The following is a 121,896-nucleotide window of genomic DNA, read 5'->3' as shown; positions in this document are numbered from 1 at the left end:
TAAGAGGTAACTGAACAGCATATTGAGAGTGTTTTTGTTACGTGCACTCGTAATTTACAGTGAACGGGCTTTTCATATCGCGTATGCATAAATGTCAAGCTACGTCATATGGCACGCATTTGTCGCCAATTGAATTCAGTTTTAGAATGGAACATGACAGTTGTGGACAGACAGGAAACTGCGTGTGTCCTGTGCACACAGCCTCCAACATTGGCTAGTTGGCGAAAATTTGCCAACTAGCCCAACAACATGTCATAGGGATATATCTGCCTGTACAGGTTCTACACCGCCGTAGGGAGGCCAAAAATAGTGAATTATACGCGCCATAGACTGGAGGCGTCATGAAACGACTGAGGAATGAAACACAAACGTATCGCAAGTCAGCGAAGTGAAAGAGCTGCCGAACCACAGGGGAAGCGCTACAGAAATTGAGGTATTATGAGAGCCCAGTGGTCTGCACACTAATGAGGAGCCAGGTGCACTACATTAGCAGAAGAGGGAGAGAAGGACATGGATAAATGTTTTATAGAGCAAGCTCGCGTAATCGCGCATTTATGTGTTGTGACCACGGCGCTGAAATATAAGCCTAACAGCAGACTACTCTGAGAACTCTTTAGCTCTAATAAGGGTAGCATAGACCTACTGCAGCAATGGCTTATGGTGCACATAAATAGCATCAATCTGGATCTAAAAAAACAGCGTCAGAGAAAGTCCGCTGCAGAAAGAGAGCTCCAGAATCTTGAAAATGAAACATTTCCTTACTGATATTTTATCCATTTTGCAATTGCGTTCATTCTTCGTTCATTCTTCGTTCATTCTTTGTTAGCCCATCTTTACAAAATATTTCGGCACATTACGATAGTTGCGTAAACATGGGGTAGCATCTTATGATTTTTCGCAGAAGGACATTGTTGCTCCCAATCTTGCTCATTGCTCCCAATCTCATTGCTCCCAATCTTGCCACGTTAACACACCCCAGGTGGTAGAAATTTTCCGGGGCCCTCCACTGTGGCGTGCCTCATGATCAGGTCATGATTTTCACGCGTGAAACCCCCTTATTTAAGTATTTTTCAATGTCACCCTTGTACCCTCCTTATGCAACATAATTGCATAGGTATGATACACGCATCTTGGAATGCTAAAATGTTCTTCAGCTTACCTCGATGAATATGGGCAAGCAGCAATGTTGCTCGACACTCTTGACTTCATGATTTAATTATTATGTCAAATGTGTGCGCGGAGGAAGGGCTCCCTTCGGGCAAAGCCACGAACAATCTTATGCAAAGAAAGGATGCTGTGCAAGAAACGAGTATACTAGAAAAATTAGGATGTTTTCGCCTCCTTATTGTGTCGAAATGGAAATTCTGATGACGCATGACCTCCAGTTCATGACTAGACTCGTAATATAGTTTTGATAGCGGTCCTATGTATCAAACAGGTCGTACGAAACTGAGCCTATGGGCTCTATTAAAAAAGTTCATAATGTACGTTCAGCGTATAGAGGAATGTCGTGAAGATCATTCCAAAGAGCATTGTTCCGAGAGTGGCAGTTGCAGCTAACAGAATTACAGATACACAGTGACAGACATTACTTGCATGAGAAATCAATACATATTCAGCTAATTCACAAAAGTTACTTCATAATTAATTTTTTTACGAATTGTAGCCGGTAATTTACAAGGTATATGCACTTAGAATGAATTTCCAGAATTACACCAGTGATGAGACACGTGCCATCAAACTGGCCGCAAAATTGCACTGTTGTTCCAGATACTTCTTTTTAACAAAACGCAATGTTATGCATTGAAGCACAAAAGTAACTGGAATTCCCATGCATTTGACGTCCTATTTAAGAAAAAGTCATGAAACCGGTGTCATCCTGGAAATTATTTCAAAGTGAATATGTTTTTCAAACTCACTGGGTACGATTTTTAAACTGCAATATGTGCCGCAATGTTATAAGTGAACTAGAACATTTGTAAGAATCAGTATAATATCTTTCAATTTCTTGTGCTAGCAATGTCCACCATATAGTAATCCAGCTCAAGAACCACAGTTGTTGAATCTGGCACAGGCAACATAAAAAATTTGTAACGCTACAAAATGACCACTCTCTACTATCCATATTTGTTGGTTAAATGCCGCGTGCCAAAAGGTTATCTACTTTTGAAACATTGCAATTGCAATAAATGATGCCATGAAAACATATCATATTTTCTTATAGCGCAAGCTTGACACGGACAACAAAAGGCACATCTGACACACACGGCGCTACTTTCAACAACAGATTTATTTCTCGTTCTCGTCGCTATATATACACCCTCGATCCGTCATACAGCAGGTGTAACATTTTTGGAAAAATAAACAAAAAAATATAAACTGGGAACAACACGTAGGCAGTTTCTTGACTCACATATTCACAGACATGTACACGTTCAACGCGAACAAAGATAATTCAGCTCTTTTGAAGATAATGAAGTGGAAGGTTTACTGACGCATGCGTCGCCGAATTTTGATATGTGTCGGGCTTCTATTATCAAGCGCGTCATTTCACACCTGCTTCTACTCATGATGACTGTTTCTTTAAATCTTAGCTTGCACTTGCATCTCTGGCAATGGATGGCAAGAAAGCCGTCAGCGGCAACGTTGTTAACTTTGTTACTGTGTTCTCGTAGCCTGTAATTTTGCATCTTCCTGTTTGACCGATGTAGGATTGTCCAAACGCGAGAGGAGTACGGTATCCTACACCGGCTAAGCAATTAACGAATTTGTTTTTATGTTCTTTTTCGCAAACGCTACATGGCATTCTTTCTGGCCTTGTGTTTTTACAGAGGCTGACCAATTTGTTAGGTGCCGAAAACACAACGTTGATGCCGCTCCTTCCAGCAATCTTCTTTATTTTATGGGAGAACCCGTGTATGTATGGGATGACGGCAACGTTGTGTTGTAAAAGTTGATCATGTCCTAAAACGTTGATCAGAACCTGGTGGATCATGATAAGGGGATATCGACCAATAATGGTCAATAAAGCTCGGATCGAGTCCGATAAGGTTGACAACAACCGATAAGGCTGACAGGGCTCGCATCTAGACCGATAAAGTTGATAACCACCGATATGGGTTGAAAAATGTTTATACTTGTCGGATGAAGTTTCATCATATTAATAATGACACCTTGCTGCAGGGCGATGAAGAAATGGCACAATGCTTACGCATGCATGGGCAACTCCCAGATGAGTTTCTCTGAATTTTTCTGTTAGGACACGAAGATATAGTAAATATATAAAACAGTTTTGTTAATTTAGAGTCCATGTTCGCCGACGCGGACATTAGCGTGTATTTTACAATACAGGGCCAGAAGAGATTATCGAAAACATTCAACTTGAACTTGAAGCCTGGTTTACGTGGTATTTAGGGAGGCGACTCATAGCCGCCGTAGCCACGGTATATTTAGACCGGCCAGCCATGTTGCAGCGGGATCCCAGGAGGAGCAGATACTGCGGCAGTTCAGGTCGAGTGCCCTTGCGTGTTTTACACGCCGGGCAGCCACCATTGACCTTTAGCGCAACCACGTGACGTGACGTCACGACAGCAGGAGGGAAAGCTAGGCCCCAACACAATATGCAACGCATTCTTGGCTTAACCAAGCTAAGCCTGGCCATTTTTTATTCGTTTGTTTGCATTGAATAATACTACTCTTCCTGACACTATTTTGTCCACACCAATGAGTAGAAAACGCCTGCGAACTACACTTCAAATGCTATGCGATTGCGCAGCAATGTAGGATGACGAATAGGCAGAAGGAACGGAAATGTTGCTACCTTTATGTGTTATAGGCAATCAAAAGAGATGTGCGCGGGAGCAACTTGGCAAGCACACACACACACGCATAATATATATATATGTATATATATATATATATATAGAGAGAGAGAGAGAGAGAGAAAGTAACTTGATTTTTCAATGGGCCGAGCGTATTTAAAAAGATAAGATGCAGAACTTCGCGATTATGGTTGGTTGATTTACCGAACAGTTTCCGCCCGTGGACCGCCTTTTTCTAAAGAAATATGTATAAATATATATGTAAAGAGACCGACAGCGAGACTTAGGAGAGCGCAATAGGGGGAAACGTCGGGAGATCAATAATACTCGGCTGCCCTAATTGTGGGGAATGGGAAACGGGGAGAGGAATTAGGAAGGAAGCAAGCGGGGGGAGGGGGGTAGTTAGTGTGCGCCCATCGGCAATGGAATGTTCACTCGTGTGTACAGTCACAAGTGCTCGTCTAGTCCACTTGCTTTGACGACACGCTTTAGCGTTTGGTGACCTTGTGCTGCTACCACTTTTCGGACGAGGTCCCTGGGACTTCGCTTTTCGAGAAAATTATGTCATTTAATCGGCTGAGACTAACCACTCAGAGCAGATCGTTGAGAGTCGTGAATTATTTCCGAGTAATCTCGTAAGGTCGAGGAAGGTTCAGGAAAATCTTTCATACCATTGAGAGAAGCAAACATGACAGAAGGTAACTATGTACACGTATAGGGACATAATACTGCACGCAGCGCCTTAACGCCTGTGCTCTACTCACGAGCAAGATACTTTTCAGCGCAGACTCCATAGAAAGGTTACGAAGTGTAATTTTCGACCCCTTATTTTTGGTTGTGTTGAAATCGTTCTAGGCAATAATCAAGTATGTACTGTCTTATCCAGATACTACCACCTTCTGCGACGTCAGTGGTATCTGGGGCAATACTTCGAGCTAGCCTAGCCACGAACGCTACGCTTTTACTTCCTGTTTTTATCACGAGCCGGTAAAATATCTGATGCGGCATGTCGTTGGTGTGTGCTACTAATATGAGTTTCCCGAATACTTTATTAAGTGCCTACTGGAACGAGATCGAAGATTTAAGTCCACCATTCCTTCTAGATTTTATACAGGCGTTGAGTTAAAAGACCTAGACGTTCCTGATTCATGATTTATTGAAAGTTTTACCAGTGGTGAATGCTTCTCTTTAGAATATAAAAGTAGCCTTTGCAGAGGTATACAAGCTCCTGAATACATACACCACGTGTGCGTCAACTATAAATGTGTGGAATACGATTGCCCCAAACCGCACACATATTTTCGCTTATATACTAATTGTCAAATCTAATGTCTTGTGAGAGCAAGTCCCTCTGGTAAGCCTGAAAAATTAATGTGCAATGCGTGCAAGCAACAAATACACAAACACACGAGCACAAATTCACAAATAAAAATTATATTATAGGCTACTTCATTATACAACACACATGACTCTAGTGGACGTTCTCGATTTTGTGTTGCCGCCGTCTGGAACGTCTTCTTGACAGAGCCTTGGACTGACCTGGGTGCTTTCCTCGCTTAAGCTATGATACTTGTGGTTTGCGATATCAACGCTTTCGAGGAGGTTTTCGCCCTGCAGTAAAGAGAATATTTTTTTTTGTCAAATGCAGTACTTCGCTTCCGCGCGCAGTCCTTGGTATAACGTGCGCCATTTTGCACCCTTTCGAGTGCGTCGCTGTGCACGTGCACAATTGCACCAAGAAACAACCATTGCACTCTACCATGCCCAATACATGACAAGGGATGTGTTGATGGCATTTTTTTAAGTTGATGATAGTGTATTCATGATACAGCTCTGAGCAGATTCTGAGTTTGGAACATACTTGGGCAAGTGGTAAATAATGGTGGCACCTTTGCCTCACTGGCTAAATGCCAGTAACGTTTAAGAGGATGCTTATTATAGAAGCTCTTCACTAAATGCATGGGAACAATAAAATAATATTCATAGGCGTGCATACAATGCGTCGGATCTGATAAGGTATGTTGCATTTAAAATCCAAAAGTTTAAATGTACAAAGTGTACGAAGTGTAGCGAAGGAAATGTGGATTTAGACCATATATTTGTTTACAAATTGTAGATAGTAGCAAAACTTAAATAGAACAATGCGATGCATCACGCTTGCAGCTACATAACTAATCAGAAATCCAAACTTACATTCTGACAATATGATATCTCAACAAGCTGCACCTATTCAGAAATTTAAGGCGAGCAAGTTCAATGTATTACACACCGCTGTGAAATAGAACAATATCTACAGGCTAATCTGGCAAAAGCCTCGGTGACGTTGGATGAACTCTACGTAACCACTAAACTAATACGTATCATATCTGTCCCATATCAATGTTCTAAAAACAGTGCACAAATCTGCGGTATCTGTTTTAGTACATACCCAGCCAACAGTGTTGTTGCGTGCCTTGTCCAATGCGACATTTGCTGTTAATTTCGCTCACGTATAAGGAAACCAGATTACATCCACAAGGAATGCAAAGTAAGTATATTCGCCCTGTGTGGGTTATTCTACACATCTCCATTTTATTTTGATTGTTTCCTCTTTCTATTCCCCTTTCCACCACCCCCGTTGTAGGGTAGCAAACCGGATGCTCGTCTGGTTGTCCTCCCTGCCTTTCCTGTCCTTTCTCTCTCTCTCTCTCCATTTTATGTGTCCATTTCGCTGCGAAATGCGAAGAATGGACGTGCCGTTCATTTATTTACTGAGGTCACACCAAAAAATGGCGTATTGACAAGTTTTTTGCAGCACAATTTGTCGAGGACAAAGACATGCTTATCAAAGAAACAATAGCTTTCTGACACATACCTCACTATACGCTTACAGATGTGATCGATACAAATAAAAGTTTTTTTATTTAGTTTTATGGTCGTAATGAGATGATTATTCTTTTTCTGTTGGAAATAATCGAGGAGGGCGTGATCTTTCTTCCAGGCGGTAATGCGGCGAGCAGCATCGAAAGGAAAGCAATAGTTGCAGGCAGCTCACTGCTGCGACGTGCTATGTTTCAGGCTGCAATACCACATATCTTGCGTATTTAGCCCCGTTTGTTTCTTACGCCTCAAGTGTCGCCTGTGCGGTAAGTGAGATAACGTGCAGCATACGAAGGCAGCTTTGCTTGGTTGATGACATGAGATATGCACATTGTAAAGTGAGATTGCTACATTGCGTTTGGGTACAGTAGAAGAAAAGGGCAAACGGCCAAGGTTTAGTTGGCTATAATAAGTATATCCCCATAGTGGCCAAACAACAGTGTCCTCCAAGTTCAGCAGAAGAATGGCTCAGGGGCAGGTAACGTTTATTCAAGCAGTGAAGTGTCAGCAAAGAGGAAGAAAACTGATAAAACCCATAAGGAGCACAGTGACAAAGGAGCATGTGCGGTGTACTATGGACCACGTCGTACCATGTGCAATGCACGATCACCACGTACCAACACGCCTAACAGGAGGCTCATAAACAGCTATTCTTGGTACCGTTATACCCTTGGCGATATACAAGGAGCTATGGTTTTCTTCATTACAGATAGTTTTCTTTTCAAACTGCATAGAAATGCATGCTGCGTTCATATGAATTGCCTGAAAATGCCGACAGTACTCGCATGGTGAATTCCAATGTCTTTCAGGTAGATAATAATAATAACTAACCCCTCAACTGATTTAATTGAAGTATGTTGCATTTGAGAGAGAAAGTTTACTTTAGTGACTGTAAGAAGCGTAATCTTGATTTGGGGCTTGAATTTTTTGACAATAATTGCCTGAAATTGGTAAGTGTGAAAAAAATAAAAGCAGTAATTTTACAAATCTGTGACTCTGCACAAAAATCTGTAACCTGCATTCGTTATAGCATACAAGGCAGATAAATTTGTTATAGTAAGTTGGAGTTTATGTAGATTCGTTAAAATATTTACGTGGGATTACAAATAACATACTGACAAATTAGAGAAAGCATGGAAAAGGCGGCACATAGCAATTTAAGGCGACGAGCAAAAAGAGAACAAGGCAGAAGCCAGAGCCCATCGCCCCTTTTCCGGCTTTCACTTTGTTCTAATCTTGTTCATACTGATGAATTAGCAATATATATTTCACAGGGCTGTATATTATACAACTTTTGTCCGTTTGAATGCTCTGCTTGAAATGTTTTGCAGAACTTTTAGACCTTTTTCGTTGCAGAGTTGCAAACTTGATAGCTTCATTTCTCGAAGTTTAGCTATATTCAACAATGTTTATTAAAATCTGCCACAATTAAAAATACCCGTGTTGGTGTGACTGGATTATAACTTTCTCTTTTATGTGTTACAAATCTCATGAAATTCGGTGTAATCATTGCCGAGGAACTTGATTTAGTTCCCGAACTAAAGCTTCCTCCTAAATTTTGCAAAATGCAAATGTCAAAAAGTCAGATTATTAGTAATTTAGCGCACCTTTTTAATAGTAGCGCGGGTGTTGCAATTTTTGAGGAAGGTAAACATTTAATTGAGAGGTAGATATAAAAGCACCATACAACGTTATCTTACACAAGCAAATAATATTTCAAACTAAAGAAAACTAAGCAGATGCATATAAGGCCTAAAGTATGCATCCATTGAAACAGATAAGATCAAGTGCAGTACGCAGTAGGTACGAAAGTTGAAGCGTACATTTTTCTGCGCTAAACAAACGATTTACGACTTGAATCTGGTTTTGTGACTAAAGTGCAGAACGTCTTATAATTTAGAGTTCACAAGAAGGTTTTCGATGTCAACTTTTTTTGCTAGAAAGTAAATATATGTCGCGATTACTTCTTGCTGGCAGCTTATGGTTCCTTCCTTTTTTGTCAGAGTCGAAGGGTGGCTGCCGAAAACAATCCATGTTCAGAGAAAACTCAGAAATTGATAATGACCACTTGACAGGGGAACCTTGTCTGTTTTACGTTTCATTTCTTTTAGATGTTCCTCTTCATTATTCTATTTCAGACTAAACCTTTCAATTACATCTCGCGGTGGAGATTCAGCAGTCGGGTTGTGAAAACAAAAAGGGACCTCGGATTTTCTAACACGGTTTCGACTTTCATTACTTTGCTTTGCCTAAAACAGCAGTTTTGATGCACCCAGACGGCTCGCTAATGACTGTGTGTTTAGACGCAGAAATTTATGGTGGGTGCTTATTTCTCCGAGAATATGGTGGTCTCTACGCAATAAACATAGCCAATGTCCCCTGAGGAAAATTTTCGAAGGTAGTTCGTTGGCTAGACGCGTCGATAAAAAGTCACCAAGACTTAAATAGTAGAAGGTTGTTAAGGTGACTAAAACTCATTAAATTTAGCGACATTCTTGCTAGGTAACCAAGACTGCCTTCCATACTGTGAAAGGGGATTGAACACTTAAGTACAGGCTGGCTTACCTGCGATGGTGCTGCTACTTCCTTCTGGGAAACTCTGTAGGGGAACAGGAATACTGTGCAGACCGGATTGTACCGCCGGTTGTACAAGCCCATGGCGATCAGCCCTGCCACCGTGGAAAGAAGCGTCGTAATAAATACGGATTCATCGATACTGCAGGAAACCAAACTTCAGCGCCTTCAGGGTGGCTATGTGCAAGCACATCGCTCCCAGACCCTACGCTCTATCCATACAAATACTGTTCTTTCGACATTTATATCAAGCGCATATTTTCCGATATTTGAGGCGGAACATCAAACCATAAAACAAAACGCAAAAAGGAAGAAAATAAATATACTGAGAGGTATTCCTACATTCACGGCACCTAATGTCTTATTGATAATGAACGTCATAGGTTGCTTGCGACGAGAAAAAATTTGTGTCGCAGAACGTATGAATTTGTCTACTGGCGGGAGTGAGCCAACGGGATATTTCAGTTGCCTGCTCACCACGGCCAGTTACAGTTAGGTCATTATAGTATAAGTACCGCTTCTGAATTTAAAACACAATCGCTTTCTTTTTTTAGCGGTAATAGAGAAACCTTTGAAACAGTTCCCACTCTATCTGAGTATAGGTTCTTGCCATTTCATGGACTAATGACAGCGTCCCCGTAGTTCATAATCATAGAGTCCTCCTTATAACATTTTAGTCATTTCCCTTCCATACGTGATTATAGGCTTCTTGCATAATGCAGGCAATGTTGTGTTAAAATTGGAATTCCCCCGTCATAGGCAAGGGTAGACGTGCGGGTGAGTGCAGGACGCACTTAGGAAAGTTAGTTGGCGTCCAAAAGGACTTCTTCTTGGGCAAGTTGGCGCTTACATTTCTTAGGTATACTTTGTGGCGCAAAATACACTTCTTGAAAAGGGACAGAAGACAGGAAGACATTGAAGCGCCAAACTACCACCTGTTTAATGACAGCCTGAAAGAAAAACGTATAGAAGAAAACACAACTTCCGCTCATGCGCAGATAGCCAAGGTGTGACAGAACAACATGGTCATGATAACATACATTGGCTAAAGCACATTTCTGCGGAATATAATACGATAGATGTATCGCCGACACACCTACACAAAAAGTTGACACAAAAACTGGCCTCGCGGGTTCTGCCACAGGCCGCGAAGACAGGTCGCCATAGTTTTGCAGGAGTATTTTTAAAGGGGAAGCTTTAAGAGCCCCGCTGCGCAGAAAATACGGCTTTGACACTGCGTTAACCGTGAGCAAAAAAAAAAAAGTACCAATCACAGCTTTGCGCGAGCCGTATTTCTACCAATCAAAACGTAGCGCGGGACGCTCGGTTACTTGCAGCGCCACCAGATGGCGCTCGCTTCCGTGCATCCATAACAGAAAAAGGAGGAAAGCAAGAACAAGAGCTCGCCATGCAATAGGCTACATAAACATGCAGGGCGGCAGAAGAAAGGAAAAGTGGGCAGAGATTGAGGAGCAGTTACATAGAGAACAAATAGGGGTGTATGCGGTTACAGAAACGCACCTTAGAGACTCAGAAGAGCCGCCAGTTGTTGAGAATTATGTATGGGAAGGGTGCAACAGAACTAAGTCGGAAAGAAAGGGAGGGGGAGTCGGAATGCTCATCCATCAGGGAGCCAAATGGAAAAGAGTAAATTCACAATGTCAAGAGCATCTTTGGTTATCAGGTACAATGAGTGGGAAAGAAACTTGGCTTAGAGTTACGTATTTGTGGACCGGAATAAATTGCACAGAGAAGAATAAAGAGTTAGTGGAATGCATAAGCGCTGATATTAGGGGTTTCGGGAATGGTGCTGAGATAGTCGTATTAGGTGACATGAATGCCCACATACAGGATTTAGATGGCTATACCGACAATAACGGGAAGTCAATGCTAGACCTTTGCGAGCAACATAACCTCGTGATCGTGAATACAGGGCCTAAGTGTGAAGGACAGATCACGTGGGAAGTGGGAAACCGGCAATCGACCATTGATTACTGTCTGATGACAGAAGGAATTCATGATAAGTTGAGAGAAATGGTCATCGATGAGGAAGGGTTTAGCAGCATAGGGAGTGACCATAAACGCATCATTTTGAGAATGGGATATGTAGTTGGGAAAGAGAGCAACGAAAGCAAAATGGCCAGTCCAAATTTGAACGCTGAACAAATAGCAAATATAGTCACTAGAGTGGAGGAAGAAATTGGCAAGTCGCCAAGTAAGGGGTGGGAATATGGTGAGCTTCTAAGTGTAGTAACGACAGAAATACGGAAAGAGAAACAACATGTTCATTAGAAAGGAAAAAAGAAACCGAAAAGCTGGTGGAACAAGGAGATACGAGAAGCCATCGCCGAACGACAGAAAGCATCTCGAGAGCAAAGGCAGGCAAAGAAGGCGCAGTTGCCACAGGATGAAGTAACCAGTAAATGGGAAATATACCGGGAGAAAAAGTCTATGGTTCAAATACTGGTGCAAGCAAAATTAAAAGGTGAAAGTGAACGTTGGTTGTCAGAAATACGTGAGAAAAAGAAGGCCGCACCTAGAATATTTTGGAATCACATAAAATTATTAGGCAGGAAGGCAACAACAATATAACAACATATCCTAGACGAAGATGAAAACAGACTGGAAGGAGAAGCAGAAATAAATTACATCCAAAAAGTAACAGCCGAATCTTTCCAAGGCAAGGACAAGGTTGTATTTGAAGAAAAAAAGAGCATGAAAGAGACCCAAAGGGGAAAGGACCTAGTGCTTACAAATTTAAACTGGAAGAAAGCGGAAGAGAAAATTCCTAAGCGCACAGCCACAGGGCTAGACAAGGTTCCCGTTAGGATGATAAATGAACTGGGACCAAAAAGTAAGGAAGCTCTCGTGAAAGCAGTTGAAAAAACTTTAAAAGATAGACGAATACCAGACAGTTGGCGACAAAGTAGAATGAATTTAATTTATAAAGGTAAGGGGGAGAAAGACAGAATTCACTCATATAGACCGTTGGCCATTACATCGGTAATATACAGGCTAGCAATGCAGGCAATCAAATTAAAGCTTCAAGCATGGGCAGAAAATAATGGCATTTTGGGAGAGCTTCAGAATGCCTTTAGAATAGGTAGGCGTTTGGATGATAACTTGTTTGTTCTTACACAGTGTATTGAAATGTCAAAAGCAGAAAGCAGACCGTTGTATGTGGCCTTTTTGGACATTACAGGAGCATACGACAACGTAGACCGCAGCATTTTGTGGGATATTCTGGAAGGGGAAGGCTTAGGTAACGATTGTATACAGCTTTTGAGAGAGATTTACCTAGAAAATACTGTTTGCGTTGAATGGGAAGGGATGAGGAGCGCGGAGAAAGTTCATATCAACAAGGGACTGAGGCAGGGGTGCCCTTTATCCCCGCTGCTGTTTATGTTGTACATGGTGAGGATGGAGAGGGCGCTAGAAGGAAGTAATATCGGGTTTAATCTCTCATACAAACAGGCACGTACAGTAATAGAGCAGCAACTCCCAGGTTTATTTTATGCGGACGACATTGTGTTGCTCGCAAACAAGCAAAGTGATTTGCAACGTCTGGCTAATATCTGTGGACAGGAAGGCAACAATTTAGGTTTGAAATTTAGTGTTAGAAAATCAGGTGTTATTGTATTCAATGAAAACAGTGAACAGACAGTGGCGATACAGGGCCAAGAAATGCCTCGGGTAACATAATATAAATGCCTTGGTATATGGATAAACGAAGGCAACGGATATATGGAAACACAGGAAAAAACCATAACAGTCAAGGGGAAGAGAAATGCAGCCATAATGAAGCACAGAACGCTATGGGGATACAATAGGTACGAGGTCATCCGAGGTAGGTGGAAAGGGGTAATGGTTCCAGGACTTACTTTTGGAAATGCGGTTGTTTGCTTTAAATCAGGGGTGCAATCAGGACTCGACGGGAACCAAAGGTCAGTGGGTCGCCTCGCATTGGGCGCGCACGGGAAGACTACAAATGAAGCTGTGCAAGGGGATATGGGCTGGACTAGTTTTGAAGTGAGGGAAGCTCGCAGTACAATTGAGTATGAAGAACGGCTGAGGAATATGGAGGAAAGTGAATGGGCTGGGAGAGTGTTCAGGTGTCTGTACAGGCAAAACATTGATTCACAGTGGAGGAAAAGAACTAGGAAGCTTACCAGCAAGTATGTGGCCTGTGGGGTGGGCAACACAGCAACAAAGGTCAAGCGGAAAGTCAGAGAGGCTGAATTAATCTCATGGGTGGCGGCAATGGAAAAGAAACCTGCCATGAGTAACTACTTAAGGGGAAAAAACGAAATTGGGAAAGAAACCATTTATGATAACTCAAAGGGAAGCTCATTACTTTTCGAAGCGAGATCGGGATGCCTTAGAACACGCACCTATAAAGCGAGATATAAGAAGGAAGAAGAAGCATGTGCTTGCTGCGGTAAAGCTAGGGAAACGACGGAGCATATTTTATTAGAATTTGAAGACGTCTATCCAGCGGTCGATTTAGGCACTGGCCTCCTTGAAGCCCTTGGGTTCAGTGGGAGCAGTGGTAAAGCAAACAGGTCCGCAATAGACATCAGTAAGAGGCGATTGGAGGATTGGTGGAAGAAAAGTAGGGAAACGACAAAAGACGGGGACGTACAAAAGCACAGTTCGCAATAGGGTATCAGAAAATTTGGACGTGGTAGTTCATAGTGGGGTTTTTTTGTTTTTTTCATTGGTTAACCTAGGTAGGATATTAAGCAGCATAGTAGCAAGAGCTTGGTGGCGCAAGCCACCGCCCCGTTCCAAAGGGGACGCTCAGAACATCCATCCATCCATCCATCCATCCAAGGCAGCGGCGGCGGAGTCCATGTGAGGCGTGATGTAAGAGAAAGAATAAAAAAGAGAAAGCTCGCCTTCGTGCATGGCGTTCGCCGCCAGCGCTTCCCAGCAGAGATTGCGGTTGCATATCCTGCAGTTGCCGGGAAGCGCGAGAAGCAGTCAGAGACCCTTGAATGCTATCGCGTGCTACTCTTAAAGGCTAAGCTTAAAGGCTAAGCGTCCTACAAATTTTCAGAGACCGAATGAATCGAATAGTGGCAGAAGTGAACCGAATCCAGTGGGGAATAATTTTTATTTCATGATTGATGGAGCGGAGTTGATTCTGAATCATTTGAAAGAGATTCTTATTCACGAATAGCGACTATTCGATTGAAAGGCTAAACCAAACAGCACAATATCCTGTGATTTATTCGAGAGTTTCGGATATTCCTACACTTCTACTAATGGACTGTCAAACCTACTCGCACATCCTCCTCCTCCGACCAACAGGAGAAGCTCCAACACCCTCTCCATTGGTCTTCACTCCATCGGCGCTCTTACGAAGAGCACACTTGCCCTCCTCTCCACAACGCCGAGGTGACGGAAGAGTTTTGTATTTCCCTTGAACGTTACAACATGTCTCGTCAACAAGCTTGCCGCTCGACGATCGTCACGATTGTCACAATCACTCTAGATTTGTCTAAGCATCCTGATTATCAAATCAGAAGTGAAGATGGGCAAAAAGCTTCACAGAGCTCGACCTGACCAATATCCCATGAAGTTGATGTTGGACGTTCTGCTCGAACTTGTTTCGTGAATTCGAGGTTGGTTCCTAATGTCAAGTGTAGCTATATACTGAGTCGTTGTTCTTAATACTGTAAACTTGTACGGTCGTCTCCGATATAGCATGTTAAAAGCGATGATACGGCGGAAAAGGAAGCATTTCATGAAAACGTCTCATCCGTAGGAGGTTGCGGCTGAAGAAAGAACATGCTGTGTTTGGATGTGTAGCTGCACAGGTAAACTATAGAGAAATTCAGATATATTTCAAAGCATGTAAAATTTCACAACAGCAGAAAGTGTAATAGATACAGCGTACTCAAACCCTTTGAAGGATGCCACATATACGCCTACGCGGCTGCAGAAGACTTTGACTACGAAGCTGGTCACCATCGGGCATTCATCGTTAATGAACCTCACATATAAAGTTAAGGTCAAAATTATTAACGGCACTCAGACTGTCAACACTCACCAGCAGTGGCGCAGCTAGGTTGTCTGGCGCCCGGGGCCCATAAGTCTTCTGCCGCCCCCCTCCCCGGGTGTAGCCGGCGGGAAGAGGGGTGTCTTCAGATGCATGACACCCCACCCCCCCCCTCACTGGCCCCTTGCACCCGGGGCCCACGGCCCCCGGCCCCCCCCTGTTGCTACGCCACTGCTCACCAGTCTCCTCATGCCCACTGACTTATATGAGATTGATGTCAAAAAAGGGAGGTCTATCGCACGAGGCATGAAGCTTGCCACATGTTTCAGACCACTAATGTGTCTAGAGATAGGGGGCCTCGGAAATGCTTACCCTTTCAGAAGGGCAGATCCCTATCCTGCTTGGAATCTCCATGCATTGCAAAAAGTTCACAATGCTTGGTACTGGGGCATATGTACGTTGATATACTTAATTACACATATTCTGCGAAATATTATTGTCTGAATCTGCATGCGTCAGCCATACAGTTACTCTGAGTAGGGAAGGTTATCAGCGTAGCCTTTCTGACCAGAGCTTCACCATCCACACCTTGCGTGATCATTCCACGTCCGCAATAGTGATACAACAAGAAGTAAGGTACAGGCCCCTGTGTACAGCGACGTCTCGCTGCTCAGTTCTAAAGTTCCTAACTGAAACAATCGCTTCAATGAACGATTAGTATTTAATGAAAAGCGAACAGCGAAGCTGGTTGGTCAATGGATGGATGGAGATAATGAGAATACTCGTTCAAACGGCTAGGTGGCTCATCACGTTTATGTTATCCTCTAAATTACTGCGCGGTAACGCACGGCTGGGCTAGAGGGGAGGTGCGTACTTAACCCGGCGGGGATAAAGGTGAGCTGCGAGTTGTTGTGCCCTGAAGCTGTACACCAGGCGTGTCTTAATCATATGGCCAGATCATTGAACGAATGTGATTCAAAGAGCCCTTTGGATGGTCACAGCCCCCGCGCTAGTGACCGTCGTCTGGGTGAGAATATAGATGATGCAAACTGTGCAAAAGCCACGCGCTCCACTCTATAGACCGTTTTTTCGTAGGCGCCGCCATATTGTGAACGCAGTGGCGCCGCCTATGAGCAGCGCCATACTGGCTTGGGTGAAAGCGGTCTTTTGCATGGCATGTATACGCTCGGCGGTAGGTTCTGGCGCTTGTTTTCGCGGTCGTGCGGTCTGTTTGGTATGACGTGCGTCTTCTACGTGGTAAACGGTTCTATGAGACGTGCTGAAGTGGTTAAAGGCGTCATGGCCGGAATTTCTGCTGGCGTTGAGGTGAACGGAATACGCAGCCCGATGTGTGCGCGCATATTTCTGCGTATACAATCAGCTTCCGAGAGTAGTTATGTATTTCTGAATGTTCTATTCACTAATGTGACCTTATTGCAGTATTACCCTCTATTTCTAAGATGCGGTTTAGGAGCCATGAAACATACGCGACGATCGTAACAGCATGGGTACTGTTCTGCTACGATAGGATCTGTGCTGTTTGACAAGCGTTCAAACTGTTCACTGCAGGTTACATTGCGTGACTACTTGGTTGGATGGATGAGGTTTACACCCATGAGTAAAATAGTTTTGGCTAGTAATAGCAGCACACCTTACAATCTGATTTAAGCTTGTCCAGCAAAGCGACCGTTTACGAACTGCGCGAGCGTCCTAAGCAGTAGCAGGTGCTGGATTACAGATATCTTTGTTCTGTATAGCGCATGGTCCAAGCATACAGCATCAGCGGTTATATATTTATAAACGTTGTGCGGCGTTAGCCCGTTTTCTCTTGCTTTTTAGAGAAAGAGGATGATAACCGAATTTTTTTTCGGTTGTGTTCGTTCCGTTCTCTACGACGCACTCACACGTATTACAGAAATCTTGTCCTCAAAAATGGGCATTGCATTCTTTTTATGTTATCCATGTCATATATTATGGCTGTATGGAGGCCAAAAAGGCAATGCCGAAGCGCACAGCGTACATATGTATCGTGCTGGTTCACCAAACGCAGTGATCGCTGTGTTGAGCAGCGCCATCAGCCTCATGCAGGAAGGCTAGCGTAGACATAAGGTAATTTGAAGCCTACTAGACTTGAAATGCGCAAGAACGATGCCGGTGCATCACAAATATTTGGTAGCGCCTGCGGCTTGGATGTTTCGTGTTTGCCTTAGGTTGTCCGTGCACGAGCATGCGCTCTTATGCTTTATGTTTTACTCCCTACGCCAAGCGATCAGATAGTGAGCAGATTTACCATTTCATGCTGCTAATACAGAGACACCGGTTTCCTTTGTTGAATTAAAACCGATATAAGCAAAATATTTCACAACACATACACGCACTGCGACTGATAATGTGCGTACACCGCGGCTGATTATGCACGTCACATTTTTACGCCCCCAAAAAATATTTCTGCCTACAATAGTTACCGATGCACCGAGAGGCTTCCCTGACGACCTTATATGAACGAACATGGCGTAAATTTCACAAATTAAGATCTAAAACATCTCCAAATCGTTCCGCAGCACGCGACAGCAATACTTTCAAGCAGCGCCGCGCCGGATCGCCCAAGCCAGAGAGGAGGAAAGGCTCTCCGCGCGCCCTATCCTCCTCGCCCGATGAAACGGTCTATAATCAATAGCCGAAATAATTTTCCAAGTTATTTTACTTACTCAGAGATAAAATCTTTATTTGAGGTTTTAGTAAGGTGGGAATGAGTCACGGGTACGTGAACTATACTTGAAATTGACCTAGAAAATACATGCAAGAAATGTTCAGACCCTTAACATATTTGACAAACGAGAACAGAAGGAAAAAAACTTGAAATTTCCCGAGATAAAAAGGACTTCAACATCAGCAATGTGTAAAAAATATAATTCATAAAGTTAGACGAAAGCAAAACAAAACATCATAAGCATAGAACAGTCACATCAGTCAGCTCAACGCATACTTCAATGAAGGAAGTTGTAAAATTTGCTTGTTTGTTAATTAATTTCAATGCCTGACTATTCATAAAAATAGAGCGCCTAAAAAATTAATATGATTTTTATACGATGGTAATGCTTGGTTGTGCTAGTGTCTCCTGCTGTGCAAGGCAGAAAAAGAGGAGGAAAGGTTCGAGAAGCAGGTTCAAGAAGTGCCTTCGAACGTGCTTCGCATTGTTCGAAGGCGCCTAATCATCTATCACGTGGTATTAACAGTTGTTTTGTGCTTTTCTTTATCGAAACAAATACCGGGGTGGTCTTGCATGCGTAATTGCAATGGAGATAGGCACTTCGAGCTTCAATTCGGGGAATGGTTTTTATCGCCTGGTCTGTCGAGAGAGACCAATAAATCCTGGGATTCGAGTCATGTGCAGTTTAGCTGTAAAATGCAATCTTGGTGCTGTATTTCATGCAATATAAGGCAGTGCTAGCTCCAAAATTGAGCTTTAAATTAGAACGCCGATATAAAGTTCGCCTGCCAGGCCTACTCGCCTGCAAAGTTATCTGGAACGTCCGACCACAGGTTTGTGTACTCACCTCCCAAGAATGACACGACCACGATGATTATCGCAGTCATGCCCTGGTAAGGTTTCCCAGTGATAGTCCACTCCCTAGAGAACTCTATGAGCGCCTCGAGGTTTTGCATGCCGGCGTACGTGTACATGAGGACCATCCAATGGCGTGACGAAGAGTCGGCTACGTTGAAGAAGGAAAATGTGAGGGCCCCACCCATGGCGATGCCGTGCGTCAACTTCTGCCAGAACGGCATGTTTGGTGCGTCTCCCTTTCGCACCACATGCTCTGTGAACAGGATGGCGAAGATCGTTGTCATCACAAAGTGGGTACCTGATTGGAAGAAATGATAAAACTTTAGGACTCACTTTTTTTTCTTCCACATTAAGTGCCAAGATTTCACTCACAAGTGTTTCTGCAGAAGTCCGTCCTCATGCAGACTTCGAAAAATGTATGAGACATATTCGGCAAGTGACAAGTTATATTCCCCAAATACTGTGGCGTCACCATGCAGCACATGGCGCTGACAAAAATGAAGAACGCTCCTGCAGTGAGAACGAACCAGACTATTATTATATTTTTACCATTATTTTATTATTATTATTATTATTATTATTCTTTGCTTTGAAAATATGCTATTGCACTGTGTCAAGCATGACAAACAGGCTACGAGTAGTTCATTCGAAGCAATGCTCCAACGCAATCCACGAAGAACATCAGAAATAATAGCAGGTACAGTCGAATGCAAAAGGAAAAGGTCCGGAAGTACCGCGAAATTTTTCGTCCTTAGCGGCATAAACAGTGAAGTTCAGCCACACTGCCTACGTGCGAATATTTGGCCAGCGTCGTGGGTCATTACAATTTCCCATTGCACAGCTGCGCTAGAAGAAGTGTTTTTTGCTGATGCCGTGGTCTCCAGACTTTTGAACTCAATTGTACGTACATACAAGAACAATGGTGTGCATGCATAAGTGCTCGCGTTGACTCCTCCCCGTTACAGGAGTGGCCTATCTGACCACTTCGAGGCGTGAACATTTTCCGTGCATCCGCGTCGGAGGTCTGCGACGGAGTTCGAAAAACATGAGTTCAGAGTGGCGTTTGTTGTATAACAGTGTAGGAGACATTATGCCGCTGAAAGTACTTTTCGCAGAGGCCAAGTGTTCGAACAAGACTCTTGGAACCAATTAGCGCAGGTATTCACACTTGGAACATGCGGATTGCGGACAAAGCGCCACGAGAAGATGGGCAGCGATGAAACCGTTTTTTAGGGGCCTATCTTCGAGGTGATTTTTCCGTCTAGGTGTTGAATTCCAATGCGCACATATGCCGCTGCTTACGGGGGTAAATTGAACATACTGTTTTTCCATCGTGCACAATCTCTGAAGTCGACCAGAAAATTTTACGGATCGCGGGATCTGACAAAAGAGAAGCTGAATGTATCGTCAGGCTCACAACGCAGCCTGGAATTCGCATTTTTAGCATCTAGTACCACACGGGAAAAATAATATTATGTACTGTTTTACTGCCTCTTTTTACAGGCCGGAAGTTCAACGTTTTGCTAGATGCCGTGGTCCATAGCTTTCACGGCCAATTGTACACTTTTTTGAAGGACTATGCGTGCTGTCACTTGCCACCTTACGGAGTTACTTGATCACCTGCCCAGTGGGCAAGATATTAAGCAATCACAGATGTCTCCCTCATAAGATATTCATTTTCCCATGGCTAAACACAACATAGTCATCGACACCAAGCAGCGGCAATCCCAATCTTCCTGTGTGCCTAAGTGCATACTGCGAGCGATCAATTGAATTTCCCTCTTACGGTATCACATCACTTTCGAAGAAAAACTTGTAAAACACTTCGACGTAAAATGAAAGTCACACTTCATTTTTAACCAAGTGTTCTCTTGATGTTTTGTTCTTAGTGCAGCTTAAGGTAAGTGTCACAAAATTTATTCGCAGCTGTCACGAAAAAGAATAGGGGACAACTGAGCACTTTCTATGACTTGTGAATGCGAAAGCACTCAGGTTCAACTGAACACCGCTGAGCGGTGCTTCGGGTTATGAACTCATCGCGGGCCAGCGAGCGCGTTGATACGCTTGGCCAGGGCCTCCTAGATAGAAAAAGGCCAGTGCACTTCGATCCGTGACGCCATGCCACCTTGCCCGACTGACATAGAATCTAATGGGAACGCTCCCGCGTAAGCCGTGGCGATTTCGACACCACTGCTTTCGTCACGCCGGGCTTGGCAATGGAAATTTCGGTCCAAGTAGCATGATGTCGTAAAGCAGTGTGCACAGGCCTGCTAACACGGAGACGCTGTTTTAGCGCAGTGGGTAAGACGATCGGTTTCCAAAAGTTAGGTAGTAGATCCGAAACTGACTACCGTCAATGTTTTTCATTTCGAAGTTATTCTTTTTATCAATTATATCGATACTCCAGGCGGATTTCTGCCATCGCCGTCCCCGCGAGGTTTTGCATCAGGGAGGGAGAAGAGGCGTTCTTCTCCGGCGGCTGCTACGGTGCCTCGATGCCCTCCTCGCCTCCCGCTCTCTACGCAGTGGGCCCAACCGCGGCGTCTACTACGGCATTAGCCACGCGAATCGCGGACGCTGTAGTAGATGCCTTTGGCGGACGCCGCAGGGACGCGTTGCTGGCGCTCGTGTGTCTTGAAAGCGGTCTGCGACATGGCTAAAGGCTCGTTTATAGTCCGACGTTATCGGCGCGCGGGCGAGCGTCGTCCGCGGTCAGTCACGCTGCGTCGGTTGCGCTGCGCCAGCCGAGATGCCATCCCCTCTATACTTCAACGCGCGCGGCGTCGGCTGCTATCTTCGGAGCATGCGCAGAACGTTCGGCAAGTCGCGCGCCGTCCGCAAAAGCCGTCTGCGGAGTTGTGTTGGCGCCTTTTTCTTCGCACGCAATGCATTGTGGTGCGAGAGTTCCGCCGACTCCGACGCGCAAATGGCTCAGGAGCCATATCGGCGCCGGGCCCGTCGGGGCGCGTCGGAAGCCGCCGGTTACGTTGGCTGCGCCGGTGCGCCCGACTATAGAGGGGTCGTTTTCACCGACGTGACGTAGCGTGCGCGCGCGCGTGCGTTACGTCGGACTATAAACGGCCCTTAAGTGCGCGCCCCTGCGTGCCCCAAATTCAAAGCGATCTTCGATCTTTGCAAAGTGCGCATAGTGCTGGCAGCTTCGTATGCGCTGTGCTTTCGACATATCGTACACGTTGAAGCAACGCATGCACGGAGATAGATTGGCTCGCGGCTGCTGCCGCCATTCTAACTCCAGCGTTTTCACAGACAGTTTCCGCTGTCATCTAGCGATGTGTGTTCATGTTTACCTGTGCACGCGACACCCTGCTGGTTAAATTATCTAAAACACCTTAACGGGCTACTTAGTTTGCATCCATGATAGAATGTGGAAGCACGATGAAACGAGGACGTACAAAGAAGCTGACAGACAAAGACAGCGCTCTCTCCGTGTGTCCGTTTCTTTCTACGTCCTCGTTGAGTCACGCTTGCGCATTCTACCACTGTTAATTTAATTAGTAAGCGAATGTTTACTTGTTTACGTGGCCGATCAAGCTACGAAATATCAAGCCAATCAAGCTACTTCGTACAGCTATCTACTAACTTTCTATTGCAATCAGTGCTTCAACTTTCCGGCTGAACTGCGACATCTTATACATAATTTTTTATATTGATTGCCGAGGTGAAATTAGAGCGCAAGAGCGCTTGCGCGCACAGGAAACCCGCGGGTAACACAGGCTCCGGAGAGCAAGGAGTTTGACGTGGCGCCACGGCGATGCCCTCTCCCCGCACGCAACACCTGGCTCGCCATCGCTACATGTGGTCTCTTTCGCCCGCTCCGCTCCATTGAGGCACGCAAGTGGCATGGCGTCGTAGCCAACAGGAATTTAGGTGCCTTGTGCCGCTGCAGACGCCGGCTTTTTTGCTCAATAGATCATTTGATTCTTTTGCATCAATAAACCAATCGGAAGTTGCCGCTCATCCTGTCATCTTTTTTTTGCTTGTCTTCTTCTCTCTTTGATAACACCCAACATGAGGTGTGCTAAACACAAGACCATGCCATACCAACTTGCCCAATCTGCCACCATGGGCTTGACATTATCTTGTTACGCTTTCCTTTATCACTTAATTTGAGCACATCTTCCTACTTGAATTTCTTTTGCCGGTTATGTTCCAATTCGTGTTGGAGAAATGGCTGTCGATTAGTTCTTACGCATTGTAATTGTTTTCGTTTATTATTAATAGTAGTTTGTACACCATTCGCAGTCACTGTATCGGACTGGTCACCCGGCATTTTGGCTATGGGTTTAATCTATCCTAATCATGTATTAAAATTTCAATTGACAGACCGCTCAGGATATTTCTATACATTCCGCCTCCCAGTCTCCTTGAGGCAGCCTAAATGCATGTACCGGCGTCGCCACCTGTCTACGAGACCTCTTGTAGCAGGTTTTGAAAGTCCACTTTCCGGCTATTTTTGGACTATACTGTCTTCATATTAATTTCTTCCGTGTTTCGTCCCCGCTGACTGGTGATGTGCAGCTTCTTCACGGCAGAAGTAAAGGCCGTATAGGTTCAGTGATACTGTCAGATTTGTCGGACGATCCTACCGCTGTCGACCAGATGTAGGAGTCATCGGACTAACTCGCCGCTGCCACCATTTGAAGGAGATGAAGTTCGTAGACAGGAACTCGGTGAACAGGATTTATTTACATATTAACAGTTTAAGCAAGATACATTGGCAGTCCAGCGCGACTCCCATATGGAGCCCGCAAAACTAACATACAGCAAACAGTTTACGAGCACACCGCTCACTAGTTCATTTCTAGCATGACAAGGAGCACTCAGCTCCCGACAACGAGCACGACACGAGCACACTCTAGCAGCCGGCAAACGCTGCTTATAAACTCTCCGCTTGACGTCATAGTTCGACGTCACCGTTCGGCGTGGACGGAGCAGGAATGGTCGGGAAGGTTCGTCCAAGCATTGTAAACTTGCCGCCGCCCCGCAGTATGGCTCACACACACTAATGCACGCAAGTTCGAGCCCATACACACAAAGGCTCCGGAGTCGACGACCGAGGGCTTCGTAGAACTGTGCTCCGTCTCGGGTGGCGCGGCGGAGTATCACATTCCTGAGCTGACCGCGCGCCACGTGGCTGCCGGTCATCCGCAGTTCTCGGAAGGGCTCCCTGTCTGGTGGGCTTGGAACACGTGCAGCGGGCTGAAAGTTGGCACGTTGCCACCCCGTATGGCCATTCTTAACAATACTGATAACTTGAGTTTCTTCTGTAGCCCCATACTACAGTGTTCAGATAATGGACATTTTTTTTCTTGTGAGCGTTCGCCTACAAATTCGAGCCTGCAGGTACAGAAAGTGACTGATTTAGGTATTTTATATACTTTGTTTTGGCTATCTTCAAAAATGGTCGCTGAAATTCAAATGGGGCATGAAGCTCGACGTTCTCGGTATTTTTGTGCATACGTACTCGCTATGGGCTTGTTAGGGCACTTACCGTAGTATCCGAATGCCCAGTAATCGTCCGCCACCGCCATCAGTACCACAGCGCCGATGCGTGACGTTACTATGCCAAGCCTCCATGCCATGTGCAAAATGATGCCGCACCAGGAGATTGGCGCTAATTTTGGATGGCGACGTCGCTGGTCCATGTCGTAAGCCGTCATGCACCATGGTAACAGGATCAGGGAGTGAATGGCAGTGCCAACTGCATGCCAAGAATTTTTTATATTGTATTTTATTGACACATATGTCAGTCCAAAATTTACGTGCATTTCCTTACTTTCCCCTAAGCATTCGGTATCGTAATCACTGCCACAGACCCGTTAAAGTCATCAACGCTGAGTATTTTTAACACATAAAATTGAAGATTTCATCCGTCGCGTTCTCTGTTTACCACCATTCATTATGGTTTATGCTTTATGTCTACCGTTTCAATTTAGATATCATGAATGCATTAAGGTGGCCTAACTATATTTCACTCTTGACAAAAGCGGCATCATCGAAGTATGTTTGGTCTGAGCAATACCATGTTGTATATGCCCATCGCAATCTCTCAGACCGAAACAATGCTTTGGCACACAATGTTTTTATGCCAAATAAAGCCTGAAAACGCACAGATACTATTTGGCAGCATACATTAACAAATTTCCGACAAGTGCACTTCTTACACAAATAAAAAACTATTTGAAAAAGTCGTTGCGTATCATTGATTCAATTCAGTTTATGACGCTTTGCTTCAGCTATTTTTAATAATGCAACGCCTAAAAGAAAATTGGTTTATCACTCTCTGCAATTTTCCATCTACCTTTATTTCTACTGTTATTTTCTTTATAGGCAACACGTTCCACTAGCTTGTGTCCTTATTGTACAAGCCAAAAAGATCTGTTTTGTGATCACACGTATCTTGTTTCACTCATGTACGTGAATGTTTCAGCGTATTTTTATTGACGTTTTCTTACGTTCACGCGTTTTTCTTCAGCTTCTATCTGAACTTGAACTTTGAACTTTATTTGTATCTATACAACGTACAGATAGCAGGGGCACAAACAAAAAGCCATAAAATCGGCTTGACTAGGTCTGTGTCCATTATTGGTTTCTTTGGCATAACGTAGCAATGCGTGCACAAGTACAAGATGAACAATAAAAAATATAAACAATATGTGGATAAATGGGACTATTTATACAAAGTTACTTCACACTGCGGCGAAAAAATTGACATGAATGCAGAAATAGTATTGTCATACAAGTTACGAAAAACACGAACAGGAAAAGGAAAAAACACGAACAGGAATCGTGTTTCCAAAGTTGACGTTATTTTGTTAAGTTTGACACGTTACTTTCAAGTCTGTTTTATTTTGCTGCTTGAAGCAGTGAAATACGCACATGTGTACCCTGCGTGGCTTTAGCTGCCGGCCAAGTGCTGCCATACAACGCCTATGGGTGAAATCAGGAATAATGATCTTAACTGGAGAGACTGATCATGACGTAGCATCAATTCAACAGTAAACCCATAGACATAGTCGAGCAATATAAATATATTGATGTGCGCATGAATGAAGCAAAGATCAAAGCGAAAAATCGATAAAGATATTCTGAAGACAAAACCGACGCGGAATGCATCAATAATGAAACAACTTTGGGAGAACAATAAACATGGGTTGGTGCTGTAAATAGGAGAAGCTGCAATGGCACTGTTGCTAACAATCCCAAATGCTATTCTGTGCCTAAAATGAGATATCTTTTCGCGGTTCCAAGTTAAACAGTGTTCGGTGGGCCGATTATCACTGTGGGCCCACGGTATAAACACAAATGAGACAGTACAGCGTACCATGGGTTCAGACTCTTTGGGAGTATGAGGAGCACATATAAAAAATATTTTTGCCGAAAGGCCCTGAAAAAGGGCGAAAATAAATTATCTCATGGAGCTCGAGAATATTTGTACCTCAAGATGGTCGAAGGAAGATGAAGAAAGTGGTCATAAAGAGTTGGCTGCCAAGTACTGGGCGATTGGAAATGTAAACGGACAGCCAGGAGTCATAAAAAGAAAGTGTGAGAGACAGTCACAGTAAATTGGATGCAAAAAATGAAGAAAAAAAAATGAGTAATAGAAATCTACAGCAGCGCAAGAAAGAAATTAGAAAGACAGAGCTGTACGGTAACACAAGGGCAGTGCCTCGCTGTTCGAGGCCAGAGCAGGTAGTCTAAGGACGAAAATATACCGGAGCAAATACTCGGAGCGTGATGAGGCATGAGTATGCTGCGCCATAAATGTGGAGACAACTCAGCGAATTTTTTATGGAATGCGAAGTTATTCAGCCAGCGAGACACGTAGGTTCAGAGCTTTGTAACTTACCGACAAGGGCACATACCAACACTCGCTGAAGGTAACGTCCCCCTTCCAGAACCACTCGTGTTCAAATGATGAAAGCCTTAGTTGATAAACAGTCAACCTATGCAAAATATGTTTAAAGCTTTGGTGTACAGAAGGAGTGAAGAGATTTGTAGAGCCGGAGTCATTACAGCACCGGCATAATATTTAGCTATATGCCTCAATTAGGTTCGAAAATATCAAGGCAAGATAGAGAAAAATGCTGTAGGACTATGCATGTATATAATATCCGATTAGGTCGAGCAGGCCAGTTCGGCAATTGGCGTCGCCCTGTTTCGAAGCGGATTCCAATAAAAATAATAGTCATCGTCTTCCTTGCACCTCTCCGATAACTTCGCAGCCAGTGTTCCGCAAACGCTTATGCGTTTACTTGGAAGTGAAAGCTATCAGCTGTCCGTTCTCATGGCAAGGTGCGGTAGCTTATTCCATGCTTGCTCGCCCTGAGTCAAACAAGGCGAGAAGGTGTCGCACTGGGACATGCACAGACGTCTATGCGAGCGGGCGCGTTTGTTAGCTTTACGCTCACTGTTAGGATGGCACTTCCGGTAGTTTGAACCGCTCGAGATGTGGTATACCAGGGCATCTCAATTTCTCGAAGCCATCGTGTGTACTTTAATGCGAACGATAGCTTGAAAAACATGGGGACATTTCAGGCTTCGTGAGGCGAATGTTCCTCAAATAAAGCAACGGTAACAGTGGCCATAGCTTTGTCATGCTGAGCATTAGGTCGAAGGTTCAACTCTTTATTGTGCTAATTGCGGCTGAGAGGGGAAAATATCTTGTACACAGACTCTGGTTGACCATGTAGGACCGCATGTGGTTAGTATATATTGTCACGTGGTAGTGACGTTAAAGAACACAGTAGCAGTACTGTGAAAGACAAAACTAGCTTTTATTGGGCGAACCTGTGCCCACAAAACAGGCTACACGTAAAGCGCAACGATAGCGGCGAACACAGTTGGCGATCGTCGAAAATTTGACCAGCGGGTCAAGTGCGTCGGCTTTTATACAGAGTCGTCGAATGTTCCAGACTAATCGTTGGGACCCGCGTGCCTTCCATAAAGTTCTACATCATTCGCGTCAGGCGAATAAATCAGATAACACAAGGTTCCGCGACAACAGACTGCGGATAGAAGCATCGATAACTTTCCAGAAACTTCGGATACATGCAAGCGCGTCCCGCGCTGTGCGGTAAGATTTGTTAGGCGGCAAAACCTGGTCGCCCGATAAATATAAATAGACGTGTCAATATGAAGAAAATAAATGAGCAATTAGTTAAACAAACAAATAAAATAATTAATAGATACATCTGAGATTGTAGATTGATATGATATACGTGTCTAAATCACATCATTCGTTACTAAATTAACAAGAGAAAGAGTAGCTGTGGGGCCTGACTCTGGTTCATCATAACCATATGAAGCCAAGGAAGGCATACAGGAAGCTATTTGCAGCTTTAATTGATGTGTAAAATGATAAATTAAAGTGGACGAGAAACCAAGTTGCCGCCCGTGGGAGCCAAACACATAACCTAAGCTTTACGCCACCGGAAATTTGAATCACGGAAAAGCAGTACTGTGTACTCTCTTTTACCTACTCAACTGTATATATTCATCATCATGACCAGCGTCATCGCCTTCAGCGCGCGGCCTGCTAAATAAACCGTCACGGTTTAATAGCTGTCTCGCAAGTGGTCGAAGTGCTGGGTGTATATATATATATATATATATATATATATATATATATATATATATATAATAAACATTGCGGCGTTTCTGGAACGCACAAGGCAACCTTAGACACATATCGGGCGTTCGTTCTAAGGTCCCTTTTGCATGGAAGTGCAATACCTGTCTGCGGTCTCCAGTCATTAGTGTCGTACCCGATGTACATCTGAAGCACAAGCTGAGGCGTTGACTTCAGAAAAGATTTGTAGAGGTCCAGCAAGCACTGGTCGCTCTTGTACTGCGTGTATGCGTTGTAGTCCTTTAGCTCCCTCGTCTTGTCCGCGTAACAGCAAGCCCGCAGGGTGAGCCACTGCCTGAAAAAAAAACAATGCAAACAAACACTTAGCTGATTTGTAGGCGTGAAATCCCAAATGCTATCATCAAGTCCTCCTACTAGAATGGTCTGTATTTAGAATTTGAAGAGTTTTAGCCCGCCTTTCATGCTCATTAACCACCGTGAGCATTTTTCTCTTTCTCTTTTTTAGTGTCTTTGTACTTACTCAGTGCCGAATAGAATGTGGATCTCTCAGCATTTCAATCATAATAAATTACTCTCTCTTCGCATGTTTAACCAAGTGGCTGCGTGCCAAGGGAACATTTGGCGGCCTAAATAGAGTGGTTGTATTTCACACCGCATTCAGGGAAGCGTGATGGGAAATGGGAGAGGAATAAAGGCTGACTGATGGAGAGGCTTCTCATATGGTTGCTCTAGAATGGTACAGGCATAAGGAAGCAAAACTATGGCAAGAGAAGACGAGTAAGAAAGGAGGAGGGAGGGGCGAGAATTGACCGGGAGTGCCAAAGTGTCTCTAAAATACGAGGAAATGGACAATGTAACACGAAAGATCACAAGAAAAATGAACTGCTATGCTTAATTGAACTATGGAAATAGTAAGGCAAATGAAATAAAAGATGAGGGAAAATATAACTTGGCTCTAGAGTTCAGACAGAGTGAAATTTTCCAGAGTACGCGTGAAGGCGCTCCCCCAATTAAACTGCAACGGCGGGCTTGTCCCCTCCACATTATCGGTATTTGCGCGTCATTGCGAGATAAACCCTTTATGTGTTAGCGAGCGTCATTCGGCACCAAGACAACGGATGTGAAATATCACTTCAAAAGCAGGCATCACGTGGTATGTGAGCTTAAGACAGAGAAACTAACCGTCAAGGTCTCAAACGGTATACATAATGGTATCGAGATATGACAAATCGAGGTGCTCAATATTGCACAAGTGATAAGTATAAAGGACCAGAATGGAGTGCACATGGTAACAGAATGCCAAGCGATTCACCCAGCAGGACCGGCAAGTGAATACCTACTTCCCGCACCTTCCACCCCCTCCTGAAGCGATGCAGGGGTTCAAAATGGAAATGAGCATCAAGAGGTCAGCGGTCGTACTGCTAAAAAAAAAAAAGCAGAAGCATGGAGAAGATGGAGCTGGAGTCGTTCGAAGCATAGGTAGCATTACAATTTAGAGATAAAGAGTTATTCAAGCGAATGTATACAAAGCAGAGAAAGAAAGAAAATAATATACATGTACGCGTAAAAGCTAAAAACATCAAGCAAACTTTAGGCGACAATATGTAGCCGCTATACCAAAGAAATGCCATTACAATGACCATCATGTGCAGTGGCATCAACATATTTATTTTATTGGTGAACCCACAGTTAACGTGATGTGCAGATCCCAGTTATTGTTGTAGAAACAGGCAATTAATGCAGAAATATATTCTTATGTTGAACCCCCATCGATAAGCTACTTCCGTGAGAAATTTTAGTGCGAACGAGTCAGCGTTTTAACTCGAAGAGTAATGTCTACCTGTTCCTCCTATTTCGGCTACACTGCGCACAATGTCGAACTGTCTTACCTGTGAATTGTACCGAAGAGCAGAAGGTTTGTAAGCCAAACCAGTCTCGAAGGGCACTCATCAGCGATCTGCCAGCTTACGCTGAACGCTTGTACCATGATGTTGGGCAGTACCGCCAAGGCAAGCATTAAACTGAAGTACACCCACAATCCATTCACATAGTAGGTATACAGCGTGTAAACATCTGCAAAAGAGAACAATCAAGCGAAATTCGGGGGAACCACAAAAGAGATAACGGGTGATGCTAAATCAGGTAAGTACAATATTATATGAAAATTCGATGAAATAGTAATTTACACTTGCGCAGGAAGCGGATTGATTCTTGCTGCTAAAAATTACAGCCCAACATTCTTTTTCAAATTTCGCACACTAAAATTATCGTCGTATGTCCCGTTTATAACGGCAATAATTTGAAAAAAGAATATTGTAAGTGGCCACAGTTTGACGCAGGAAGAGTACATGATACAAGCTAGACCAAGTTCCTGGTTCGTATTCTAATTGTATAATTCATTCTAGAATTAATTGAAGTCTAGTTTTTAATTACCGTTTAATTCATATGGTACGGAAATGGCATTTTTCTAGGCAACACTGAGCTCAAATCGAATACTGCGAGAAGCGATTGAATGGAATATATTATAATTTGTGAATTCCTTGAGAATAAGGTGCCGCCTTCTCAAACAATGATAATCAAACAATTTTCACATCCTTATTATGAGAATTTGAGGTTGTTTGTAACTATACTGTATTGTTTATTTTTATTTAAGTTAGAATACTGCAAGCTAGGACGGCTGTTACAAGGTGTGATATGCATATAGAACAGTAAGATCTGGAGTTAACTGAGGGGCCCAATTTTTATCGGTCATGTCATAAGAAGCCTACAATTACGGACGCCAAGGACAACATAGGATGGTTTATTATGCTTAATAAATGAAATAAAGAAACGAAAAATAATGGAAATGAAAGTGGATGAAGTAACAACTTGCCGCACGTGGGGAACGATCCCACAACCGCGAAATGCGAAGGATTTCGGAACGTTGAAATCTTTTCTCAGACGCATTCCCCTAACCAGTACGTAGGAGAAAAAGGGCTTCAGGAACAAGTTTCTCTTTGGCTTCAGCTGCGAAAGAAAAATTTCTGGCGATTTCCTATCAATGAAAAACGTAACAAAAACAGAATCTGTGCGGATTATGAATACGTCGCATCAAGATTGAATTTTGATACCATTATCATTGTTTCTTTCCGGTATATACGTATGTATGAGTGTATGTATGTATGTATGTATGTATGTATGTATGTATGTATGTATGTATGTATGTATGTATGTATGTATGTATGTATGTATGTATGTATGTATGTATGTATGTATGTGCGCTATGCCTAACCTCTTTCCTGCCAATTTGGGTCAGTGGGTAGCCCATAGTCAATTGTGCAGAGTGTCGGGCTGCTGTACTGAGCGAACCGGGTTCCAAACTAACCATTGGACTAACTTCGGTAATAGGGTATGCAAACCTGGTTACATGCCAATCTTCAAAGATCCTCTTTCACTCAAAATTCGGTAACTTAATACGTTACACTGGGTATTTCCTGTTCAGTAGGCATGTGCCCTTGGGTATGTGCCACTCTTCAATGAACTTCTGACGCTAGCATGGGTCGCCGGGTATTTGTTAATGGGTTTGTGCCGCTCTTTTGATGGCAGCTAGGGTCACGCGGAATGTATCACGGGGTATGTGCCGCCTTTCATAATAAATATTCTAGAAAACATATCATCAATTACGCACTAACCATCACCTCTACTGATAACAGTATCTATGTAGCCGACCAACTCTAAAGTATGGATGCTCCGCCAATCTTCTTTTTATCACAGCACCAGTAGTAAGTCAGAGGAAGACATTACGTCGTCAGATTTGCGATGCCATGGCGCTGAAGTAGGATAATTGGAAGGAAATGTCAGCAGCGGCCACGCGTTAAACTCATAGCTTCGCTGAGTGAACTGATTTCTCCCAAAATTCCATGAAAAGGTAAGCCATTAGTTGAACGCAGGAGAGTAAATTTTCACTATGGTCGGAAACGTTGCAGTTTCAGATAAGCTGCAACTTTGCAGCGGAAGGAAGGAAATTTTCGTTGACTAATATCTCAACTGTGCATGACGCTTTTAGGATCGCTTATATGATGTAGCCTCCGGCAGCGTACCGGTGCGATGTTGTCATTGCGAAATGTGTCTAAATATCAGCAAAGAATAGGTTACTTCAACAATTTTGATTTCTTAGCGGATGGTGACAGCTACAAGTCTCTTTTAGCACTCGGCGCATTCAGGAAATGGGTTCGGGCGGAAGCAGAATCGCAGCGGCTAAATCCACCAACCTTTCTTCAAAAAAAAAAAAAAAATCATGTGGTTATACGTACAAGCCCCGAACATGTGACTTTGTATTTGAAATCATAGGTCGACAAAATGAATGGGTCCTTCTGAGACTCGCCGACAAAATATATTTTTAGCTCAGTGCTCACTTGGACCGACACTCACGCGTAGATTTGACTTTCAGCGAGAGAGTCTACTCATGAATGAGTTAGCCGAAATATGTTTGAAATGCTCGACTTATTTCCATAATGAGTAGAGAAACCACGGTGCGCTATTGTTATGCTTTCAGCTTTTGTATAATATTTAGCTGCATTTCCAGCAATGTAGAGCAACTGAAGCTGAAAAAAAAAACAAATGTAGAAGAACTCTTTGATTTTAAAAAAATGTCAGCTGGCATAATTATTTTGAGCGTTATATATAGAATGAACTTTTTAGAGTGAAGCATCTTGCGTTGGCCATCGTTACGAGTACCCTAGGTTTATAATCTTCTACATTGTGACTTCGCGTGCTGGCACATCAAGAATTTGAATTTCGAGATGTTGCCGTGCGAAACCATTGTTTTTTTTTATATGCGTTTATGTCGTAAAGTGTTCATGTAACACCCATTCCTTCGCTGTTTGTCTAAGTGCAAAACAGAGACACTTCAATTGAGAGAGTAATTTGAACAAGCAGCGGCGTAATTTCTTAATGTTCACAGCTATAAGCACTAAGCAAGTTCCAGGGTTCCTATTTTTATGTTTGTGTCCAATGATTGTCGATTTGTTTTTGTTCATAGCATTCTTTTTTTTTGTTATTGCTGCCCCCGCAGTCCATTTCGAATTTCGGGATTACAGGCCAAGCAAATGCCTAACTCTTCCTATACTTCTATACTTAAAATTAAAAAAGAAAAAACTTGCGTGAGAGGAAATAGTTGCCTAGAAATTATAAACGATCAAATCGGGTATCGCTTCGAACTTGGCACATGGTGTTACCTCATCTCGAGTTTCATTATTTCATCAGCTTCCACAGAAGAAGGGGATAAAAAGCACGGAGGTTGAATAAGATGAAAGACGAAGGGGATAAAAAGCGCTCGGGTGGATGAAGATGAAAATGTCGCATGGAGTGAAGTTAAGTCCGCAGAAGGTCGACGTAGGTGATATTACTCCATTAGTATTAATAGGTGAACAGCGGTCATAAACAAGGGGAAGTGCACATCTCGCAGCGGAACAGAGCGTCTGTATATTTTTTACAGGTCCACTTACCTGTCACCAGTCCACCGACAGAAAGAACTACACAGGAGACGGCAAATAACTTCTCCCACCACGTAACCTTCGAAACGGTTTCTTCGTCCATCGCCGTACAGCACGACGTTTTAAAACATTTGACCCACGAACACCGAACAAACGGCGCGAAATGGCCGTCGAGGGAGGAATAAAGACAGCGAGACGCAAAGCGCCGCCTGTTATCGGCAGCCCGGAAACTCTTTCTTGCCCCCTGTCTCAGTGGTGGCGGCCTCCAATGCCTCCAAGTCCTATTTCACATGTGCGCGTAGTATAGGGTCACGGAAGTGACAAGTTTCTGAGAATAATCGGGAGACGCTCATTCGCTTACCAAAGTATACGCCTCACCGGAAACGGAGCTTATCTTTTTTTCCCCGCCTTTATTTGTCGTGGAGATTCGCGTTTTTCATGTTCTGCTTCTGTTATCGAAAGATAAGCCGCTGAAGTTCCGCGTTCGGCACGTCAGCGAAAGCCACGTATCGCCCCATACGACCTTCATCGCTGTAATACCGGAGGTATAGAGGAAACTGCTAAATGATTACAACGATGGGCCAGTGTAGATCACGAGTGGCGACAGTGTGCGTCCTCGCAGTAAATAACATGGTTTGTAACTACAGGAGCGCGTGGGCATACGATACATGACCCTCTTCAATTCGTATTTGATTCCTGAATTTGCTATTCCAAGGCGTCAAGTGTTCGTTACGAATACGAGTGACGCCGGCAGTCGCTGGTGTATCGGGAGAAATGCGGTGCATGTCCGCATTGTTGCAAATGATTCTGCCGCAAAAGAGCCGGCAGTGGCGCGAATCCGCGCGAATTATTGAGCGAACGCAGGTGATCAGTAATCCCCAGTCATTCAATAATGGTTCGTTTTTATCCAGTGTTATTTTGTCGTCTTGATTTAGGCGTAAAAGTTTGCAATTCACCGCGTTCACCATGTGACGCAGAAATTGCTCGATTCAAAGGACTCCTGGGCGGCCCTTGTGCTTTTGCAATCGCGACTCTACTAAGGGTTGAACGTGGTGAACCAAGGCAATTTTAGAGACTGTGGGCGATCACACAGTATCACCTGTGTTAATTTGACTCCAATATTATAACCTTTAGACATATTACCATGCATTGTTCTCAATATGACGAGCAGTAGATACGACGGTGTGATCGTTTGAAGATTCTCGAAACTGACAGCGAGCGAAGTGTCCCGGCCATGACCATGCCAGGATAGGTGTATGTGTACCGTCACCACCCTTCTCATTTTCTTTTAGTGTAGACTAATCCAACTTCTTATGAGTGTCATTGTCGTATTTATATGCTCTGCGTTTTCTTTCTTACTTTTTTGATCGTCCTTTTGTAGCGCCCGTGTTTTTCTCTCTGCGGTGACATTTATCTGCAAATATGATTGCAGCAATACGTATATCATGTGTCGCACGTATCTTGGGCCAAAATTTATGGGTACGCAACTACCGCGTAGCTGGACAAAACCGAATTAATGTTGTTTGCGTCGCTTGGAGCAAGTCAAACTACTTTATTGTATGTCGCTTAGCTATATAATCAGCTATTACTTGAACTTCATTAAATATTATATTCAAAGCAAAAATGTAAATGAGAAAATTGAAGACCATCATGAGAAATTGCCGATCGAGCTTTCTGTTGCTCAATACGTGCAACCTAAAGCTTTTCTAAGCATGAAAGAATCCCGTGAAAGGCCTCGAAAAGTCCCACGCGGCGCATATTTGTGTTTCGCGGGCTTTCTTTGCAACCCCCTGGATGGATTGGTAATCGAAAGATCATTTCTTCGCCTTACTCGTACCACGATTTTCGAAAATGGGCGCACGAGTTGGCAGAGTACCCTTGGTGCGCCCTTTTATTATTTTCTAGGTGCTCATAGGTGGTTATGCGAAAAAGATACACCTTCGTACTTACGGTTGCTGTGACACTTCTACATTAAAAGCAAGTGAAAAGCTGTGTGAGCTTGCGTTTTCGAGTCATTTTTTTAGCCGCTCATATGGCCACACTATAGGCTAAGGATCTCATCTTGTTGTCTTATGTGTACGGCGTTCACGGGGGTGTAGTGTAGAGCCATGAAATGGGTCGGCAAAGCAAAAGAAGGCACGCAAGGTAGATAACCATTTCTGTTTGGACAAAGGATAAGCGCCAAAGGGTGCAAATTTTTCTTAGCCTCTAAGCTACCGATGTCATACCGCTGCTTGATGCGTATAACGTTTGCAGTGTTGAAGTGATGAGACAGGTATTTTTCTTTCTTTTGTTTCCTATCCTGCCTTTCGCTTTGTACCACTGGCTTTCTTTAAATTCTTTCAGCTCGATGTTGCTTCACGGATCAGCCTATAAGCGTTGGCCAATCACTGCGCGTGCGCGAATCATCGCTATGCAAGCATGTGATCTTTCTTGGGTAGTATCGGTGGCGGCGCAATTTAATGAGTGCTAAGCGTTGCATTTTTCAGAATCAGAATTAGTTTTATTTTCCTCAAGAAAAAATGGACCCCAGACAAAACGCTGCTCATTGAGCAGCTTGACGAGGGCTGGGGCCTATACAGGCAGTGGCAACAGCGGCAAAACAGCAGTGTATGTCGTACACCCGTACAAGAAAAAAAAAATAAGCAACTCGAGAAAAAAAAAGAGAAAGAAACAAAGAAAGAAACTGTTGGCACCAAGCTGTGAAGTACGAAAAAAAAAATATTTACATATACATACACCAATAGCAAACCAATTTTGTACACTTACATGTTATGTTCACACGTACACACGCAAACACCCGTAGAAGTGGCGCGCATAAGCCCCTATATATACATAAATGTACACCTACATATACATTCACATATACACACGCACATGCCATATGTACACTCACCATTTAAGTGCACACATGTATAACTTCAAGTAAATATTTTATGAAGCCTGAACTTTTACAAAAACGGAGAGCGAGCAAAAAAAAAATGAAATTAGACAATGCCTGCAAAATCCTTCCAAACTAATTCGCACAAAAGAACGCACAACGCCGAATGTAAACTACATGATATAAATTTGTTGCTGATTAAGCAATTGTGCTTAAAAAGTATTCAATTAAAGCACGTTTATTTATTGCGGGGCCATCAATTAAGCTTGTATTATCGTTCAGGGTGTAAAGTATTATATAACATTTATTGACCGTAATTCGTTAGAGTTTGGGGAAGATACCACTTTTCTAATTGTCGAGTGTTGGGTGTCGGTACGCGTTCCTTGAGCGCTGATATTCTGATAAGGAAGTTACTATGAAACGTGGTTTTAGTGGTGAATAAAGAAAAAATAATCTGCGGTAGCATCACACTGATGGGCAGAATTTTTAACCGAATAAAAAGGGGTTTGGAGTGTGCGCAGCACTCTGCGTCTGCAATGACACGAATCGCTTTCTTTTGCAGGCTCACAATTCAATTCATGTTAGTCGGTGATGCCGTGCCCCAAACAAGATGACAATATGCAATGTGTGATTGAAATAATGAAACCTATATCTGTTTTTAATGTGCACTGGAAGAATGCCACGACACCGGCAAAGTGTTCCAACAGCCTTTGATAAACTTAGGAATACGTAGTTAGTGTGCTCAGTCCATCGAAGGTGCTCATCAAATACAACACCCAGTGTTTTATGGTGTCTAACGACCTTAATAACATTATTGTCTAGGTTAATGGTTAGGTTAGTCCCTATGTGACGATTCATAGGGCGGAAAATAACAGCTTTTGACTTAGTTGTATTTATTTTGAGATTGTTTAATTTAGACCAATTTAAAAGGCTGTTTAGGGTATTGTTTGCTTTTGAAATTATTTCTGTAGCCGAAAGACCAGACATAAATAGGGAAGCATCGTCGGTATAAATTACAAAATCAGCTGCTGTCGAAATTGTTATCACATCATTTGTATAGGCATTGAAAAAAAAGGATCCTAATATGCTGCCCTGAGAGACGCTGCATTTCAGATAACGTTTGGTTGAACAAAAACCGTCTATGTTCACTATTTGTTCACGGTCTTTAAAATATGAACTAAAAATTTCAAGTGTCCTTCCCCTAACGCCGTACTTGCTTAACTTATCTAAGATAATATTATGGTCTAGACAATCGAAGGCCTTACTGAAATCCACAAAGATTCCTAGTGTTAAGAGTTTGTTTTCCATATTCAGCAAAATAATTTCTTTTTGGACTAATAAAGCTGATTCTGTAGAAAAACCTTTACGGAAGCCGAATTGAGAGTGCGATGTATACTGATTAGCATCAAAGAAGTTCTGCAAACGTTTAAGCAGAATTTTTTCTAGCACTTTCGATAAAAGAGGCAGAATAGAGATGGGGCGATAATTACTCATGACGTTTTTCGAGCTTGACTTGAAAATGACTGTAACCTTGGCCAGTTTTATTCTTGCAGGGAAAACACACGATTTCAGTGAAAGGTTAATGATATGACACAGAGGTAGTACAAGAAAGTCAGCAACAAACTTTACTGGTTTAATTGTAAGGCCTTCTACATCAGAGCTGGAGTTATTTCTTAAGGACATTAGAACGGTAAATACTTCTGACGGATCTGTTGGGCTAAGAAATCCTGAGCTTGTTGTTTTATTTCAGACAAGAGAACACGCATCTGCGTTATATTTTGCTGTTACTTGCTCGGTGAAGAACTTGTTAAAACAATCGGCTAATAGTACGCCTAATTTTGGTGGCCCGTCGATAATCAATTCGCCAATGTCATTCGATACATTTCTATGGTTAATTTATGGCACTGCATCACGTGGAGAAGGGTTTGCATGTTCGTGCGGAGCAATCGATTGCCGATAAGAACAACACATAGCTTGTGAAGTAGGTGGGGCGGCCCGGCCGTAAAATGGGGCGACACGCCATTTTCTCTTCCTCCGCACTCTATCCTGCCTTCCAGTTATTACTGATATCTTGGAACAACTTTTCTCACCTTGGTGTTCGTCATTGCAGAAATCAGTTTGCGGAGAGCTTCACTGCGCGCGCACAGGGCCTTGAGTACCTGGCCGTCGTAATCCAAGCTGTCATGCAGCAGAAATTGGAGCTATGGTCAGGTGAAGCGCACACGACAGCGACAAGCAGTAGTAATTAGAGTTTTACCTTGACCGCAGACTTCTTACTGTTAACGGATTATCACGCAGCCATCCTGTGGCACCTTTTCTAACCACAATGCTTTAGGCACGTTTTAATTTCTTTATCATTCCTAATATACTTGTTGCACTTTCCGGAGGCCATGTATGCGTCTATGTATGTATGTATGTATGTATGTATGTATGTATGTATGTATGTATGTATGTATGTATGTATGTATGTATGTATGTATGTATGTATGTATGTATGTATGTACGTACGTACGTATGTATGTATGTATGTATGTATGTATGTATGTATGTATGTATGTATGTATGTATGCATGCATGCATGCATGCATGCATGTATGTATGTATGTATGTATGTATGTATGTATGTATGTATGTATGTATGTATGTATGTATGTATGTATGTATGTAGTTCCGCATCTACAGTGACCCATATCGGCGTGAAAGAGGTTCGTTCAACAGCGGTATGTATGTGCCCAATGACACACACTCACAGACCCAAATTGGCTCCGATGGCTGGCGTCGAACCCTGTTACCGCAGCACGGCAGCCCAATACCCTAACCATTCGACCGCGGACTGCCTATAGAGACCCAGGTAGGCGGCAAAACGACTAGAGAAATGCATGGGTAGACCCCTACATAGGTAGACCCCAGAAAGTGCGAGAATTGTCCTAAGAATGCGAACGCTTTAAAAGAGAAAAAAAAATATTTGCCTGTCTTTATCCCTCCGCCTTTCAAGAAATAGTTCCCTCGCGAATGAATTTAATTGAATTCCGGGGTTTTACGCGCTAAAAGTGCGATCTGATTATTAGGCTTGCTGCAGTGGCGGACTTCGCAGTAATTTTGACCACCAGGGAATCTTTAACGTGTCCCTAGTGCACGAGACACGGGCGTTCTTGTATTGCGCCCCCATCGAAATGCGGAAGTGATTTGATTTCGCGATATCGTCCTTAGCAGCAAAACACACATTGTACGCTCTCGCCAATAACGAGCCCCGTTTCGTTTCTGTGTAGAGGCACGCTGATATTGAAGCGTGGCAGAAAAGAAAGAATAGACCGACTCGCCCCAAGAACCTATCATACACGCGTTACGTAAAAGAAATGAAAAAGCGTCAATAGCAGGGCGATCGACTGCATGGGAAAGAAACAACGACGACGGCTGAGAAGGTGTGATCGCAGTGAAATGAAGTCGATGAAATGACAACGACTGCGTGAAGATGGCGCCTCATATGTGTTGTAGACCACGTCCGCGCTTACGCCGCTGTCTGCCTTCTCGGGCAACGGCGATTTGACCTATGTCCGGTACCACCCAAGTGACCTCTTCCGGTCTACATCACGACGGTTCGGCCACGGCATCTTTCAGTATCCAGATTCAGGAGCGTTTGATGGGCGAAAAATGCGCCACGCGCGTTGGAACGAACTGACAGAATCGTGTATTCCGGGGTTTCTGGTTTTCATTGGGTATATTTCTTTTTTTTTGCGCTGGAAATGCGGTGGAAGCGTAAAGAGGCAATGCGATAAGTTTTATTTTTTTTTCTCTCAGGAGACGAGAAGAGTGCTGACAATGCGCCACATGGAATGGCCGTCGTTAGACGCCGAGAGAAACTGCGCAGTAACCTTGCCCTTTTTTCGCAAACTCGAAATAAGCGATTGCTGCCTAGGCCGTGTCGGTCTGCTGTAATGCTGGATGACATGCTAATTCATAACGCGAACACAGAAGGCGAGCACGGGAACAAATGTAGTCCCACGCGTGTTTACTCGATGAAAACCGCCACATGACACTCTCTCCTTGGCCTATTGTATTAGACTAGTGTAACTTACCTGAACAGCTGTTTGCTACTTTAGCGAGCAAGCTTTTAAGTCTCCTGCCGTTTCGTTTGATGTCTTGTCACGCGGCCACTTTCAATCGCGGCCGAGCCTTATTCGAATAGAGCGCGGCTCGCAATTATGCTCGATGCGCATCCATTCAATCGTGATCGAACTTCTTCATTGCGATCGTAGATGTCAGTAGTCTACACCGTCAAAGCTAAGAGAGCTCTACTAAATGTCCGAGCGTGTCCCTCCATGGCAACGCCACGCGCCGTAAGCGAGCGGTATCAATTAATTGCCTCGACAATATAAATGGTCCAGCCGTGTTCACGAGGTAAATATACGGGGTGAATATTTTTAAGCTTTACAGAACTTTCTCTTAAACGCGTGTTGCACATAACTTAATTCTAGTCCTTGAGCTTGATTATTCGGAGAGTCGGACATTACTTACGCAAGAAATCAAAACCTAAATTTCCCTAATTAACAAAACTTCAATTACTTATTAATTACTTCATGGCACATATGACCCATTTATTCACTGTAGCCTGTGAATTTTCAAGGCGTATTAACTTGGACTAAATTTCTATAGCAACACCAGTTTTGAGATATGCGCCATTAAACTCGCCAGCACAATGCATAGTTTTCCACCTACTTTTGGATTCAACTGCAAAAGTACAAACACCCCTTTATAAATTCAAGTACAAAAGTAACTAGAACACCCAAGTAAGTCGTGCCACGCTTTGGCAAATAATACCTCGAAGCTGATGTAGGCAAGAAATTTGATTTCAAGTGGATTATCTAGCAAGCGCACAGACATTTATACGTAAATTGCAATATGTGCCTTGAAGTAATTAAGAAGATAGTTAACGGATCTTCGTTAATTAGTTGATTATGTGTCTCCATTTCTCGTGGTAGTAATATCCGTCTCTTTGCACATCAAGCTCAAGGACAATAATTGTGCCATCCGGCAGAAGCGTTTTTTGAAATTCCGTAAAGATTAAGAAGGATCACCCCGTACATACGTCGCCAATTGACGCGTTCGGCCGACACTTCACATAGTTCTTGCAACTCTCTTTCGCGAAAGAATCACGGTACTGCTCAGTGCATTCGAGCAGCTTGTCCACGCACCACCGACGGGCAGCAACGTGCAGCGAACTGAGGAACTCGACCAACTGCAGCAGATGTCATTGTAACCAGGGCGTGAGGGACATGCTTTGCCATGGCTTTACCCACCTGCTCGTTGCACATAGCTTGCACTTCCCTTTGCTCACGGCCTGTGACGACACACTGTTTACGAAAGGGAGATGTCTGTTGTGCAAAACAGCAGCCAGAATTGCCAGGGTTAGGGGAAGAGGCAAATAAACATTTCTGCGCTTCCTTAAGATGTTTGACAGCGATGAAGAGAACTGCATGGCTCTATGCGTGCATTCGATCGATCACTGATTCATGGCCTTACTCTTCAATCTGTCATTTGCCTCTTCAGGAATCGCGCCTGGCATCAGAAATGTTACAAAAGCACCCAAAAGCACCACGACGCAATCCTGTCCTACGGCTGCACTTAGACCTGCAGCCTCTGTAGAATAGCTACGTTCGAAGCTCGTAGGTATCACTACGTATAGCTGCGACAACGATGATGCCTCCCAATATCGCGTAGTCCGCTGCGCATGTACGATTCCGTATCACCTAAAAACGTGGTTTCGTGTTTGGTCACGTGGGTATTGACGATTCCCGCGTTAAAAGCAAAAGTGCTGAAGTCAGATGTGGCACCGACCGCACTGGATCCACCACTTCCTTAAGCCAACAACCAGGATTCGCGACAGCAGCGGTGTGGTCTCGCTGGATGTTGACGGCACAGGACCACACAACAAACGCCTGCAATAGCCACATCCGAGCACGGCTAGCGATAGCTCAGCAGCAACGGTAAGTGCTTGTGCCCATAAGGCTACGTGAGTTTCGTGCTCTTCCAGGGGGGTAAAGTGGTCTAGCCGAAGGTAGTGCGTCAGCAGTATGGCATGTGAAACGTGGGCGCGAAGTCGGCATAGCGCGGGCCTACAATTTCCGAAAAGCATCAGAAACAGGCGTCGACCATCCTAACGTGTACAAGGCCCATTTTTCGCGGCAGCCGCAAAACAGAAAAGAACAGGTAGTCGTGTGGTTACTTGGCCGGCGACATGGCTGCTTTCGGTTACCGAAGTCGAGAAGCCGAGAAAGGCCAACTAGGTAAAATCACGCCCTTTTAAGAAACTTTTCGAGCGCAACTCGAGACCTGAAGTGACGTCATGGTACTGTTGCGTACCGTAGAACATGGGTCAGTGTGGCTTTCGTGGCTTGTGTCTGCCTCGAGGGTGCTTTACAAACGCGGCATGTCATGCTTGTTGACACGGCGCCCTGAAAAAAAAAAAGAAAAAAGCTATCATATAGGAAGTTCAGAATGTTGCTGCTGACGAGTGGATGTCTCTGTCATTTACGGGCCTAATAAAGACCGTTAAAAAAGCGTTTTCTGCTTGTTTAGAGGCGGAATGCACACAAATTTTACTCACTAACCGGGGAGAATCAACGAGGATAATAAGTTTACATTTGGAAAACATAGGAACCATCTTATGGGTGACTAGCACAGATAGCTCACAGTTCGTAGGCTTTTACAGCAAATCACTTACGAAAGCGTTCCGGGGCTTAGCGAGCGTATTTTACGAATCGTGTAGGAAGTCGCGCTATGTCGTAAAACAAGTAAACGTGGCACAATACTGATATTATAAAGTAACAAAAGGTATCTTACGAGATTTGTGCGAGACAAAGCTGCAAGAAAGCAAGAATATAAACTTACTTAGAAAGTGCTCAGAATCGTTATGCGGCTGTCCTGCGTTGTATGTATCCTAGGTTGTGTTCCGAAAAAGAAAAAACATAACAGCAAGTTTCTTTCTAGGGCACATGCTATATTTACATGGCGGTCCCGCTTTCACGCTTATGGGTTAATTGTGAGCTTTGCAACGGACTACTGAACTCTCATTTTTGCCATTTTTAACCGCTCCGTGAGGTACAGTCGATTGCAAGAAATTTACGAACGACGCGAAGGCGTGCCAATTGGCCTCTGCGCGCACTTGCTGTGCTTCAGCATGACATGACAAGAACTTTATTTGAGTCCTGAGGGACTGAGGTCTTGGGGAGCTAAAACCGAAGGCTCCCGAAGATCAAGTCGGTGGCGCCACCCACGATGGGACCGGGAGATGAAGTTCCGCCGCAATGTCGTGTGCCCTCTGGACAGCCTGGAGTTGCATGTGGAGATTGCTGCTCTTGAGCGATTCCTGCCATTGTTCTTTCGTGATGGGTGGAGAGGCGTTAAGGGGTGGGCACAGCCAGAGCATGTGTTCAAAAGAGCATGAGTCATGACCACATTTGGGGCACGACTGTGAGTGGGCAGGATCTATCCTGTTAAGAGACTGAGGGGTGGGATACGAACGGGTTTGCCGAAGTCTGAATGTGCTAGCCTGAGGTTTGTTCAATTTAGGGTGAGGGGGTGGAAATGTCCTCCTGCCCAGTCGATAATGGGACACAATTTCATGGAAAGTACATAATGGATCTTTGTGGATGATGACCACGTTACGAGCCTGGCTACCCGCGACAGCGCGGTACGTGAAATCACGCGCTCTCCGGTGGGCCTGCTCGTTAGGATTACATCCAAGCGGGTTAACTGAGCTATCTAGATGGGCTGGGAACCACGAGATGTGGTATCCTTCGCTGCTCGCCCTAGTCTTTTGAAGTGCTTTAAGCAAAATACTGTTCGCCTGTTCGGATACGAGAGCGGACGAGAAGGATCTAACCGCCGTGCGCGAGTCCGAGAAGATGATAGCGGGAACATTTGAGCTGTGAAAAGCCAAAGCGATCGCCGCTTCTTCCGCCACATGGGCAAACTTCGTATAAACAGAGGCTGCATTGACCAGGTTGCCTGCCGCGTCTACCACCGAGACAGCGAACTTATCCCCACTGTCATATCTGGCAGCATCGACAAAGAGGGCATCTAGTTTCTTCTGAATTCTTTTTAACCCTTTGAAGGTCGCCGTACATGTACGGCTGTGGTTTTCTGTCCCGCAAGGTCTTCGCCGTACGGGTACGGTTCCGGCCCTCCGTTTGAAATTTCCCGCCATAATGATGATGAGCGCTCATCGGGAGGTGCTGCCACCTCTTAGCACTTACAAGATGCGTTTGAAATTGGTGCTACCTTCTTGGTGAGATAAACAGAGCTGATTGCTAGCTTAAGCGCGTCGCTCAGACTGCGACAACGCCCCTTTGGCGGTTTCGGTTTCGCCGCTGATCGCAACGGAGGCGCGTGAAACGTCTTTTTTTTTTTTGTCGGCACTCTTGCAGGGCGGTGGAACTTGATTTCTATCTTGATTGGCGCTGCTCTTAGCTTGCTTATCAGCGCCGTTCGCGAGGTACTCGCGCTCATGGTGGCTACGCGCTTTCGCGGTTTCGGTTCCGCCGCGTGATCGCAACGGAGGCACGTGAAACGTGATTTTTCTTTTTGTCGGCACGCTCTCGCACGGGCGGCGGAAGTTGATTTCTATCTTTATTGGCACTGCTCTTAGCTTGTTTATCACCACTTGCTTATCAGCGCCGTTCGCGAGGTCTCGCTCTCCGCGGCAACGCGCTTACGTGAGAGGGTGCCTCAGACCTCTGCCCAAGGCAGACGCACGCAGAGATGTCATGTGTGCGCCAACACAACTCCTCGCTTCAAGAGAACAGACACGCATTTTAGGTGTGCAGACTGCGATAAGGCGCTGTGCGTAGACCCGTGTTCGGAAATACTATTGAACATTTTGCAGTTCTGAGTGATGCCGACACCAAAATACTATTCCTAATTATGTTTTACTATTTATTCCCGACTTAATACATTTTGTAGATTCAAGATCCGCAATAAAGTAATTTGACCACCTGGGAAAGTTTTTTTCAAAATAATTCGACCCTCAAAGGGTTAAGGATGGACTTGGCTCTCGCTAATCTCCTACCCTCGTTATGCACTGAGTAGATGTTTCGCGGAACGGGCTCAACCATGATGCGATTTCTGGTTTCCCGGATCAAGCTAACTTTGGTCGCCGGTTCATGTCTTGGTTGGATTCCCGCTTCTTCTAAGATCTTGATCCCTGGCTTAGTGGATGAAAGTCTCAGTATTTGACCCGCTGTGTGAGCTTCTATTAGCTCATCGATGGTGTTATGGAGTCCTAGCTGCAGCAGCTTCTAAGTGCTTGTGGACTGAGAGTCTACATATCAGCAGCCGATAAAAACAGCGCTGGGACAAATGTGCCCTTTTTCTGTTCGGGGACATGCTAAATTTTGTTTCCTCTGCGCGATACTATACTTTTTTTTTTCTGACGCAACGCGCTCTTCGGCAATTGTGGCGACACGCTTGTCTCGACAGCAGTATCAGTTCATCTGATATTGCTGATACAGGCTGAGTGCCACTGTTGTGATATCATTCCGTGCCGCAAGACTGCATGCTTTGGATGAGAAAGAGGAAGTAGAAAAACCTCACCTGGCCGAAGAGAACAAGATGATTCATTTCCGTACTTCTGCTGCTCTTGACGGAAAGGGTCGCACGGCCAGCTGGCGCGAAGACGTCGTCTGGTGTGGGTTCGAGTGGTCTGTAAATTTTACTACCGACTGTACACTGCAGCTGTGGCCCACGGTAGTGGACGCACGGCTCGGCTGCGGGAGGTACATGGTTCGATCACCCCGCCGGACACCTACCAATTCGTAAGACGGGCGGAAGCATCCCCGCGGGCCAGGCGTCCAGCTTTCGGGGTGTGCGCTGGGTAAGAGAGGTTCTTACAGTCGGATATGGTTGCTTTCCAAAAGAAGGAAAAAAGACAAGCTGCGCACAAATTCCAAAGAGGTGGTTTGGGCCGCGCCCAGAAGGACATTTCCCATGTGACGTCCCAATGAACCTATTAGGTGCAGACGTTCTCGGATCGGGGGACAAACACGCCTCTCCAAGCTTTGTATTTCAAAGCATGTCGCTACCGAAATCACTACATCTGTATTTTTTGGTCGTTGCCGTTCATCACTAGGGTCGCGGCCTGCCGGCTGCCCAGTTCGTGTCGCGCAAATGAATGAAATGTCGCGAACTATCATGTCGAAATGAACGGTGTACAATCACTGGAATCTACCGGTACTAACATATGGGGCCGAAACTAGGAGACTGACAAAGAAGCTCGAGCCCAAGTTAAGAACCCTGCAAAAAGTGATGGAAGGAAGAAGGCTAGGCGGATCGTTAAGACAAGAAGGTATTGGTATAGATCCGAGAGCAAACGGGGATAGCCGATATTCTAATTGGCATTAGGAGAAAGAGATGAAGCTTGGAAGGCCATGTAATGCGCAGGATGGATAACTGGTGCACCATTAGTTACACAACGGGTGCCAAGAGAAACGAAGCGCTGTCGAAGATGGCAGAGAACTAGGTGGGCTGATAAAATGAAATTTGTTGGCAGAAGTTGCAATCAGTTGGCGCAGGGCAGGAGTAATTGGAGATCGCAGGAAGATGCCTTGGTCTTGCAGAGAACATAAAAATAGGCTGATGATGATGACGGACTAAAAATCTTGCGCCACCTGCATACGAAACAGCATGGTTCCCACATCTTGCTCTCACTCCACGTAAAACACATACGAGGTCTGTGTTTCATTGTAATTCAATTTATTCAGTTATTGTAGTGTGTTCTGGCAGCGCGGTAGCATTTTGCTGTGCCCATATCCAGCTTTAGTGGACACGTACCAACTAGCGCCCCAAGCGGCCCCGGCACGAAGCTAGCGCGTTTTCAATGGAACGAGCGGGTTTTTCGCGAATAACAAAAGATGCAGGTCGATTATCGAAAAACGCAGGTGACAGACGTGTTCTGGAAGACAATCCACACGATCCAAATGCAGTGATCACGCTATGGCACGTAAGAATTTTGTTCCCACCGCGGTTAAATGTTTAGCAATGGAAGCCTATGGAAACGACGAAAATTTGTACTCGATTTTCGAGGCACGAACGGTGCCTGTAATTAACCTACGACGTCTATCGTAATACGCAGTGCAGCGTATGTAGTCCGGAGACTTAGCTTTCGATTGATGCCTATCTCAACTCTCCACACATGGCGCAACACTGTTCCCAAAAGCGTTTTTTGTAACACTGTCGTGAAAATTCATGTGGTATATATAAAAACATGAGCGTACCACTGGGCGAAGCCTTGGAAGCCGTGGCCGAGTGGTAGAATCGCGCGCACTTGTCGTATCCCGTCGCGGTTGCCGTGGTTCGATTCCCGCTTCGCACTTTTTTTTTAAGCCGCATAGGGCCTAGTTTTGTAGCCTCTCACTAGATGGCAGAATCGCAAAACCCAAGATTTGCTTTCGGTTTTGGTTTTTCCGCAGCGCATTTTTTTAAAGCCGCATAGGACTTAGTTTTATAATCTCCTATCAAATGGCAGAAACAAAAAGTTCAAGATTTGCTTTCGGTTCTGGTTTTCCAGTGGTGCTGTTGAAATATTATGCTTTCTATTTTTCCTTCATAAAACGTAGCAGTATCGTGTTCATTAAGTCACCGGTTTTAAGAAGATTTTATTCATTGGACATCTTAACTAGAAGCTTGCGCATGGCTTTGTGTCATGAAAAAAAAAAAAAAAACTTTCGTGCTTTGTAGCGTAGAATGTGGGAGAACAAAATGGCTATTCTTATTGCGTTCTTCTGGAAGGTCCGTTTTCTTCGACTTTCGGCTGTCCTTAATGGCACACACTCCGAGCGAATCACGTCCACCTGTGCCCCAATGCCACACGGTGGCCAGTGCCAATCCTATGCAACATTCGTGTGGAACAAAGGGTCTGCTAGGCTGAGTCGTTGCCCGAACGTTCATTATTTCTAAAGATTCATCGAAATAAGAAATGCACCAACTAGGAGAAGATGTGCAGCGTCTGGATTAATAGCTACTGTTAATGTGTTCCCTACAGCCAAGTGGTATCAATCCGCAGGTGTGGCCGTAAAAAACCATTTGAATAAATGTCCCGTGCTGTGTCTGCCCCGGTCTCTCTACAGAGAAGCTAGCTTGGCTAGCCGTCAGCATTTAGGATCAACATATGGTGTCCTTCGTTCGGTGCATTTGCTTTTAATGCGCAGCATTCTTTGGCGAGTACCCCAGCAATTTGGTAGCAAAATCGTGCAAAATCGTGTCTGTAACGCCAAAAGCTTGACGCATTTCCCATATAAATATATATAAAATAAAAGGGTTGGGGTGGCCAACTTGAAATTGGAAGTGGCATCAGCATAAATTTGGGCGTGATACAGAGATGGGCCAAGCTGAATTTGGTAGTGATATGGGAGTGGCCCTACCTAAATTTGGGGTGAAATGTTAGTGAGCCAAGCTGAATTTGAGGCTGATATGGGGGTGGCCCCACCTAAATTTGAGGTGATATAGGGGTGGGTGAGCCTAAGTTTCGGGGAATATTGAGGGTGGGCCAGCCTGGATTTGGGGATGATATGGGAGTGGGAGAACCTAAATTTGGGGGTGATATGGGGGGTGGGCCATCCTAACCATGGGCGTGATATGGGGCTGGACCAAGCTGAATCGGGGGGGGGGGGGTAGGGGGGCTAACCTAAATTTGGGAGTGATTTGCGGTGGGCCATCCTAAATTTGAGGTGATAGAGGGGTGGGCCAGGCTAAGTTCGGGGCTGATATGGGGTTGGGCCAACTTGGATTTTGGGATGATATGGGGGTGGGCCAACCTAAATTTGGAGGTAACATGGGGACGGGCTAACCTAACCATGGGGGTGATGTTTGGCTGGGCCAAGCTTAATAGGGGGGGGGGGGGTGGTGGTGATGGGTGGACTAACCTATATTGGGGGATGATTTGCAGTGGGCCATCCTAAATTTGAGGTGATCGAGGGGTGGGCCAGCGTTAGTTTGGGGCTGATATGGGGGTGGGTCAACCTCGATTTGCAGGTGGTATTGGAGTGGGCCAATATAAATTTGGTGGTGTTGTGGAGGCGGGCCAATCTGTATTTGGGGGTGATATGGGGGTGGGCCAACCTAAATTTTGGGGTGCGTCGAGTGGAAATTTGGAGGATGATTTATGGAAATTCGCGGGTGGACCAACTTGAAAATTAGGGGTGGCCCAATTGAAATTGGGGATTGGGCCAACTCCAAGTTTAAGGCTGGGAGAAAAGAAAATCGGGCGTGGCCAACTTTAAATTTGGGGGTGGGCCAATTTAAATTTGAGGGTGTGCCAACTTGAAATTTAGGGGTGGGCCTATTTAATGTTTGGGGGTGGGCCAATTGAAATTTGGGGGCCCGTTTACGAATAGTTAGACAACACCAGTAGTGTTTCTGCATGTTTTTCATTATCGCAAAAGTACGTACATTAATAATTGTTACTTATTACTCCTCAAGGTGAGCTACCACTCGAGCCTTCCCAGCCCACTGGGCTAATAATGTCACAGAAGTACTCTCACCGTGACAACTGCGACGTTCAATGTGGAGATCACAAGAACAAATCGCAGACCGAGCTGATCGTTTTCACACCAATGTCATCGCTAACACTACTCGCTCGTGCTAGAGGCAACACAAGCTTACAACGATCATAATTCAACTTTCACTCGCACGCTAGTCGACACGCTCTCAGTGCACAATTTCGCCCATCATTGGATAGAACCTTGCTGGATGTTTTACTGTCATGTTGCGTCGTTTTTCACGAAGGCCGTCTCCCGAAAAGAGAATACATTTTTGAGATTGACGAGGCGAGCTAGTATATAACTCATACGAAGCAAATGTATAAACGGTTATAGTGATTTTTCAAAAATGAATATAAGTAAATAAGATTTCAGATGCTATTATTTCGACCAGGCATGACAACGAGTTTTTCCCACCTGTCACAGTGATTTGACCGAAAACCTGATCATATTGCTCAAACGTGTTGCCCCAATACTACATGTGCTAAATGTACAAAAGTGCGGTGCGTGGTCACGGCTTCAAAGCCAGTCTATTTTGTGTAGGGTTGTTGATATTGTAGTAATGTGGAGTTTTCTTCTTTATAAGAGCAGAAAAAGAAAAATATAACAGATGGTAGCTAAGCGTAAAGTGCATTGGAAGATGTGAAACCAGCAATTATTTTAATTTGTGGGTTGGTCCTCTCCACCGGTAGATCGCTGTCCGATCACTTCAAAGAATTTTGTTTGTGTGCAACTGCAGCAAAAACGAAGATACTGCCATTTCATTGCCAGGACCTTTATGCCCTCCACACACACAAGGACACCAGATAATTGGCAATATCAGTTTATAAACTGACATTGTTTTGCTAATTTCAGTGTAGCGTGGTGCCGGCGGACGGAGTATTTTCTTAGTATCAGTCCAGTGTTAGCAGTGAGAAGCAGTTCGGTCTACCATTCCCATGAGGGCATACTTGCCATTTTAGCGCTTTACTGTAGGACAAGTTAAGTGCTAAAAACTTGGTGTCCGCAGGTCCTTTCCGCAGATCGTCCATCCATTCTGTTATGGTGACGATCAACGTTGTGTCCGTCAGGCCTCCTCCTCATTTTTAGCTTCACCATCACGAGAGTGGACAGAGAAAGGAAGCTTTCTTCACAATCAGCCCCAGCGGGATTCCACCACTCGCAACTGCTGCAATTCGCATTCAGTGGCTGGGCATGCTAACCACATCCTTAGTTTCACAATGACTAGAGTACGCAGAAAAAGTAGAGCTTTGGTCGCTATCACTACCACGAACCTATGTCAATGCAGATATAATTACGTGCAGGGGCTGGGTATGCTAACTTCTCCGCTACCACCTGCTTCCACCACCTTAGATTTTCCAGGCATACCTGCTTCTTGTTTTGATCGCAGACGCATGCAGGATAAACGCGGATAACTAAAAAATCTCAGTGCCCTTCCACTCTGTGAAGAAACATGACCTGCAAAGCTGTGTATGTGGGCCCCTTAATGGCGAATTGCACCTCCACCGTATGTCAGCCCCGCATTGCGCTGTCTTCGGGATCGGCCCACGTATGGGGAGTGCTTAACGCCTGCTTCATCTCCGCCGCGGGTCTCCCCGGCATGGCGTTACATTCGGGATCAGCCTACGTATGGGGAGCGCTGAACGCATGCTTCACCACCGCTGCGGGTCGGGCCGGTATTACGCTATCTTCGGGATTTAGCTCTACACGCGGACGCCATAGTGGGGAAAGTAGCCCTTAAGAGGAAGCTTTAGCTCTGGTGGTCCTATCTAAATAAATGTAAAAGTTGAATTCGTTTTTCTCGACAGCCACTGAATCTAATTTGACAAGGTTTGTTGCATTTAAAACAAAAACTTAAAATCTAGTGTCTGTTGGTTTCGAATTCTTGATTTAGGTCATCATTTGTTTATTCAATATTGTCAAAAATCGCAAATTTTAAGAACACGAAACCATCAAGTTTACGACTCTCTTTCGGCAATGAAAACTGATGTCACAATTTTGTACATTGTATCTAACAGCACATCTAAAGCAGACAAAATTGATATATTGCGCATGAATCTCAAAAAATTTAATGATATGGAAATACAGCTTTTCCACAACCCTTGTTCACAACGTGACGACTTCACGTAAGATATAAATCGGCATATTGGATTTGTCCGCTTTGAATTGTCTAATGGATGCTGTTTACAGAACCGCGATATCAGTTCTTGATGCGGAGTTAATAATTGGTAAACTTCGTGCTTGTGTACTTTTCGCACTTTCGAATTTTTGAATATCTTTTACAAAAATTCAAGCCCTAAATAGAAATTCCGCTTCCAATAGTCACTAGAATTTACTTTTCTGTCTCGAATCCAACAAATTTAATTAAAATCGGTCCAGGGGTTATCTAAGAAAAGCGTTTCGGCGTTTTACATCTATTTGAATAGGCCGAGTCGGAGTAGGGCCCGTGTTAAAGCTTCCTCTTAACGACTTCGCTGTAAAAAAAAGAATAAAAGAACAAAAAAAAAACGCTGCAGCCATCAATATCGCCGCTTCAGATTTCGTCATGATGGCACCGTCACCATCGGCACGGCTCCGTGAGCACCTACCAAGCTGTTTACTTTCGTTATCTTCCATCCCTTGGCGGCCGCGCATTGTCTTGATGCCAGCGACGCGCTAAATCTGCACCATCATTCCGTCATGCATCGCTTCTGCGACCAAGCAAGCTTTCGGCGGCCCACGTACACTGCCGCATTGACACCAAAACTTTAAAATGCTTGCCTTCGAGAAAGCAGCATGAATAAAAATGGAATGCGACTATGTGGCCACGGCGAACATGTTCACGGGGCCATACTATTGATCACAGCATCACAAAAGGCTAGATGTGGTCAGGTTGACTTTACAGGTTTGGAAGGAATGGCTGACGGGCTAGTTGCTTCATTATCACATAAAGAACAGCGCTTAACGTTACCGCAGTTTGTGTGTGGTTCCTCCTTTGTGTCCCGTCGTGAAGTGCTGTTCTTTCTGTGACTTTACAGATGCTCTTTTTCTGCGTCAGTTACGTGCTTCCAAGAGTGCTTACTTAGAAAATTTTTGTTCGCATGGCTCTTACAGAAGCATGTTTAGACGAAATTTTTTCGCTTGGCTGCATAATCTCGAGGACGGGCTCCAAACTGCTCATTTTCTTTAGCCACGTAAGAACCATTACTGAAAATTTAATTAACGTAGCTTTGTTAATTACGCAAACAACTTCTCAACTTACACCGCCCATCTAGAGATTACCAATCTGAATACTCGAATGATAAAATGATGTTAACATTGTTTGTATCGTTTCAATAGTTTTGTTTCGTGCAGTTAAAAGCAGCCGGCATATTGATGGTGCTGTAGACTTCTCATAAAGTAAGTGTGAAAGCTTGGACAGCTTATCTTGGCACAAATCAACTTCATGAGCTTAAGCACATGGCCCAACCTTGCACGTCTGTTTTTACAACCGATTCTCATACATTATACAAGAAGCACCTCAGCGCTACGGCAAATCCCACAAGGTGTGCGAGAACATTGTGCGCGCTCCCGATTAGGTTTCTGAGCGTTGGTGGCATCAGGCTCGGTTTCCTGGCATCATAAGGAATAAAAACAGCTTCCTGGAGGAAAGCATTGGGTACATTTTCAGTACTTTGCAACATATGGATAAGCACGGATATGTACGTTAGAACGAAAAGTACTGAAATATTAAGGTGAGGGTTTCGCTGGATGTATTTTAGCTGTCTAATGATAAAACCTAAAGAAAAAAATACTGTGATTTTGTGACAGTTAAGGCTGACATGAAACATAAGCTCCGACACAGTACCCTGGTGGAACTGGCCCCTGGACTACAGGGCTACATTGAACCACAATATGCTGGTTGGATAAATACCAGTAATTGGAAAGTGGTTCGCTCTTGAATTTCCTGTATGTCGGCGTCGCTGTGCAGTGTTGGGGGCCCTTTTTAAACCACAAGCATTATGTTTCAGCTAATATTGAAAGCAACTGTACTCTTTTTTTTTTTAAGGGAGGGGGGGCTTTTTTAGCGTCTAACCAGACTTCCAAAGTTATCAGTTAGTTCAAGATGCGCCTGCATGTGTTTCTAATATCCAGTATGTTGTCACAGATTCAATAGCGAAAGAGCGTTATCTTATCAGATTGCGCGCGTGAAGCGAATACTGGCGTACATTCTCCATCACATTTGACGACCCGAGATTGCGCTGCAATGTACGAGCATTCCAATCTGACGAACCGACGCCTTGATCCGTAGATCGGAATCAGAGGAAGCACTTTGCGCGCAGCCATCGTTATGTTTGAGTGTTATTTTCTTTTCCAGCGCAAGCTCATCTTATAATGAGTAACATTCGTGACTGACTCTTTAGAAAGTGTTTTGTACTTGACATTACTACAACGTGAGAGTATAGAGGTGCTCCATCTTCATTGAGTGAATACTGGGAAACGGACTATAGCCTTTTCTTGCGTCTGCGTTTGCACATTTACCGCACCAATTTATTTTTCATAACTTACTTTTTAATTTGGGGGGCTGTAAAGCACAGCAACCTTTTATTAACACGATGTTTTAATAACACAGAAAATTTAAATGCTTACTAGTCGCTTTCACCTCATGGTAACGAATTTATATAAAGACATACTTATGATAATTAAAAGCATATACGTTTGACAACGTTTCATCTGAGTTCCCCTTTGCAAGGTCATACAGACTTGCAGGTGGTTCGTATCGGGGACCCTCGACATATGTCCAACCTCCAAACAAAGGGTTATTCCGAATGTTTCATTTCAGGAAGGCGTGTTACCCTCCTCTCTTTCATTCCCGTTCGCAAACACACATAAGACGAAAGTGCTGCGTGAAAAGCGTCGTTAGTCCAGGCCAACGAGCTACCGTAACTCACCTCGCCTATATCGCTGTCATTTAGGCTTAGATAAGAAATATATATATTTCAAATCGACGCATCACGAATACAAAAAGAGCTGCCCGCGACCAGCCCAGCTAGGTTTCTTTCATTTCGTACTTCGTCGTAGCGGCTAATAGTAGCTCACGAAGCAGAGCACTGAGTGTGGATATGGCAGAGAAGGTGTTCTATATACTGTCTCGTCACCCGCCTAAAATTGCCCGCCGTGCTACTGGCCATTCCTAGAAAATTGTATATGTGACGCCCAGGCATTTGCAACACAGAAACTGATTTGCGATGGGAGAGTCCCGGTGAGGGACAGGGTGGTTAAGGAGATAAAGACACGCTATTTTCTGCAGTAACTTAGGAATGCATGAATGAATGCCTTCATTTATTGAGAAAAAGGAGGAGCAAGCATCAGTGGAAGCACGTCTTAGCAGATTGGGAAAGAAGCGGGGGACAAAGGGGAAAAGCTGACGCCCGGGTTGCAGGCGAAGTCGCAGCTTAGGGGCGAGAGAATATAAGCAAGAGTTGGTGAAACCAGTTGAATTCCAGTGTAGATGTGTGATGTGCCGAGTAAATGATTGGAGTCACCGCCCAGCATCCGTCCTTTGCGGCAGGTTTACTGGGTTTACTGCACAAGTTAGTGAACAGACATTTTAGAACCGCGTTTTTCGCCTTACATACGCTCAACGCAAGCACCACTGCAGCAAGTTAGGGTGCGCGTCCCTTCAAGACAGAGACGCTAACGCAAACATAAGAACGCGTTTGAAGACAGGGTCTTGGGCGTCGTGCCAGACATATCCAAGCCAACAATATGTTAACAATCATGCCGTCGTTTCTATGCAAAGAGGTTATCTATTTAAACTTCTGGAGTGACAGTCCAATCCGCCACCTACGGGAGCGCGTGAAGCTGCCGGGGGCCACATTGTTAGAAAAAAAGGAGCGCGGCCACAGTACGTGGCTTTGGTATACGCGCTACGCAACCTGCGCTTGCGGTTCTGCGATGGAAAAATAAAATAAAACCCCTTAAGGAAGTATATCAGTGTGCCACTATGTGTCGCTGTTGTCAAAAATAAAATGCCATGGTGGTGGGTGCCTTGTGTTCTGTGTACAATATGTTGCGAAAACTGAGACACAGTCGTTTCCTGTTTTCTTCATTCAGTAACCTGCCGCGTGCATCGGCACTGCAATGCGCTTTCGTCGATACGTGGTGCGGGCCCGTATTGACACAACGAAATGACCTCGAAATATAGTATCCTTGTGCCATTTCTTAAAAAAATCACTATTTGTGTAAATGAGAGTTTTTGGTTTAAACCTTAAAAACAAGAAAAAAATATTCTACGGTAGGTCTCATTTTTGTCCGGCATTTCAGTTCTAGCTGAAAAGAGCCGGTGAAAGCAAATTTACAATAAAGCTAAGGCGACCCACAATCTGCACGCATCCGCAAGCCTACATGCGCTCCAATGACCTGTCAAAGTTAAGGTCATGTGTCAGCTGGCGGATCAAGCAATCTTTACTTTTGTTTCGTTCTGCATCCGTTCTGCCTGCGTCTGAGGCAAAAACGTGAAGTGGGAAGGCAGATAAACAGAAATTGGTGGAGGCAGGTGGTAGTGTAATGGTTAGCGTGCCCATCTCCCAAATGCAAGATGGTGCATTTGGGAGATGGGCTCGAATCCTGGTGGTTTGTTTGTGAAGACAGCTTTCTGTGCTCTCTGGTGACTGCGAAGCTCAGAATGAGGCGGCAGCCTGACGACAACGGTCGCCGTCAACGTAACAGAATAAGCGTGCGTGCAAGGTCACACCTAAAGCCGAAAGCACATTCAGAGGAAATACACTATGCTCTCGCCGACAAGAAAAAAAAGAAAAACGTGACGAGTAACGAGCGGTGTTGATGAGCGAGGCTGTAGACGGATAATGTCACCACAGACAGGACCACGCTCCAATCCCGGTGCTCAGCGGAAATATACATAGACAGCGTGTCAACTAGCGTGTAAGTGATACTTCATTAAGGTCGCTGCGTGTTTGTGTTGTGTCTAGCAGGAGCGAGTAGTGTAAGAGATGACACTGGGAGAGACGGCGGTGAGCGAAGTCTGCGAAAAGTAATTGAGGATAGCCATATTGAACGTCGACGCCATGTTGAATAAAGCCTGCGACTTCATTTGCTCAGCCGCCAGAAAGGCTTGAGTGGTAGCATACCACTGGGCGTATTTGGTACCCACAGCGATAAACACACACTTTGCGGAAGTAAACAGAGGAAAGGGACGTAGTGAGTTGGCCGCCCTTTTCGATCTCTGCCATAGTTTTAAAAATGAATGTGGCGAAGTGTGACGCACAAAATAGTTTATGTCAGCCCAAATGAATCAGCCTGGTCATACTTGCGCGACACGCCATGGTGGCCTCCCACCAGGACATCATGAAGTTGCAGCGATGAGCGTTTTCATTGGGCACGTGAGAATAAAACCGAGCTCATCAGACACATCCGAGGGACATTTCTAGGGCACAAGAGCACATCGCCCCCCCCCCCCCCCCAAAAAAAACAACATATAAATCGCGAATATAAGCTTACGAATAGGCACATCATAAGATCGAGCACTACGGCGCTTGTTGATCTTGTTGAGGATGACGTCAGCATTTCATTCAGCGTTTATTTCTGAGAAAATGTGTTGAAGTTCCGTTTATTTGCATCACAATGGCAGGCGTAATCAGGCAAACATTGACAGCATTTCATTAGAGAGTGCCTGTCTAGTCTGTGGAGATTACGTATGACAATGACAACAAACACAGAAAGCTTTCCTTACATCGATTCGCACATACATGGGATCCGCATAATCTTTTGACTGTCAATTTAAATGCTTAAGAATGGCGCTCATTAACGCAATATTTCCATTCACAGTGAGCAAAAGCGGCTGTCGTATCCACAGTAGAATTTATTTAAATGGCTTTAATCCCATGCACATTATATCATTGCCAACTTCCGTGGGCTTGGAGTCGTGAAAATGGGATACACTTGACAGGGAAATCAGGAGGTTGATGAACGGCAAGAAGGCAGAAGCTTGCACAAGACCTCAGGGATATAAAATGACTTTTTGATCAGCTTGGTCAGGGGGCCACGCAATGGTTTCCACGTCTATTAAGTATCCTCACAAAATGCGGGCATTTTGGGAAAAGTGAAACCGCTGCAAATTTCATCACAGCGTTAGCCTAAATATAAAAGATGACTTAAATATAAGAAACCATAACGTTGACAGGGTGGCCAAATTTTGGCACAAATAAATTGGCTGTTGAAGCAGTTCAGCTGAAACGCAATGGTGCGAAATAAGGCGAGAATGTCGGCAAGTGTTGAACAAAGGTCAAGTAGGTCCTGTGGCCGACGCCAGCGCTCGGCAGCTGTCAAGCGACTGCACGTATTAGCGAGATGCCTAGTCGTCAGTATAGTTACAGTATGATTCGAGTCTGAAATATATATAAATATCACATTGAACACAGTGCATTCTATGGTGTCATTCTTCGACAGATGGTACCGATTCTCGCGCAATGAGGGTGGGAACAAATTGTCTCACGTGCCGGCTGTCACCTTCCTCCTACTGCCAACATTCCTTCCCCTTCGTAGTTGCTTAGTTTTTATTGGGTACGGCTGCTAATCACGAGGTCTCGGGATCAAATCCCAACCACGGCAGCCGTATTTAAATGGGTGTGAAATGCGAAAACCCGCGTACATAGGGTTAGGCGCACGTTAAAAAATCCCAAGTGGTCTAATTATTCCCGAATCCTCCACTACGGCGTGCCTGCCTCAAAACGATATCGTGGTTTTGGCAAGTAAAACCTCATAATGTGTTATGTCACATTCGTTAAGGAAGTCCTGGACAGACGCACAACTCTTGAATATAATTAAGTGTCAGGAGCTGTGCGCGAGGTCTTTGAGTATGTGGATAGCCTTTATGGCGTTCGATAGCTGCTAGTCTACATTGCGGCTATATAATAAAGGCGGAACGGCAACATGGTAGAGAATGTGGAGAATATACAAATCCCGCATATATTACTGCGCAATAACTTTAAATAGCGTTCTTGCTTCACGCAAGTGCATAACCGCCATAGGAGACGACTTTGGAAACTAACTGCAAGTACTGTATATGTCGTACCCAAGGGTGTACCTTGCCTGGTGGCCAGTAAATGTGTCGTAATGTTGCGAGCAGCTTCGGCCATAGCATGCTAACGGACGACGACACAGACTGAAGTGACTAGCGCAAGAGGCAGGGGACACTAAAGACGCTACAAGGACAAGCGCCCAGTTGGAAGTTTGCGCTTATCCTTGTCGCCTCTTTAGTGTCCCGTGTCCACTATTGCGCTAGTCACTTTAGCATGGAATACTAACTAGCCCGGTTTCACACCCTGCCACGACACAGGGACAGTTTGCTCAACTCTTGTGCCGTGACTTTTGTGTCAAGTTAAAAACCAACATATCCATGCATATGTCTTAATACTTAAGCACATCTAGATTTGCAGCTGCGGCGGTAGCCCATGAGTGGGCATTGAAAAGTCGTTAGTGAAATGATTGTGTGCGCCTGAACGAATTCGATAGGGCAAAATCAATAACCGTCCACGACGACGTCTCTAGTAGATGCTGTGCGATGTTCGGCCGTTAACAATGTGTGCCGACAGAAGAAAGGCTGCCCCAAGTGCTTCTGACGGTTAGGCTAGCTTCTTTACTCCGTAGAATGAAAAAAAAGAAAACGAAAAGGAAAATAAAAAAAGAACAAGAAAAAAAAAAGAACCGCATCAAAAGCCCAGAATCAACCATTGCTCGTCGCGACTAAACGCTCTTAGGATGACGAGTTATTTCCAGGCGACGAGCGAATACACTTTATCAAGAACACTGATAACGGCGGCGGGACAAGCATTGTGGCGAAGTTCAATGCGCAGGGATAGCTTTTGTTTTTTTTTATTTTTTTTTTTTGTTGACGTCATCACGCGTCACCGCGGGAAGTTTGAAAAGTTGAAGGTCAGTACGCCACGTGGTGGCACTTACGCGAACTAAACCCTTGTGTCCAGAAAAGCTGGATACGGTTACAGGTTTAGACATGTTAAATGAACCGGTTAAAATCTTTGCAGCAGAGTGCCTAGCCATATAGGGGGGGGGGGGGGGGGGGGCGGCAGCCGAAGAAAGGTTGTTTCATCACAAAACAGCTGCATTTCCCTGAAGGATAGTGAATGGGTTCGATCGGTATCTCAGCCACTAAAGCGCTTGCCGCACTATTAACTGGCGCACGCGGATTACAGCCGCCAGCTTGTTTGACGGGCCCATGTGCCCGATCGCAGTCGCCGCGAAAACCAGACATTCTTTTCACACTTGATAATTCATGCTGGAGTAAAATGCTGTCGAACTGTGCCTTTTATTCCAAGTTGTAACCACTCTCGATCCTATTCAAGTCGAAGTAAAGCAGGGCGTGGTGTGCCCACCGGTGAAGCGGCTTGTATTATTGAAGACGCTGGAGATATCATATGTTGTCTTTTACGTGTGTGATTACGGTGAAGGCTACGTATTAACAATGAGCATAACTGTGCATTTGACGACCGTTGTCTGCCGATTATAAATCTTCGTCCACTACGCTGTCACGTCGAAGTGTATAGTGACTCCTCTGACTCCGAACCACCGGGGGTCGTTGTGCGCTATAATTTCTTTCCAAAAACTGCCCTGTTTTCCCGCCCCAGAGCGCGCCAAGTCGTTGCAGGACGTCCCGGGCGCCTCTATTTAGAATTTGCAAAGCTGGCAAATATTACCAGTGCCGGTAACAATTCCGCTGTGCCACACTCTTGCCATGTCAGTTACCTGTCACATAATTCGCGCTGTACTTACCTGGCACTGCGCATTCCGATTGTGGAAGCAGCGATAGAGCGCAAGCACTGTCCTTATAACCTTACACAGTATGTTTGTGCTATTATGCCGTCACCGCGATCAAATGTAACCAGAAAACTGCAACCTGAGCGTGAGCCTCAACGGGCTGCAATAAACACCATTACATTTGAGCTATATCGCAGTCGCGCTCATTTATACACAAGAGCAATATGCTTCGCCCCACACCTCGTTCGACGCAACCAAGATGGCAGACTCCGCGCTGCAATCGTTGAAGTATCACCATTCGAGTCGGTGACATCCCTCCTGCTATCATTAGTTCCCCGCACCGTGCGAGGCTCCAAACGCGTGTGTCAATTTAACAGCACTGCTAGCAGGAACGCCGCTAACCCGACTAGAGAAAGTTATCTCTGTGGGAAAAGCTTCCTACGGTAGGTTCGCATATTGCCTATTGCCACCCACGTCAGGCACAATCGAGAAAATATATTGAGATTTTAGTAACACTGTAAGCGTATTACACCCAAAATTGTCCAATTTCAAAGGCACTTCAGTTTCATTTTAACGAGCAAATATTGTTTCCTTGCGCGTAATTGTGTTATCAGGAACGGGATCGTTTTCCGCCTCTTGATGAGGTCCCGATGCCGTTCTTTTCATTGACCCTACAGGCATGGCAACATTATGTACGACAGACGCAGATGTCAGCATCCTCACTCCGAACTACATGACCTTGCTTCAGAGCCTGTGCACAATCACCACGCCGAGCGTTAACGATGTGACCGCTATATTCAAGGAATTCCGTCGTTCTTTGGACGCCAGGAAGTCCAAGCATTCTTCCGCATCAACCTCATCGTTGTCGTCTTCATCCGGTACTTCCAAAAAACGGAGCGGCAGGTCCGGTAAGGAGCTCCCTTTTGTTCTTTTACTTACATTCTCGCCTAATAAGGGAGATAATATGGGAATCGAAAGCTGGGCAAGTTGATATCATGATTGTCCGAAGAGACTTGGCGCAGAACACAAAATATGTATCTGTCCACTTTTGTGTTGCATTGTGCGTTCTGCTTCAATTACTGTTACATGGACGTTCTCGAGAGCTAGTAATATTGCGTAGACGTAGCCAGATACCGGATGACATACCAAAAATCAGCGTTGGGAATGAGATCTCAAATTAAATTCTGAGATTTTGAGTGCCAAAACTTTTTCATTAGGAGGCACGCTGTATTGGGGGACTCTCGATTAATTTAGACCACCTAGGATGTTTAACGTAGCCCTAATGCACGCGACGTGGGCGTTTTTGCATTTCGACCCCATTGAAATGCAGCCACTGTCGCCGGGATTCGATCCCGGGACCTCGTGCTTAGTAGCAGAACACCACCACCGCTAAGCCACCACACGGGGCGGGGTCGACATCTCGCGATGGTTTGCTCAACAACGTAACACATCAAGAGTGCCAACAGTTCAGTTATTATTGCAAAGTACGCCGTAACTCTTTCGGCCCCAATATACCTCACGCCAGGCGGCCTTTCCGGGCTCGTCTGAGACCTCTTTAGTAAAAATGAGTGTGCCACGGTGAGATTTTAGCACGGGTCCCACGGGAAAGAGCCAGGTCGCCCTTAGCAGCTTTTCAAGGTGTCGTATCTAAAATTAACTCCGAATTGACTACATCATACATACGTTTAAAATTTGCGAAGTGAAATTTTGAACTCAAACTGCCGTGTATGCTCAGCTCGTCTGGCAGTCAGCTCGTCGGAAACATTGAATTCATGTGACTGGGTGGCGCTCTTTGGCCATACCTGGCCCTTGCGCCAATAAAAACCACACATTCATTCATTCATGTGACTGACACGGACGTGTAATTGAAATCAGCGCAATTCAGTGGTTAATAAAATATTGAATTACTAAAGCGGGCAACTCGGGCAAACAACTGTTCAAGTTCGCACCTTTGTGGTATAATTTTCTACAGCCAGCTGCCGTGTTTTGAGCCTGTGAAAGCCTAGTGAGTGAGGTAAAGTTTCGCCGTGTTTTTAAATGTCACACAGCTTGCCTCCGAGAGTGTGCGGTGTTGTGTGAAAATACGAAGCATCAAACTGCAGACGCAAATAGCGGCAGTCACGCAAGCCTAGAGTAGAAGGATAGAGACTTGGGCATGTTGGTAGTTCATGTTAACAGAAGTCTTCCTTCGTTTGTCTGTCTCTCGCGCTGTTTTTTATTTAAAATACTGCAGAAGCTGTTCCCTACTTGGCGTCGACAGGCTTAAGTATGCTAATTTTACACAAATTAGGTAAGAGGACTTTCATAAAGGCTGTAATGCGTACCGCTGATCATTGCGGCGTTCTTTATCCACTCCCTACGTGGTTTTAAATTCTTTAAATACCGACCACATGTAATTGTGACAAATTGAAACACCTGAAATTCTTTCAATAAAAGAGTTTGGTCATCTTGCACAGAGCATGAGTAAAAAACTTAACGATAACGTCAGCATTCGCTATACTTAATGTCATAGGTAACACCGGAAAGTTATGGGATATCCCGTGCATGTAAAGTATGACATTTATTTTAGGGCTGCGTGCGATCCAGCACGCAGAAGTCAGTTGCCGATGCCCCTCCCGGCGTACGCCCTAAAGTGTCATACCTTACATGCACGGGATATCCTATAACTTGAAAATGATGGCCCAAAGGGCGAATGTAAGAGTTGTTTTTTCTGCTACCAACAAGCTCGGCAGGCTTTGCAGGCTGACGGATCCAAATGCCGTCCCTTCAGATAAATGCAGAAAGCATCACCGCAAAAAGTTTGTCGAATGTGTCCACCTGGTGGTGTACAACCTCCCGCTTTCATGTGGGAAGAAATATATCGCACAAACTGGGCGTTGCCTCAATGATCGGCTCCGCGAACACAGGAACAATGTAGAAACTGCTCTGGTGTTTTCTTGGCGATCCACTGTCGCGATCATGGATGCAAACCTCTTCAGGATCAATGCACGATTGTTTCCCGTGGCAGCACGCAGCTCATCCGTGAAATATCTGAAGCGCAGATGATAGCGAAATTGGGTGATAAGTGTGTTAGCTTCCCGTCTCTAGCTCTCACAGAAAAAGAAAATGTTTTTTGGACGCGGCATCACATGACTCGTAACTGTTACATGAATTCGCACTTCATTTTTTTGTAAGCGCATGCGCGGTCTACACTGCCTCCCATGTATGAACTCGACGCAGTGGCACAATAAACTTAGTTGAAAGTTTGCTCTTGGTGTGTCGTCTTCTCTCACGGCCGTGTCGTTTTTTCTCGCGCAATATCATTAAAAAAAACGATGTTGTTGCGGGTTCTTCCTTCATATTTCTCGGGCTTTCAGAAGAATGCAGAAAAGAAAAATATTACCTATGAAGCGAGAACTTACAAGCTGCTGAATGTGACGTTTCCTAAACTCCCCATAAGTTTTTCCCTGGAAGTTTTGCCTTGAAGGTAACCAGCGAAGGTTGTTAATTATTCTTGCCTTACAAACAAAAAGAAAAAAAAAATCAGGCGGAGTTCAAAAAAAAACTCACTTGCTTGAGAAAATAGTCAACAACGTGCTTTTGTTCACGTCTTCCTAGAGTTCGGGTTACTTTTTAGCCATGGTGTGGCACCCTGCGTGTTGCGTCCGAAGTCTTGATCACCGGTGCTGCGATCCTTCCAGCTGGCCGTGGGGGTGGCGATAGCGATGACGCCGCAGGCGGTGGAGAACGCGGTGGCGGTCGCAGCGATGTCGGCTTCGAGCGTTCCTGCACGTGGGAACAAGACAAAAAGCGCTGTTGGATCATGTCCGACCTGGACCTGTGGAACCGCATTCTCTCCCGAGACTGCATCGAGCTGCGCGAGAACAAGTGGGGCGAGTTGACGCTCCAGGGCTACGAGTGGCCTGAGAACAACGTGGAACCCCGTGACATGCTTTGCGCCTCGCTGCTCATCCATCTGCTGCTGCGGCAACACAGGTGAAACATTTGTCTCTACATTATCGTGCACTCGAAAGGGAAAATTTCGTAAGCAAATGTTCTCTCCTCAAGATGGCGCCTTTATCCTTGTTTGCCTTTTCTTTTTTCGTGTTCTGTCGAGTGTGTGCGCTGACAGCTAGTACACAATTAGCACGTAGCGTCTCGTTCAAGTTTGTGTGTACTTCTCAATACATTTCATTCCTGAGAACCACAGTGACTTACGGCCGATAGTAGCGTACGCCACCCACTGAAGTGGCACGTAAGTGACGCCACCTTACGGACACCTTGTAAAGCTGAATGAATTGGTTTGTGTATCGTAATTTACTGCTACTGAGATTTGATGCGAGTTCTTATGCCGTCTCGCTTTAGAGCGAAGCTTTTTTGTCTGACTGATTCGTCAGTGAGCACCGAAAACGCATTGCTAGAAAGCCAATTACACATTTGCGCAGAAAACTACAGTTTACCTTCGCACTACCGAGCCAACGTCGACTGGCGGGCTGGCGGGTCAGTGACTGATAACGGTGCGAAGAGACGAGCTTAGCAAGAGTAGCGCAAGTGGCGTCTGTTGGGCATGACGCCATCCCTGCCGCAATTAAATGAGCTTCCCTGCTTATCGGAGACAGCAAGTGCGCGCGAATGCGGGCTCGTCCTAGGATCTCGAAAAAAAATCTCATCCCTTTCTTAAAATAACATGGTTGAAGGTCACGCCACCCAGACAAACTGTACACATGTATTGCATTACGCCCGTCACACAATGCATTCTTGGCCGTCACCACTGGTAAACCGCGGGTGCTGCGCACGACAGAAAAGGCAGCCGTATGCGAACGTAAGCACGAGCGCGATCGTGCCCGTAATGCCGATTCCATGCATCGGCAACAGCAAGCAGAAGCCATGACGTAGACGCTTGAGCAGTCGAGGTTCCTGCTGGTCTCGTCATCCTGGGCATGTGCATCAGACCGAACGCGTCTCGTTGTGACGCGGAAAGGTTCCTGGCAGAAACGATAAAGACCTTAAAGCCACATAGCACGCCGATCGTCATGTGCGCTGACTTGATTGATGCGGCGAAAGAGCACGGCAATGAATTGGGAATTTCGGGCTAGATCGCTACTCGTTGAAACTGAAGACGCTAGAGACCCACGACGCAAAACCGGTTCTGCATTGATCTCACGTTTGCAAGCAGGCTGCGTCACGTTACGATGGCAGAGCCTCTGTCTACCGCAGCGATCACAAAGCAATACTGTGCAAGTGTAGAGTCGTCCCTGAAAGTGTGTGCGTGTAATAAACACCTACATGATCTAAAATAGGGGTAATGCAACTTAACGAAATGTCTCTTCATCCAATTTCAACGTTCAAAAAATACAATCCTCGACAAGCAATAAAGTCGCATCTGCATATCACCGGGTCGCTAAGTATTTCTAGGGCTCGTTGCGTGGTCACTAGCTGTGGACTTTGATTCAGTTTGCTTTGGGGGAATGCTTTGCGTTCAACCATATTGCTTTGAGAAAGTGGTTTTGATTTTTTCATGCATCTTTTCACAACACTCGGTGCTTCTCAACGCACAGCAGATCACTCGGGCTCTTCCAGAGCGTCGCCCTTCCTGCCTGTATGACATTGCGGCGGTATCTATCCACTTTTTGGTGTTGACGTGCGTGACCCTCGGGTAAGGAGAGTCGGCCCCACGTTGGCCCCACGTTGGCCCCACGTTGGCCCCACGTTGGCCCCACGTTGGCCCCACGTTGGCCCCACGTTGGCCCCACGTTGGCCCCACGTTGGCCCCACGTTGGCCCCACGTTGGCCCCACGTTGGCCCCACGTTGGCCTCACGTTGGCCCCACGTTGGCCTCACGTCGGCGTTCTTCGCGACGGACTCTCTTCTTGGGTCGAGTCATTGGGGTATCGGCGTTCATTTTCAGTACCAGCGGCAACAAACTCCGCCGAAAAGAGAAAAAAGACATGGGCAACTTGCGCACAGCGCAGCGGAGGAGGGGGATAAAAGTTAATTTGACAGAAAAAAATATACTGAATATCAAAAGTTCCCGCTTCTCCTTTCTTTGGTGTCAGTACAGTGGGGAACCACTCGGTCTAAGGCTGCTGCCGCCTGCCTTTCCGGCCCAATAACACCAGTAGTAGAAAACTATTTGTTGTTTCTTAATGAAGTCCCAGAGGATGGAGCCCTCATTCCAGAGCTCCATTTGCTGCTGCTATCTGGATGGCCCAGTCAGTCAGGTATAGCTGGTCGCTTAAGGCTGCGCTGGCTATTGTAGGAAGGCCGGGCGGTTTCGAGCATTCCAACGTAGACTGCTGGAGGTCTGTATGTCCTCCACAGGAAGGACATTTGTCGGAATACTGGGTAGGGTAAAAAGTGTGGTGGAGAGCAAGGCTGGAGAGCGCATTGGTTTGGACTCTGCGCCAAGCGGCTGCATCAGCGCGGTTTAGTTTCACGCGCGGCCCAACAAGGACATCCCTGCATCCGAGTGTTCGGCGTCGGGTTGCGGGATGAGGCAAACTTTTTCGATACGAGGAGAGCCCCAATTACCGCACTCTCCTGCACTCTCGACACTTGCTACTTTCCTCCTAATTCGGGGCATAATCATGTCTAATCCAGAACCTCTACGTAGAGTCAAATCAGTGGTCACTTCATCTGCAGTGGTCATATAGCAGTTTTACATATTTCCTGAGAGTACAAGCGAACATTCAACATTCCTGTTATTCAACCATAAACGATATCGCCGCTGCTACGCTCTTCCATAACCGACCTGCAGTGAGGAAGCCGTTTGCTTTGCGTGTGAGGAACCTCGTTGAGTAAATGGGTTTTCCAATTCTTGAACATTGTCATGACTCAAGCGAAACTGTTACCACCATTGCAGTGGCAACTCATAGACTGTGATATGTCGTTTGTAGATGTCACGAAACATGCGCCAGGGGCACATAATAAAATGCATTTTTTTTTCGAACTTTAGTATAAGTACTTTTGTACTGAGTTTTACACCGACGCTTCCAATTCAGATGCAGGGGCTTCTTACGCAGTCATAAGGCCATCTTTCTGAGAATCCCGCGCACTGCAACCGGAAACAGGTATATGCACGGCAGGAGCCCATGCTCTATTGTCCGCAGTGAAGCACATAATGAAATCAAAACCTCTAAAAAGCGTCATATTTACACTCTCTAAGCGTCGTAAACGCCCTGAAGTCACCCTGTAAATACAAAAACCCTGTACTTATTGAGCTCTACTCCGCTCTGTGCAGAGCGTACGTATATAACCAGCATATCATTATACGCTGGGTACCTTGCCTTAGAGGCATCGAGGGTAACGTTCTAGCAGACCAAATGGCCAGATCAATTACATCGCAAGCTACGCTTACCGCTGCGGTCCCCGCTACTGATGTGAAGTCTTTCTTATGAATGAAACAGCGTAACAACGTTTGTGGTACGCGGAAACAAATAGGCTGCACGTAATCAAGCCACAGTAACGTTTGAGGCCCTCCGCAAGTCATGCCGTCATCCTAATGGTGCCAAGGTTTTTCGCATGTTCATTCGCTACCCCTCCGTCATAATGTTTCCTCATAATGACAAATGGATCCAACTCAATGTTCTATTTGAGGTGACGCAATAGTTTTGGGAAACTATGAATTTGACACCTATAGCTGCTTGCGTTTCTTTGCGCACTTGCACATGCAATGAGTGTAATTTCTACGCGTGTCTATATGCTCTGCAAAAAAACAGGCGTGTGCTTTGTAACGAAGAAGACGCGAGCTACAAAGCCGGGTCGAGGCGATGAGACTTCGGTTCCAGATGGAATGCGCAGACTAAATAGGAAAGTTGAGGCATATTACTACAATCCGTCTAGATCCGCAAGAGGAATTCTTCAGGTTCTCTGAACGGCAAACACGGCGCGGTGACTGAGTGACTATGGTCATGCCGCTGAGAGCAACGTTGAGGCTAAAATTCACGCCTTCGGCAGCCGCAGTCTTATGGGGGTGAAAGGCGACAATGATCGGTTACCATCTTTGAGTGAATGTTGATAAGCTTTTCCCACCGCCATCTAATACGGGAGTGTTTCTGCTCCCGTTGAATTGCTTTTGGAAGGGACAGTGGCCAATCGGTCCAAGAGCTAGACGAAATAATTTGTTGGACTTCTAAGGAACAAGAACCAACGTCTAGCACACGCAGCTGGGATTCGCACCAAGAACACCATAACTCATTTTTCTTAACTAATTCTGTCAGTTATACCTGCGAGCTTAATTACGAGATTGGTGTGCTTCGAAACGATCAAGCAGAGAACTTGCATATTGTGCCCTGCGAACCTCTTGCTGCAGGAATTCGATAATAGTTTCAAAACTCTTGTCGGTTGATACGAGTGTCTTAATGGTGCAGGTGCGTGACTTCTGTATTCTTGGACATGTCTATAACCACGGTCGAAAGGCACGTCCTGTGGCACGTCCTGAAGACTGGCGGCGTCGGTATCAAGTGTCTCACCTTCAAGCCCTTCTTCCTCAATCTTCTCGGTCTGGTGAGCGCCCGGGAAAGCCCGCAAGTGTTTATGGTTACGTATGTTGTCAAATTGGATGGCAGTGCCGCTGTTGCTACGCCCGAACACTGCTGTCCATTATGTCATCTTTGTGCAGATGACGACGGGATGGGCGAAATAGAATGTTGCATCTGAGATTGACCGCGCATCAGCACGGAGGCAGTATTTGACTAATGCCAGAGAAGAGCAGTTCTCTGTGCGTGTGGAACATGTAGTTACACGAAAGCGCGCTATTTAAAATAGGAATAAACTAGGAGCACCCAGATATGAGCACAAAGTTGAGATGTTTGCGTTTTCGGTAACGTATAAGATAGGCCTAGTTGTTCCATCTTGTTAAACAGCGTGAAGGGAGACAATGGGTGGCAAATAAGGGCGACTTAGACAAGCACTGTTTTCGCCTGGGAATAGCAATTGTGTGCATAGATTAAGGTGTGGGGAATGATGTTACTGTGTTTGATCTACCGGTTGTTTATGCATCACTGTCACTCGAGAACGAAGCAAAGAGAAATCGTGGATTTGGGCCTGAATGGATCTTTTTGCTCAAGAATAAAGCAATGACGTATGTGACGAAAGCGTGACCACGACTGGTTCACAATGACTATACGTAGGCCGATATATTGGCCGTATGGGCAAATGCATAACAACCGTGAAATTATTTCCCAATTCGAGACGTCCGTAAGTCTAGAATGGCCAGTGCTCATCCGAGTCCAGATGGTGTTGCATCTCCGAAATTTGCCTACAACCGGACAAACGTCCTTTTTCTCAGTCCTCGTTCTGCTAGAAAATGAGGGTGAGCTAAGCAGAAAGAAAAAGCTATTGCTGCAATAAAGTTGATCATCAGTTTGTCGAGTGTAGGTAAAATATAGTAAATGAAAGAATTACTAGAGATGCTGTTCACACCGACGATACCAGTGGGTATAGCCTATTGCACATCAGTGTTTGCAGAGGCGAAGTAGTTTAAGTAAGAGCGCTAGTGTATAATATGAAATAGCACGGTACCCCTTACAAAGCGCCACTGCACGAGACTGCGCAAGACTCTCCAGTCATCATGCGGTCGGCTTCTGCTTCACCTTGCTTTCTTGTCACCACAGATGACATCGATCGAGACGACGATGTGGTCCGAGGCGGTGAGCGCCATGACGAACCTCAAAATACTCCACATTTCCAGCATTTACTTGTGTGCTGAAGTCGCGCGTACGCTCGGCGGCTACGTGGAGCATGCCACTGCACTCCGTACACTCCTGATAGTAGAAGTCGAGGTGAGTATTCCGCCGCCTACTAAACCATGTTTACAAATTCAAGGTTGAGAGCGCTCGGCGAAAACTCGTAAAGCTAGGGTAGCTCACCTGTTGGGCTATCTAGTAGGCATTCGAAAAGCCGACGTTTGCCTCACGCGGCTGACATAGATTGACCCTAGGTCGCGCTATAGACGTGGTCTGGACAATCACGTGAGGTGAAGCCGAACATCGGCTTTTCGAATGCGTACAAGATAGCTGCCCTCAGATTGTCAAAATAAAGCAAGCACTGCGTTAAGGTTGAAATAAAAAAATGTAGCCAACGTTTTCGAGCCGCTGCATGTCCTTTGTTCCAGTTGTGTACCGATGGACAACACACATGACAAACCATGCTGGGATTCTATATTTCCAAGATGTACGGAAAAATTCTGCGCCACCTAACACGTAATTATTTTCCTGAGAACCAACGAGGTAACAATGAAAAAAGACACTTATGCTGGCCTTAGGCGATCCTGGAATCGCAAACTGCAGCCGTCCTTAGCCAGAAAGGGAAAATAGCACATTACGAGGAAAGGCACGCTGCAGGTTTCAGCGAAGCGCACACCCCTTAGCCACCACGGTAGACCTTGATGAGCAAGTGGGAGTTTTATTCGACGTTAACGTGTTCAATCGCATGATATTACACGGTGAAGTGGCGCTAAGGGAGCGAAGGTCGTGGGGGAGAGATCATGAAAAGAAAATGGACAGTGCGCGTCCGCTGCCTGTTCATGTTCATGTTTGTTTGCCAGAGCGCTCCTTACACGGCGCTTCTGAATTAGTAACACAATGATCTCTGCAAATTATGCGGTTCCCAAAGCTAAGAATTTTGCTTGGCGAAGTTGTGCAATACTTTATGGCTGTCTCTATCAGGACGTCGCCTTTACTGCGAAACTGCGACTTGTTTTATAAATAAATTGTTGGCTACGAGATGCGGGTAACTTGCCAAGCGTCCGAAAGTACTGGCTTGTTCGAGGGCGCTGCCGAAGGCGCACATCGGCGCGTGCCTTTTGAGCAGGCATCCATAGCTTTATGGTTAGAGCATCATGCTTCTGCGCGGGGAGAACCGCGAGATCGAATTGAATCATCGGACATTTATTTCTCTGTGTATATTGGCTACTACAAAGGTGTCAAGGCCACAAACGGCCCGACAGGAAAACTGCATATATATCACCTGCAAAGCTGTGAGAAGGGACAAAGGAAGATATTGAATTTAAATAATATGGCATGTCTACCGGGCACCACAATTTCTTTCGTTGATCGAGTTCCTTAACACGAGAATCAGTGCTTCGCCAGTCATTGTGCGACGGATGCTGTTTTCTTGCGAGTGAGCCACACAGACCCGGCGTGGTATTGCGGACACCAAAATTATACCGTTTTCGCAAATTGCACTACGTTGGTGTCTTGAGCCAATCAAGAGGCCATATCAATCCGATTGCCTAATTTGCCTGATGGTCTGTAGTCGCAGTTCCTACGACTGCAAATGTGGTTATCTGAAGCGTAAGAGGAAGCAGAAAAACATCTGAGGTGTTTCGAGAGTCCACCCCGCGGGCAAGGCAAACCGTCCCCCATATGAACAGCTGCAGTTGCTGAATGACCGGCGCTTCTTCGGTGTCAGAAGTACAATATTTATTTCTTTATTTTGCTGCTCTCAATCGCCCGAAGGACCTTGCATAGAGGGGCAAGAACGAATGTCATTAGCTGTCTTAAAATTCTTCGAGTTAGGGATGGAAGTGATGGAAGCAGGGGGGTGGTTCTAGTCTTCTGAGGGGTCTTGGTATAAGTGAGTTGGAGTAAATTATTGTGCTACAAAGGTGCACATCAACTTTTTAGATATTATCAATGCGAGAGGATACATACGATTGCCGATGGAGCGATTCTTCCCTAAGTGTGTGATTGAAGTGAAATATTTTATGGAAGAGGCGCAGTCGAGAGCACTTTCGGCGTAGAGCGAAGTCTGGTAGGTCAAGAGTTAGATTAAACTGGGAAAAACTACAATAGTGACTATAGTTACGAAGAATACACCGGACGTTGCGATTCTGGACAAGCTCAAAAGGCTTGCTAGTGTTGGCTGGCCAGGATCCCAAATTGAGCAGGCCTACTCCAGTTTGGGTCTCACCAAGGCCTTGTAAAGTTGGAGCATTATTATAGTATTGACGCGCCTCTGGTTCCAATAAAAAAACCTTGTATGTGATTTTTTGTTAATAATAATATAGTGTAGATGCAAAGAACACGACAGATTCCGGGCCTTGACGTCGAGATATCTGTAAGAAATCACTGCGGAGGTGGTGTTAACACTAATCGGCAGGAATAGTTGAGTCAGCCACTCGGGACACTCTCATGTTTTTATACTTGTTAATGTTAACTTTCATTAGCCATTCGGAACAGCAGAAGGAAATCCTATCAAGGTCCATCTGTCATGCCGTACGGTCACTGGGGTTAAATTTATGCGGTATGTTACACAATCATCAGCAAACAGCTTCACAGAAGAAGAAACTTAATGTATATGAGAAAAAGTAGCCGTCCTAAAACCGACCGCTGAGGCACCCCCATGTTACAGGAAGCGAAAGAATCATTACCGTTAGCCGAAACACAATAAAAGCGGTTAGAAAACACGTATTTAATCCACCCTAGGACACTGGCATCGAGGTTGAAACCATCAATTTTAAGAAATAATAGCCGATCTTAGACTTAATCAAATTCCCAGCAAAATCTAGAAAACATACAATCTACAATGAAACCATTATCAAGAGCTTCAAGTTAGTCATTTGTAATTTAAAAAAGAAGCGCTGTTTCACAAGAAAAGGATTTTCTAAAACCATACTGATAAGTAGAGAAAAGGGAGTTGCATTCAAGAAAGCATGCCACAAGTGAATATATGTGTTCCGTAAACTCGCAAGATACACTGGACAATGATATTGGTCTGTAGTTTAGCAGAATATAAGAAACACTTCATTTGTGCAAAAACCAACTCTGTGCACCTTCCAATTACTCGGTATGGTGTCATCACTGTCAGAAAATCTCCCGAAAAAGCAATGACGAATACACTGGATGTTTAGAGCGCATGAGTTTTCAGTTTCAGATGTTCGTTTCGTGTACATGGCCGGCACTGGCTATCGATGAGCTGAAATGCTCTGAATTAAACGTCCAGGCACCTGACACAGACGCTGCAGTGTTCCTGGACTTCCTGTCTCGCAACCGGACTGTGGAGGTTCTGTGCGTGGAGCTACCTTTCCTGATAGCCCGGCATGGCCAGGCCCTCGCAGACGTCGTCCGAAATCACGTGACCCTAAACAGACTTGAAGTAAGGATCGCCGCAAGATTACAAATCTTGGCACTGTCCAAGCGTAAACTGCCGGCGTCATGCGAATATTCAAAACTCTCTGCTAACGCATGGCATACCACCTATTAAATTTGTTTCCCAAATCGAATAGTTATTAATTGATTTCTTCCTGCATTGAAATTGTAACTAGTTGAACATCTTGATAGTTTAATATGCTTTTCGAATACTTCACATCGTCTACAGCACACAATCAAAACTGAACTCTTCCGTCAAGACACGTTTATACCATATACAGGAAAAAAAAAGACCATATAGGAGGCTACGTCACTGAGTGTCATGTTTTTCGTAATATATGCATGCTCTCTCGTAATAAATATCGTTGTGACATGGCATAAAGCAGTAGGAACAGTTCGGTACTAAATATGGATGGCGCAGTCGTGAGGCATTTATTTTATCACGCTTGTAAAGACATACATTACAACGAACACAAGACGTTCTTTCTAAGCTTTTCATGATAATGCATGAGTACGTACGTTCTGAAAGCACCGAATTCGAGAACAAATGGCCTAACTGTTCCTGCCTTTGTGCTTCACCCATACTGCGTTTGTGCATTTGGCAATGCAGGTTTATATAGTGCAGTCTGAATGATGTGAATGTCAAATTTTAAACATATTTGCTAATTGTGAAAAAGCTGTACGTAATTTTTTTTCTGCGGTGTATGCAGTCGAATCACAACCAGCTATTCTGGGTTCGTGCGCTTAAGCTCACCAGCAGTAGCACCTACTGCTGCTGAGATATTCAGCTGGCGCTCTGCTCTACGGATAGGTGCTCGACTATAAGAATGCATTGTTGGAGTCGCTGATTACGGGCGGGCGAGTAGATTGTTTCACGGGTTAATGCACCCATTGATGGTCGACTGCTAAATTGAGTGACTCTCTAATGGGCGCATTTATTTTCTCAGCAGAGCCTTAAAAAAAAAAAGGTTCGGTTGTTCTCTGGCAGTTCTGTGGCCACACCTCTTGGGCTAAAAAGAGCCCACTGCGCTTCGTTTCGTGTCCTGCTGCAGGTCACGGGAACATTTGACTCGACTCCATCGGCCCTGCTGAAAGCGGCTGTTGTGAGCCCAGCTTTGCGGTCCCTCAAGGTGCAGAGATGCGCGCTTCGCGCCGAGGACGTCGAAGCCATGGCCTCCGCTTTGACGCTACACATGCCGTCTCGTGCGCGTGAAGGCGAGTGCTCGGCAGACATGGCACCACCTCCACCGACTAGCCGACTCGAGGAGCTCATCTTTCTCCAATGCGCACCTTGTGACTCACGTCTGGAGGAAGCGTATGCGGACCTCATTGGAGGTAAGTAGACGCGAACCTCATTGGAGGAAGTAGTGCCCTTCTCACAGAAGAAATTCGCAATAAATACCATACCAGCCCCAGCACACAGGTGATTTTAGAACGTTTTGGCAGGGAATAGCTGTAAGAGGTATCCCAGCTATTGTATGGCCACTATCACAAGCTAGTAGCGGCTCATGAATGAAACCATTATAGGCAGCAGCGTGACCACACGACATATATGGAAACTGGGCTATGTATCCACCAAACAGATCTTTACATAATACAGATACATGCTAGAGTAGCTGGATACTATGGCGCCGCATTCCTCATGGGAGGTCACGGGTGTGATCTCCGGCCTTCGTGGTTGCATTTTGATGGGAGAGAAATGCAAAAACGCTCGTTCACGTAGATTCGATGCATGCCAGAGGAACCCCTGCGTTCAAACTTATGCGGCAATGCGTCGCTACGGCGCGCCCTGTAATGAGATCGTGGTTCTGGCACACATAGCATCAGTTTCTTTTTGTCAGAAATACCCAATAATTCGGACAAGTTACAAGAAAACGTCATCAAGCAAACATCAATGGATAAGTAGCGTAGCATTGTAGTGTGTAAATATGTGATAAAGCATGCATTTTCAAGCTGCCAGCCGTGGTTCCTTTGTGGCTGTGTTTTTTGGCTGCTAAGCACGAGGTCGTGGGATTGAATCCGGGAAACGACGCCGCGTTTCTCTAGGGGCGAAATGCGAAAGCACCCGTGTATTTAGATTTAATTGCACGTTAGAAAACCCCAGGTGGTCCACAGTATCCTGGAGTACTACGGCGTCCCTCATGATCAGATCGTGTTCTTGAAAGTATAAAAACTCCGTACCAAAACTTTCAAGCTTGTTTAGATAATTAGCAACGTTTAGTGAAAATGTTTCCGGCAGCCTTCAGTTTGAGTGGTATTTTAATCCAAATTTACGCTCCCTAAAAGGGAGATGCCCATCATAAGCATCGCCCTTAGTAAACGCAGTGAACTGATGAAGCACTGTGGGTATGTACCCATCTATGTGCAATTATTTTATCTAACTTGGATAAGTAAGTCGGCCTAAATTAGCACATCCTTGCAATCCTCTTTAGTTTCTCAGGAAGTGGGGCCACCCGGGCGAGTATGTGAGGCGTATTATCAAATTAAGAGCTAACGGGGCAGGAAAGCAAGGAATGAACTAGGAAGAGCTTTCAGACTTCTAACAAACTTTGAGCGATATGCGAAAAGAAGTCATCTGAGCGGAGTTCTGTCGAGCAAAATTCTACTCCTCCCACACCTCAGCTGCCTTTCGGTCATTTGCGACGTTCCTACTCCACTCGAAGGTGTATCGCCTTGTTCACACAAAATGTTTATTCTAACCCATCCAGTGCAACACAGTTCACGAGTTATTGATCACAACAATGCGCCAATTATCCCGGCACTGTTTCTCGCTACGAGTGAAAGCGTATTTGTTTTCTTTTTTCATGCTTCCTGCTTCCTGCTACTCTGGACGATGCAAACCAAGCTTGTAACATGTGATCTTTCGAAAAATGGGAATTACCATCTGAACCCTGAATGGACACCATGCTCAATATACCTAATTCATCTGCACTTGTCATCACGCATTCTTTGAATAATAGCTCTGTAACATTCAGCATTTCAAATTCAGATTAGAAGCGCTCGCCATGGAAGTACTTTTCAGAGGACTTTCGAATCCAGGAAGACGAGTGCGTGACCCTAAACCAAAGTCGTCGTATTCTTACAACCTATGGGTGCTTGTACATTGGCTGCCGCAGTCAATTTCTCAAAAGTAAATCGATTTGTTACAACAATTTACCGAATATTCTGGAGCGCGGTACATTGCTAATCACGGGATGCCATGCCTGTACGAGCTCATGAACACAATTAACGTGGCCTTCAGACAATTAGTAATATCCTTGTAATGCCCAACTGCTATGGTCTTGCAATTATAAGGAACAGTGTGGAAAAAACAGACTAAATAAATAAGAGAAGCAAAGAGACAAACTCGAAAGCGGATACGCAACGTATTGCCCCTGTCTACGAAAGAACTATATTCAGCCCGTACGTTCAACCCGTTAAGTACATATCGAAAGTGCGAGTTGACGGGCCAAAAAAAAAAAAAAAAAATCTGCATTTAAAATTCTAATCTAAGACGCTATACAGCTTAAGCTCTACTTAGACCAATGAAATCTATTTTTACGAGGATGAACATAAATAGCTGCTTTGTTTATGTGCATGAAGACGCTGCCTTCAACGTCTAACAGGGTAATTAAAAGGAAGCATGGGAAGGGTATTGGTGAAGGGTTCATAATAGAGGACTCGATAATCAAAACCCGGTTAAGACACCAATATGCGTCTGAACTATCTTTGGGCGTGAGGAAGATATATATGCAGAGTTTGTTACGAAACAAGCAGTTACTTATTCTATCTTTTCTACATTCCTGTACCAACAGGAAATAATTTATTTGGTATGCTATGGGGAGCGTAATAAAATTTATGTGCAGAGTGATGGGGCTACATATATGTGCAAATTTACGGCTTGTGGGATCAATTCAGCAGACTTTTTTCACGTTTTTGAGTTTTGATATACCGTATAAACGCGTGTAAGAGCCGCACTTTTTTTTTACAAATTCGAGGGCCTATTTTCGGGGTGCGGCCCATACACGCGACATACGAAAAAAAAATTTTTTTTTTCAAGTAAAAACAGACGAATAAGTGAATGCGCGTTTATTTACAATAATCCTCATCAATCATCACTATTTACAATCAGTCATCATCACTCGCGGAGTCCTCAGACTCCGAGCTGGTGCTGCATTCTTCTGGCTCATCACCCCACAAGTCGTCGTCTTCAGTTCCGTCCAAATCGTTGGAAATCCCGGTCACTTTGAAGCTGCGGGATACAATGTCCGTAGACACCGAATTCCACGCGGTCAAAATCCAGCCCAGCACAGTCGCGAGCGGTGCCCTCTTGAGCCGCCCGGTCGGAGTCTCATCGTGATCGCCGTTTGCAATCCATTCCGAGTATTGCCTCCGGAACTCAACCTTAAAAGGCCGGTTAATGCTCACGTCCAGTGGTTGCAGCACGCCGGTGAGGCCGCCCGGAATAACGGCCATGTCTGTGCGGATACTGCCCAGTTGTTTTTTGACTCTGTCCGTCAAATGACCGCGGAAGCTATCCAAGACGAGCAGCGATCGTTTGGCCAACATCGCGCCTGGGCGATTCTGCCAAACGCTCTTGATCCAATCGAGGAAGAGCTCATCATCCATCCAGCCCTTTTCTTGGGCTCGAACTACAATTCCCTTGGGGAAAGCCTCATTCGGAATCCTCTTCCTTTTCAAAATCACATACGGGGGCAGCTTCCGCCCGTCTGCAGTGACGCACAGCATAACTGTGCACCGTTGGCGCTCCGCGCCAGTTGTCCGCACAGAAACGCTCTTCTTTCCTTTAAGCTCAACTGTGCAGTTCTCAGGACAGTCGAACCACACGGGGGTCTGGTCGGCGTTTTCGTGAAAAATAAAGCAGAGCACACACGAGAGCCGCAACAACAGCGTGCGCCCACGCCAACAACGCTGCTACAACTCGCGTGCCTTCGACAGTCGCAAAACAAAGCCGGGGTGGCCAGCATGGTGGCCAGGGCTGATGATACCGATGACGATATGGATTGCGGAAGCTCGCGGCAGAAAGAAAATATGATGATGATGATGATGACCCGCGACATCGGCGCCATCCGTGGGCGGCATCTGGAAGCTTCCGTGCGCGCGCATTTTGAAGGCTAATCACACGTGGGTCGTGGAAAGTTCGGGGTGCGGCCCTTACACGGATATTTTTTTTTTTAAATATTTGCTTCGGGAAGTTGGGGGTGCGGCCCATACACGGGTGCGGCCCTTACACGCGTTCATACGGTACATCATTTAATTGTTTCTTTTCCAGAGTCACTGGTTCAATGACGCAACTGCTGGCCCCGCTCACATTCAGTTCTCATTGAAACCAATGGGCACTAAAGTGTGCGTGTCTAAATTACTCCTTTTTGCTAGCTTATGAAAGAGAACTATTAGAGCTCAATGATTTTGAATCATCTCGGATGTAAGTAGCCATTGAAAGGGAGCTATGAGTGTGGTATTCATTCGCAGTGTGAGAGTAGCCAATAATTCATCCTACTTTAGAATAAAATCCCTTCAATATTAACGTGAGCATGCGCAAGGAATGTTTCACCTCAATCTTCGCTTCCCTCCGTCGTTTGACGGCGCAGGTGTTCTGCTTCATCTGAAAGTGGCCAAATGCTCCCTGGGAGAGCCGTTCGCAGTTGCCGCCGCAGCCAATCTGCTCTTGGACAAGCGGTTGCAGAAGCTTGACTTAGAGGACAACGAGTTCCCCGTCAGCGCACTGTTCAGCATAATAGATGTCCTGGAGGTAATTTGCACTAATTAGGATTATTTCGGGAAGCCCGCTTTGGCGAGTGCATGCTGTACCAGCGCCAAGCATTGTAAAGGCCGGCTGCACGAAAATTTACATTCCGCTAAATTTGTTATGAACGATTAGCATACGTTGCTGATGTATCCTGGCAAAGCTGCAGGGCTGTTTTCCCTTTCTTATCAGCCTTCATATAGCATCCAATCAGGCCACACGGACACTTGGTGGTTAACGGATACGCCAATCGTAGAGACTGGGCTTCGAGATTGCCGCCACGCTGCAAATGCCGCCTATAGTCTCGGAGCTCGTGTCCATGCACCACTCTAGTTCGGAACGTTCCGTGTTCGGCACCGTTTCCTTCGAGCAGTAATGTCTGTGTGCCATTGTACTTGGACTTTAAGGATATGGAACAACCAAAGTGCGAATCATTTCGATGACTGTTGAGTAAATATTACTGCCAGCTGAACATGACCTTTTCAACAAAGCCGCTGTCTTCGCGCTTAAAACCACACGTAAATGCTGTTTGCTGGTGCACGATGATGCACGGATGGCAGTTTGATGCCACCTTTGGGCACGATACTCTAGTATCTGCACATTGCAAGCGAGATCAGTAATTGGCCCTGAGCATCGCGAGCCCTGAGCTACGTCGCATAGCTCGCGATGTAGGCTGCGTATGTAGGTTGCATGACAACCTGGCTCCATTCTTCCGTACAACCAAAGCAGCCACAATGAAGGAGCTAAGCAGTTTATATTAACACATCTGATGTTCAAAAGCTCAACGTAATAATATATTTTATAATGTATCGTTAAGCTACAAATATTACTCGCTGAAACGTTATCACGAGAACCATCGAACAATTGACTCTTCACTTCCCCCCAAAACTCCTTTTTTTATGGTGACGGCAGGGAACAATATCATTGCCCTAGACGGTGATGTTTTCATTCCATTTCACAACTCCATGGAACATTCGCGCCGAGCTGAAATCGAAGCAGGGCCTAAAACAGTTTAAAATAAATTTTACTGCAGCAAAGACAAAGAATTTTTTAATCAGCCTCATATCTCCAAATGTGCCACCGCCGAAGTATCACGCATATATTGTTACAAATAACATGGTAAATTCGTACCCATATTTCAAATTTCAAGCTAGGGCACATTTTAATGGCGTTGGCGCACTATGGGAATACATTAGCCTCCCCATAGAACTACTTACACAACGCTAAGAAATCTTGTTCTGGAGATTTTGTTTCGTTTAGTAATTTACCACAGCACAACATGCAGATAGACGTCATTGTAGACCCGATAGATCTGTTTTTTCAAGCATTTGTTTCTTAACTGTATCCCTCTCAGACATAAGCCTACGTGTTTTTACAAATTTTACCCGCCTCTTTACAGCTCTTACATGCACCAGAAACACGCGTAAAGCTAAATTCTTGTAGTCTGTGTACGTATTTGAAACTGGCGACTACATCAATGTACGCAATGATCAATCTGACAAAAGCAGTTCTGTGAATGTAGACATGCGCGATGTTTATAACCAAGTCGATGTCTTTCCAGAGATGCTACAAAACGCAGTTCCCTGGTTCATTTTTCATGAACTCGCCAAGAAGTTCGTTTTATGGCGAACTGCGTGCAGCATTAAAATGCAAGCAGCCTGCCGGCAGGTCCCCGCGTTAAGCACAGTAAAAAAAGTGAAGTGAGCAGTCGACACATTACAGGTATTTTTGCCGTAAGCTCTGATCATATTTTTAGTCCAAATATAGGCCACTGATTGAAAAAGAAACAGTACCCGCCACAACAAAAGCTTCTGGAGTTACGCGCGTCCTCGATTAAGATAAAACGAAAAGAAAGGCATTTGCACCGAGCATGAGCATGACCGTATTATCGTTGAATGTGCTGATGCTTTCTATCGTGCCTAGATACTCTATACTTTTTATCTAGAGATGCTAAAAGGCCTAGCTCCTTTTCAAACTGTATACAGACAAGAGTACTTGTTTGTCTTCTTTCGGTGTCCGCTTTTCACCGGCTGACAAATGCTAGACGTTCTCAATCGGCGCATCATGCACCTGCATGTATCGGAAGTCTCTCGCACGTAACCGGTGGTTCTATTCATAGTCTGTCGTCACCGAACCTTGTGGAACCTGATTGTATGCGGAACACGAATTATTTAGTACTCTTTGGAAGGCACGGGGGAACCAGCGATTGCACTTCAACCATAGAGAAAGAAATTCAACAAGAGCGAACATTCCCATAGAGCCAAGCTGCCGAATCGACGGCAGCGCACTTAGTCGCGGGCGTTGTTCCACGAACCACACTTCCAGTTTCGGTTTTTGGCGCGCGCTTTTTGAATGCTAATTGGAACGCTTTACACCGTGTTTTCTTTTTGTTGTTGTTGTTTCTACTGCTAAACCGCGCATGGTGTTGGTGCGAAGTGGCACTATTATTTATTTAATTATTGCGAATGATCTATACAAGCCTCCATCAAAGTTAGGCAACGTCAAATTTCATAAAGTAGACGCAAGACGTGTTGTGCAAAAAAGGAAATGTTTATATTGCTCCATGTCAATACCCGCTCCGGGCTTTCTGTACGTTCATCCAACGTTGTGGCACTAGGTAAGCAGCAGTAGTTCCCGTATGAACCTCCACTGAACGGCACCAGCTGAAGAAAGTAAATAACAAGCATGTGTCATTTGGTTATTTAGACCTTACAGGAATACTGCGTGTCGAAGCTAAACGTGTGAAAGTGGTGAATGGGCAGCGTTACAAACAAAAGGAATTCGCTTTTACATACATGGCGTAGAAAAGACCCGACTCATCTAAAAAAATACCTTCAAATATGAATGCAACATTCGATTTCCAAGCATACCACCATTCCCCACCATTATTTCCAGTTGTTTAAGAGCGCATATACGCGGGCGACTGCGCGTTTCCAAAGCAACTTGGCCTCAGCCGTCACGATACGTTGAGGCCACGTCTGTGTGCTCTACGTACACAGACGTTGCCACAACACAGGCTCTCAGCCAGACCATGATAGAAGCCCGCAGCAGAATGGCTTCCATACTCCGTTTCATATACCTTTCTTAGATCTTGTTTAAGTGGGCACCTTTCAGTACAAGAATATGCCTATCTAGTTTTAGGTGGAACTTGGAATAATAATTCTGACCTCAATGAGCCCTTACAGGATATATTTGGCTAGATTTAGGCGCTACTTTTTCCGTTCATTTCACGATGGTGTACCCCTGAGATGTACTCAACTGTAACCTCTAAAACAAGAGGTATTGAACCAGGCCTTTTGTTCCTTTTCGAGGTGGTTAATGACACTATATGCTCCCTAAAGCTTTTTGATAAGACACAAATTTCCACGCCGCAAAAGTGCGCAAGGCGATATTCCGCGTTTTCTGCGTGGTCTCTGTTGCAGTGGTCGCTACCTTATGGTTGAACTCAAAACAGAAAACGTAGAAAAAACCATGTAATACCTATTCTTCCTGTATTGACACATTTCTGAATGCATTTCTTGTCTCGGGATCGAATTCCGCACGCTGTGGCTGCATTTCTATGAATCAAAATGCAAAAACGTCCGTGTAAGGTGCATCAGGTGCATGGTAAGGAATCCAAGGTAGTCAAAATGAATCCCAAGTCCTCCATTACGGTGTGTTCCATAATAAGATCATGATGTTGGCAAGTAAAACCTAAATTTTGAATTCGTTCCCTGTGGGTGTATATGCGTAGAATATTATGTTCTGTGAATAACTCCCTTTATTCCGGTCCACTCCTTGTTTCTTTTTTGCCACTTTGTTTCTATGCCTCAAATTGCTTCGTTGACCACATTATTTTATGTGTATTTGCGTAGTACCGTTTAAGTGCACCTGTACAAAGGCTCCTTAGGTGTTTCAGGGCACTACATTAATCATCATATTTATTAGGCCAACTGCTTGTCCAGTGCAAGGTATTATGTTCCTTTGCTTTCACCGAGCCATCACCTAGAGAGAAACAGGCAGATGAACAATTAGGTGTGGTTTTTCCGCCTGCTCTTGTTTCCTCCACCATGAATGCCACCTAGATGGATGACTGTTCAAAAAAAAGTCGTTGATCAACTTCGCTGACGAAGACTTCATCCATTGAAGGATCGCGGAACCAAAGGCGATCTTCCTCTTCAAGCTGAGCCCCGATAGAGTATCTACCCGCCTCACGAAACACCTCGAATCTGTGCCCACCTCTTCCCTCGCTTGCCGGCAGGTTAAGCCGGAATATGACTCGCATGGTCTTTTCAAATAGTAGTCGATGATTAAGCGTTCAAGTGGCTGAAGCATACGTCAAGGTGGCCAATTGGGTGCTTCTTCAACATAGTAGGGGGGTTGTTTCACAACGATGTGCTGCATACTTCCGATAAATCTATTCACATTTAAAATGCCGTATAATGTATAAATGCCGTATAATCAACACTCGTGGCTTTCGTACTTAGGTGCTTCAGTTGTAGTCCAATGGTTTCTCCTTTCCTACAAATCACCGAAACATGACTGCGCAGTGACATACAGTCTTCGAAGTGTATCCCACTTTAATGCATTGTCTTCCGCAGTGACTGAAGTTTTACTGGACACAAGGAAAAAGGCAGTGGTGTATTGATTGGTGTTTTGAGTTCCTTAGTGTTCGGCGCACAGATATTCAAACCATGCAGCAATCTATACGGGTTGAAATCTGCCTTCAGCGTACCAACCTACCATGCTTCCTTAGCGGCTATGGTGTTCGGCTGCTAAGCACAAGATAGTGGGATCGAATCCCGGCCATGGCGGCTGCATTGCGAGGGAGGCGAAATGTGAAAACACCTGTGCACTTAGATTTAGGTGCACGTTAACGAACACCGGGTGGTCCACATTGCCGGAGTCCTCCACTACGGCGTGCCTCATAACCAAATGGCGCTTTTGGCACGCAAAATCCCCAGAATTTCATTTTAGAGCTTACCGAGAAGTTTTAAATGCAATCCTTGTTTGTGTCGTTGAATTTATTACCTGTAATCTTTCGTTAAGGAATTGCATCAAGTGCACGATCCAATCGGCAATTCGGCCTACTTCATTTGCTGCCATCAACAGCATAGCAGCACATCACATTATATCATGTCTCTCGATACCTTACAGTGCAGTGCTTAACACTGTTACCATTACTTGCCGCCACCAAACCACACCCATCATTTTTTGAGTTGGCTTTGTGGTCAGTTTCGATCTCGAACCACATTGAGATATACGTGTACGTACAAGTATTTGGGTGCCAAATCCTACCGCTTCTATCTTGCATTTACAACCGTGCACACTTAAGATTCGTTGTGCGGCGTCAACGCCTGATCAAACGTCAATGCACTTGCAGGTAAACAAGACGTTGAAAGTGCTTGCCCTCAACACGCCCGGCACGCAACCCCCTGAGGAGGTCGCTGTCCTGTTTGAGCTGATCCAGGAGATCAATGTATTCTCGCGCCTAAAGTTCCACTGCGTGCGTCTTCGTGCATCACACTTCGCCGCACTCGTCCGTGCTTCCAAGGCGGCCACTATTTACCAGCACCTGGACGAGGTCGGTGTAGAGGACGCAGTGGAGTTCCTGGACGCCCTTGCTTCAGCTCGCAGCGTTGGCCTGACTTGGCTTGAATGCACAACACTGGCGGACCAACTGGTGGTTCAGAAGCTGATTGACACTCTCGCCAGGACCAAGTCCCTAAGGAAAGTACCGCTCATTTATTACATCGGGGAGTGCTCGGAGCGCGCTACAAATTTGTCGTTTAATTAAGCGAAGCGCCGATAAGGCAATCGCTCAAGTTGATTCAAGGACGTTGATTGACCTGAGGAGAAAATCGCTAAATAATCGGACAATCCAGCTTACGTACACTAAATGAAACAAAGCAGAAACTCAAGGCAGTGAAAGCACCTAGGTATTGAGGTGTCTTCCATTTCAATTGGAAGACACCATTAAAACAAAATTAACATTGATGGAAGTGCTACATACCTTTGAAGGTGTTGTGTGGCATGTTTTGCAAATTATATTCACTGGTGGAGTACAAAACAATGCTTATTGGTTCTATGCTTTCTTCGCTTCATTCTTGATTTGCCACGTTTAGTTATAACTTAGAGTGCTTAAAGCCCCGTGTTCTTTTACTCGGACCTCAATAATTTAAAATAACTTACAACAGTGAGTGTGTGTGTGTGTGTGTGTGTGTGTATATATATATATAATATATATATATATATATGTGTGTGTGTGTATGTATGTGTATGTATATATATATATGTGTGTGTGTATGTATGTATATATATATGTGTGTGTGTGTATGTGTGTGTGTATGTATATATATATGTGTGTGTGTGTATGTGTGTGTGTATGTATATGTGTATGTATGTATGTGTATGTATATGTGTATGTATATATGTATGTATGTGTATATATGTATTTATGCATGAATACCCGCCGGGGTTGCTCAGTGGCTATGGTGTTAGGCTGCTGAGCAGGAGGTCGCGGGATCGAATCCCGGCTACGGCGGCCGCATTTCGATGGGGGCGAAATGCGAAAACACCCGTGTACTTAGATCAAGGTGCACGTTAAAGAGCCCCAGGTGGTCGAAATTTCCGGAGCCCTCCACTACGGCGTGCCTCATGATCAGAAAGTGGTTATGGCACGTAAAACTCCATATATTATTAAGCGGAATCTTACACTTGGTTCTAAAACACAATACGTGGGTGTCGGAACCGTAACAAAAAAATTGGGAAAATAGAATTTGGATAAGTCACTTCGCTTCAATTTATGCGATACGGACGGGAATTACCACCGGCAAGCAGAATGCTGTCATTTATACTGACTTTATACTGACTAATTTATACCTCTGGTTGGCGATATCCTAAACATGGTGGCCTATAATAAATACCGAACAACCATACGGTTCTGCAGGGTCCTAAGCGATGTTGACACACCAGGGAAATATGCAGCAGATAGATGCGCGTCCATGGCAGCGCACAAATGCATAACGCACACACATTTCCCTACAAAGACAGTATTCGATCCATTCCTAAGGCTATTGCATCAATGTGGCAACTAGAATAAGATTCTCGCATAAATAACAAGTAATGCGAAACAAAACCCTAGCTTGGCGAGGGGAAGTCGTGCAGTCACCAGCAACGCTTCTATGAGGATATCAAATGTCGACTTCTATTGAACATACACACCTGATACACAATTTTCTAGTTCCCAAAGAAAACTTGCGAGAAATGCGACGAACATTTTACAGTAACGCACATTATTATGACATGTCCACACATTGAATAACAGACACGGAAGGATTTGCTGAATTTTTAAAACTTGCACATACCTTTACACGCAGTCTCCATATTGGGAGATGGTCCGCTAGTGCCTTTTCCTTACTTCAACTTTTACATTAAACCATTTTTCTGCACATTCTGTAAAGTAATGCAACTTTCGCAGCCTTAACCTTTGATTTCTTAATGTCTTGTGGCTGACGGAGCATGGTATTAGTTGCTTTTGCGCCATTGAAGCCGAGTTAACTATCCTGTACAAAAGAACATGTTCGCAAAACTAAATTATTTCTAGCAAGGTTCGCTACAAGACTGCGTACCTTCAATATCTCTGTGGTTGCCTTGGTTATTGTCAAGATTTTTCTCTAAATGTTCGTGTAATACTCTTATTTAGAAAAATATACAGAACTACTAATGAAGTATTTATGCATGCGTGCAGTTTCTTTCGTCGCATATTGCTACTTTTCCAAAGCGCGATTCATATCCAGTGCTTTTGCCTAAGTGTCTTCGCCGTAAGCGCGATCAGTGAATGATTAAAAAGCCGTGTGCTCCAAATAACTAATGGAAGTGGTGTCAAACTCTTGTAAATAATGAGGATATGATTCTGCGAATCATAAGCCCACACTGCCTGCCATGCGCATACAATTCTTTGAAGTTTTAATAAGGGCAAGGAACTGACGCCATATTTGACCCTTGGAGACAAAGGCGTTTTAAGACATCATTTCGAGAAAGCATTAGCAGAATACGATATGGCCGCGGTGTTATGGTCACAGAAGCCATAATTAGTGCGAAATTTAGAGCGCCGAACAAATGTGGCAAACAAAAAGGGAAAAAGACTTTTCGGAGCCACAAACAACATTGTTCACAAACAAACAAACAAACAAACATTGTTCAATGAAGAGAATGAAGTGAAGGTTGTTCATGCACACTTCGTGATTGGGTGTATATAGGGGGCAGATTGCCTAAGTTGCGATCGAGCGTGTGTGACGCCGAATGGATGGGAAGGGGTTCCAGCTAAAGCCTTGCCATCTTCTCCTTTTCAATTTATCTTCGCGCTATCTTAGTTGATGCCATGGCACGCGGGCTCTGAGTATTCAGCCAGCGCGCCTGTTGTTACGTGCTTGCTGTTGAAGTAATAGTTGCGCTGTATTGCTCTTTTTTCCGAAATCGCCAGTTACACCGATGCACACGTGCTCGCAAGCGGCGTAGGGAATTCTGTACACAACTCCCGGGAACTTCTCTTTTGCGAGCTTGCCTCTCACCGTCACTATTGCGTGTCTGAGCTGGCACGCAAAACATGTGCAACGTCAAATTCGTACGGCCGAAAGATTCGGGACAGGCTTTCTCTTACGCCGGAGACATATGGTATCGGAATCCTTTTCTTTTCCTCTTGTCTCTGGGGCTGTTGTGACACCGGGTGAGCTAAGCGATTTTGGACACTTTTGATAAATGAACTGGGGCAGCCCGAAAACGGCAGGTGAGGGCATGTGGTAGCTAGATCAGCTGCTCGATAGTCCGGCGTTCAGCAGTTTTTCTGCTCGGCGTACAAGTGAGGCAGCCAGACATTTGGGACAGCTCGGGTGTACAGAAATGAAGTTGAAGTACATGCCGGAGTGCGTGATCTTCCTGAATAAGCTGAAAGGCATTCTATTGCCATCATGTTTTACTAGGGTGTATACAACAGGCAGGCGGCCATCGGAATCTTCCTCTGTCGTGAACGGTATGGCCGGTTCCATGCACCTGAGGTGCAATAAAAATGCACTCAAAGCCTTTTGAATAATCACGGAGAAGGAATCGTCTACGAACCGAAGGAAAATGCTTGGACATGGTGCAAAGTTGGAGACAGCGCGGGCTCTAGTGACTCCAAAGTTATGTCCACTGCTCACACAGAATTGCAGAAGCCTGCTGAGGCATGGAATGTCTATTGTGGTTCTTTCCAGTAGAGTTGGGTCTGATTCGAGCGCATCTATGCAAACCTTGACGGCGAGCTCTGCTGGCACGCTCATGAAAAGCGATTTCGCATCGGACACCAGGATGTCGCAGTCATCGAGAACAGTGTCCTGAACTTTTTCAAAGTCGCACGAGATCCGCACAGGCGTTCCACTTTTTCCGACAAAGGAGTAGATAATGCGGTGAAGGCAATTTGGCAGAGTGCACAGAACCAAGCGGGTGAATTGGGCAAATGCGCGCATGGGGACGCCTGCTTTGTGAATCTTGGTTAAAGCACACCGAGCGGGCGCCGAACCATTCTTGCACAGAAGGAAAAAAAAGTAACGAGTCTTCTGCTGCAGATTAGCAAAGCGGAACACATCAGCTAATACTTGCTTTAGGTCTCTTTCTAGCTTTATAGTGGGACCATGATTCAGAAATATAGGTCACTTCATCCTAGAGCAAACTTCACATCTTGTTTTAAGTGTCCCATTTGTCCAAGATGGCCGTGGCGTTTCCCATATTCGCGGGAAGCATTACGATGTCCTCAATGAGACAGGTTTTAGATCCTTTCTATCTTGAGGCAGCAGAGGATCGTTTTTGATGCCGGTGTAGTTTAGAGAGCACGCTGACGACACGGGTACCCACTTCAAGGGGGCCGACTGGCTGGCTCGACACTCAAGACTGCATTTCCCATGGCGCACAGTACCTTTTTTGCATTGTTCTCTTCGTAGGGGCCCCAAACGTCTTTTTTTTTTCAACGAAATGTTGGCACTTGATATTTCCCGCTAATAGTTCTCCCGACTAGCCGGGATTCCGTCGAACCATAATTTCAGAAACAATAAATATTACAACGACGCTGTCGAAACCTATTTGTCTCTTGGAGTGCGATGCTCTGAATCTGTCGTTTTCTTGACACATTACCAGCGCATTACAGACTGTTGCCGCAAGGTGATGTTAGTATTCTGGAGATATTCATCGGACCAGCAAGGCTGGGTTAAATTGGATGAGGAGCTGTGATTTGGGTATAGTTTATGGAGGTAGGACGGGATGATGAGAAATTTCAAAAGGCATGATCAGGAGTGCACGCTCGCGGAGAGTAATGAATGGGTAAACGGAGTTCACAGCGTTAAAGCTTAACTGCTTAGATATATTTTCGCGACGCTTCAAAGTGCGTGTGCACGTGCAATTTCTGTAGCTCGGAGTAATTCAGCTCTAGCGAGCTCATTACGAGACATTCCAGTGGGCCCTCGAAACCATATCATATCGACGTCCTTAGTGTACTTTTCATTAAGGACGTAATTCCACCGTTCTTTGTGTAATTCCACGAGCATGATTTGTCGACATGCCTCCAGCGATTTTGTACCATAGTATACTTATGAGGCTACGGTGAGTGACATTAAATAACTACGACACTACTGTGTTTTCGGTTTCAAGGCGAACAAGCATTTAGGCACCCCCGTGTCCTCCGATAACTATGTTTACACAAGCACTTAACAACAGGCTTATGCAGTTTACGATGTTACACGACACATATATCGGAATACTGCCATGTATAGACTGCTCACGCATTGACATTCCCTCTGACTACTGTTTGGAGTGGATTATTCATGACACAATTGACTCGTCTCGGTGACTTTGTGTGGACGACTTTCTGCTGTTAACAAAATATAGCTGGTTCGACTCCTGGCAGAGGTTGCCGGTCCTGAAAACTGCGGGAATCAAGTGGCAAGAAACGAACAACTTTGTGTGCCCAGATACAGAAGCACATAAAATAAAAACCACAGGTAGGTAAAAGTAATCCGGCGTACCCATAATCACCTGTGCAGACTTGGGACGCTGGATCGCACAACTTTGTTTTATTTCATTCACACGGGCAATTTTTGTCGTCAGCGCTTAGGGTTCCGATATTTGTAGCGCTAGATTAGAAGCGTGCGCAAAGTGTTGCATCTCAGTGCATCTGTATTTTCATGGTATAGTGTGTAGCAACAGAACTGCTTGCAACGCCACGCTAACTGCACCTTGAGCTCGCCATAACAAAAAAAACACGCTCCAATCTATTGTGATCATGATGGCGATTTCACACGTGAAGGCTCCGAGAGATAGCCTACGTTGAAATTAAAAAAAAATTATCTCCATCATTCTTTGAGCGTTGAGCTGCGTAACGTGTTCGTGCTATTACGTCACTTCAATGGGAATTCCGTGGTGTAGTGTTTACATCGGACTTGTAAAATAGAAGTCACGTGTTTCAACCCCTCCCCCCTATAGGGGCAAGGACATGTTTCCACCATAGCAACAGTTGAGTCGCAGCGGAGGCCTCTCGAGCCGATCACGCTCTTTGAACCTTGTTGTTTCGTACAATAAATATTGGAGAGAACTTTGGCTCTCCAATCATTCAGCCACAATGGAAACGGTGGCTAATACATTGACTTGTCTGATCTTTGTACTTGTGGATAAAGACGTTCTTGTGGCTTTGTTTGTTACGGTCTGTCTTGTCCTAAATTTCACAACAAGCTATATTTTCAAGTGTGGAAGTCTCGCTGAACATGCACAATCGCTACTAATTGCAGCGGTGCGGCCTATCGAGGGTGGGGTAAGCGAAACACGCCAAGCGCTTCAACGCACTGGCTTGCACTAGAGAGAAAAAAAATATCAGCTTCGGCTTCGCTCAGCTAGTTAACCCAGGATATGCATAGGGAAAGCTTGGTTTAGACTGGTTAATCTTTGATTTATCTATAATTATTATACTTTGATGTACAATCATCGTTAAGCCAGGTATGACGACTGTGCCTAGCCCGGTGGCTAGACATGACTGCAATTAGGCTTGGGTAGGCACGCATCTTTCGGTGGTGCAACGCCTGTTGTGCTACGGGGAAAGCCCACGTGTTAGTCATGCAAAGAGACTCCGAGAACATGCGCAGCGTCGAAGCACAGAGAAGGCGCGAACGCGGTCGCTACATTGATCTCGATGGTGCGACGTCTGTTTCATTCCGGGCCCTCTTCAATGAAGCAGTTCGCCGGGCGATAATCGCGAGGTGGTCAGATGCCACTTGGCGACGACGGCTCAAAGCCTCCTGCGCAACGCTCAGAGAACGCCTTCGTTCTCATCTATCGCCAAGCTCGCAGTGACTAGCCGAGCACGGCGCTCCTCTTAGCCAGACGCGCGATGAGTCACGTGGTCGGCGGCTAGGAAGGAGGCTAGCGCGGCGGGTCACGTGATGCGTTGCCAAGGTTACGGGGCAGCTGCGGTCAAGTGAAGGTCAAACCCACGGCGATGGCGAAACGCGGCTCGACGAGGTTAGTAAAGCTTTCGATATAAAAATTTGGAGGACGCCTATTACTTGAATCCTACCGTGTTCCACTATTGAAAACAGAGTTCCTTGACTGTTTCTCACGTTTTCCGGAATCTGCAACTTATACATAACCGTAACGTTTACCGGGAAACGCTGGTGGAAAAATCTGTGCGTGAAGGCGAGCTTTCTGGTATAAACACGGCCTCTCGCGTGGGTCTATCTTTTGTCATTAATTCGCACTTTTGAAATTTCAGGTTGAGACTCTTTTCTATAAAAGGCACGCGCTGGCGGTATTTGTCTGATGTCTTTTGTTTGCCGGCTGCCGTTCTCAAAATTCCGGGGAATAAACTTTCAAAGAACGTAAGGCAAGGCATAAGAAACTTCAGTGATAAAACTTTGGTGCCGTATACAGTATGCGTGGTTCGTTATATATTTGACCGCGGGGCCCTTAACGCTTTCGCGTTAAATTTGCCGTTTGCCTCCCCTCTACGGAGTGCCGTCGAGTGGGTTGAATGCCGAGCCAAGGCTTAGGGAACTACGCGCCGGCGCTGCATTGGGCGCTGCGTCACGCCACAAGAAAGTGGTCTGAACCAGATGCGGCCACCGCGCCAGAAGCAACGCTGCGTAAGAACCCGAATAAAACGCCCAAAGAACGTTCCGACAACGATGTTGGCGACTAACGCTGCCGTGCAGCTGATAATGCGGCTATTTGTTGTGCGCCCGAGACTCCGCAACTGTGGGCGGCACGTTTCTGTTCCCTTAGCGAGAATGCCCAAAGATCGCGTAAGGCCTTCTTCACGGAAGTGCTATGGTGCCAACCATCCAATCTCAACCTGCGTTGTGCGCTTTCTCAAGTGCCACAGTGCTTCCGCATAAACCTTGCACAGTGTGCCATTTGAAGTTGAGAATTTTAAGGCGAAACTATCTTTGCGAACCTTTGCAACTTTCCTGAACACAGCTTCTGAGCGCAGTTGCCGAATAGGCCACACTTAAAATAATAGTAATTACGTGCATAATGGGTAGAATGACCTCCCCCCTCCCCCTGCAAAGCGGATCGATCTTCTAAGACAATATTCCTTTCTCCCTTCATTCTCAAGGTACAACGCACACATACGAGCCGAGCATGGGCTGAGAAGAGAAGCAGTGAAAACTCTGGCATCTACATTACTCCTTCTAACCTAAAAAGCCATTCCGGTTCTAATTGTTGGGATTTATCGACTTCGACCATACTACTTACAGATTTGCGGAAATAACTCGTTCTTGACCTCACGGCCAAATGTACATTATGATCGGCCATTCTTGACAAGCAAACCAAATATTTCCTGAAGCATTACTATGTCAGATCAGATCACTCCTTATCGCCCGACACGTGCACTTGTATCGTGTCAATGTAACCTCACCACTTGAGATGATTTCCGTGTGTGTCCCACTACGTAGCACGGGTGCCGCAGAGTGCCTGTGCCAGTTTCTTTTACGCCAGTGGCGCAGGAATGAGACGGGCAAATTTATGCCATTCGATCATGAGCTTCATCAAAGCTTTGCTTCGCATAGATTGGAACACGTGCTCGGGATCTGAATGTTATTTTCTTTTGTTACTAACGCTACTATACCTTCCTTTCAGAGCTGTAGTCCTAAAATAAAACGCTGCTTTGGCATTTTTCTCTCGCGCAGGCATTTGCTTCTGCGCATAAACTTGCCCGAAGCGGACGTCGTGAACCTGTTTCGCGCCCTTGAAAGCAACCGCAGCATCGGTATGATCGAGTTTCGCGGCATCACCTTCAGGAAAAGGACTGCCAAGGCGCTGGGCAGATTGATCGAGCGTAACCGATCGTTAGCTTTTCTGACCGTTCATCTCGACGAGAGTGACCCCGACGTGGACTACGTGGCCCAGTTGCGCGGCATCTGCCGCGAGCTCAAGGAGGCCCTCCTCCGAAACCGCTTTGTAGTCAACATCGAAATTTATGCGGCCGACCGTGTCCGCTCCAACCAACCCGTCATCAGGGACTCTCTCAGGCGTAACGCGGTGAGCATTCGATTGTCCCACTGGTTGCAAGAAAAAATAAGTCTGATTGATATTTACGTGTATATTAACCACGGTGCAGCCTTCATAACTCTACCATTCTAGAACGGGGACATGCGCATTGACGATTCGTAGCTGGTTCTCTGTAGTACACTGACGTTGCCTCGCAAGAATGGTGCTGGTAACTGCCCAATTTCAGTTTTATTTTATGCAAACATCTTCAGAACACGCTCACAAAAGGTGACAAAAGATGCAACGACTGGAGGACTCCGGACAAAATGACGTTGCGGAGTCGTTTCGCATTACGGAGAGGTGCTGAGTATTATATCGAGATCCACGCCCACAAATGGTGAAGTCGGTGACTGGGTGTAAAATTCGATATTTTTTTATTTACCTGAAATGTACTTCTAGCTATGTTATTATCAAATAACGCGTCGTAAAAATGGCTGCGGGGACAGTTAAAAACGTTCGCTGAACTCCTTGAGGACCTTATACAATGTTTTTCATAGGAATGCCGCGCGTTGCAGCGTGTGTATTCTTGACATGTTTTGCCGTTAATTCTGCCTATTAAAACGCAGATGCTCGTCAACGAGGCGGTCCGGTTCGTCAAAGGCTCCATGGAAAAAAATGACGCCCTGGCCTTCGAGACCTTGGAGCACTGCTTGTCGCTGCAATTGTCGCTGCGCATGGATTTAAACTTATCCCTCGACTCCGCGCTCGAGAAGATCACCGAGGCACGCGAGCGGCTCGCTTTCAACTACTTCATCCTCGCGGGCGTTGTCAAAGCCAAGATAGTCTGCGGCTCACGTCGCAAGAAAAAGACAACGTTCGACAAACTTGGCAAAGACATGCAGGCGCGCATCTGCTCCTACCTGAGCTTGAATGACGTGATGGACATCTGAAGGGGCACAGTTTCTTGAGCTTCTGAAAATAGCGACAGCTTGCGTCAACACACACACAAACTCGACCAATGTGAAAACTGTTAAATATTTAACGTCAAACCAGTTGTTGAAACTTCCACGTCACAAGTGAGCGCGTGTATTGTTTTTTTTCTTAGGTGGTACTTAAACTAAACCATACATTTTAAATTCTCACTCTCAAAAAAATATTTCTTGCCAGTTTTCGTCGCCCAACAAACTCTGCTGACTTACTGCTAGATTCATTTCCTGCCCAACGTTTTATGTGCCGATGGTGCTAAGTACACGTACTCGACGTAACGCTTTTTCTTGCAGACGCGCATAAGTTGCTTGCTAGTACGATACATCAACTATAGTTTGACAATCATGGCGGTATTTTGGTATATCCTTAAGCTAGTCCCCAAGAAACGCTTTGCTCATGGTATTTTTCGTACATATTAGATTTTAGCATGTACTGACAGAAAATGTCAGGTATTTCTTACGAGATCTGTTTTACCAGGTGACGCTCCTGACAACGATGATTTCTCATTGTATTTCTTATAAAGCATTGCATATGTATCACACGCTTTCTTTACAACGTGGAATCGGATAGGTTTTAATGCTATGGTCCCAGTGGGTACTGCGGAGTTCACTCATTTGTGTGTTGGGTGGGGTGAGTGAGGGCTTACGTGCTGTGACCAGTGGTGGTCGTGTTAGTCTGATTCCAACAAGGACGGTGTGGAAAGGGCGGCTTTGAGACGTCGAAGGCTGGAAGAGAACTTGCGTGCGACTATTCATTGGCGCACAAGCAAGTAGGTCACAGTGTTAAGTCCCCGCTCCTAATGCATCGCACCAGAAATGGCACTTGTAGGCCACAGAGGCGGTGGCCATAGAGCACGCACTCACCCTGGCGTACTTAAGAAATCAATTGACCTCTACGGGGTACTATACGGTCGCAAAGTACTCGCTCGGACTGCTCTGCTCACAACGCGGAATCTGCAAAATTGTTTCCCCATTGTTCAGAAGTTCTAGTGTTTGTTCATAAAGTATCAATCATTCTGTTTGCTGTTTGATTTACACACTTTTTCAGCTTTAAACTCTATGAGCCGAATCTAATACCGTACTCGCCGCATATGCTCCAGGAGCGAGCATAACGGCATTTTTCTAGCCGAGCATGCGACCGCCTCCTACCACCAGAGGCCAAAATAAGAGCTCGTCCCGTTAATCAGCACGCGGTCGTGTGTTGGATTCCCGGCGCTCGCAGCGATATTTCGACGGGGACGAAAACAAACGCTTGTGAACCGAAAATACGACGCACGCTAACGAGAGCTCGGCACGTCACATGTATGCCAAGACCTTCACTGTGGCACGTACTACGGCCCGAATCCCACCCTGGTTCGTCAAAATGCTGTTTCACGTGCTGCGACTGGAAAGACGAAAATCGGCGCAGTCGCACGGGTCGCAATGAGATTTTGAGAGGGCTCATTTCACATGATTCCGATACCAACAATGCGACTGCTGCGACGCCCAAGGTTGCTTACTGCCAGGTTTCGTGGAACGCGCTGCATATTCTTTTATTGTAATTATTAAAACGCTTACATTTTAATATTATTGACATTTCTTGATTAGAAGCAAATAATATGTACGTTTACTAATTTATAAACCTTCGTTAAGATTTGTCTTGGAATGCGCGACGGAGGTTTCTGTAGTTCAGTGCGACATGGGGCACGTAAACAGCTGTTCGCAGGTCGTTCAGCGATTCTTTATTCTATGGTTCAGCGCTGTGTGTTGTCTTATCTACCTTCTATGACCATTCCGTTATGCCTGCGCTACAACAATCTACAAGATGACGTATCGACAAGTTCATATAGCCACCCTCACCGCATATGCAGTATTCGGAATTCGGCTGCCACGAAGTCGTCGTGTCAGCCTAAGATCCTCGTGCTACCCGTGCTCGGCGTCTGCTTCTGGAGAAATGATGCGTGTAGATTGCCGTGATCGCGCATATGTGGTGCCTGCTCCTAGCCACATTCTTACCCAAAAGGCAACAAGAAGCACCAACCCGAAAGCCCGCGTGTGCCCCTGAGCGAAGCTTCAAATGATCTGTGTGATTACGACGTGGAATGAAAATTGTTCTGAAATTCAACCTTAGCGCAAGCCTGGTTCGTCCATCGCCGTGCTTGCGCTGCGAATATATATATATGGGAGCCCTCTCTAATTATTTCTAAAGGCGCAAAAGGTGACGCATCAAATGTTTCGAGCAGTTACCGTCACTTCTGTAGAAACCTGTACGTTGTAACTTAGCATTCTAAAAGACGCGCTTCTCGTCCACTATGTTGTCCTGTGTCTCGCGCTGGTAGTACACTCGGAACTTCTAACAAGACCATATCAATACGCGCTATTCATAATGCAGGAACGTAGGCCCACGGCAGGCGCACTCGCCGTAGAATATTTCAGCTTTCTGCTCAGCCTCGCACGCTGCTCACGGTTAGCCTGTTTTGTTGAAATAAATATAATTATATTAATAATGTCATTAAATATTATCGTTTCCTCACTGTAATTGATAGCAACCATCCAGATATGTTAAGCTAGTCATGCATTTAACCTGTATTAGATCAACAATGTTACGACATGCTTATGGGAGTCATTTCAAACTAGATTGCTCAGCCAGAGAAAGTACAAATCCAATTCTCAGTGTTTATTCCAATTTGGTATTCCTAAACAGAATATATTGGCAGAATTTTATGCCTGCTTGCATCTCCTGCAATTCAATGTTCAGAGCTGGAAAAATCGATTCCTTTTCTTGCTGTCGAAAGGCTGCTTCAATATCGACAGCAAGCTATAATTATTCATTTCGAAAGTGTTAAGCATTGACTATATCTCTAAGCTTATGAATGTGTTTTTGTTCCACGAACACAATTAAGTTTTCTTTCTCCCTCTTATTAACAGCCATGGAATGAAACTGCAAACATTCTGGAGTTTGTCGTGAGCATTTGTCTGTATCCTATTGTGTGCATGTTTGCATCAAGTTCTGGTGTTGCAATCGCAGTGATCTACACGTATTGTTATATTGCAACAAACAAATTTATTTAACTTTGTTTTCAAATCTACAATGTGGCCATGCAGTAACAACTACATTAAAAAGCAAAAAAAAAGAAACTGCAGATTCAGTGTAGCTGTTAGAATCTATGCGAAGAAACGTTTTTGTCAAGTGGTCAATTAAATGCTGTTAAAGTAACTGCGATATGTACAATTTGTCTTATTTTCAACAATCAAACATGTCATCTTTTGGAATGTTTGCTCATGCACCGCGTAGGCCACAACATTAATGTATGTAATCTTTATGCATTAGACTGTTCACAAACTACGCCTAAGCGCAAACGGCCGTTAATGTAGATGCATGCTGCGAGACCAAGACAGTGACGTTTGTTGAGCAAGTAATGGTGCGAGGTGTATGCAAATCAATGAATGACGTGCTTATGTACTTATTTCTATACCTCGCAGGCTGCAAGGTTGGAGTATTATGCGAAGGGGAATAAAAAAAGTTGTTACTAAAGGAAGAAGGGCACAACATTAAGAAAAAACCAGCAAAAAAAGCAGTACCAATGCATTGCACCAACTAGCCCAATGTGTTTTACTGGCACATTATAAAATACTTAACAAACAATAACAGAAAAAATTACTGCCCATGCACCCTGTACAGATGGTAAACTTGCGAAGCTGAAATGTGCGGCCCCGGTGTTTATCACTGGGTTAATTCCAATGGTTTATTCAAGTTTCTATATTATTGGTTATGTCTGTTTCTTAATAAGGTTGTGCACACGTTTGGCTTGGGTTTATCGCATTGTTAATTTGGAATGCCACACATCGCACTTTGCAAGATCACTATCATGGAAAGTGCAATGAGTGGTTCATTGTGTTAGTCCAGCGGGTCCATCAGTCTTTCTGAATTATGTCGCGCATTTATGTTTTGTAATGTGTTATTCATAATGTTTATGACTCTGGTATGCACTGTAGTTACCAAGTGACACATCGGGGCTGCATATTTCATTTAATTAAATACAGGGACACAATTTAAACCTATTGGGAAGTCGGAGAGAGACTGCTGCACGTACGCTCTGTTGCTAGAGAGAGACGACGTCACTATCGTTCTAGCCAATGGTCCACCACACCTTTGCTGCGAGATAACAATGACATCATGATCTTGTCTTAACCCCTTCCACCTCTGTGTCCCTTCCCTGCAATAATACGTAGATGAATGTATGTTTGAAATGCATAAGTATTTCTATGCCTACCCAACAAGAAATTTCTCCATCCATCATGCAAGACGAATGCAATAGCTCACATCCTCCTAAACAATGGCTCATAGCCCTACACTAGGCATATACAGCTTCACTGCAAAAAGAATGAACACCTTTCTGCCAGAGATCAAGGCGTACTAACAAATGAGTTTATTGAACATGCCGAGTAAATGCTGGTTGACAAGCGTTATCGCGATAACTTAGAGTTGGAAGCGCTGCGTGGACCTCCGAAGCTATAGCGGCGGCGCTCTCGGTGCCAAGGCGAGTAAGCCAAGTCATCGCGGTCGACGGCAACATTTCATCGCACTGAGGACCCCTTCAAGCCACGGAATGTTTCCATGAATAAACTTTCATGACTGACTATAGTTATTCCTATTCGTCTTCCCAAATATATCTTCCTGGCCATGCTTTTGTAAAGTTTCATTACGGCCTACGCATTGTAGTATCTAATTAAAGCAGTTTTCAGAGGCGTCGCTGATGTTAATATTAAACGTACTACTGCAGACAATGACGGAAAGGTGATCTGGACATATAAGCCGTGCCCGCAGTAAACCTTGCCGCCTGCGACTATCGCGCCGGCGTGAAAGAGCGCGCGTCACCGTAGCCGCCGTTGCGGCTACTTGCGCGACGTTGCCTAAAATCGAGCAGCGGTGGACGCCGGCGACATGCACTAGTATAACAGATACGGTGAATATAAACAAAACAACAATCAGAACGGGTCTCCGTTCCTTCTCAGTGCCGCGGTTTGTTGTCCAGCTGCCGACCGCCCTGTGCGACAGCGCCATGTGCTGGACTACCGGCGATGCACGGTTTCCTTCGTCGCGACTGCCAGCAGTAGAGCAACCGAACGGTGCACTAGAAATTTATCAAGCGTGACAAGGCTCCGCGCGAGAGTGAGGGCGAAGTCTGGCGTCACCCGGGGCACTCTCGCCGTCAGCGCGCGGAGCTACGCGGAGCGAGACAGCAGCGCCCCGGTGTGGCCCCGCAGCCGCTCCGGCCACCTAAGCCGTGGTCCGTTTACTTTTTTGGCCGATAGTACATAGATGTCGGTAGGAGCCTCCCTTCTTATGTGTATTGTTCGAGGAGAGAGAGTATAACTTTTTCAAATATTTTGCCCGTGGAGGATGTCAGTGATTTAGGTCGCAGCTGATTTCGGTATGAGTACTACTTGTGCCAGTGTCCATTCTGTGGGTAGTTTTGCACCCGGTGTCCAGATTTCCTGATGGAAGTGGTCCGTGATGCCGTGTAACATGTCAGCGCTAAGGTTCCGTATACTGGCAATTGTAAGGCAGCCCAATCCTGATGCTGCTGTTCTGTTGAAGATTTTTGCCACTGCAGACACCTGCAGAAAAGTGATGGGTGCGTCCAGCTCGTGGTTGGATGCTCCTTTGTACTCTTGACTTGGTATCGGATTTACGCCTCGCGTTCTCCCGTGTACCGTTGTTTCACGCCTTCTATTAACTGATCCTGGTCCCCTTGAATTTCCCTTGCTAGTCCTTGGGGCGTAGCGTTTGTTTTAGTTCTTGTGGTAAAGGGGCCTAAAAACTCCGTAGGATGTTCCATGACTTTTTTGTCGTTAATGTGCCTCTTAAGGACTCACGGTATGTGCGCCAATTTTTATGGTAGTGTTCTTTCGCGTATGCGTTTGCTTCCTCTGTAATTTCCGCTATTCGGATTCTGAGTTTTCTGTTTAGCTTCTCTCGGCACCACCGTTTGGTGAGGCCCCGACTAGCTTCCCTAAACTGCGTCAAGTGGTTTTCAATGGCGGGGGTGTCTGCCGTAGTCTGATATATTTTAGTGTTTTCATCATAGATTCCTTTGATGTACTGAGTGCATTCAGCTATTTTTTCTGGTTTGGGCCGATTTCCTACTTGCTGTTGCTCTCGATACTTAGTCCAGTTAGTGAGTTTGGCTTTTCGGAGCGGACGTCGTGGTTTAGCTCTTTCGTAGGTTATTTCCACTACATTGTGATCACTTCCCAAGGTGTGTTCTAACGCATTCCAGCGCATGGCTATTGCATTGTAGGTGATTGTAAGGTCGGGTGTGGTATCCCTGTTTTGGTGGTTTCCCATACGGGTCAGCCGGCCCGGTGTCGTGAGGAGCAGGTAGTCGTATCGCTGTATCGCCTCTAGGAGTCTCGTACCTTTTGGCCTGGCTTTGGCATATCCCCATGTCGTGTGCCAAGCGTTGAAATTCCCTGTGATGATTAAGTAGTCGCGTGGTTGGAGCATGGTGCTCAGATGTTGGAAGATGTGGCCAAACTTTGCTTTCCGCTCTTGCGGGGGACTATATAGGTTGCCTATTACCTGCTTCGGTCATTTGTTTTTCGCTGGCCAGATCGCAACGACGTGGTGTGGTGTGTCTTCGTGTGGTACCGTTGTAGGCGTCGTTGCTAATTTCTTCCGGAGGAGTGTCGCTACCTTCGGGTGGTTTGGCTCTATGTGTAGTCTGTAGCCAGGAATCGCTTTGGGCCCAGCTCCCACTTCTAGTAGTCAGATTATGTCTGGAGGAATGTGCGGCGCCTGAATGTATAGCGTGAGTGTAGCGTGTTGCTTATGTAAGGAATAATAGTTCCAGGACTATATTGTGACATTCTTTTTTGTTCGGGGTCGCCTATCTGCCATGATACGGGGTATGGTTTTGTTTTCGGCGCCCGAAGTTAGCATGCTTCTGTCATCGGACTCCTGGAATCGCTGGTTGCTATGCTTACGTTTATGCTTCGATTTTTTGTTAAGGGTTTCATAAACGTATCGCTTTAGTTTCTGAAATTGTACCAAAAACGTTTGCATTTGTACGTTAGTTTGCTGCTGTATTTTTGTTCAATTAGTTGTAGTTGTTGTACCATGAGGTTTGCTTCTGGTTGTTATGTCCCTTTGTGAATTACAGTATCTCCAGGTGGTGTAGGTTGTGGTTGTGTGGGCCCATTCTCTGGTGGCTTTTGATTTGGGATACTTATATCCTGTTGTGTAGCCTGTACTATAGGTCTTGTGGCTCCCATAAGCAGGGCCAGTTGTTTTGCGAGCCAGGCTATTTTGATCTCACATCTGCCTAGGCGTCCTTTAAGTTGCTCGTTTTCTGTGATTACTCTTTGATATCCTGTTTTGTGTGATGGGTGTAGAATATGCAGGTTTGGGCGCCACCATCTCCGCCCACCTTACCTTGGCCGATGGTGTCTGTTAGGTGCATCCATGGGTCCCGCCGATCCCTTTGCCGCCTCCTGCTGGCGAAGTGTTATAGTGCTTCTTGTGCTGAGTTGATGTTTGTGACTTGTTCCTTAGTGGCGTTAGGGGTCGTCGGCCCGGGGACCGCGAGCGCGACCGAGAGGGCGCCTGTCGTCGCCCGACTTGTAGGCTTCTCCTTCCTCTTCAGAGGAGAACCAGCGGATGTTCTTCGTCCTTTGGGGGTGGTTGCTGTCCCGAGGGGTCTTGTGGGCGTGGTTGGCTTCCTGTTGTGCCTGTGTAGATTTCAATTGCTTAATTGTCTTTTTGCAAGTTGGGTCCCTTGTGGGACGGGCCTCCTCGCACGAGGGGCGACTAAGAGCAAATGCGTGTCCATCTGCTGGATCTGTCAGTCCACACAGCCATCAAATAGGGCAGCCCGGATATGGGCACACGTCCGTGGGGTGTCCTTGCTCTCGGCAGACCTTGCAAACTTGAATTATGGGTCTGAATCGGTAGCAACAGAGCTCCCCTCCATAATCGTAGGCCGTTAGAGGCAGCGTGGGACCGAAAAAAGGTGATGGCTGCACTTTTGACTGTGCCGATCATTCGGGCAATGATGATCTCTGTCTCTTGCGTACTCACTCGGAGGTGGGCCATGAGAGTATCTGTCGCGGTGTTTATCGGTACACGGTGAATGACCCATCTAGAGTGTCGTCTCCGTTTGCAGCGTCGGCGCGGATGGTGTGGGCCCTGCTGTTTAGTACGAGCGTGCGTATGAGGCGTGCTTTGTCCGCAACTTCCTCGTGTATGGTCGATAGGAATGCTCTGTTTGATGCACGCTTAGTTCTAAGGATCAAAACACAACCTTGAAGCTTGCTTAACATGCTTCTATCATTGCTTGCGCAAGTGAGAATGTTCCTTAGATGGAATCCCTGGTTCGGGCGAATGACAATTGTTTACTCGTCCCTCGGCAATAGCGGTAGTTCAGGCAATTTCTGATGGGTTGACGTGCTCGTCTGAAATTGGTTTGGGGGCCCTGCGTTTACGCGCCTCCACTCCAAAGCCTCTTGTTTACGTTGTTTGGGTGGATTTCACTGCCTGCCAACTAGGGTACTCTTCAGGGGAGTGAGAGAGTCTCGACTAACGGAGTCATAGTAGCCTTGAGCTTGGTTCATTTGGTGGTCTGCTATCCCATTCTGTTGTAGGTGGCGGGATTCTGCCTCCGTTGCCGCGTCGATACCCATGGTCAGGCTCAACTCCGACGCGGGAAACCCCGGCGTCAGTGAAGCTGCCGTCGGCTCACCGCGCTGGCGTGGCTTTAGCGTTCACGTGGTGGCGAGCTGTCTGGGATCCTCCTGTCCTTCCAAGCAGTCGTAGGTCCACTTGCGTGGCGTCCAGGTGTTCCTAGGAACTGCGGGAAGCTGGTGGTAAAGCTTTCCGGGCGTTTTCAAGCGAAACACCACTGAAAAGTTATGAAATTGCAGAACGCGAAGTGAGCGCGTTGGTACTACTTCGCGCCCCCTGACCATCTCCCCTTGATATCCAACTGAACGCCGCTAAGCTGTCTTTCGAGTTATGAGCTCCCCGGGGGCAAGCAAGCGCGTTTTCATTTGGCCTTTCCCAGGCGCAGTTAGAACGCGGAATACACGGAAGAAGGCATCTAAAGTGACAATAATTCTTACGCATTCCCATAAATAAGTAGTATGAAGTGCTTCTGCGGAGTCATTATTGCTAACACAACGTTATACTGAAGCGGTGGCCATCAGCGCACTGCGAATGGAGCCAACTACAAACCACTTGTGCGTAAACCTTCTCCGCTTCTACTCTATTTGATCGGCAAGGAATGTGGGCTGTTTCCTGCTAAGCATTTTGCTCACGTTTGTCTAAAGCGCAAAGTAATTTCTTAGCGATGGATACTTTCGGCGATGCACACTGCCCTTTAGTAAAATGTCTTATTTCTTCCATACAAAATACGTTTTTGGGTTCTTGCATTACGTCATATTCTGCTTTTCGTCTGATTTCTATGGGGCACAATAGCTTTACAACAACATTAAACGAGTTGGAAACTTTTAAGCAAACCAAATTCCAGTTGACATCCACGTAAAGAAATGGTCGTTGTTACGAATAAAATGAATATTCTTCTAAGAACAGTTACTGCTCTTGTGTATCATGTGGGCGTGTGCGGCACTGCATATTGACACGTGTACTTATCTTTATCGGGCGACCACGTTTCGCCGCTTAACAACTGTAATCGCACAGCGACGGACGCGCCTGCATGTATCCGACGTTTCTGGAACTTTATCGATGATTCTACCCGGCTGTCTGTTGTCGGCGAACCTTATGTTATCTGATTTCATCGCCTGACGCGAATGGCGTAGAACATTGTGGAATACGCGCGGGTCCCAGCGATTAGTCTGGAACATTCGACGACTGCTGTATAAAAGTTGACGCTCTTGACCCGCTGAGAGATTTCCGACGATCGCCGACTGTGTTCGCCGCTTTCGTTGTGCTATAAGTGTAGCCTGTTTTGTGGGCGCAGGTTCGCCCAATAAAAGCTAGTTTTGTCTTTCACAGTACTGCTACTGTGTTCTTTAACGTCACTACCACGTGACATCTGGTGGAGGTGTTTGTGCGTTCATGTACAGAACGCCCCCGCAAAGCCGCGATCCAAGCCCGAAGCCCGAGGACAAGACCAACGTCGCCCAAGACCAGCGTGCTAGCCGCCGACTGCAAGGACTGCCGCCAGAGCACGGACTTCTACCTGAGACGAACAGGAAGATTGCCACCAAGTCCACCCCAATGGTAGCCCCAGCATCCCCCGTCGTGCTGCAGCAGCCCAGGGAGCCCCCCACGTTCCGCGGTTCAACATTCGAGGACCCGGAAACCTGGCTCGAGACGTACGAGAGGGTAGCTGCATTTAACAGCTGGAACAGTGACGACAAACTGCGACATGTCTTCTTCGCATTGGAAGACGCTGCCAGGACGTGGTTCGAGAACAGAGAAGCCATCTTAACGACCTGGGACCTTTTCCGAAGCGGCTTCCTGCAGACATTCACAAGCGTCGTACGCCGAGAACGAGCCCAAGCACTACTAGAAAACCGAGTGCAGCTGCCTAACGAGACCACCGCGATCTTTACAGAAGAAATGAGCCGCCTATTCCGCCACGCCGACCCGGAAATGTCAGAGGAAAAGAAAGTCCGGCTACTAATGCGTGGTGTAAAGGAGGAACTTTTTGCCGGAATGGTACGAAGCCCACCGAAGACCGTGGACGAGTTTCTTCGCGAGGCCACCAGCATCGAGAAGACACTCGAGATCCGAAACCGGCAATTCGACCGCCGCACAAACTCGACGAACTACGCCGGAGTTCAATCACTGGCCACCGACGACCTGCGCGAGGCTATCCGAGCGGTCGTGCGGGAGGAGCTACAAAAGCTGTTCCCACCATCACAGCCTCAAGTGGCTTCGATTGCCGACGCCGTGCGTGAAGAGCTCCAACAACAACTTGGAGTAGCCCCTGTATCGCCCCAGCCTGAGCCGCAAGCGATGACCTACGCCGCCGTCGCACGCCGTCAAGGTCCCCCTCCGCGACCGCGCCAGGGCCCTGTCACGCCGCAGTTCCGTCGTCCGCCGCCGCCAGCGCCAGCACGACCACCCGTCGCCCAGCGGAACTACGCGAGGAAGACGGACATTTGGCGCGCTCCTGACCACCGCCCGCTCTGCTACCACTGCGGAGAAGCGGGGCACATCTACCGCCGATGCCCATACCGGGAGATGGGACTGCGAGGTTTCGCCGTTAACGCGCCGCGGCCACAGACTGGCGAACGACCTCGCGATATCGCCGACTACCTCGCCGCCACTCAGTGGAGCCCTCGACGAGCTTCCCGTTCGCCGTCACCAGGCCGCTACCTGTCGCCGCAGCACCGACCATACACTGGCCCAGCTCGGGGCCGGTCAGCGAGCCCATATCCGGAAAACTAAAAGCAGCAACCGATGGAGGTGCGGTTGCTGTCCGTCGAACTGTCGAAGATCCTCCGCCGCCGACGAAGACGCCGAAGAAACTACCTCGACGACATAACGACACGCCGCCGTCCCGACGAAGTCTGGAAGGAAAGAATGCGACGACGAAAGCCGACCTGACGACGTCACATACCAGCCACAAGTCAACGCGACGCAGTCGTGATCCGACGCCAAGACCGAACTGTAATGCAAGACAAAGAGCCACAGACCTCGACGTGCTTCTCGACGGCCACGCAGTCACCGCCTTAGTCGACACAGGGGCTGATTACTCCGTCATGAGTGGACACATCGCCGCCCAGTTGAAGAAAGTTAAGACTACGTGGGAAGGCCCTCAAATTCGTACCGCCGGAGGACACCTCATAACGCCGACTGGAATGTGCACGGCAAGAATTACCATTCACGACCGGACTTACCCTGTCACCTTCGTTATCCTCCAACAGTGTTCACGAGACGTCATTCTCGGCATGGACTTCCTCAACCAACACGGCGCAGTCATCGACCTGAAGTCGAAGTCAATAACTCTGTCGGAAGACCATGCGATACCGCCGGAGAACCCTCGTAGTCACCACACCTTGAGTGTGCTCGAAGATCAGGTGAGCATCCCGCCTCGCTCCAGCATTGTTATTTCGGTCGGCACCGAAACACCCGCTGACTTAGAAGGTGTCATCGAAGGCGACCAACGTCTACTGCTAGACCGTGAAATTTGCGTCGCAAGAGGGATCGCTCGACTGCACGGAGGAAACACGAAAGTGTTGCTGACAAACTTCAGCCAGGAGTACAAGCACATCAACAAGGGCACGACGATCGCATACATCGAGGAAATTCTGGAAAGCAGCAATGCGTTTGTCCTCTCGGATTCCGCCGCATCTACCCCGACGACCATGGTTGCCGAACCAGACTACGACATTAATCCAAGTCTCCCCGTGATTAAGCAACAGCAGCTCAGAAGTCTGCTCCGGCGATACAAAGGCTGCTTTTCGACGTCATCGAGGATTCGACAAACACCAGTCGCCAAGCATCGCATAATCACCGAGGAGTACGCTCGACCACTTCGCCAGAGCCCTTACCGAGTTTCGCCGCGAGAACGTGAAGCTATAAGAGAACAAGTCGACGAAATGCTGCGCGACGACATCATCCAGCCGTCGAAAAGCCCGTGGGCATCTCCTGTTGTGCTGGTGAAGAAAAAGGACGGAACCCTTCGTTTCTGCGTCGATTATCGTCGTCTGAACAAGATCACGAAGAAGGACGTATACCCTCTCCCACGGATAGACGACGCATTGGATCGGCTCTGCAACGCTAAATACTTCTCCTCGATGGACCTCAAGTCTGGCTATTGGCAAATAGAAGTCGACGAAAGAGATCGTGAAAAGACCGCCTTCATCACCCCAGACGGCCTCTACGAGTTCAAAGTTATGCCATTTGGACTGTGCTCGGCGCCTGCAACGTTCCAGCGCGTGATGGACACGGTTTTAGCAGGATTGAAGTGGCAGACCTGTCTCGTTTACTTGGATGACGTCGTTGTATTCGCCGAAAATTTTGACGATCACCTTAGGCGGCTTGCCACAGTACTAGAGGCCATCAAGTCATCAGGGCTCACTCTGAAGCCAGAAAAGTGCCGCTTCGCTTACGATGAGCTTCTATTCCTAGGCCACGTCATCAGCAAATCCGGAGTACGCCCCGACCCGCAGAAAACAGCTGCCATCGCAAAGTTCCCGCAGCCCACCGACAAGAAGGCAGTGCGTAGATTTCTTGGCATGTGTGCCTACTACAGGCGATTTGTCAAGAACTTTTCACGCATCGCTGAGCCGCTGACACAGCTAACTAAATGTGACGTCGAGTTCAAGTGGGAAACGCCACAGGGCGACGCATTTCAAGAACTCAAACGACGCATGCAGTCGCCGCCCGTACTTGCGCACTTCGACGAGCACGCCGATACCGAAATACACACTGACGCCAGTAGCCTAGGCCTCGGTGCCGTCCTAGTCCAGAGAAAAGATGGACATGAACACGTGATAGCTTACGCTAGCCGATCATTGTCAAAAGCAGAAGGCAATTATTCTACAACCGAAAAGGAATGCCTCGCCATCGTTTGGGCCACAGCGAAATTTCGCCCTTACCTATATGGCAGGCCATTCAAGGTGGTAAGCGATCATCACGCGTTGTGTTGGCTAGCTAACCTAAAAGACCCCTCAGGACGGCTGGCACGGTGGAGCCTCAGGCTACAAGAATACGACATCACTGTAACCTACAAGTCCGGACGAAAACACTCAGATGCCGATTGCCTATCCCGCGCCCCCATTGACCCGCCGCCGCAAGATGACGGGGATGACGACGCCTTCCTTGGAATAATAAGCGCGGAAGACTTCGCCGAACAGCAACGAGGAGACTCGGAGCTAAAAGCCCTAATCGAGTATTTGGAAGGGCACACCGACGTTGTCCCAAGGGCATTTAAGCGTGGATTATCTTCGTTCACGCTTCAAAACAACCTACTCGTGAAGAAGAACTTCTCACCAGTCCGCGCCAACTACCTTCTTGTTGTTCCGTCGGCGCTACGTCCAGAAGTACTGCACGCCCTACATGACGATCCGACCGCTGGGCACCTCGGTTTATCCCGGACGCTATCGAGGATACAAGAAAGGTATTACTGGCCGCGCCTAACCACCGATGTCGCCCGTTACGTCAAGACATGCCGCGACTGTCAGCGACGCAAGACACCACCGACAAGACCAGCGGGATTACTACAGCCGATCCAGCCTCCTTATCGACCTTTTCAGCAGATCGGGATGGACTTGTTGGGACCGTTTCCGACATCAGCTTCCGGAAATAGGTGGATTGTCGTGGCGACGGACTATCTCACCCGCTTCGCTGAAACTAAAGCTCTACCGAAAGGCAGCGCAGCCGAAGTGGCTAAATTTTTCGTCGAGAACATCCTGTTGCGACATGGTGCTCCAGAAGTCCTCATCACCGACAGAGGAACGGCCTTTACAGCGGAGCTCACTCAAGCCATTCTGAACTACAGTCAGACAAGGCACAGGAGGACAACGGCCTACCATCCGCAGACGAATGGTCTTACGGAACGGCTGAATAAGACCCTCGCCGACATGCTAGCGATGTACGTCGACGTCGAACACAAGACGTGGGATGCCGTCCTGCCGTACGTAACATTCGCTTACAACACGGCGATGCAAGAAACAACACGGATCACGCCGTTCAAGCTGGTCTACGGCAGGAACCCGACGACGACGCTTGACGCCATGCTGCCGCACGTAACTGACGAAGAGAATGTTGACGTCGCTAGCTATCTCCAGCGCGCCGAAGAAGCCCGACAGCTCGCCCGCCTGCGAATCAAGAGCCAGCAGAGGACCGACAGCCGACACTACAACCTCCGACGACGCTTCGTTGAGTACCAGCCTGGCGACCGTGTTTGGGTCTGGACCCCGATACGCCGACGAGGACTCAGTGAGAAGCTACTCCGACGCTATTTCGGACCCTACAAGGTCATCCGACGTATTGGCGCTCTGGACTATGAGGTCGTGCCAGACGGCATTTCGCATTCACAGCGGCGCCGCGCACGATCTGAAGTGGTCCACGTGGTGCGCCTTAAACCCTTTTACGGACGCTGACGAACTTCGTCATTTTTGTTCTTTTCTTTGCTACGAGTGCTTTTGTTTATTAACTTCGTTTGTTTGCAGCATCGGGTCGATGCTTTTTAAGAGGGGGGTATTGACACGTGTACTTATCTTTATCGGGCGACCACGTTTCGCCGCTTAACAACTGTAATCGCACAGCGACGGACGCGCCTGCATGTATCCGACGTTTCTGGAACTTTATCGATGATTCTACCCGGCTGTCTGTTGTCGGCGAACCTTATGTTATCTGATTTCATCGCCTGACGCGAATGGCGTAGAACATTGTGGAATACGCGCGGGTCCCAGCGATTAGTCTGGAACATTCGACGACTGCTGTATAAAAGTTGACGCTCTTGACCCGCTGAGAGATTTCCGACGATCGCCGACTGTGTTCGCCGCTTTCGTTGTGCTATAAGTGTAGCCTGTTTTGTGGGCGCAGGTTCGCCCAATAAAAGCTAGTTTTGTCTTTCACAGTACTGCTACTGTGTTCTTTAACGTCACTACCACGTGACAATATAATAGCGAGTGTCTTAACGTTAACATAGTTTTTTTTTTTTTAGATCGCCTGCGGCATTTCACACATCTACTTATTGAATTGAAATACACGAAGAGGTATGCATTACTTGCATTAGAAACAAATGCGTATAATAGACTAATTCACAAATTTGCACAAGTTACCTTTGCAACATATTAGTTTAGCGCACATATTCACGCATATATACATACACGAATTGAAGCCGGTGATTTCACAAGGAATTTGAAAGAGTTTTGAAATTTCACTATAGTTTTCAGGTAATACCAGCCAAACTTGCGTAAGGATACATTGGAGGTAGTGGAACACCAGTGCATTTCGTCACATACTTTGGGAATGCTCATCGCGAAACTGGTATTATTCACAGATTTCTTTTGAAGCGGACATGACTTTAAATGCCACCGAATACAATTCGTAAACTTCAACTTATGGCTTAATGTAAACCGTTTAAATGGTAATTAGTAAGAACTTCTTGATTAATGAAATATTCACGTTCTTTTTTTTGTGCAAATAATATATGCATCTGAGATTAATCTAACCTAAGAAGTATAATTCTTCCATGTATATGCAACACCTTGAAGAAGACAAATCCACTTGCCGAAACGCTGGCTCCTGCTTTCACCTTGTTCTCATTTTCCTCATCGTTTCGAATTTCCATCCCTCGACTTCCCCCTGTTTTCCATCTATATGTAACCAGTAATATCAAACATTTTGTTCCCAATAAAATAAAACACCCCGTGTTCATACATATTTACGTTTGCATGGCATATGCCAGGTGAAGGACACATGTTTGGTTGAGCGTAGATCCCACAACCAGTGGCGCTATATTCTATATCAGTAGAACTTTGCCGCACGGTGGAAGCTGCAGGGCACCTTAGCCAATAGGGAAGTCTGAATGTCCCTCATGATGTGCTCATCCTAGCCGCGTGTTGTACTCAGCTTTTCCTTGCCATCCTGTCGACACACGCTCCCCGGCTGCTGGAGAGACGCAACAAACGCTTTGTTGTTTTAACCAGTTGCTACGCTATGTGAATACCACAGTGGTTCTTTGCTTCTTCTCTACGCGTTCTCAGCAGTCCATTGCACCCTCCATAACTAGTACTAAGGGGGAACGCACTTACAAATGTTTGCCCACGTCGCATCGCCTACTGGGTGTTTATTTGGTATTTGATCGCCACCCCAGTCAAGCACTATACTAGGGCGGAGTGGTAAATTCGTAATGCAGTCAATGATGCAGGCCTTCACGCCATTCTGCATCGTCAAGGCATCACAGGCGCTAACGCTGCAGCGTCATCTGCGAACAGGAAATGAAATCCCTTTTACTGCTTGGCTCTGCATCTGTAGTCCTAGAAGCGTCAAACCGAAGAACCAATCTCGATATAACGTCAAAGCACGCATAATGATTTGGCCTCAGCATGAGATTAGGCTAAGCGACGAAAGCTTTAACCATTTATTTATGGCTTTCAGTACGGAGAGCCACAAACAAGCGCGAATTCTAATTGAATCGGGCGGTCCGCAGTGCATGAGCGCTTCCACGTTGCTGCGTAATCTTGGTTAGGGTGGTTATTACGTTTAGTCGTGGTAATAGGCCACAGGAGTTTACAGTATAGCACGTGCATGCGCAAAAGACCTAACATTTTACGCATCGTTGGTGCACATAATCTGTAAAGTGAAAAAATTCAGAAGCCCCGCCGCTCTATGAAGGGGGATGACCAGCGAAGCTGTAGCACATCACACAGGTGTAGACAATTGTAAATGTCTTTATTTTCATCATTTGGTAATGCTAGTGACGATAGCCTTGGGGTCACTGTGATACATGCGGATTAGTTCGGTGACAACCTAAGACAGAATCTTCGCCTAAGTTTGAATTTGTACACGACCGCTGTTGAAATTCAACTTAGACGAAGATTCCGTCTAAGGTTGTCACGCATAAGTTGAATTTGTACACGACCGCTTTTGAGTGGAACCACCTGCCCGCCGCGTACTGGCCCTTTGAAGGCGGGGTGCGCTTTATTTCTTACTCAAGATGGAGTATCAAGTGGGGGGGGGGGAGGATATCACCCTGGAAGAGGTTACCCAAGATCAAGGCTGGCAGTCTGCGGGGGCCAGAAGAGTTAGCGCCAAAATGCGCACGGCTGATACTAATGCGCCATCGCCCCAGCCGGGAGTGCGCCGTAGCAAATGAGGCGGTGCTGCGCTAAAATCCATAGTGATACGAGCGGGACGAATGCCCTCACTTCCTCGAGATGATATCAAGATTGTGATCAGGCCGCGAGGTGGACTCAATATTTCCGAGATTGGCGTTGTTACGGTGGTTGACGCAATACTCGCCGCCGCTGGCATCAGTCAGGAAGATCTACGCCAAGATACTCTATGCGCGAATCTACAGCAAAATATTATGGTTGCCAGCACTCCTAAGCGCGAGAATGCGAACCGCTACCTCCGGATGAGGCAGATGCTCGGGCAAGGTATATGAGCTCAGTGCCTACGAGACGGCCCCGCACTCCATGTGCAAGGGGATGATCCGCAACATCCGTCTTCAAGACGGCCCTGACGTCATCGATGCCAAGGTTGTCAGTGCCAATAATCCACTCGCCTTAGCAGCGAAGATAATAGCTCAAACTGGCACAGTCATCGTCGCGTTCGACGGGCATCGTGTACCGAACTTTATCAGGTATGGACCGTTACTCATGGAGTGCTCACTCTACCGCAAGCAAATCGACGTGTGCTATACGTGCAGCCGCCTCGGTCATCGCGCCGACGTGTGTTCCAATCCAGGTGACGCTATTTGCCGTGGCTGTGGTGCCCCTAGTCCCGGTGGGCAGCATCAGTGTACCCCCAAGTCTAAACTCTGTGGTGGCCAGCATCTCACGGCTAATAAGGACTCTGCTCAAAGGTTCAAGATCCCATACATCGTGCGTCGTCGTCGAGGTGAGCGGCAAGATGGCCGGTGTCGCGTCACCGTCCCCTCAGCGGAGCTCGGACACTGCGGAACTCGTCCAGGCTTCGTCCACTCCGGGGGCTCAGCGCAGAGGACGCTTCCGTTCCAGGGGCCGCTCGAGAGTCCGTTTCGCATCCAGGGGCACTCCGCCTCCAGGGCACGTTCCGGCTCCCCACTGTGGGTCCCGAGGACGGGCCTGTTCCCGGGAATGCTCCGGTTCTCGGCCTCACTCCAGCTCCAGGCAGAGGCGCGACACGTCGAGGGGGACCGGGTCCCGCTCCCGCACGCCCGCCGCCCTTAGAAGCAAGTTCACGTTCTCCTGGGCCGACAAGGTTCGAGGGGGACGTGAGGGTCCAAAAGGTGACGACCCGCCTCGCGATTCGCACCACGCACACGAGCTCGAGGAGTTGCGACAAGTTAACGAGCAGTTGATGAAAGAAAACGCGCAGATTAAACAAGAAATGCGCAGGCTAGCTGCGGAGATGGCGGAGATTAGGAAGATCGCGGTTGCACCATCCTCGCCGCAACCCGCTTTGGCCCCGGTCAACATGGATACGTCCGAGACATCCCACGTGGCCCGCGCGCCCAAGCGTCGAGCGGTAGAGAACTGACAGGAAGACGAGACTATAAAATTGCTCTCAGAACACATGAATGCCTTTGACAGCATGTAGGCTAGCTTAGCAAAGGTCCAGGAATCTATAGCGCACACAATATTGGGCTTAGGTGCACTGAGTGAACGGATAAGCAAATTACAGGAGGTCGATGCCAGGAGAGAACGCAGACCCGCTCCTTCGCAGGTCGCAGCACGACGTCATGTACTAGCACCACTGACGGAGGACGCGATTCTCGGGGCCGTTCAAGCCTCCTCCCAGCCTAGCCATGGATAGTGCGAACGAGAACTTTAGTATCTGGCCATGGAACTGCGGAGGGTTTCCCAACAAGAAGCAGCTTCTGCAGCAATATTTAAGAACTCTGAGTTAAGCCCCAAATCTTCGCTATTCAGGAAGTTGTAACTAGTGCCCCTATCAAACTCGCAGGTTATCTGGTAGTATCCTCACATTCAGGAGGTAGGGGAGTTGCTACCCTTCTCAACAAAAGGTACAATTGCCTCGCGACCTCGGCGCAGTTGGTGATGGCATCGAGTACGTCATGACTGAAATCCTCATGAACCCACCCAGAAAGGGCCTCAGAAGAAACAGCCTCTTTATCCTCAACGTATATTGCAGCCCCAGCTACCTCAGGGCGAGGGCGAACTCTCTCCTCAAGAGGGCCGTCAGCCTGGCCGGTGGGCACCCCTTGCCGTCGTCGGGGATTTCAACGCCCCATATAGGGTGTGGGGGTACACCCATGACACGCCCAAGGGACGCGAGTTGTGGCAGACTGCGATGGAACTGGACTTGACCCTTATCACCGGAAAGGATTTTCCGACTAGGAGAGGCAACTCCGCAATCCGGGACACTACCCCAGATCTCTCTTTTGTCAAGAACGTAGGGGAAGTCAAGGGGGTCACCATGGCTCTGGACCTCGAAAGTGACCACTACGTCATCGAATTCTCCCTCCCAATTGCCCGCTATAAGACGAGGAAATTCAAGTTGATCGACTGGGACGTTTTCCGCAAGATCAGAGCCGAGCGCACACCGATGGCCAAGAAAGATTTTGAAGGTTAGTGCAGAGGGATCAGGAATGACGCCGCGGCGGCGACCAAGGAGGTCGTCGCTGAGCTCGACGTTGACAAGATGAATAGCAGGTTGGCATACCTGCTGGAAGCCAAGCAAGCCCTCTTCACGAAATGCAAGGGGCAGAAGCATAACAGGAGGCTCCGTAAGAAGGTTTCGGAGGTTAACAGGGTGATCGCACAGCACTGCAAGAACCTGTGTAAGCAACAATGGGATGAGCTCTGCGAATCCGTCGAGGGTCATGTCACATCAGGCAAGAGCAGGGGTCTGCTCAAAGACCTTCTCGATGAGGGCAGCAACAGATCCAGCCAGAGACGATCCCTCGCGCGAGCCATCCACCTCGCTACGGACTCTACCTCGGACGAGTTGATTGTCGACAGGCTCATAGACAAGTACCTGCCAGTCGCGGATAGCTCTGCCCCTAATCAGTTCCCGGACTACGCGGGGTGTGCGGTGCTGGAGTTGGACCAGGACATTACCGCGGCCAAGATCCGAGATGTCCTCTTCTCACTCAACGTCAAATCTGCCCCTGGCCCAGATGGCATCACTAACAGGACGCTGAGGAATCTCGATGATGAGTCGATCGACATTATCACTGAAAGCATTAATGATGTCTGGCGCAGTGGACAGGTCCCCACACAGTGGAAGGCGGCCTGCATGGTAATCATTCCCAAACCCGCTAAAACACCAGGAATAGAGAATCTAAGACCAATTTCCGTGACGTCCTGTGTCGGTAAGGTTGCAGAGCATGTCCTGCTCAACCGGCTCAAGGTGCACATCGAGGCCAATGGCATGTACACCGACAATCTGATTGGTTTCAGAGCCGGCCTCTCGACACAGGACGCCATAAAGCTGATGAAGCACCACATCGTCGACCGGAGCACGCGAGATACCAGAGCCATCCTTGGATTAGACCTGCAGAAGGCATTCGACAATATCTCACACGAATTCATTCTCCAGTCTGCTGCCGGCCTCGGGCTCGGGAAGAGGGTCTACGACTTCGTCCGATCCTTCCTTAGCCAGAGAACTGCCGAGCTCAAGATCGAAGGATACCTTTCGCAAGAGATCCCCCTCAGTTCACGTGGCACGCCTCAGAGCTCAGTCATCTCGCTAACATTATTTAACATCGCAATGATCGGGCTTTCTAAGGAACTCGCGAAGATTCAAGGAATCAACCATGCCATCTACGCAGATGACATCACCATCTGGTGCGTCGGCAGGAGTGACGGCCAAGTTGAAGCCGCCATGCAGAGCGCCATCGATGCGACTGAGCGCTTCCTCCGCCCCACTGGGCTCAGATGTTCTCCATCGAAATCTGACCTACTTCTCTACGAGAAAGCACCCAGAGGCGGTGGCGATAGTGATTGGAAATCGGCGTCCGAAAGCGAAATACGGCTTTTCACTGGTGACGGGTCTCGGGTGCCCAGAGTGGACTCGCTCTGAATATTGGGGATGTATATCGAGTCTAACGGTTCCAATGGAACCGCACTCAGAAAGATCACCGCCAAGACGGAGAGTGCTCTCGACCTCATTCGGAGGATCGCCAACAGGCAACGGGAAATCAAGGAAGACAATCTCATCCGCATTATACATGCTTTTGTTCTCTGCCACCTTTCACACTCGGCGGCCATGCATAATCGGCATGTTGCAGAGAGGAACAAGCTCAATTCACTCATCAGAAAGGTTTTTAAGCTTGCCCTCGGCTTACCTGCAAGCACCAACACCGAAAACCTGTTGAAGCTCGGAGTCCACTACACGCTCGAAGGAATTATCGAGGCACACGAGCACTCACAGCTGCTCAGGCTATCATGCACCCCGACGGGCCGCAAGGTACTCGACGAGATGGGCCTCAATCCTGTCGACCAGTGCCCCGACGCTGTGCGGATTCCCAGCGACATCAGGTCTCAACTGCACATCGCGCCCCTTCCCCGCAATATGCACCCCGCATACAACGTCGGCAGATGTCGGGCCCGGGGTACAGCTCTACTCGAGCATGTCCGCAATAACCACATTGAGGCAAGCTTCGTGGATGCCGCGGCATATGTCCAACAAGAGGCATTCGCCGTCTCCATCGTTGACTCCAATTCAAGGCTCACTCGCTGCGCTACGGTACGCACTTCGAGGCTCGTGGTAGCCGAACAGGTTGCAATCGCGCTGGCTGTGCTCGATGGTCGCAGAGAGGGAATATATAGTGATTCCAAGGCAGCCATTAAGGCCTACCAAACCGGTATGGTCTCCCCCCAGGCCCTCCGCATTCTCCAAAGCGCCAAAAGTGTCTCTCCGCATTCTCTCATTTGGTTTCCCGCTCACTTGGGGTCTATTGAGGGTTCTCCCTCTAACCCTAAGGAGGGCGCGCACGAGGCCGCGCGAGGACTCACTGACCGCGCCGCCTCAGCAGTCCCCCTGGGCCGCGGGCAACCCTTGCTCACGTTTAATGAAGTCACCACACACTACTATCTGTCTAGACGGGTATTCCTCCTCCCGCACTCCGCCTTATGCAGGGCGTAGGCGGTTACCCTTCGACTTTTACAAGCCCGTGCATAACCTAACCTCGCGGTTCTTCGCACCATATACCCTGAAAGATATCCCAGTGCGACCCGCCCTGCCTGTGGACTATGGGCAACATTGGACTATGTGTTGTGGGAGTGTGAAGCCAACGGCTCCCTTTTCAGCGAGGATAGGTGGGCTGCGCTCTTGGGCATCCCCGAACTCAACGAGCAAACCCTGGCCGTCCAGAGTGCCCGCGATCGGGCCGTCAAGCTCGGCTTGGCGGTCCCTACGTGGGACTAGCCGGGTGGCGCGGGGTCTCCCCTGCGTCTTCTATGGACCGAAATAAAGTTACTTCACTCACTCACTCACTCACTCACCGCTGTTGAGCAGTTGAGTGACTTGTATTGATGTGGTATTTCACTGTTTTAGCAGAAACTGAGTGAACCATTGCTGCTCTGATTTTGAACTGTCCACATTGAAGTCTCCAACGTTGATGACTCTACTGACTGTACTCAACGTGGTGATTTTACGACATGGGTAGAGTCATTACGGCTAACTCATGCAAACTGCGTGGTGATACACTTCTTCTCAATAGTTAACATGCGTGCCTGGAGATATATGCACAGTGGACATCACAATTCCGTCTTTCCTTTGCACGGTTAAATTTATACACTACCGTTGTTGAGCAGTCGAGTGAATTGTATTGGTGTGGTAATTCAAACTCTTCGTGCAGAAACTGAGTGAATCATTCTTTCTCTGATTTTGAACTGTCCACATTGAAGTCTCCAACGTTTACCACACGGCTAGAGTCATCACGCCTAACTCATGCAAAGTGAGTGGTTATGTACTTCTCACTAGCACACGTGCGTGTGCCTGGAGATATGTGCACAGTGAATATCACATTTCCGTCTTTCGTTTGTACGGCAAAGACATCCCAAAGTCGGTGGCATTGTACTCTTCCAAGTAAAGGCTGTATGGTTGTACATACAATTTGTCCTTTTCGTATATGCGAATGCCTTCTGCTCATGATTTCATGTGCGGCTCACAGACCATTCCAGCATATCCATGCATTTGAAGCAATGCATTTTCAGTGATTTACTTTGTCTATTTATATTTATTTTTATTATTATTAGGGACGCAGTGCTTGAAACCCGGTTCACCTCTACCGCGGCACGGCCCAGTATTAGACATCCATGGGCATGGGCCTATGCTCACCATTTTTTTATTGTTGACGCAGAAACACTAAAATTGCATGGAAAGCTTCATTAGTTTATTTCGTTATTATTATTATTATTATTATTATTATTATTATTATTATTATTATTATTAAGAGCGGAGTGCTCGAAACCTGCTTTATCTCTGCCACAGCTACGCCCGGTTTTGCACTACCTCCGAGGTGAACCGAAATTTTTGCCCATGACACGACAGATGCCTTGAGTGTTAGAGCTTTACAGCTTCACTGTCAAATAGAACCTTCTAATCAAGCCACCAATCAGGCACTTACGCCTTGAACAATATTGCGCTGCCCAAGGATATTGCCTGTAGTAGAGGATGTAGTACAGGTATGGAGCTCTCTAAAGGTCCGCAGGCGCTTAAGGCGGTACGAGCGCCATGTGCTTTTTCAGAGAGTCTATAGCAGGAACCCGCGCAAAGGGAGACCACACTCGCCACCCTTGTATTGAAACAAGTGCTACTTCAAATCTAGAGAAAGGCATGCCCGATCGTTGCTGCAAGGCTGTTTTGCAGGAGGCGAAGTATTGTCACGGCTAATTACGCAGTCGTACGTCTGCTTTCTTTCAGGGCACAAAGCGTTCCATTGGCTTCGGGCAGAAGTCAGGTGTGATGGCTATTCAAACCTAAGTATTGCCTCTTTTTATCAGCTTTCCTCCTTAGACTGCACTGCCTGATTGTCCCACGAAAACGGCTAGATACGCGGGCAAAAACGCGCTGCCTAGTGAAAAAATGCCTCGCAATAAACAGGGATTAACCCGGGCGAGAGTCCTTCGTGTTAAACATAATACTGCAGGCGGATGGCACAGCGAATTACAATAAAGAGAACGGAGATTATTGATACTTTCCGAAGGGCACTTGGTTCTCGAGAAACGAAATGACGCTTTCGGCAGTTCGCTGCTCGTTGCCTAAGAGAAAGCATACGAATTCGAAGCCATTACCCCTTCTGCCCTGTTTCCGTGGAATCAACTGTCGACAATGCAACTCTGTTTTCGCTCACGCTCAGCGCTCCATTCTCGCTAGAAAATGTACAGCTGTGGCTGCAATTATAGTGACTGGTATATTAAGCATTGCTCGCATCGTTCGTGGCGGAGATAGTGAACCAGCAAACAACACTCGATCCGCCATACCTGTCTCACCTTTCTATCGCTGCGCGTCTGTCCGAGTGGGACACATAAATCTCTATCAAATTTTTGCGTCAGCCAATGGACATCAGTCTCAAGCATTTCAACAGTACTAGATCTGCAAATGCTTTGCTATGTATACGTTAGCCTCCTTTATGATGCAGAAGGCGTTGATCCGCACTAGAATCACTGCGGTTCTTAAAAAAAGCAAGATGTAAATGTTTTAGGTGCTTCGGAATTTTCATTTCACTCTGTAAAACAGTAATGTGGAAAGGCGACTGCATAAAAAAATACGGAAGAACTCATCTCATGATGACTAGACGGTAACGCGGATCGCAGTCGAACAATGTAGCGACTGAACGTATTTCTGACGTCACCTTTATTTAACAGGTGCAGTGCTAATTCATAGAATTTCGTCGCCTCGGTTGTATTCAACATACCCTGATATCGTCCCACTTAGCTATGGTACTTGTTTGCCAATGTCGCCCGTGAGCATGGACGAGGACTGTATTGCACGAACGCAGTGACGACGAAAGGAAGTAGGATTCATATCGATCGAACGTTGAAGGCGTATAAAGACGGCGGAATGACGAGAATGACGTCTTAATTCCAAAATTATGACAATATGTTTACAACAATGTGACAACGACGTGAGGACAATCAGGTGACGACAATGACATGACTACGGTGGCGTTAAATATTTGACGGTATGAAGAAATCATGATGATGAAGCAGTAATGCCACTCTATGACTGATGCATGGCATGTTCTGAGTGACGGTGACATATTGACGACGGTGGGATGGCAAGGGTAGCATAATCACGATTGAATGATGGCAGCGTGAGTGCGATAGAATGACGAACAAGTAATGCCGTCGATGCATAGACGACGATGGTACGACGACAGCGACATGATCACAACGGGATGACGATGCCTTGGCAAATGTCAGATGTCAAGGTTACAATAATGACAATGGAATGGCCGCCATTTCATCCCGGTGAGGGTGTGACAAGGTATAGATTATTGCGACTGTGTGAGGACATTGCAGTGACGATGATAGCGTCTAAATAGCATGACGACATTCCCATGACGAGGGGTGTGTGATGCCAGTGGCATAGTCATGACTGTATCGGGAAACCTGCTTTAGACAATGGCATGAAGACAGGAGACGGGAGGCAATATAACCAACCTTTATATATAGCTTTCATTGGTTACGAGAAAGCGTTTGATTCAGTCGAAACCTCAGCAGTCATGGAGGCATTGCGTAATCAGGGTGTAGACGAGCCGTATGTAAAAATACTGAAAGATATCTTTAGCGGCTCCACAGCCACCGTAGTCCCCCATAAAGAAAGCAACAAAATCCCAATAAAGAAAGGCGTCAGGGAGGGAGATACGATCTCTCCAATGCTATTCACAGCGTGTTTACAGGAGGCATTCAGAGACCTGGATTGAAAAGAATTGGGGATAAGAGTTA

The 121,896-nt window shown here is 46.2% G+C and overlaps 3 protein-coding genes across 3 annotated transcripts; 2 read left to right on the top strand and 1 right to left on the bottom strand.

Annotated features, from left to right (window-relative positions):
• Positions 1–5,239: 5,239 nt before the first annotated feature.
• Positions 5,240–34,202, bottom strand: LOC126528623 (XK-related protein 6-like). Its single transcript, XM_050176466.3, has 7 exons — positions 33,926–34,202; positions 30,329–30,512; positions 28,583–28,773; positions 24,339–24,548; positions 18,816–19,124; positions 9,246–9,349; positions 5,240–5,432 (listed from the first exon to the last, which is right to left on the bottom strand). Exons 1-7 carry the CDS (start codon positions 34,014–34,016, stop codon positions 5,274–5,276), a joined length of 1,248 nt encoding a protein of 415 aa, XP_050032423.2. The 5' UTR covers positions 34,017–34,202; the 3' UTR covers positions 5,240–5,273.
• Positions 34,203–42,639: 8,437 nt separating this feature from the next.
• LOC126527839 (uncharacterized) lies at positions 42,640–86,033 on the top strand. The gene is made up of 9 exons (XM_050175688.2): positions 42,640–42,778; positions 61,756–61,986; positions 64,759–65,053; positions 69,427–69,562; positions 70,672–70,839; positions 74,003–74,155; positions 75,201–75,483; positions 79,740–79,900; positions 85,257–86,033. Exons 2-9 carry the CDS (start codon positions 61,758–61,760, stop codon positions 85,668–85,670), a joined length of 1,839 nt encoding a protein of 612 aa, XP_050031645.1. The 5' UTR covers positions 42,640–42,778; positions 61,756–61,757; the 3' UTR covers positions 85,671–86,033.
• Positions 86,034–94,081: 8,048 nt separating this feature from the next.
• Positions 94,082–96,381, top strand: LOC126528622 (uncharacterized). Its single transcript, XM_050176465.2, has 2 exons — positions 94,082–94,429; positions 95,005–96,381. The coding sequence occupies exons 1-2, from the start codon at positions 94,160–94,162 to the stop codon at positions 95,326–95,328; spliced, it is 594 nt and encodes a 197-aa protein (XP_050032422.2). The 5' UTR covers positions 94,082–94,159; the 3' UTR covers positions 95,329–96,381.
• The last annotated feature ends 25,515 nt before the right edge of the window (positions 96,382–121,896 follow it).

The sequence above is a fragment of the Dermacentor andersoni genome, chromosome 9, assembly GCF_023375885.2.
Source record: "Dermacentor andersoni chromosome 9, qqDerAnde1_hic_scaffold, whole genome shotgun sequence".
Classification (NCBI taxonomy): Eukaryota; Metazoa; Arthropoda; class Arachnida; order Ixodida; family Ixodidae; genus Dermacentor; species Dermacentor andersoni.
The sequence above is the reverse complement of the archived record's forward strand: the minus strand, read 5'-3'. Positions and strand labels throughout refer to the sequence as shown.

What these genes read in the sequence shown, in the direction of transcription:
- LOC126527839 (XM_050175688.2), top strand. Translation starts at nt 61,758, where the DNA reads ATGGCAACATTATGTACGACAGACGCAGATGTCAGCATCCTCACTCCG. An exon ending in TGACCCTAAACAGACTTGAA is followed by an intron (nt 74,156 to 75,200) that starts GTAAGGATCGCC and finishes GTCCTGCTGCAG; the next exon opens with GTCACGGGAACATTTGACTC. An exon ending in GTATGCGGACCTCATTGGAG is followed by an intron (nt 75,484 to 79,739) that starts GTAAGTAGACGC and finishes TTGACGGCGCAG; the next exon opens with GTGTTCTGCTTCATCTGAAA.
- LOC126528623 (XM_050176466.3), bottom strand. Translation starts at nt 34,016, where the DNA reads ATGGACGAAGAAACCGTTTCGAAGGTTACGTGGTGGGAGAAGTTATTT. An exon ending in TGTCGGTGGACTGGTGACAG is followed by an intron (nt 30,513 to 33,925) that starts GTAAGTGGACCT and finishes TCTCTTTTGCAG; the next exon opens with ATGTTTACACGCTGTATACC. An exon ending in GGTCGTGTCATTCTTGGGAG is followed by an intron (nt 9,350 to 18,815) that starts GTGAGTACACAA and finishes CCACGGTGGCAG; the next exon opens with GGCTGATCGCCATGGGCTTG.
- LOC126528622 (XM_050176465.2), top strand. Translation starts at nt 94,160, where the DNA reads ATGATCGAGTTTCGCGGCATCACCTTCAGGAAAAGGACTGCCAAGGCG. An exon ending in ACTCTCTCAGGCGTAACGCG is followed by an intron (nt 94,430 to 95,004) that starts GTGAGCATTCGA and finishes ATTAAAACGCAG; the next exon opens with ATGCTCGTCAACGAGGCGGT.